This window comes from Pseudonaja textilis, chromosome 2, assembly GCF_049901715.1.
Source record: "Pseudonaja textilis isolate UNSWEBS1 chromosome 2, rPseTex1.2, whole genome shotgun sequence".
Classification (NCBI taxonomy): domain Eukaryota; kingdom Metazoa; phylum Chordata; class Lepidosauria; order Squamata; family Elapidae; genus Pseudonaja; species Pseudonaja textilis.
Window position 1 is genome coordinate 185,841,407 of NC_141991.1, and position 144,179 is coordinate 185,985,585.

Sequence of the window (144,179 nt, forward strand, 5' to 3'; positions counted from 1 at the left end):
TTGGACAAGAGGAAAAAGATCAACTGATCACTGTACTGGTGTTCAAAAAAATTATGAAGTATTGGGGTTCAATCAGGTTGTGTAAGGTTCCTTTATAACTCTATTTATACTCAAGGTGATTATATCCACAGAAATGTTGCTACAGTGGTGTGCCTTTTAGATGACTGTTTGGCAAAGGATTTTATTGTTAATACTCTATTCAGGAAAAATGCATTGTATTGCAAATTATCTTTGATGTTTATGACTGGACAGCGCTTTTGGTGAACACCATGGAAATAAGTAATGCCATGTTTGTCTCTTTCTCCATTCCCATTTGCAGCTCTGGAAAAACCATTACTGCACCCTGATGCTTTAGAGACAGAGCTACAAGATCTTGAAAGGGGAGCATCTTTTTGTGATTGAAACCAATTTATCAATCGCTTTCTTTTTTTCTACGGTAGCAATACACGGTTAACAATATAGCCAGCGACTAAGAGTCACCTTTTGATCACATTAAATCGGATTTTATACTAGATTAAAACGATGCAAGCCGTGAGCCAAAAAAAGGGAAACCCTTGAAATAGATGAAAACGGCGGCGCAACTCGGCCTAATTATATTCTAAGCTAGTGCTACAGAATGGTTACACCTGGCAACACACACAAAGTGGCCAGCGGCTTGCACACCGTGCCGCACATCTGGACCTCCCTGATCAAAAGAGCCACTAAAGAGAAGGTGCAAAACCGCAGGCTTTATGAGACGGGATTTAAAGCAATTTTTGCCCGAGCCGCAAGCAATGCCAGAGTTTAGTTTTATTCCTCGAAAAGCAGGATTTCCAAGCTTCCATCTTTTCATCCTCTCTCTCTCTTCCTCCTTCCCTCCCCTTTTCTGTTCCACGAAATTAAAAAATAAAAAAAAAATAAAACAGAAAGTAGGGCAGCTTTAAGTGGGCCGTCTTGCAACCCAGGAGTTTGCACAGCACCTTACGGCCCCCTCCTGTTGCTGCTGCTGCGGTTGTCATGGTGCCTTCCTTTGCAATCGCCGCGCCGGAGCTCGGCTGGGTTGGCGGACGTCGAGCGTCTAGTCTCCGGAGGAGAGGAAGGAAGGGGGGAACCTTGGCGTCGAGCCTCTCGATGCCTGGGCAGGATTAAGTTTCACGGTCGCCTGCGCGTGTGTACCCTACAGCTTTTCTTCGCTTTCTTTGCTCTGAAGTAACGGCCCGGAGAGAAGTGTGTGTGTGCGTGTGGAGAGGAGGAGGAGGAGGCGGCGGCGGCAACAGCAATCCGGGGCTTCGCCTCAAAAGCTAAGCCATTGCCCTCCGTTCACACACGCCCTGAGGTGCGGGACTCCACAGCTCCATTGGGGGAAAGGGAGGCCAGCCGGGCTCCGGGGAGGGGAGGGGGCGCCTCCGCCTCCGTTGCTTCTTGGAATGCAGAAGCGGCATGGAAGCTCCGCCCGGGGCGAGCCTTCTCATCGCCCCGCGCTCGCTTTTGTTCCCGCCGGCTGCTGCTGCTGCTGCTGCTGCTGCTGGTGAGGCGTTTTGCCAGCCCTGATTGTTGTGTTTGTTACTCTTGCGAGGTGTGAGTGTGTGTGTGTGTGGTATTTCCAGGAGGGAGGGGGAAGCGCCCTCTCTCTCCCTCCGGAAAGGCTGAGGGAATATGGAGTGGTGGGGGAAGCCTTCGGAGCCCTTCCCGGCTTATTAGCAGATAGACCGCTCCGCTTTAAGGTTTAGCGGCGGGGGCAGCGGAAGAGAGGGCCGGCCGAGGCTTTTCTCTGGGGAGGGGGCGTCGTAACGCCGGGGGAGGGCATCCACCCCTCCTCATCATGCCCGCGGCGGAGGCGGGTCCGGAGGAGGCCGGCGTAGTAGCTTTGCTGGCGCGGACAAAAAGGGGAGGTTTAGGCCGCCTGTTGCTTCTTCTGAGGAAGCTGGCTGGGCTGGCCGAGTTCCAGCAACGGGGTCTCTGACGTTTGTGTGTATATGGGTTGGAGTGTGTGTTCGCAAGGGGAGGGGTAAACCGGGGCCTCGCCGAACTGAGGGAGGATCCGAGGGGGATGCTCCTTGGTTTTGCTTCGGTGCCTGTCTTCAGGAAGAAAGTGGATGTCAACAAAAAGGGCCGGTCGAGTTGGATTCATTTTATTAGGGGTGGTGTGTGTGTGTAGGGATTTTTGTATTAATACTGTATGACACCCCCTCCCCCCCCAGCTTCTTCTCTCCAACTTGGCCGTTTATATATGAACCCACCCCCGCTCCTACCCGTCTCTTGCAACTTTATGCTTCCGAAACCCTGGTGTGGGGTAGAGTCTTGGTAATGCTTGAGCAGGGGTGGGTGTTTGTGTTGTGTGTGTTTATGGGTGGATCAGCTTGTTTTAAGCAGGTCACAAAAGTGGAAAAGAAGTTGTTATGGCTGAGAAAGGGAGGGGGAGATCTGCTCTGGGTTGCATGCGCACTTCGGTGGGTTGGAATCAATTATGCAGATTAAAAAGAGCATCCTCCTTTCGGCGGGGAGCTTTTTCATAGTTTCTTTTCTGTAAAGTAACTGGGGAAAGGGAATAAATGGAGAACGGCATCTTTGAACTTCAGTGCATTAAAAATGGAGGAGAAGCAGTACAGTAAAGACTGAGCCTGTTGATTCCTATGTTTACCATCGCTAGAAATAATGATAAGATGCATTTCTCATTCTTTTTTCTTCAACAAGTAGCTGTAGGTGGAGTTGGGTTTTTCTGCAATAATTGAGAGTAGATAATCAAGAAACTGATAATTACTCCAGATGTAATCGGAGTAGAATAGAGGGATTTTTTTTGTATACAATTGTAGAGTGACAAACATTAGGCAGATCTGCTGTATCTGCACTCCATATTAATCCAAAATAGCAAACATTCTGGGATCTCATTACTGTGAAATATACTTCATTAGTCATTGTTTGAATTATTAATTGAAAGGGTGGGGAAACAGGTCTAAATAGTAGGACTACACTGAATTAAGACATTATGAATTGTTAAATAATCTTGATCATGCACTCTTTATTTTCTTGGCAAGCCCCTTAACCTTTTAATTTCAAACTCTTGGCTAAAAATATTCTCCACCATTTAACTATTCCTTGGATAGTTCCACAGTCCATTGACTTGGATTCATTGATTTAAAAATACTTGTTAAATTCAGCAGAGAAACATAGATAATCTAGGCGAAACTATATTTCAGTGTGTCAGTATATCTTTCTGCCTATAGTAAGTACAGAAAGAAGAGGTGAAACTTGTTTGTATGCAGTAGTTGAATTTTCATGATATGCAATGTATAATTGTCAGTGAAATTATAGAATAAGCATATTTTAATGCTGTGCTATGGAGATCACTAGAACATTAAAGCATTTCTTAGAAATAGGGTGCCACTTGTTTGTTTTTAAGACATGGATTTAGAAAAAATAGAGTATCAAATAATTTGAATTTTTTTTTCATAATATAGAGCCTTTAAATATTTTTATAAAATAGATATAAGTTTCAAATTAAGTACATAGATTTTTTATGTATCAATGCATTTTATATTGGCATAATAGAAATAACTAACATATTAAACATATTGCATTAAAGCAGCATGTCTTAAGAGACATATTTTGTTAACATTTACAAATAACAAATAGACTTTCAGTATGACTTGGCTATAAAGCTCTCTTCTATTTTCTTTACAAGGTAGAACCCATTTAAAAAAATACTTAGTAATCAAATTCAATGCACTCACTAAAATAAATGTCAGCATATTAGTGGATTTTAGTATATATTTGTTCTTTTTTTGCAAATGGCAAAACTATGCAGTGAAATTACAGGCATGATGATGGATAACCCAATAAATTAAGCTACAGAATTTAGTTCATTGGGATCTCGATGTTTATGCTGGTTCACTGTAGTGCAGTGGTGGGATTCAATTTTTTTTTACTACCGGTTCTGTGGGCATGGCTTAGTGGGCATGGCAGGGGAAGGATGCTGTAAAATCTCCAGTCAGAGGTGGTATTTGGTGGTTCTCTGAACTACTCAAAATTTCCTCTACCGGTTCTCCAGAACTGGTCAGAACCTGCTGAACACCACCTCTGCTGTAGTGGCATATTTTGTGTTACTGCACAGGCTTTCACCATCTTTTTTGCTCTTCCAATGTAAGATCACAGATTGGGTTATAAAAGATCCAGGCAAAAAAACAAAAAGAAATTTAACTTGGAAGTAAATTAAATTATAAGTAGGTATTTTCAGGCAGATAATATGTCAATATTGATATAAATAGGACACTTTGATTACATGGTGGCTTTCTATAGGCATTCCTGCATTTCCAAAAGCTATTGTATCCAGATTGTGTTCTTTGTTGTCCATTGGGTGTAAATGGGAACTCTTGTATTTTGCAGACTAGTTGCACCCTTTTAAAGGAAGATAGGAGAGATTTGTATGTTGCCTTGGTGGTTTTTAGCATGTTAGAAGCAGAGGTGGTATTCAGCAGGTTCTGACCAGTTCTGGAGAACCAGTAGCGGAAATTTTGAGTAGTTCAGAGAATCGGCAAATACCACCTCTGACTGGACCCGCCCCCATCTATTCTCTGCCTCCTGAGTCCCAGCTGATCGACTGGGTCTTCTTTGGTTGCCCTGCACAGGATAATTGAGCTGGAAAGCAGCTTTGTAGGGTGAGGAAGAAATGGGATTTTGTAGGAACATTCCTCCAAGAATGGGATAGGAATAGAGATTTTGCAGTATCCTTCCCCTGCCACACCCACCATGCTATGCCCACCAAGCCACACCCACAGAACCGGTAGTAAAAATTTTTTGAATCCCACAACTGGTTAGAAGAAAGTGTAAAAATTAATAATGTTAGTGATAAAAATATGGACCTTTACAAAGGCCGCTTAGAATGGCTTGCTATAAAAGGCTAGCATAACTATCATAACTTTTTTTTTCAGATGGAGAATGTTTGTATTTAGAAAGCAAATACAATTCCATTAAGACAGCCAAAATAACATTTTCAGCAATGGTATCTTTTTCTAATATGAACATTGTCTTAAAATTAATCCAATTTTGAAATGACATTACATTCTCACCACTACATTTTCTCATTAGTATGATATATTGCATTTTGCTAAATTCCTTTTGTTGCTATTTTCTTTTTAACGCAGTCAAATAAGTACATGCATTTATTGTCCTAAAATGTCACAGTTTAATGCAGGGGTGTCCAACCTTTCACCTTCCCTGGGCCACATTAGAAGATGAAAATTTGGTTTGGGCCGCACATAAAATAAAATAACAGTAACGATACCTGACCATCCAAAAAACCATAGAAACCATCCATAGAAAACATAGTTAACATATTAAATTTATTTGGAAATGAAGTTAGTGAGATGTTTTTATTATGTATTATTTATTAAAAATTATTTATTTTTTATCACGGTTTTGTTATCATGGTTTTTTTATCACGGTTTTTTTTAATCACGGTTTATTTTCCAGCCAAATTTTGCGGGGGAGGGGGGAAGCTTGCCCGCCTTGCGCCTACCTTTCCTCCTGCAAATGGCCCGGCTGGATGAGGCAGGACTGGAAGGCAGAAGCAGCAGTGGCGGGACAGAAGCGGCGGCGGTGGCGGGGAAGAAGCAGCGGTGGTGGGGCAGCAGCAGCAGAAGTGGCAGCGGGGCAGAAGCGGCGGTAGGGGCAGAAGCAGCAGCGGTGGCGGGGGCAGAAGCGGCGGCGATGGCGGGGCAGAAGCGGCGGCGGCGGGGGCAGAAGCGGCGGCAGGGGAAGCGGCGGCAGGGGCAGAAGCGGCGGTGGGGGCAGAAGCGGGGGCGGGGGGGCAGAAGCAGCGGGGGGGCAGAAGCGGGGGCGGTGGCGGCGGCAGCAAAAGCAGGAGGTGGCGCTCTGACGGCGCTCGCCTTTTCTGTTGCTGCTTGGCCTGGCGCTTGCCTCGCCCCGCCCCTGCCTCTCCTCCTCCTCCTCGCTGGCTCTGGCACGAAGGTTGGGGTGGGCACTGGGCCGCATTACGAGGCGACTTGGGCCGCATGCGGCCCCTGGGCCGCGGGTTGGACAAGCCTGGTTTAATGCTTTGTCCCAAATCAGACCCAGGATGTTCAACAGTGCTTCAGACACACAAAAAGCAGGGCTAGACAAGTTACTGACATTGTTTCTTTTCCCAGTTCCCATATACATGCTTATAGCTCCAGCAAGGACTCCCTTGATGTCAGTGGTTGTTAAGTTGTTAGCCACAAGTGGCATGGTGTTTAGAAGTGCTGGGGATCATTGCGATTCTTCCATGGCTAAATAGCCTGGGCAACAGAGATGAAAGTTGCCAATCCACTGTACTTGCCTGAAGGATAAGCACTCTTCTGACTCTTCAGTTGGCTCTACCAAGTTATTCTTCAAAAGCCCTCTAAGCCTCCCACTCCTCAGAAACTCCTGGCCACTGAAGTGATAAGAGTAAAAAGATAAAAACACCTGGAAAACAGCATTCTGGAACTCTTCAACTTGATCATAATGTAGGAAGAAGGAAATTGTCCCACACCTTCTGCCTTTTTCCTCCAGACTCTCACCATGGAGATTGAGGGTCACTCAAGCTGCTATCAGAAAGGGAAGAGGCAAGCAATCGAATGGAGAAGAACCCAATTGTCACCTCTTATCACACCTGATTCAGACACCTCCCTTCAGGACCAGAGAGATAAGGAAGAAGGTGAATGGTCCCTAAGAGAAGAAAAAAGACTAATAGCTAATGCTCTAATTTATTAGGCTTAAAAAAAGCCTAATAAATTTTGTAAGAAAGTCTATAAGATATAATTGAGAATAGGAGAAAACAAAAGGCTTGTCCTTAATCTAAAACGTTACACAGCAAGATCAGTAGTTTATCAAACTATCGTACATCTTCAATTTCCTCAGCTGTAGCTGAACCCTGGCCCAAAACACTCTCACTCTAGAAGAAGCAAAGTTTCCAAAACAAATCATATCAGCCTAAGCTTCAGTTTGGGGAAGAATGCCTTCCACTAACACCCAGAGTAAATATGCAGGCAACAACAGCAATCGTTACAACCTGCAAGAGGCTAATGAAACTTATCTATCTCTGAACTGTCATAATGATGCATGTTTCTTAAACACAGTCTCAAAGTGCCATGTCATAAATCCACCAGCCTATATCAATATTACTGTGCCTCATTCCTCATTCACTCACAAGGCAACAAAACGTCCTGAAGGCTTAAATCAGCTTTTATCTGTACAAGTGATTGGAGAAATTCCCAAAGATGAGACATTCTTGGGCTGATATTCCATATTCTTCATTGTTCCTAAGAAGAGCACAGAATGTTATAACATCCTGGATCTGAAGTGAGTGACATCAAATCAGGGGTGTCAAACTCATGTCATCATGGTGTCGTGAGGTATCAGGACTCCCCCCCCCCCCTTTGCTAAACTGGGCGTGGGTGTGGCCAGTGGGTGATGCATCTGGTCCCCGGTCCGGGAGTTTGACAGCCTTGCAAGTTAGGATGGAAACTCAGAAATTCATCATAAAGTGATAAAAGCGCCCCCCGCCCCATGATCCAGCCTCACAGGTTACACAAGAATCCTGACTACTGATTTCAAGTCACTTTTTCAAATACCAGTAGCATACTAGCAGTTCACCATTTGTTCATGGTTCTTCCATTTGATTTGTCTTCAATTCCCAGTGAATTCACAAGGATGATGATGATTGCAGTAGCTCACTTAGATCCAGGGGAATATATATAACTAGGTGACTTGCTCATTCTGTTGTTCAAATAGGGAGAGACATCTGAAATCACCTGGGCTTCCCAAGGATACTGGCATTTAATCTACAGAAATAGGAGCGTCATTCAACCAGTGCATAACTTAAAGCAGCTAAATGTTGTTATCCAGCGGCTGTTTGTTTCTGCTTTTTGAATCAGATGCCCCATCTTTATGACTTAATAATTTCCAGTACCTGATGAGGTGATAGACTCAACGGCATGGATGGAATTCCACTCCTCTCCTCTCTATGTGATGCTTTTTTCTTCCAGAACAAAGATTCAAAGATTCATTGAGGAGCTCCCTCAGATGGTGCCTCTTGAAAGCGTTATCCAAGGATAGGGATGTGGTCCTCTTGCTAGATCCAGGTCACAACTCATGCTTGTGGACATGCTCAAAGGCCATTTTTAAAGCAGTGTAGCCTTGGTTCTAGGACAGTGGCTCCCAACCTTTTGGGCACCAGGGATTGGTTCCATGGGGAGAGGTTTTTCCACAGACCAGAGGGGCGTCCTTTCGCGTGCTGCCTGCATCCTGTGGATGGGGCTTGGCTTGTTTGCGCAGCCTGGTTTCTGGCATGCTGCAGACTGGTGCCAGTCCACGAACCAGGGTTGTTGATCCCTGGTTTAGGAGATAAGCCTTCTCTGTTGCTGTGCCTGCCCTTTAGAAAGAGTCCACTAACCTTTTGTTAAGTTGAGAAGACCTAGTTTCCTCTACATTGGAGCAAGATAGTGAAAGAGCCCATTTTGTTTAAAGAAATGGTATTTGCTTTGGCTGTGTATTAGTCATGTTTTGTTATATTGGTTTGTATTGTGTTTAATGTTTGACCTAATTGCTGTTTTAAATTTATGTATAGTTTTTTTGCCCCGAGTTGCAGGTTGTGAGTGGAATTAATTCTTAAAATAAATAAATAATTAAAAAGCAATTTTGCGTTATCACTTGTATGTGTATATGTTTTCTCTAGATTGCAAATGCAAAACAAATAATGAACTTTTAAAAACTTAATATTTTTATTCATATATTTTCATTGAATTACAAACACAGTATTTTTAGCTGAAGAGAACATGTTTTAAATCAAATAATAGCATATAATTGTGCTCATACCTACTCATGTTCACATAAGCCATGAAAACACAAATTTAATAGACCCAGAACTGAATCAGCCAGAAGCTGAAGTCTCAAACCTTCTTATGAAAACAATACAGTGCAAATGTAATTATCTGATGGTGAAAGAGATGCATTGATGGAGCCAGATGTATTTCCTGAGGGCAGCAAGTTGGATAAAAAAAGAGCACAAATAATTCAGACTTGTGTGTTGGCCTTACACATCTTGGCTCTGTAAATTATAGATGATCTCAGTTGCTAAGTAGAGAAACACCTGTCAATGTGGCAGTTCCCATGGTAGTCATGGCTGAGGTCATAGTAAGTCCTCAGCTAAGGACTTGCAGTTTGGTTAAATACTAATCAATAGCCAATGAAGATGATACAAAACAAACGTTAAATATTGTATGTTAAATATCTATCACAAACTAGTGCCGTTTATTTGTAGCATGTAACACCATTACTCTGCAAGTTGCATTGGCTTCCAGTGTGCTTCTGGGTATAATTCAAGGTGCTGGTTGTTACCTTTAAAAGACTTAATGGCTTGGGACTGAGTTACTCCCTAATTTTCTCTCCCAAATTGTCTCACCCCCATCTTACCCATCCTGGCAGGGTGCCATTGGCTAAGAAATACCAACTTGTCAGGGCAAAGAAGCAGAGCTTTTTCTTCCTTGTCACCTGCCCTTTGAAAATCATCCCTCCTGAGATTAGATTGGTCCCATCCCTGCTGATCTTCCACCAGGCCTTGAAAAGTTGGTTTTGTACCTGAATCCTGGCTGTGTAGTTAATTGGTTGAATGATGCTTGGCTGCTCTTGGGTTTTCATGTTTTGCATTTTATTATAAGCCACCTAGAGTCACATAGGTGAGACAGACAGCTATGTAAAATACATACGTACATATGTACATATATACATTATCTCAGTGATTGCCAGAACCCTCTTTTTTTTTAGTAGGAACATATTAGACATTTGTTTTCCCAGCATTTCCTAGCTGTTGTAAAATTAGCACTCTGCGTACAAGAAGCTTCCTTACATACCTCATGAGGAGAAGCTGCTCTTTTGTGATATCCAATGAACCTCTTAGCCTGTATATCAGTGTTAGCTTTAGCAAGCCTTGAAAGTTCCTAACAGCTCTGAGGTAAAGCTTATTATGGTACTGGCTATCTTTGGCATTGCATGTTGGTTAATCTGATGCTATGAGCTTATAGTTTCTGAGGTATTTATCTAAAAAGGATTTACGAAATAGGACTGTTGATGATGAACACATGAAAATTTTCATTGGAGATTATATCTGCAGAGACATAGCTGGTAGACGAGATTAGAGGTGCATGTTACCTTTTTGATGAAATGATGAATGTGGAGTAAAATAGTTAAAATAGTATGTGGTAGATAACAGACCTTTAAAATCCAGGGGATTAGTCAGCTGAAGGCTCACAGCTGTTCTGGGCTAAGAGCCTCTTGGTACGAAAACATTTTTTATCTTGACGATAACAGTTTGCTTCTCATAGGTGTATCATAGTTTCAGATATTAATGAGATTTATGTTTTGGGGGGGAATCACTAATATTTTTATGAAAAATAGCAACCACTAATATTAAAAAAAAAATTGCACAGAGGCTAAGATTCAGAAAAAGTAACTACATAGCTTTTCTTTTCCACTTCTGTTTTCTTAATGTCTTTCTTTTTCTGCCCTCTTTTCCTCGTAGAGGAGATACTGTTTCATTTAATAAGAATAAACAGGAGCCATTGTTAAAGTTTTCTGTGTTAAAATAGCAATGATATTGCTATGACACAAAAAAGTGTATATGTTGTGAATAAAGTTTTCTGTAGTTCACTGTATTGTGAAATTTTTACTTATTATAATGTATTTCTACCAGAATTAAAATTGACTTGTAATTGCAATGGATTCCTTTCAGTCTTTGAATATTTTTTCAGAGTGATCGATACAATTGAGATCATTTTTATAATATTTATTTAAAATTGTTTATCTCCTTTCTCTCAATTCTTTTTTAGGAAGACCTTAATTAATTAACATCTGGTGAAGTGGGAATTAAGCAAAAGCCATGTTGGAAACAATTGGTAAGATATAGTAATAAACTTCATTTAGAAATACTAAATATATTTGATGTACTTAGAATTAAGTATATACTAAATAGACTTATCAGTTTCATTCTCAAGTTGAAGAATCATGTTAATTTAACTATTGATCTTTCTAACATAAGAAAAGATAAAGGAGTATCCCTCAATAAATAAATCATTGAGGATCTAAAAGAGGAAAAGCAGAGCGGATGTACAATGTCCCCAGCATATCACTGTGACACAGAATGATGTATTTGTGTCCTGAATGTAAATCATGCTATTGGTATGATACCATTGTCATCAATGACTCATCATTTGTCTTTTTCTTAAGTCCTCACTTGTGTGTCATGATAGCATGTCAGATATGATTTATTTAACCGTGTGAACAATTCTATATGGGTTTGGGCAATGATCCATGCATGCATGGACACCCAAAGCAGCTTAGGTGTGGGTTGCACTTGCATTAATTTAATTAATTGCATAAATTAAAAGAATAAAAGCAGCATTGCAATACAAACTACACATCCCTTTTGCATTGGAGTACAAAATCGTTCTGCGTGTACAAAGAAAAAAGAAAAAAAAAGCAGGACTTGTTTTGTGATGCTCTATTGCTGCTTTCATTCTCCAGATGTTGCTGCTGTATGCATATTCAAGGGGGAGCAGATCACCTCCCTCTTGCCCAGTATTGGCTCTAATGTTCTCCTGATGCAAAATATCAACCCAAATCCTCCTAGATGGATGCTGGAATGCAAAAGAATCAAATTGAGTTGGCTTACAAATAGAACAAGCATAAGACCCTGTGTTTAAGACTTTCTTTCAGATTTTGTTTGGTTTTCATTATAATTTAAAACAGTCATTGTAAACAGTCGTTTAATGTGTTGCCTGGGCTTTGTGAGATGATCACAATTTATGGAATTTATCTCCAAAGCATTTTTCAACATCGCTGAGCATCTTGGGAGTTTGGCTCATGATTTTTATATTTGTAATGATTGCTACCACATAATGTAATAAACGTGGTAAAGATAGTATGTCACAGTGAATGTTTCCCCCCGCCGCCCCAGATATTCACCGAGCCCTCCAGGCAGTAGAACGTCTGCAAGCAAAATTACGAGAACGTGGTGATTCAGCAAATGAGGAGAAATTAAGTTTACTAAAATCAGTACTGCAGAGTCCTTTATTCAATCAAATCCTCAACTTACAAACTTCTCTTCCACAGTCACGAGATCAGGTAGGACAGGACCATCAGGAGGGACAAAAGAAAATGCTGATAAATCTTTCCCAGATCTCTTCATATGATAACTGTGAATAATTAACAAATGTATGTTGAATATTTAAACAAAATGCTACATTTAGTAATGAAACTCATTTGAGCTTCAGTAAATTCAGGTTAGCAGTTTTTTTTTTTTAAAGAGAACAGATGGGTATTTTACAATATGAATGTTGCTAATGTCAATATGCATTCATAATGTACAGTGATTAAAAATAATACTTCTACTAAAATGAGGATAATCTTATTAATTAATCAGGCTGTCTTGCTAAACACAACCTATTTTTAAAAAGATGAAAATAATATTCTTAAAACACATAAGAAGTAAGCATGGTTGGAAGTAATACTGCTGATTAAACTTGCATATAATTGTATTCTTAACCGTAATAAGCAAAAACATAGCTTGGTTAACAATCTAATATTAGAAAAGATAATTTGAATTTGGGTATTTGTAGATTTTACTGTTGTTCCATTTTTGAAGTTCCCTCTCTGAATTTGGGAATGTATGCTGAATAGACCATACATTAAATAACCAATTACATATGCATCATAATTTTCTGATCCTATGCATGGACTATGTTCTAATCTAAGTCATGATTATTCCACTCATGGTTGGCATATGTCTGAATCAGCCAGAATATAGTCTTGCTAGACCAAAATGCTTATGGCATATAATAATGTTGATTGCTTTATTCTACCTTTGTTTTTCCTGCCTTTAATTTCCTCTGTAGTGATCTTGCAAATGTTTGTCTCCTTGTATATAGATATAAGATAACCACATCATTGTAAAGACTGGCTATGCTTGCATGATATGATACATATGGTTAATTTAAACATGGCTTTCTCAATTGCCCAAATTTTACAGGATTGCATGACAGGCAGAAATGTAAAGTAACCAGACAGGCTAGATTCAAATAACACACCAAGCTAAAATGTGGTTGTCTAGTATATATAGAAACCCAGTTGCAGAGAGCTATGGTATCATTAATTGTTCCCTGGGGTCCTTGGTGCTCTCTGAGTTTTCTTGAAGACATTTCATTATCTAACTAGGTAACAACATCAATACTAAAAGGGAGAGGGGTTTGCACTCTCTTTATATACTTGTTCTGTTTCCTTCTTTTCTTAGTATGACAACTAGAAACATTTGCTTTTTATTTTTGAGTGCAAATTATGGTTAATATGGTTCATATAATTCATGTTTTATGAGTTCGGTTTGTACATTAATAAGCCATTTTTTAAAATCGTTTTGTTGAAGAAGGGACATGGTTTGCATATTAATCAAACCCCAAAATAGTTTTGCTCATCAGGCCAGGACTGTTCTTTAATCCAGTATTTTGTTTCTCATAGTGGCCAATCTCCACAGCAGATTGAGATAGGACCCCCTCTTACCATTGTTTCTCTGCAGGTGACATTAGCGGTCATGCTGCCCTTGATTTGGAGGTAACACTGAGTCTTCAAGGCTAGAGATACGTTCTCTATAAATGCATCTAATCTTTTAATGCTACTCAAGTTTGTGGCCATGACAACTTGTGGTAACGAATTCCACATGTTAATTACAGTATATAGTGGTTTTTGAGTGAGTTAACACTTCATGCAAAGCCAAAACCAAACCTCTTACGCTTTAGTGATTTGTGTAAACTAGGACTCAACGTGACACGTTGAAGTTAGTGGTGGTTATTGTCAGCCACAAATTGTGTGAGCATTGTGCATTGTATGAGCTCAGATTAGCTAGTTCAAAAAACAGAGAGGGGAAAGTGATAAGACAAAGAGGACACACATTAAATGATTAACTCTTCATACTCTACTGATTCCTAGAGGACAATAGGTCTCAAAGTATCAAGGAGTCAGTGTCCATTGGATTTAGTCCTCCAACATTTTAAAACATAATGGTTTAGCTAACAGTTTAAATTTTTTATTTGACCTTATGTCAACTGTGAGGATGTTAAAATTAGCACTGAAGTTTTGAAAGAGAACACATTAGGAGAAAAAGAAAGCTAATCTGAATTCCTGTTCTTCACATAATAATGTAGCTGCAACACCCACCTAGAATGTGCTGAAAAGTGAATGGAATGCAGTTATTAGAAATGTGAATTGCTGCATGCCTCTGTATAATTGAATACTTTACAAAGCCTTCAATGTCTATCATATATGGGAAGAAAGTGTAAATGTGATCTTTCTTCCTGCCCTATGTTTTTTCTTTCTCTCTTCTCAACTTTCAACTAAAATTCAGAGTTTAAAAAACAAATGCCACCAACTTTGATTTTTTTAGCCTAAACTGCTTACATAATATAAATGCAACTGAAGTAGATTTTTTAAAAAATAGATAAATTACAAACTAAGTACTGAAGCGTCATCCGATTGCAGTGGAAGTTTAAATATAATGCCAAAATGTATGCTTTTATCATATAAAGTAGCATCAGAGACATTCTTTTATTTGTTCCCTGCCAAATTGTGCCAATATTGCAGATGCTATCTATAGTAAAAGGAAAGGTGATTGTAGCAAATTAGCATAAGGCAATTTATAGAATAAAGCAATGCTTTTATATGGAACATACCTGTCCATGGACCAGCTTGTGAGCCACCTGCAACGTGCCATTTCCTGCCAGCTTTCCTCTTACTCTTGTTGTTGGAAGCCAGATGGAAGTTGTAAGGGACTCACAATCTTTGCTTAACGACAGTAATGTGAAGTGTCAAGATTGCCGTAGCTATGCAATGTAGTCACATGATATCTTGCTTTACAACTGCGTAGCTTAGTGGCTGAGATTTTGGCCCTGATTACCAAGGTTAACACGGGCTACCTGTGGTTCTTTGTCTTCATACAGCTGCAAAAGCTTGTGAGTACTTTAGGATAGGAAACGGTGAACCACTCTTGAAGGGCTAATTCTTAGCTAAGGTTCCCTTGGAAGACAATTGAGGAAGTAAGATTCATAGAACACAATGGATCCAGTCATAGTTTATGTTGACCGACTGAAATCAGCAGGACATTATAGTCATTGATTTTATTGCATCTGGATCCATGCAGGAAGATATTAGAAAAAATCTAGCGAATCAGTAAGCATATTTTAGACAAAAATATTTTTAAAACAATTAGTCCTTTTTAATAATTTAAACAATACAGCCAAAAGACGAACAGAGGTAGATGCAAGCATTTCGTATTGACTCATCAGTATCTACATTACATATTTTAAACATGTAATTATTATTAAATGTTTTTCTCCGTCACATGAAGCTGTTACACTATATCCTATATTAAATTATTGTTAAATTGATAGTGTATTTATGATGTATATTTTTGCTGTTATTAATTCATTCCATTGCTCTTGGCTCTTCATAGACCAACCCGTAATGTTTCTTTCCCCAATACAGTATTTGTCAGTAATATTTTGTATGAGAGCCAGTTCGATTACAGGTGGTGACATTGATATTAGTGATACATTTAAATTTAGTTAAAGATACCAGGCTGTGAATTGGAAGACGATGAGTTCTAATCCTCCACTAGGCACAAAATCAGTTTGACTTGGAACCAGTCACTTTCTCTCAGCCCCAGAAAAAGAGCAATGAGCAATGAAATCACATGAGTTGCCACGAAAGTGCAGGGAATTGTCAGGAGTCAAGATTGACTTAAATTCACAAAACAAAACATCTTCTACACTTGAGAACTTGTAAGATCAAGCTTGTTCCAACATTGATAATAGTTATCTTGACTTCTGTTGACCTTTTTTCTTAACTTGCTTGGGTTTTTCAAAGCATCACATATTTCTTTGTGTTGAGTACCCCAAATATCTGATGTTCCATTTAATTATTAATGCTTGCAGATGGGATATTACTTTGTTTCGCATTAAATTATTTGTTCTTCATGTGATCCTGAAGATCCTCCTTATAAGATCTCAAGTATTTCTCCATCACAACTAAAAAACATTTCTTTTTAATTCCAGATTTCTAATGATTTGACTTGTCACTGGTAGATTGTTTTTTTAAGATAACCCATAAATCAATCAAAGCCTCTTTCTGTTTCAATTATTGTAGGCTATTTTCTCTAGCTGCAAAATTTCATAGGAGCTATTAGCCACTTTGTCTGATATTATATTTCATGCTAAATCAAACCTTTTTGTACATGAAAGTCACTTACTTTAATTAGTTTTAAAAACAATGATCGTTAGAGTGGAGTAGAGTGGAGCTATCAATTAGTACAGATGAACTAGTAGTCAATAATACATCAAAAGTCTGCCATAGTATGTACTAAAGCCTTTTAAAAACCTAATTAAATCTTAACCGTTTTGAATGGAACGAGTATGAATTAAGATTCTATTCTTTTCTTTTGTAACTAGTCTCAAGATATAACAGGAAGCCTTCCCTTTGCCTTTTCAATTTTTGAGAGACAGCAGTGTTTCTTTCTTAATCAGTTTCTTTCTTTACGTTAGGAGTCATTCTTTCCCTACAGAAAGGAGAGAATAATCTGTTAGATGAGCTTCAAGGACAATGAATGACAAAAGCACAAAACCTGATTTGCTCCTTAATGAAATAGTCTGCCATCTAGCTTCATAGTCTATCTCAGGGGTATTAAACCCGCGGCGTCATGTTGTCGTCATGTGACGTATCGCAACTTTCCCCCCTTGCTAAAATGGGGGTGGGCGTGGCCAGCCTGTGACGCATCCGGCAGACCTCACTTAACAGCTGTCTCGCTGATCAACATCAATTTTGGGCTCGGTTGTGGTCATAAGTTGAGGACTACCTGAATATACTATTATTATTTTGTGCTCTTGTGAGGATGTAGATGGTCCCTGTAAGCTGTATGTAACCGAACTATCCCTGACACTGAAGTAACTCTGTAATTCCTGTCAAATAATTAAATCCAAAGGATTGTTTACAGTACTGTTTGTTTTTATGATTTTGTTGACGTGTCATATGTTCCAGTGGTTATTGTTTTTTTATTGGCTTTGTTCTTTTGTACTGTTAACTTCATTTTTTGTGATCTTAAATTAAATTTAAAAAAGTTATATACAACTTTCAGGTGAACCTTGCACCTTCCATCTCCTCATCTGGTGAGCATCTGCAACTTTCCCATCATGGTAGTGTTGTGGGCTCCTCACTACACAATGACTCCTACTTGATGGCTCAAGAGAACAGTAACCCTTCTAATGGGCTAGGAATTGTTCTCCAGTCGATCACTGCTCAGATTAATGGGAAGCCTTCAAACGATGAATTTGAATTACTGATCAGAAATATGGCACAGGTAAATTTTATTTAAGTTAAATCTCAGTTACATGATTGGAAACATCTAACTGTTTTTTTCCCAAAGTCCTTTTCTTTATCTTCATGTCCTCTCTTACGTTAACAATAATTTTCTCTATTATTAAGTAGGAAACTCAATTTCTCTTCATATTATTACAATCAGGGATAGTGTTTCCATATATCACCTTGTAGGGGAAATGGGTGGCATAACATTTAATAAAGAAATAATAAGTAAAATTAAATAAAATCTGCAGAGGCAGCAGGGTTGAGTGGGTTGACATAACCTCCTCCTGTCACCCCCCATTTGTAGAAGACGCCCATTTATAGTTGAGAACATCCTATATGCATGTAGGGTTTCCAAACGATCAATGATCCTGGTTTTCTTAACCATAGCGCCTTGCCAAAGACACGTTTTCATGTTTATACTGGATGTGCATTGCTTGATTGTTTTCTTTCTTCATTAATATACAAATATGAAAATTAAGTGAACCTTTTGGAATCAGTGCTTTTGAGTTTATTTCGAAGTGGTTTGTTTTTCAATTGTTTTTGCTACTAGGGTCGACTTGTTGAGACAATTGAACTTCTAAAACCTCCAAGTGGTGGGCTTGGCTTTAGTGTAGTTGGTCTGAAGAGTGAATATAGAGGCGAACTTGGCATATTTGTGCAGGAGATTCAAGATGGAAGTGTGGCACAAAGGTGAGTTTGCATGTAAACTATACATTGAAAGAGATATATAAATGCCAGCTTTCAAATGGATTGTAAATGTAATATTTAAAGTTTTAGATGTATCCTTTTAATAATTACTTTTATGAAATGCATGAATTAGTAAATGTGTTTGGTTTGAGCTCAAAGGATGACATCTCCCTAGACATTCCACAAAACATTTTGAATTGCATACATTTTAATGAAGCAAATGTTGAACCAGTTTAATTGCCATTCAAACAAAACTCAATATACTTTGAGGGTTTCCATCACAGGAAATAATTCTTCTCTTTTTAAATCCAAGATTCATAAGAAATAGGTAGGACTCTGCTGAATGCTATCAGTGAGCCAACTTTGGGAAGAATTGGCCCCTGGGGGCAGGGAGACTTTATTTATCTACTTTCTATTTATTTGAAGCATTTGCTTTTTCCTTGTCCTTGCTGTCTCCTTTAAATCCAAGCATTTTTTTTTATTGATGAAAGAAATTTGACGAAAGGTTACTAATATGGTGTGCTTTCTGTTTCTCTCTTTAAATGCACAGTATGCAATACTGAGCATCAAATACTCAGCATGTCAACCATCTAAGATATTACTGTTGTTTTTTTGTATGCATTCATAATAAAACATTCCATTAAAAGCCAACATTGAAGCAACCAATCAATCAAATGAAAAGACATCAACACAATTTAAAATCTTCAGGGAAAAAGATTAGCTATGCACATGGATAGTAATATTACTTTGACTTATATACAGCTTCGCAGTGCTTTACAGCCCTCTCTAAGTGGTTTACAGAATCAGCATATTGCCCCCAACAATCTGGATCCTCATTTTACCGACCTCAGAGGATGGAAAGATGAGTCAACTTTGAGCCAGTCAGAATTGAGCTCCTGGCAGTGAGCAGTGAGTTAATCTCTTTGTGCTCTTTCATCCTGATGAATTTGGAATTTTCAGAGTGATTTTGGAGATGAATACTCACTGCATTTAAACATATCCTAAATCTCAAAATCAGCAGGACCCAGGAACGTGCACAAAGAGCACATAATCTCTAAGAGCCATGGTGGCGCAGTGGTTAGATTGCAGTAAAGCAGACTACTTCTGCTGACTGCCGGCTGCTTGCGATTTGGCAGATTGAATGTCACCAGGCTCAAAGTTGACTCAGCCTTCCATCCTTCCAAGGTGAGTAAAATGAGGACCCAGATTGTTGGGGACAATATACTGATTCTGTAAACTGCGTAAAGAGAGCTATAAAAGCACTGTAAGTGGTATATAAGTGCTATTGCTATCTTCTCCCTACCCTGCAGGCCAAGTTTGGACGTGCATCATGGGATTTAGGGAGGCAATATGCTTGCTTGTTTCCCTTCCCTCATTATGTTGGAAAGCAGTTGGCTTTTGACATTCTCGAGGGTAGCCAACTCTCTTTGGGAAATACATGTAAATTAATCCAGTCTGTATGCTATGCCTGTTTTGTGCAGTACTTTGCTGGGAAAAAAAAAACCCTGCACAGATTTACAAACATTTGCAGTATACAAAAACAGTAAAAAACAGATAACATAAATAAAAAATTGGGTTGAAAAAAAGGCTTATTTCAATTTGATTATGCTCAATATGTTTTATACAGATAAAATTTGACTTAAGTATTGCCAATCAGCCTTTTTCTGATCCAGTTCAGTTTTACTTAGATGTCGGTTTAACTTTTTTTACATCAGGCCAAACATTTAATGATGCAAAAATGCATTTATTTTCACTGGCAATTTTCTGTAATATCAATATTTTTATACACTCATTTTTCTGATACAGTATTCAGAGAAAATATATTTTTTGCTAAGAACTAAGAAAAACATTGAGAAATGCTATCTGAATACCATAATATTCCGGGAGAGTCTAAATTAAGTCTGTATGTTAAAAAAAAAGTCTTCTATCTCACTAGTTTATAAATTGACTTCTTTTACTAATTGTGACATATTAGCACAGGTTAGATTCATAGCTGCTTTATTTCAGACTACTTTGAAGTAAGTTTGAGAAAGAGTTACTGTATGTGATTATATGGGGAATAAACCCTCCTTAGTTAGAGTCCGTTTTGTAAGATGGCCTTTGTAATTAGGATCCTTTTTTGGATGGTTTTTTAAAAAAATAATTTTTCCTCCCCCATTTGTGAAAATGTTTGGTAACTGTGGATTGATGAATATGCAATACTTTTTATGGTGAATGCAGTAAAACACTTGGTGTTTTACGCAGCAGGCTCACAGTCAAGAATAAAGTTCCCAGGCAATAGCAAACAAAGCTGGAAGCAACCAATATAATAATATGCTTAGTTTTGGATTGGGGTACAAGAAGGAGGAGGTAGTTCTGGAGTGAAGCTAAGAGACAAGGTCTGTGGATTAGCTTCAAAGGAAGTGCATCAAGAAGGGGCCAAAAACGATGCCTGCAGCAAAACTGCAAGGAAACTTTTTTCAAATTAAAAAAAAAGAAAGAAAAATCTGCATTGAAACCAATAGAAAACTGGATTAAAACACACACACACTACAGTACTTTGGAGAAACTGTCAAATACTCTAGCAATACCGGTAATGATGCTTATTATTATTATTATTATTGCTTTTTGTTTGTCTACAACAGAGATGGCAGATTGCAGGAAGCAGATCAAATTCTTGCTATTAATGGGCAAGCCCTTGATCAGACCATAACACATCAACAGGCTATTGGCATCCTACAGAGAGCCAAAGAAAGTGTCCAGCTAGTTGTGGCAAGGGGCTCTTTGCCTCAGCTCATCAGTCCTGTAATTTCTCGATCTCCGTCAGCTGCTAGTACAATTTCAGCCCATTCAAACCCGGTGAGTGGACACTGAAAACAAGTCTGTCTTCTTTCTTGCGGCTTAGGTTGGTGCAGTCAATGCAATTCTTTTTGTACTCTTGAAGATTTTAAAAGAAGGTCTCTGCAACATGTTGCTGAATGTTATCCATTGTGTAAAGTTGCAGTTCCATAGAAAGCTGCTTACACTCACAATTCTGTTTTTTCAGTGTATACAAAACAGTGCAGGGAGTAGTTCAAACAGTTTTAATGTACACTCATGTCCCAGCAATTTGGTGGTCATGAGACACCAAAGACAAGTCTTATACATAAGACTTTCCATATTCCATAAAATGTGTCTTCATCAGTTCTTAGCAGATTTATAAATCTGTGGACTTAATTACTATAAAACTTACTTTAAAAGTAAATTGGATGACAGGTCTGTCAAGAACTATTAGTCTTGAGAACTCATTAGTTCCTCCAATCAAGCCATAGCTTGCCTCCAAAGCCCATTTGTAGGGGAACAATGATGTGGAAATGATATCCTTTTATCTCCTGCCTGTAAGTATCTGAGAGGCATTTGGTTGGCCATTGTGTGAGCAAAATGTTGGATTAAGAGAGTCCTTGGCTTAAGTCAGCAAAGGCTGTTTTTATGTACTTACATCCTAAATGATAAGCAGTGTGTGTTCTTTGATTGGGTTCTTTGATGAAAGCCTGGTGATAAGGAAGGGCCTTCATGATGTAGATTAAGGAGGGGGTGAGGGAAGACAGTCTGATGCCTTTGAGAGAGTTAAGCCAAATCCTTCCTGTGTATCAGAGGTACCATTTTATGCATAGTATGGAGTCACCACATGTTGAGCTATGTAAACAACTGAGTTGAGTAGAAATGAGTTGGTCTCAGTCAGTGCACCTGAATGAATACCCGGGGAAAGCAAGCATAAGGTTTTATCTTTCATGCCCAAAATAATTTATTCACTAAGATGTTAAACACTGTAACTTGCCTGTAAAACCACTCAAAATATGGAACACTAAAAGGTTCTTTTGGTGATTCATGAACATTATTTGGAGTAGCTATAGAAAAGAGATTGACTATATGGAGAAAATGCAAACCCAATGGAATATCTGTAGAGGTTGTTTTTTAAAAATGAAACTAACGTAAGATTTTGCCTTAAAGATACATTGGCAGCATGTGGAGACTATTGAGTTGGTGAACGATGGATCGGGTCTGGGATTTGGGATAGTAGGAGGAAAATCAACTGGAGTGATCGTTAAAACCATCCTTCCAGGCGGAGTAGCTGATCGGGTACACAATATATTCTTCTGTACTAGAGTTACAGCATGATAATTATTTATTACCATTTAATAAATACCTCTATTTACTTGAAATAGAAAGAATGAAATGCTAATATTCATTGAGGGAAATCATCTTGAATTAAAGGGTTATCTTTTGCCAACAAATGATCCCCATAGCCATGGCTTGAAACCCCAGCCAAATTTATAATGCTAAGCTTTGCTTCTGAACTGCTATCAGTTGTGGGTATAATTTTTCTATGGAAATAGGAAGCAGGTTTTGTCTGAGAATGAGGACCACAGAAAAGCAGATAGTAGTGTTCCTTTATAGAGAACTTTTTTTAATCTCGGTATTTGAGATATTTTTGAACACGGTTTTTACTCTGGGTGAGGCAGATGTGATAGAGTTTAAGCCACACACATTTGCCTTTCACACATGGGAAGACAGTCATCTTTTCTTCCATTTTTCCCATCTTCACCTTGTTTTCCTTCTTTCTCCTCTGTGATTCTGTTTAAAGGAGAGGTATATATTAGGGGCGGATAAACAGATAGGAGATAAATCCATTTTCTAAATGGGGGATGTTTACAAGCAATTTTAGACAGTGATTTTTGATTTAATAATTAGGTTTCTGTGAGAGGGGTGTTCCACCCTTATCCCTCCTTTTTTTTTTGGCTATGGTTTTTGGCCAGAGTGATTATGCATATACACATGAATTGCATGAATAGACTTATTGACAAGGGATGGAATTGATTTGGTTGGTCTCAGGTAGAATTGATAATCCTGATAAGGTAGAAATGAGAGATTTTGAACAGGATATTTTTATGTTTTCCATGTTTTTCTGTCGTTCGTTCTTCTTAGGAGGAAAACAGTGCTAAATTTTGGCATGTCCTTTTGGGCAGATATGCTAATAAATAGGAATTAAATCAATAAATCAGGGTGGGATTGTACAGGTTCGCTAGAACCGGTTGTTAAAATTCTAAGCAGTTCGGATAACCGGTTGTTAGAAGAAATTACAGGCTTAATCCTGTAAGGAAGGCAGGAAGGAAACATTCTGGTGTTGCTTACAGAAACTGCCCCTCTGCATTCTTGGCAGGACTAGATTTCATGTCTCAGGAACTTCTCTGGGATTTTTTCCCCCTCCTTTGCTGGTACTTTGCTTGTGTGGAGTGCCCATTCAAAGTTATAATGGCACTGAAAAAAGTGACTTATGACCGTTTTTCACACTTACAACTGTTGTAGCATCCCCACAGTCATGAGAGGCCAGGCGAGGAGATGCGTGCCTCAGTGTGAGTGATATTGAGTTGGCCACGCCCAGCCAGTTACATGACCACCAAGCCATGCCCACAGAACCGGTTGTTAAAAAATTTGAATCCCACCCCTGCAATAAATGATACATAAATGTTGAATGTAAGCAATACTTAACATATTACTTAAAACCATAAACACTTTGATACATTTATTAATTTAAAATATATTCATTTTTTAAAATCGGGGGTCGGATAGATACACATAAACAGCATATGATAAAATGATTTAAAGTAATATTGTCTACTACAGCAATATTAAAAGCAAAAAGAAAAAAAGAAAAGAAAAAGAGAAACCCAAAACTAATATATGTCCTAGATAAAACTCTTGCATTTTTCTAAGACACCTCTGTGTATAAGTTTTTTAAAACAATTGAATGTTTGTTCATTAGCATGGTAGACTCTGCAGTGGAGACCATATTTTGAAAATTGGTGATACAGACCTGACTGGAATCAGCGGTGAGCAAGTGGCACAAGTCCTGAGGCAATGTGGAAACCGAGTCAAGTTGGTGATAGCCAGAGGTCTAATTAAGGAGGCCGCTCCATCAACAGCAGCTCCTTTGGGTACCCCAGTACCAACATGTATGACAGAGAACAAGGTAATGACAACATGTAACTTACATTAAAGAAACAGCACTAATAGTAGATAGCTGTTCATAACACTAATTCTTAGTCAAACTTCCTGCCTGCCTGCAAATAATTGCTAACCTGCTCATTTCAATCTGCCACTTGAACAGTGCTCTAGTAGCAGTTTAAGCAATAAATATCATCATCATAGCATTTCCCCTTCGCTCTCCTGCAGCCCTTTGAGTCCATCTGGATTCTTCTTCTTCCACTTACCTCCTCCTCCTCTCTGGCATCCACCGCTGGGCTCCTCTCTGTGCCAGCCGGTGCCTGGCTGTAGCTCTTCACCTAAATAAATCAGCTGGCACAACTTCAGCTGCTGCTAGTTAGGTGGAACTACCCAGCTGCCCTCTTTATTTCATAAGAGCGTCCTTCGTTTGGGCAGGTGTTTTATTTTCTCAGCTGTGTTCTTCTGTTGCCTGAAAAGAAACCTCATTCCAACTTACCTCATTTCCCAAAAACTTCCTGTGCTCTTCATTATATGTTTAATCACACTTGTGTAGCTTCCCCCATCTCAGCAGTGACTCTTTTCCTTTTAACCTTTTGAAACGATGCCAAGGATGAATGTGGCTGGTAATGTACAAAATAAAAGATAATACAGGGAGCCTGTGCTGGACAGAATAGAGCCGGTGCGTGCAAACACACATCAGGAGGTACAAGTGCTTATATACTTCAGTATCAACGGAAGCAAGTTTTAGTTTCTTAACAATGTAAACGCAGTTCGGTAGGAAGCTTCAGCTAACTGGATTATATTCAACAGAATGAAGAGCTTGAGAGAGTGACAGTGAAGAAAAATGAGATAAGGTAAAAATTATACTTCTGCAGAATATATGTGTTCATGTCTTTCTGTCAGAAGCATAGTTTATGCCCCCTTTTTTCATTTTATAGCCTTTTCACTGCAATCTTCAGGAAGAATGGATTTGAATAATTGAATCATTCCTTCTAATTAGCTATGTCCTTTCTGGAAACTATCTTTTAGTTTGAATAGATACTGTTCTTTCCTGAATTGCTATACAGGTAGTCCTTGGTTTGCGATCACAATTGAGCCCAGAATTTATGTTGCTAAGTGAGACATTTGTTAAGTGAGTTTTGACCCATTTTACGACTTTTCTTGCCACATTTGTTAAGTGAATCACTGTAGTTGTTAAATCAGTCACATGATTGTTAAGTGAATCAGGCTCCCCCATTGATTTGGCTTGACAGAGGGTCACAAAAGATGGTCACGTGACCCCAGGACACTGCAGCCATCATAAATACAAATCCGTTGTCAAGCATCCAAATGTAAATCACATGACCATAGGGATGCTGCAATGGTCATAAATATGAAAAATGGTCATAAGTCACTTTTTTCAGTATCGGTGTAACTTCAAAGGGTCACTAAATGAACTGTTGTAAGTCGAGGACTACCTGTATTAGTAGATAAAAATCAAATCTAATATTTTACTGCCTTTTACCCATTTTAAGATTTTACTTAAAAATAAAAGTAAGCAGCTTATATCCTTTCAGAGTTGTGGAACTACAACTCACAATATCATACATCTATAGCCATAATGACTAGGGTTATTTTAATATAAGTAAAAATATAGCATCATCAATTTTACCATTCCTCACTTTGAGCCACACTTTTGTGATTATATACTTCCACAGTATGTTCAATGAAGCAATTAAAAAAATAGTGTTTGAATTGACATTTCAATATTTTTAATCTTACTTCGATATTTTGTGTGTGTATATATATTTGCATAATTATATAATTTTCCATTTTTTACAATTTTGATCTTTACTTTGTATTATTTTTTAGAAATGATTTCTGTAAAGCTGAAGCATAAGGTATCTGCAAACCTCAAAAATCACAAAACCACAGCCCTGAATTTCCAAACATGATCCAGAATCACATAGAAAAGCATTTTAAAGAAATCCCTTGATGAATTCTTACCATAACAAATAAAGTTAACTCTATTAAAGATTCACTAATTATATTGCAGAGCTATGAAACTAACATCTGAGTCACATTCTGGCAAGAAGTACTGTGTGTTATGCTTAGAATTAAATGCTAAAATATTAGGGGTTAGGTGAGAAATAGAATAATTGTTTTTGTTTCCTGTAAGAACTTCTGTCATGAAGAATAACTACATGTCTTTTCCCTAAAGAAATTGGAAGATACACCAATTGAAAATGTTGAAGATGGGAACACATTTGATGTGCAGCTTACAAAAAATTCTCAAGGGTTAGGAATAACAATTGCTGGCTACATAGGGGATAAAATATCAGGTATGGTTAAAATGGATTCTGCTCAAAAAGTTAACTATTTTTTTTAAACTCCAAAATCCATTTATTGATCTTTTTTGTTGTCAGTCCAGATGTTTAAAAGTACCACACACAATATCTTGAGTAATTTCTTTGCAAGAAAAATGTTATATATGGATTTCATTTCAAAATTTTATTTTACAATAGATTTATAGTCTGGAATAGTTTGAAATAATTAAAGGCATTCATAGAATGCAGCATATTTTCTTTCACTATATTCAGAACTTAATGTTAGAATTGTTTAAATATGCTTCATTTGGAAGTCAAACGTCTATTTTAATTAATGGTCTTAGCTTAGGCTGATATTTATAGTATGCACATGTGCACTATAATTGAAATAAAAATACGTATGTCTGTTTAAGATCTAGCACCAATTGGCTTATGTATGTTAAAATGGAAATTTATCTATTAGAGTGAATACATTGGGTTAGAGCACGGGTGTCAAACTCACATCATAGCGGCATCATGTGACATATTGGGACTTTTTTCCTCTTTGCTAAAATGGGTGTGGGTGTGGCTGGAAGTTTGACAGCCCTGGATTAGAGCATAGGTGGGGGAACCATGCACCTTTATAACTTGTGGACATCCAAGTCCCAGAATTCCTGAGCCAATATGGCTGTCTCAGGAATTCTGGGAATTGAAGTGCACAAGCCATAAAAGGGCTACAGTTCCCCACCTTTGGGATAGAGCAAGACAACTTCAATGATACTATGTTGTAATATTTCTGCTTAAGTAGTTAGAAGTCATAAAGACTGTTGTAGTCAGATATTGACATATTGTGTTTAAGTTTATGGATTCAAGTCATGACAGCTTTACACATACATGACTCAGACATACCTTTAATTCTTTCAATTTTACTTTTAAATCACAGAACCTTCTGGTATTTTTGTAAAAAGTATCACAAAAGACAGTGCAGTTGAGCATGATGGTAGAATCCATATTGGAGATCAAATTATTGCTGTAAGTAACCTTGGAGTTATCCCTTTTTTTACTTCTATTTTTTACTTTTTATGTTTGTTGGATTAAAAGCAACAATTCATGACAACTGTCCCAGAGTTCTTAAAAGATCTCAGAGGTGAGATCTCTGATCTTGATTGCTACCCGCCAAAAAATTCCTAAGTTTGATTTCTATTCAGAAGGATCACAAACTGTGAAACATAATGTCTAACTCCTTAAAAAAAATTCAGGAAATTGCAGACTGCTTAGCTTAAAATGTTAAGGGTGCCATATTAATAATAGGTAAAATGGACCAAGCACTTCATTTTATATACTTATTTATTTTGTCTCTGAGAGTTAGTAGTAATTAGACTGTCATAAAGAAAAGGCCATTTTGCTACTATGTTTTGGCCACAAAATCTAACTGGGATCCTGGATGTGAGAAAAATGTGGAAGATTCTCTCACAGAGAGAATGTAATAGTCTTGGGGTTAGGAGAGGTGTTCTTCTTTGACTTGGTTACTGATGAGAGCAGAAAAGGATCTATGACCTGCTTCCCACAGTTGAGGAACATAAATAATTATTTACCTGAAGGTTCTGTATTGGTAGCATTGCTTGTAAACTGAATCTTAAATCATCTTATGGATGAACAGCAAAAATAACACTAGACTAGTTGAAGTTTCCTGCCTAATTCCCATCAGCCTATCCTGGAGGTCCTCAACTTAGAACCATACGTTTAGCATTTGTAATAAGTGAGTTGCAAGTAGTTCTTAAACTTACAACCATCGCATCTTGCTCATATTTAACAGATAACAGATAATCAGAGTTGGAAGGGACCTTATAGGTCATCTAGTCCAACACCCCCCCACCCCCACATAATAAATGTGCAGCTCACTTAACCGCCTTGCTTAACAAGAGAAATTCTGGTTCCAATTGTAGTTGTAAGCTGGGGACTACATGTATAGAGGAGAAGATTTTTAAATTTTTTGAATGCATTATTTTAAGTTTATTTAAGTTGAATTTATAAAGCTCCTTAACATAGTTTTCAGACATTCTCTTCAAACTCTATGCTGTTCTATCTTTAGATAGAATTCTTACACTCAAGATAGCAAAACAGATCCCAAACCAAATTTCAGCAGACATTTGGCAAATGCGATTTGTCTAATTTGCAATAAAACAGTTTTTCCAATCTTGACAGATGTACAATGACTAGTCAGAAATGACATATGCTTGCAATAGTGGTGAATATCTGTACTTCGGGTGTAGGGTGATGGTGGCACAACATCCATCCCAAGACTCTCACTTGACATACCAACACTTGGCCATCCTAAGACCCTCATATGACACACCCACGCCTGGCCCATCACAAGATTCACACTCACACCTGAAGCCCTTACAAACAGAAGAACACTGAAAGTGACATCCCCTAAACTCCGCTGACGATGTTGCCTAGCCTGGTAATGAAATGTTTGGAAACCAACCCACAAGCATGGAGAATGAACTGTCACCCTCATGGACCTATGTTTATTCCATAGGTGGATGGAACCAACCTTCAAGGTTTTACAAACCAGCAAGCGGTGGAGGTTTTGCGGCATACTGGGCAAACAGTCTATCTGACTTTGGTCCGAAGAGGAGGCCTGAAACAGGAAAACCAAACTCAGTCTCATGATGACTTCAGTGATGCTGTTGAAAAGGATTCAATTTTCCAAACAGTGGATATTGGCACAAATACAGGCAATTAAGATTATCTTTGCTTCACGTTTCTTGCATTTTATTTTCTGTTCTCCAGAGGTTAAACCAAAGTGGCTTAAATTCATTCTTGCAACCCACTTTTCAGTCTCAGCTGGAGAAAGAAAAAGCATACTCAAAAGGAAAAACAGAAGAATCTTGCGGATTTTTCTTTCATGAATAACAAATAAATAATCTTCAAATAATATTTTTCCGTACTTTATGTTTTATAGTAGAACTAAAAAATAATAAAATACAAAAACCAAAACAAAATGAAAGTGAATGAAGGAATTTAAGCCTTTGAGCATTAATTCCATGGTGCTCATTATTTCTCTCTATTTTGACCCCTAAAATCTGTGGTTCAACTTTTCCAATTCAGGTCTCTGTAGAATCACCCCCCTGTCTCTGACATCAGTCAGATTTTCCCTATTTGGTTTGACCATATTTTCCTTCTTTTGGATAATATAGAAGATTGTGGTCTTTTTTTTGCTGTTACCAATTTTTATTTTAGTTTTAGTTTTTTAACTGTTGCTTATGCACATCCAGGCTAGCCATGTATGTATATATTTATTTATTTGCTTAATTACTTATTTGTATTAATATCCCACCTGTATTATTGATACAAATAACCTAAGGTGGCAAACTTATCTAACTCATCTTCCTCCTCCTATTTTCTCCATAATAACAACCACCTTGTGAGGTAGGTTGGCCCAAAGTCACCCCATTGGCTTTCAGGACTAAGGTAGGACTTGAAACCTTACCGTTTCTGCTTTCTAGCATGGAGCCTTAACTGCTAGACCAAACTTAATGTAATCTGGTAAGAAACTAGGAGTCCTTAACAATAGTGAAACAGAAAAGGGGTTTAACTGTATTATCACAGAATTCGGCTTTTTTTTCCCTCCACAGAAAACTGCAAAAGAGAGCAGGATTCTCCATTAATGTCATGCAGCCCCAGTGAGGTTCATTTTGAAGAAGATACTAATATACAACAAACAGGTTATAAGTAATGTTTTTCCCCTTATAAATATGCTTGCCCTCCCTAGTTTTTGCCTTTTCTTGCTTGGCATGGTAGCACGGCAAAAGTTCATTTTGGGTTCTGAAAAGATATGTTTGAGATATCATGGACAAATACATCTTGGAAGAATAGTGTAATGATGCAGCTCTGTTTAGTTGCGTTTATGTACATTGGCCACAGAATTTTAGCTAAGGAAACACAAATAAATATTTTTATAGCCTTTCCTTTGAATCTTTTAACTTCTAAGTATCTTATCCATAGGTATCTTATTAAAACCTGTGGATAAGATATGCTAAAGAGATACTATTCAGATTCTGTGAGTTTCGTGTTTTCACCTACTTTGGATTTTTAAGTGTGTGAGTGTTTAAGGATATTGTAAGTGCTTGGTGGGTCACTGTACATATCTGACAAGCTCCAGTTATCATAGTAAGAGATAAACTGGATCAGATTTAAAATGGTAAATTATTACTCTCACAATAGGTTTCTTTCTCACATTTTAAAATAAATATACAAATCTGTTAAGTGATTCCAGGAAGTGTGTTCTTCCACTGCCCTCTAGAGACCATGTTTCTGTAGGAGCCTTTGAAAATGAGGTCATAGTTTGAAAAAAAAAAATCTTAAATATAGAGAACATTTCTTGAGTGCTTAAATATTAAATAATATATATGTATTTTTATGTATAACTCAAGATATAAGCAAAATAATATCAAAATCACTACAATGCTAAATGTTCCCACCTGTGAATAAATTTCTTTTTTCTTTTGACTTAATTTCTGAATAAATATGAAAAGAATATTGTAAGCTGAACAATTTTGGGAACTGACTTTAATAAACCTGAATATGTAATATTATTTACTAGCGCACTCCTATCAGAGAAAACTATGAAAGGATAGCCATAGTTTTACAAGTAAAAACAAAGACCTTTAATTATTCTTCAAAACTGAAAAACAACTATTCACAAGCTTAGCAGCGCTTACTGTTTATCTTTTGAATGTCAGTTCTTATTTTTATTTGTTAACGTTTCAATCCTGAAAACTTGTTTTGCTTACATTTATAGAGTGCAGCGGTTTAAGATAGTAATGAATAACCAGAATAAGCCTTTCAGAGAACAATTGGGCCAGGAAAGAAGAACATGCCTGTAATTTCTGCATTCACAGCAAGGAGAAGGTGCAGCAGAGTGTAGCCAGACAGAAATCCAGTTATTCAGGAAGCTAGGCTAGCACAATTGGGATTCTTTGGAAGAGAGATAAAAGGAAGTTGTTGAGCAGTGCAAACCTAAATTGAATAGCCAGGATAATACTGAATGATTGAGTCTCATGCTGATTCAATTTCAAACAGAACTGAACAACGTTAAAAGTTTATTAAGTTTATATATGGTACAAAATTGGTTAGAAAAAGTAATTTAAAATGAACTATTCTTTTCTGTGACCTAACCCAAGTGAATTCAGCTAGCTTTAAAAAGATTTTAAAAACCAAAATTTAGGTTATAATTCAATTTTTTTCCCTTTAACTTTTTTATGTTCTTAAAATGCAATGTATTAAAAAGTATTTTCTTTCTCATTTTATATAAATCAGATGCACGTTTACAAATTCGAATTAAAGATAAGAATGTCATAGTTTTGCTTAGGATAACTGTCACATCTTGCAGATATTCAGCTAACATCCCTAGAAGAAGAAATATTGCTGAACAAATGGCAGAAGATTTTGGGGGGAAATTATGAAGTTGTGGTAAGTACACTCATTGCTTGCTATTAAAAAAATAAACACTTTATCTTTTCTTCCTTGGGAGGGGCATTGTTTTCTGAAGTCTAAACATGTGATAAAACAAAACTTTTGTGTAATCTTAGGAAGCCAGAAAATGAATCCTAAATTTCATCAAAAGGTTTATCAAATATTGCTTCCTGTGGAGTTTTCCATTAATTCAATTGATAAGTATCAGCAGCATTTGTTTAGTAACTTTTGGAGTCCATTATAAATTTTGATTCTCCTTGTTGTCAACAGTGCATAGTTTCATTTCTTGGGGTAGCATTTTTGCTTGATGACCTCTCTCAATGTGGGCAGAGCTACAGTTGAGTTCTGAAATCTACATTTGGAAAGCAAAACAATGTAGCTTGTTAGGAAATCTACCCACTTCCAACATACAACATTTAGCATAATCCTTGCTTCGTAAAATTTCTTGCCCATAGCTCATATTCGGAATAAAAGTCTTCTCTCCTTTAATCTGATACTCATCTACCAGAAATAAATGCCACTAATTTTAATGTTGGCCTGCTTTCAGGTAAGTAATAATTTTTTTTAACAATTAGAGCCTATATTTTCTTGTATTGCTGCTGTTGACCCCTAATTCATTGCTGGATGGTCTGTTTTGTATTGCTTACAGAGATTTTTTTTTAAAAGGAAGACTGTTTGCCCCATTTTTACTGGCATTTTAAAAGATTGTTTGCATTTTTTCCTTTTTGTTTTTCTTCCCTTCTATGATTTATGATAATGATTGCTGATCTATTTTCATTATTTGTTTTTAAATTGATTGTTAATTGACTCTTCTATTCTTTTAAAGTGAGGTTTATGTGAGGGATCTTGGTAGCCCTTTGGCCTACAAGCCTTACATTGTATTTATTTTTAGGTAGTAAAAGCTGTTTTCCTAGCTGACACTTTACTTCTCATTGAGAATCTAGCCAATCTTCTTTTAGCACCTTTCAGAACATATAAGCAACTACTTTCGTGTGCAGTAGTCCAAGGATGTAGCAAGGATATGTAACTTTTGAATAGAATTCTTCAGCAGGGTCATAAGTGCAGTTCCTGTTCTTTGACTGTTTCCCACCTGGGGATTAGTAAACCATAGAGAATTATGTTGCCAGGTGCATGTCCTGTTAATGCTTGACTTGTTTCAGAATCAGCAAGGACTGCCAGATATGGAATCCAATTCTTTTTCTTCAAACTGGAAACATTTCTGTTTCCGAATACTGTATTTGCTAACTATTGTTCCATGGCGGTCACAAAAACTGGTGTAATGAGAAGCGTGGAATCTTTGATAGTTTTATTCGTTCCCTTCATTTGTGACTCTCTGACTACCTTTCATCTCTGGGACAGCTGTAGCTACCAGCATCTGTTACCCTTTGCAAATGAGAAAAAGGATGTTACAGCTGGATGCTCCTTTTCAGCTCACATTGTGATTCCGTCTTGTTTTGATGTGAGAAATCAATGAACATGGATGTCGTTTGAAAGAAATGAGCCTATAGCTTAAGATGTAGAGCATTTGTAGCAAAACAGCTTTTAAATTTACTGGTCCTTTGTATAGGATCTCGGTGCAATTTTCTAAGCAACTGATTTCTTGGTGTTATGAAGATTGTATTTTTCTTCTTTCTAGGTGGCAGATGTGAACAAGTTTAGTGAAAGCAGCGGACTGGGGATTAGCTTAGAAGCTACAGTGGGACATCATTTTATTCGGTCTGTTTTGCCTGAAGGGCCCGTTGGACGATGTGGCAGATTGTACAGTGGAGATGAATTATTAGAAGTATGAAATAATCATTCTTATTCTTTTGCTCTCTTGAAAGATATTCTGCGTGGTTTTTTTTCACTTGCAATATTTTCTTAGCATAGAGTACAGCAAGTTCTTGACTTACAACAATAATTGGGAGCAGAATTTCAATTGATAAGAAAGACGGCTACTGAGTTGTGGCCAATGTTGGCATAGTTGTTAAGTGAACCAATACAGTTGTTAAGTGAATCACTTTATTGTTAACTGAATCCGGCTTCCTCCATTGACTATTTGATGGGAAGTTGGAAATGGTAATCATATGACACCAGGACACTGCAACTGTCATAATTACATGCCAATTGCCAACCTCCAAATTTTGATCATGTGACCTTGAAGATGCTGTGACGGTTGTAAGTGCGAGAACCGGTCATAAGTCAGTTATTTCAATGCCAGTGAAACATCGAACGGTCACTAAAGAAATGGTTGTAGGACAAAGACTACCTGTATTCATGTATTTGTGGAAGAAATACAGGTAATCCTTGACTTACAACAGTTCATTTAGTGACCTCTTGAAGTTACAACGGCACTGAAAAAAGTGACATGTAACCATCCCCATGGTCACGTGATTTACATTCAGTTACTTGAAAACTGGCACACTTTTATGATGGTTACAGTGTCCCGGCGTCATGTGATCTCCTTTTGCGACCTTCTGACTAGCAAAATCAATGGGGAAACAGATTTCACTTAACAACCAGGTTTAGTAATTGAAGAACTGCAGTGATTCATTTAACAAATGTGATGAGAAAGGTCCTAAATGGGGCAAAACAATTTTCTCACTTAGGAATGTAAATTTTGGGCTCAGTGGTGGTCGTAACTCGAATACTTACCTCTATACAGCCTGTATAAATTCACAATATGCTAGTATCTTCTAAGGTAGCATTTATATAAATACTCCCTTTTAAATACTCTCTTCCCCTTGTCAGAAGTTCACAAACAGTGATCCCATGAAGTGTGAAATACGGTCATAACTCACATTTTCAGTAGTGTAACTTTGAACAGTCACTAAAGAAACTGTTGTAAGTTGAGGACAACATCTTTTAGGTTTATACTGCCTGGGAAATTCTGGCATTTGTCGTTCAAATACATCTTAAATGAGCAAGGTTGGGGAAAGTGTGGCCTAGATATTCAAATTATGAAATTATATGATTTCTATTCAAGTAGCTACACACTAAAGGAAAAGTAGGTTTCTAAGAATGAAAATGATCCATTCATTCTAGGAACTGTATTTCTCAATATTGCAGCTCTTTAATTTTTCCTAGAAACCCATGTGCTATCTGTTCTTTAATGTAGCTTCATTCAGTTTTCTGGCAAATGTCATTTGCATTCATCCATATTTATAGTCAGGATACCTTAATTCACTGAAGTATAAAACACGTCAGTATAAAAAATTGTGACGTAATTTTGAACGGTCAGTAAATGAACTTTGGTAAGTTGAGGACTATCTATAATTAGAAGAAACCGTGTAGTATCTTTTTTTAAATATGATACGTTAGTCTGTTATGTCCAGTTTGAAAATATATGTATTTCTTTCTCTCTGTCTTTTCCTTATTTCTATAAATATCCTTATTTTTATTGGCAGGTAAATGGACAATCTTTGGTTGGAGAGAATCACAAGGATGTTGTAAATATTCTAAAAGAGCTTCCTATCAATGTAAGAATGGTGTGCTGTCGTGCAGTTCCACCTGTTACCGAGACAGCATTGGATGAGACTCATATGTTAGAGCAGGTAATTCAACATAAAGATTTGTACCCTGGGGGAGAAACTGATAGACCACCATTCTTCCTTGCAGTAGAGAATTCAAAGAAAAGATCTGAACGCCTGCAATGTCTCCATTACTATTAACATTCCTTCATTTATTAATTTTGTTTTATCTGTTTTATTGTTTTTTAATGCTTTACTGGTTGTAAATGATTTTAGATATTTATTGGCTTAGTTTTGTTGTGGGCCACCCAGAGTCTCTTATTTGTGAGACTGCTGGCTATATAAATTAAACAAATAAATAAATATTGAATGTGGTAGTAAGATAAATAAAGTTTTTTTTTTTTTAAAGTTGAGACAGTTTGATCAGATGGCTAGAATTGGATTGAGGAAACCCAGCTTAAAAACCTTTTTTTAGATTTTTCATATAGCTTTCATTAAGTTATAGTTTATTTAAACATTTCACATATATTTAGACATCTCTACATAAAGTTTACATTCTCAGATGATAGAACTTGTGGAGATTATTAAATTATCCTCTTTAATTAAGGAAAAAAACTATCCACATTTACAGTTGACTGGAAATCTGTTATAGACAATTTATGGTGTTTTTGATGATTCGGAAAAAAAAACGATGTAGAAAAGGCTAAGGTTTTTATTTGTAATCATAGAATAAAAGAATTTTGTAAATGTGCTTATATTTGCTGCAAAGGAAACTGGAAGCTTCTCTCTTTGGTTTTTTTCTTTCTATATTTTCCCTTCCTTCCTTCCATCTTCCCTCTGACCCTCCCACCCTACATTGCAGCTGTTAAATGAATCATGTAGTCAATATGTGAATCTGGCTTGCTTAAAAACCCAAAACTAGTTAGTGCTTTTTATGTGTTTTGTAAAACTTTTAATTAAAATTTCATTTTAAAAATAGATAAGTTTTAAACTCTTTAAATAGCAGTTCCCATTTATTCCAGTTCCATTGACAACCTGTGTTTAAATTTCCTTTATTTAAAAAAAAAGTAATCATATTTAACTTTCCAGTCGCATATAGACTTTGGTGGACCCCTTGGTGCTTCAGAGACAGAAGATGCTAAGCTGGAAATAGCTAACGTAAATCAGAATACTGAAGAGGTACAAGGTTCTTCTCTGGCAATGTGGGAAACAGAAATACAACAAATTGAGCTGGAGAAAGGCAGCAGAGGTCTTGGCTTTAGTATATTGGATTATCAGGTAATTTCTGAATTCCCTAATATAAGAATGTAGTTTATACATTGAATCCAGTATCCCTTTAAGAATGACACATTCCAGTAGAATTCATCATTAAAATAAATTTGTCAAACTTATTTAATATATCTTCACTTGTGGATAGTTCCTGATCTGTTAGATGAGAAAAGACATGGTGTGACTAAGAAGTCACCTTTCATTAATATTCTATTACATTTCTCAATCTTTCTCTTCAAGGAGAAATTGAAATTTAAGGAGAAATGATCTAATAGTATTTATTCCGTGGATCTAATAATAACACTCACAAATACATAAAATATTAATAGTGGGACTGCTGAGCATTATCACAAAGCAAGATGCATTATTATTGTAATTATAATTAAAGTAGTAGAAGTAATAGTATTAGTAGATACTTACGTAGTTTGTTTTTATAAAAAGACAATCTCAAAGTGCAATGCTACCAGGTTTTTGAGTCTCTGTTGCACTAATTTGAGGAAGTTTTAAATGTGGAGAAGATTCTGAAATGTGTTTGCTAATTCTATCTGTATGCAAAGAATTTATTTATATTCTAGAAGCCAGTTTTAATGTTGCTTTCTGCAGTCTTTCTTCAAGATTACATAATGTATAATTAGGTTTTAATTTTTCATAAGTAATGGCTTGACAACTGAATCTATGAGCAAGCAGGGTCAGGAAAAAACCCCACCCCATACCATTTTTTGAAATCTCTGATCAGATCCAATAGATTGGGCATGCTGCAGATCCAATCCGCGAATGAGAGCTGGATAGCAGGAAGTAGTTTTTTTTTTCCTGCTGTAGCCTCTTGACTTATGGAATATCCTCAAACATTAGAATGACCCGCACCCTGTTGGCCTGTCTATCTAGCTAGGCCTAGGGACTCGGAATATGTGAAGGGCCTTGTTACTTGGCTTTACTATTAACAGATTAGTCATCACAGCTGCTGTTTGTACTTACTCATTTTGGTGGATATTTTTATTGTTTTAATGTATTTTCAATTGTTCAATTATTTTTTCGAATTTTAAAATTGCAGGCCACCCAGAGTCTCTTGGTGAGGTGGGAGCTGCAGAAATTGAATGAATAAATAAAGTAACTAAAAATACATGTCAACATTTTTCTCATGTTCTCCTCTTTTCTCCTTCAATAAGGACCCAGTGGACCCTGCCAATACAGTGATCGTGATCCGCTCTCTTGTTCCTGGGGGCATTGCTGAGCAAGATGGCAGGCTGCTCCCAGGAGACAGGCTTATGTTTGTCAATGAGACCAGCTTGGAAAATGGTAGCCTGGAGGAAGCTGTGCAGGCCCTGAAAGGAGCACCTATGGGAATGGTGAAAATAGGAGTCGCCAAGCCATTGCCTGTAAGAATTCTTGTTTTACATGGTGGGATTTTGTATTTTGCAAATAATATCCTGGGGTATTTACTGATGTAGAACTTTAGGTATATAACTGTTGACACTTCAAAGATGAACTACATTGGTTGTGAGGTAATAAAATGCTGCAAAATGCCCTCATTTTATACAATTGGCATGAAGAGAGTAACAAAGCTCTGAACCAGCCCACTATCACTTTGTTCCCCAAAAAATATCTTTACTTTAGATTCATGGAAGTGGTGCAGTTACTCAGTAATAACTTATTCAGAGCCAAAATAATTTTAGCTTCAGAATTAGTTACTGTTGGAAGAATAATTTGAAGCAGAGAGTAGAAACATGTCGTTTCTAGAAATCTAGGGTAAGAATATTTAAAACACCCCAAACAACAATGTTTTGATTTATTTTCATAAAGTATAAGCAAACAACACACTAAAAAATTGAATATATTAATTATCTACTATGTATACTTCAGGAACTTTGGTTTCTATATAAGTAATAATTTTGGAGATGTATTTCACACAATGGAATACATGCAAAAAATGTCTGTTACGAAACCCTCTTCTACACATAATCTGAACATTTCCTGTCCCTAAGTGGCAGCATTTAATCCATAGTAAATAGAACTGAGAGTTTGGGAGTAATTGCTTTCATTTATTCCTTGAATCAGTAAGGCAATAATTTTTGGTTGCTGGTTTGAGGGCTACTTTCTGGAAAAATAAGATATTTATATTCACTTTTTTTTCTGGCTGAATCCTGGTGCCGTGCCACCTTTGCACAGAGGTGTCCAACGTTTGATAAGCAAGGGCTATACTGTACTTAGTGGTACAGAAGAGTACTGAAGGCCACAAAATAAATGGGCCTTATCACAGGTGCACTTAGGACTAAGGTTTGTGGATGAATTGGGGAGAGGGTATCTTTTTTGTTTTCTTTTACTATTAGTGTAAGCTCAGAAATATTGCTAAAGTTTGCCCCTATTTTTCATTTGGAAACTGGAAACATTGCTATCAAGTTTCAACATAAGTAGCCTCAGGGTTCTGAGGATTGCAAAAAAATAAAAATAAAATTCTGTGGCCACACGGGGCTTTGGGGTTGCCCATTGAATTGCTGCTTTGATGGAAGAAAAATAGGTTGTCACCAAAGGAAGGGAATGTTTCTTTCTAATTTTGGGTATATCATTTTACATACCTATGATGGCCTGTTTCTCTGGTAATTAAATGCAGCCAGAACATTTTTCACAATTATTGCTTGCTTAGAGAGATTAGTTATTGTAGACACGATGATTATTTAATTATTTAAAGAATATGTTATGCTGCCATCTCACCCTAATGACTCCGACTAGTTAACAATATTGTATGGAAAGTATAAACTAAACAAAGCTAAAATAAAAACAATCTAGTACAATGTGACTAAGCTGAAAACAATTTTTTTTTTACCATAAAACATATCTTAAAACATGCGTAATAGAACATACCTTGAGCTCATCTCACGTTCTGTCACCAATGTGTGAAAGAAAAGCCAGCTCTTCAAGGCCTTCCAGAAGGCATGGGGCAATGGGACCATTCCAGATTCAGAGGGGAGGCTGTTCCATAGGACAGGCATTGTGACCTAGAAAGCACATGTCCAGGGTTCAGCCAGATCATTCAGTTTGACAAAAGGGACCTGAGGTCTGGTGGGATGGGTAGAAACTATCAGAAACAGGTAGACTCATCGGTATCCTGGCCCTGTGTTACCCAGAGCTTTATGGGTGATACTTGTTCCTTAAATTGTATCTGGACACATGTGCCCTTGCATTCTGGATCAGTGACCACTTAGTCCCATTTAGAGCCTATTGCAGTGATCCATATACATAATTAAGGCATGAGTGACTGTGATAGTCTCCTGATCCAGGAGGGCTCAACTGGCATGATGGATAGACTTGTGCTAAGGCCTTCCTGGCTATCACTGCCACCTGCTCTTTTTGCAGGACTTCCAAAGGACCTCCAAATTGCAACACCAACCACTGGGGGAATGTTAAGTTATCCAAGTGATGGATAGGCCATAGATGTACAACTATTAATGATATTTAACCTTATATGGATAAATGCTCTGAGTTATTCAGAGTTTTCATATAGATGCTAAATAAAAGCAGAAAGAAAATGCATAAAAGGCAGGGGTTGGATTTTTACTCTGTACCAACTCTTAACTGGAACCAGCTTTAGAGGAAAGAGGAAAGCCACCGTACCCCCCCCCCCTTACCAACCTCCTTAAACCTGATCCAGGAGGTATTGAAGGTCTCTGTAATCCAAGATCAATGCCTGGGTAGATACATAATCCATATTCTGAGTTTATCAGAGATTAACAATAATTATGGCCAATTGTTATCTCAATTCTATTATCCAACCTCAAGCCCAACAGAAAAGGATCTAGGTAATGTAGTTTTATTATGAAGTTGATATTTTAGTTGTATTGGAATGAACAATTTCTTAATAAAATCCTTCATATTGAAATTGAGTTCAACATTCATGGCAAGATTGTGAAAACTATTGTCTCCCAATAACTTACTATGAAATTCACAAGCCAGACAGGTAATTTTCAAAAAATAAATGTGATTTTCAATCTGCTCCAAACATGTTTTTAATCACAAGAAGAAGTGCTACTGATTTCAGTGGAACACATGTGTTGTATTTAGGAACTAAGGCATAATTTAAATTTGGTAAGACTGAATAGGCTTAAATCTAGTTTAATCTTAAATCTAGTTTGTGAGGCTTAACTGCATTGGAAACCAGGCAGCGGAAATATAAGGAGTGGGACAGAATTTTATCATCTTGTCTGGGAGAACATCTCAAATATCAGCACATAGGCACACAACCATGTGATGCTTAAAAGCTCTTTCAAATTCATGATTATTGCCATCTCATTTTTCTTTTTTCAACCTTATAAATCATTTCATGGTTTGAGGGCTGTAATATCATTTCTAGATACCTTTTTTTCCTGATCTTTATATTCATTTAAAATTTCTTAGTATTTACTTACATGGCATGTTCTGTTCACTGGCCATCATCCAACTCAAGAGCTTCATTCTTTCTGCAGCTTTCACCAGAAGAGGGCTATGTTTCTGCTAAGGAAGATTCCTTTTTCTACACTGCCCAGTCCTTTGAGGAGGAAGGGCTAACTGATTCAGCCCTCTTCCATGCTGAGCTGGCTCTGGTTAGTCTATAGTTAGTCTTTTATTCTATGTATTAATTTTGAACGGTGTTTTGTTAAGGAACAATACAGGAACAGTCCTGCTATTGACATATTAACAGATATTTTAAAAGACTTTTTGCTTGGTTTCCTTAAATCTACTTGATGGTTGTTTATCTGCTAATATAAGAAAATATCCATAACTATATCAAAACGTATTTATAAGAAGACAATGCTGTGTGCCAAAATTAAACTCTCTAAATCAGGAGTGTCAAACTCGCTACAATATGGTGTCATCATGTGACATGTTGCAACTTTTCCCCCTTTGCTAAACCGGAGGTTGGTGTGGCCAGTGTGTGATACATCTGGCCTACCAACCGCGAGTTTCACACCCCCTGCTCTAAATATTTAAATATTTATAAACATTTATTTAAAAAAAACCATCCTTGAAGCCTTCAGAATAACATATAATTAAAAAGAATTAGAAAATTACCGAAGCTAACCATTATTTTTTAAATGAGAAACCTTGATATATATATATATATAAGCATACAATACAAGGAAATTATGGCCCCAACCATTCATTCAAATTACTTTTTAGGACTCTGCATTTTCTTTCTTGGAATTTGAACCTCTTGGAACTTAGAACTCTGTGTAAACACAGAATATGATTAAAATGCTGTTGCTCATTTAAACTTGGCAATATCTAAAAATACCAGAAAGTTTTTTCTTATTCCATGTACTCAGTTTTCTCACATACTTTTTCTGATTTATTTTGTTCAAGAATTCTGGGAGTTGAAATCCACAGGTGGTAAAGTTGCAATAATTATCCCACCCATGCTCTAGTGATACACTGTATATATAGTAGCTGAGATATTGGCCAGTCTTTAAAAAGCCCACAAAAGCTAGAATTGTGAATGAACCTTTAATTGATTCTCTGTGTGTGTGAATCCAACTCTTAATAGCTAAAATGGCCAAATCCTGATTGATTTAATAGTAATCTATCTGCTATCTCAGAACAGGAAGGAAGTGAGTGTGTGTGTGTATCTGTTTGGGTGCTTGTACGTATGTCTTCAGGGAATTTAGAAAATTGAAAATTACTTTGGATTATACTCATCCAGACCATCTTTGTGGTGGTATGCAGATGTCACCTTAAGTCTTGCTGGGGTCTGGATGCATGCAACTCATTCCATTTATTGCCTCCTTCTCCCTCCATCCCTTTTTTTCCCCTTTAGATCAGTGGCTTCCAACCTTTTGGGCACCAGGGACCGGTTCTGTGGAGAGAGGTTTTTTCCACAGACCAGAGGGGGTGTGGTTTTGTATGCTGCCTTGCATCCACAGATGGGGCTTTGCTTGTTTACGTGGCCCAGTTTCTGTCTGGCTGCAGCCCAGTCCTGGTCCATGGTTGGGGACCCCTGTTTTCGATGACATTTTTCAATTCTTCTGACAGAATTTTTTTTTATTTATATGTAATGATTTCCAGTCAGCATTTTTTGTGAAATTTAGGAGTGCACATTAAGACTGCCTTCATTTTTTTATAAAGAATTTGAGATTATAATTTCCTCCCGGTGTCACTTCATCCTGTGGTATTTTGGTTCATTATCATAATATGTACATAACAGGCATATGTAGCTTTATATAAGGTGGAAACTATTTCATTTTAAATTTAGTGCAGGAGTTGGAAATATGCATATCTTTGTATCATAAAATGACATACTTTCGGAGAAAAATATAGAAAGGTTTACATAGAATTCTGCAAATAGGCATTCTAATTGGGAACTATGGAAAAATACTTGATGTTTTCACAGTGGTTCTGTTTGTTAAATATGTTTTTATTGTAGAAACCTCTGAAGGATTCTACCACAAAGCTACTTAGTTTGGGACATGATCCTTATTTTTTTTTTTTTGCTAAAGTCCAACTTCTATTGAAGATATAATTTGATTATTCTTCTGCCTGTCACAAATTTAAAATAATGTACCTGGCATGCATTGGATTTTAGTTTCTGGATTGAACTGAATTGGATAGTATCCATAGAATTGATAGTGAATCCCATGAATTCTTTGTTACAATGCTAGGCTTATATGAAAATGTGCTGAGAAGGCAATAAGACTGAGTATAAATTTATAACAGGTGCTAGCTTATTGGTAATGAGCAATGGTGATATATTTGGGGAATAAAGGACCACTTTAAAAAAATCACAATCAGTAAAGCTTGTGGAATAAGTCACTTGATTATTTATATTAAATTAAAAAGTAAGCCTATTTAATGAGCCTTGGTGGCGCAGTGGTTAGTGTGCAGTACTGCAGACTACTTCTGCTGACTGCCGGCTGACTGCAATTTGGCAGTTTGAATCTCACCAGGCTCAAGGTTGACTCAGCCTTCCCTCCTTCCAAGGTGGGTAAAATGAGGACCCAGATTATTGGGGGCAATAGGCTGACGCTATAAGCAGCTTAGAGAGAGCTGTAAAGCACTATAAAGCGGTACATAAGTCTAAGGGTTATTGCTACTTACAACAATACAAGTAGTTCTCAACTTACATCCATTTATTTACTGACTGTTTGAAGTTACAACAGCACTGCAAAAAGTGACTTGACTGGTTTTCACACTTACAAGCATTGCAGCATCCCCATATTCACAAAATGAAAATTTGGAAGCTTGTGGCTGGCATGTATTTATAATCATTACAGTGCCCCTGGGATCTTGTGATCACTACTTGTAACCATCCCAGCTAGCTTTTGACAAGCATAGCCAATGGGGGAAAGCCAGATTCGCTTGATGATTGCATGATTCGCATAATAACTGCAGTGATTCACTTAAGAACTGTGACAAAAAAGGTCCTAAAATGGGGCAGACTCACTTAACTCACTGCCTTGTTTAGCAGTGGAAATGTTGGGCTCAATTGTGATCCTGCACATAGCATTAATATTTTAAAGAGATAATACAAAAGTCAAATAAAATATTTTCACATAAAAGTCATTGCGTATCCACGATCTGAGCTTTGAGTGGAAATAAACACTTTGCAAGCCAAGATACTCTATTTTGGAAAATTGAAAACAAAAAGTTTAAAAAGGAAAATAGCTGGAACTATTTAATAGCCTCTGATGCTTATATTTGAAACTGATACAAAAGTAGCCCATTTGATTGGATTTCCTTTGCTATTAGGTAGACTCAAGTGAGGCAGATGTAACAGAAAACTGTACCATGGGATTGGACTGTTCTCCAGATAATGATGGTGCATTCCAGTCTTCAGCTTTAACACTGCATAGCGGCATTTCTGGTGATGATCTGAAGCTTGCTCTTTCACTGCCCTCTTCAACTCCCAAGGTAAAATTATGGGGGAAGGATATGAGCCAGGGATATGAGCAGAAAGACACTTCGTTCCTAGCTATAAAGTAGCTTTATGAAAATGTCTGCTTGGACAGTGAAGACAATGTTTATCAGTTGGTTCCATCTGTTCATAGTTTTTTTTTACTAGATTAAAGAGTAATTTCATTTAGATAGTAATGCTGATTGAATTACCTTTCAGATTTTCAGTATTCAGCAGACCATTTACTATAATTTTTAGGTGTTCCAATTAAAAAAATTAAGTGGTTCAAAGAAATCTAAACAATAACAAGCCATTTATGGAAAGACATGCGTAAGTATAATGAATGCTTATGCTTACAGTTCAAGCATTAAAAAACTCTAATTTCCTTAAGGGAAACTTTTAGTAAATCTCTTTAGAAAATAAATGCTCGAAAGGTGACTCAAACTCTTTTGTCAAAAGGTCATTGAGGTTCTTTTTTTAATTTTGATGTTCTTTATTTTTTTTAATCATATTAACTTTTCTCCTCTTCCCCTTTTCTGATTCTCTCTTTCTGTCTCTTTTTGGTCATTCTGCGTATTTCTTTTAACGTTCATGGTGAGATCACTGCTGGATTGTCAGTTCATTCTTTGAAATGGATTGTATATTTTATTCCTTTGATTTTTATCCTGCTTCATAAGTAACTCGCATCTGTTTTGTTTGCTCTTCTTTCACACCTGAAATTTATAAGCTGACTTCATTTTTTTTTGGAATCTTATTTCTGTGCGTTCCAACATGGGTCTGACAGCCAGAATTTATTTCCTAATAGAATTTCTCAGACTAAATGGAATATACCTGTGCCCTTTTTGCCAATCAGACAGATTGCATTGCTTAACTTTGCAATAGTTAATAAAATTAGAAATTAAAGTGCATGCTGGGAAACATACTCTGCAACAAATCTAGTTTTATATAAGGTACACAACTCATGCTTTTGAAATCATTCTCTTGTGTCCCATCGGACTAGAAAGAAAATGTTTACAATCACACTTGGTGGAAGGATCCACTGGGTCTGTCACTGGGATCAGATGTTTAGTCTTCTGAGTTTTCAGACTTGTGCCAGAGCCCATCCTCCGGGAACTTGTCTGTGTGTCATATTCTGGTGAGAGAGAAGTTCCCAGAGGATGGGCTCCAGCACACGTCCAAAAGCTTTGGAAGACTAAATTTCTGGTCCTGTTGACCAACCCAGTTTGGATCCTGCAATATTATCTTGGAACACCATATAATTGCCTTCATTCGTGAAACTTGGTGGTGTCTATATCACCTTATTCCAATAAAAGTAATTCTACAAAATATAAATGGACCACAATGGCACCCTGAATGTAAACTAGTTATTCATGGGAAAGGTTTTTAGACTTCCAGAGGAAGGAATGGTGGACTCAAGACAGCTTCGCAGAAAGTGGAGCCAACACAATTGTGGCTTTATTTTAATAATTGAAAATGTAGTTAATTAATTATCATACTTCTAGAATGAGTTTGGAATTCTTGTTATTTTGTTTGCTAGATCATTTTCAAAGAAGATTCCGGTAACCCACATAGTTACCAGTCATCAGATAAAAACCTGTACACAGTGGATCTAATACAAAGAGAGACTGAGAGTACACCTGCAGGTGGATGTATGAAACAGATCACAGAGCCTTTTCTTGTGAACCCGACAACACAATCTCCTAAGAAACAAGTTGAACATGACATCATAAGCATGTGGAGAGAATCTCAGCTGACACCTGAATTTTCACACTGTACAAAAGTAAGTTCTAAATTGCCACTGGATTCAGCCCTACCACTCCGCCCCGCTGAGGTCAAACATAACCCTGATGCTGCCCTCAATGAAATCGAGTTTGATACCCTTGATCTAGAAGAATCAAATACAACATAAGTTGGGATTGTATGGATTGTATACACTAATTTGTGGCACAGCTTGCTTTCTAAGAACTGAGCTGTGACTCAACATAGCACTTGCTAAGAATATTGTTCTATACAGTACAAAATCACAAGTACCTGTAGAGAGGTGAGATTGTGGATTTATTAGTACAAAGATGTATTCCAGTTTTGGAGACTAACATGGAATATGCAACAAGGACCAACATTGATTGTATAGCTAGACAGAGCAGGTCAGCTGAATTGTACAACTTCCTATACCTGGAATCCAAACTGTTGCAATATGCATTTGGAGGGCACAAGATTGGACAAGTCTGTTTTTTTTTTTTAATTGTAGGTCTGTTTGCTGCCAGTTGTGAAGGGTATTCTTTCTTTTTCAGCGCAGTTGTTTTAGTAAAGCACTATGTTACTTTTTTTTTGTTTGCTTATTTTGAACAGAAACCAGCTCTTTGAAAAACGCTACAAATATGCAGACTGTCTAGCAGACTGATTTGTAAACTACACAAAATCCTATTATGTTTTCCAGAAGTGACTTTTATTTTCTTCTTACCAGGATCAGGAGTTCTTGATGGAAAATAATATCTTAATGCCTGCTTGCCTAGATATAAATAAAAACAAGTTGGAGAAGATGATTACCATCGCAAAAGGCAATTCAAGCTTAGGTAATGTACCTCGCGTAACTGTACACATCTTTGTTCTTGCAGTCCTTATTTCTGCCTAGTTATTCCTGAAGGAAAACTAGATATTGCTTTAATTAAAAAGCAAATATTTTTACATATGATCTCAATAATAACTATATCGTAATTATAGCAGACATGTCTATATATTTTCCTTTCCATATGAAGTCAGGAACAGTCCAAGAAAAGATCAATCTCTATTGTTATAATCAGACAATACATCAATGATATAGTTGTCCAAATAATTTATTTACCAATAAAATTAAGAATCAAATCTAAGAACTTTCTATTTGGAGAATTTTAACATTTTTTTTATCCTGGAAATATTTAGAAGGAGAAACATATTGGCCATATTCAAATATGGGAAGGATGAAATCCTTCACTTGTGTGCTTTGTAATTCATTCCTGTTCAGAACAAATCTTCTAAAATTTCTTCATCATTATCTCATCTTGATCTTCCTTTTTAATCTTTGCTCACTTTTTAAAATTAAATTAAAAATAAGTTCATTGCCATTTCCTTTTCTGTTCTCTGCTTCTTTCTTTGAGGCCGTAGGTAAAAAAAAAACAGATCTCATCTAATTAAGTAGCTTTTTAAACAGAACAGAAGGCATTAGGAATTCATCATCTTTTTGATCCTAACCGTGAGCTTATGTGATGGAGGCAGCTGTAGACCTGAAGAGACAATCTCATATGCCAGCCTCAGCTGTTACCAGGTTTTTTTAGTGATAATTTTCTAGATGGTGTTTTGACCTGCTAGGCATATCTTGTTGACTCCTCACATCTACCAATATGATATTAATTTTTCTTCAAGTTATGATTTAAAACAATCTGTGGAAGTATGTATATATTGGCAGAAATACAGATAAACATAGAAATGAAAACACTTTCAGAAAATTAATGTTATTCAGTGTATGATCAAGTCAGATACCAACATTGTTCCCGTGTTTCTTATTAGCGCTAAACTTTTTTTTTTCCATAAGGGATGACAGTAAGCTCTAATAAAGATGGCATGGGAATGATAGTTCGCAGCATTATCCATGGTGGTTCCATAAATCGTGACGGACGAATTGGTATTGGAGACTGTATTTTGTCTATTAATGAGGAATCTACTGCTAATTTAACTAGTGCCCAAGCACGGGCCATGCTAAGGAGGCATTCTGTCATTGGACCAGATATAAAGTAAGTTGTTTGTTATACAGATCAGTCGATTTTCAAACACAGTATGCATCAATTATATTTCCACTGCACTTGTGGGTTTTTTTAAATTCCATAATTATTTTTAATTCAGTGTCCTAGTATTAATTCAGTATTAAACTGGATTCTACATTGATAGAAGAAGTTGAAATGTCTTCTGTGAATCACAACTGACTAATGAGTGTTCCAAAATTGCAATCCAATATGGTAGTTTGATTATCCCATTCACTGATTGATATAATTCCATAGGCTCAAATAAATACATGGAATTTGCCAACCATTTGCAATAAGGGAGAAAATGTTTGCCTATATCACTTAATCTTACAAATACGTAACTATAGTGGAAAAAACTCTGAACTTGATTATTAAACTAAATTCTGAATTGGCTTCTAAAAATTAAAGCTTAGCAGCTGCTCCTTAAAGCTAGCAATGGAATTGCTATACCTGAAGAATATTCACCTTTAATGTCTAAGCAATGGTGAAAGTTGATGGAATATTACAGCATGAAATCACCTTTGGGAGGGGAAATAGTTTGTTAGATGAATGTGGGTATAGTTAGGGCAGAAAGGATCACATCTCTCTTCTTTATTTCCATTTAATAGTAGTTAGAGAAATAATTGTATATTGATCCACGAGACAAAAGGACATTTAACACCTTTTTGAATCTCTTACTGTCCTGGATTCCTGGAAGATACAAGTTTGCATGGGATTTAAATTACATATTTTTTTTGTTCAGGCAGATCAACTGAAAAACATTGGGATTTTATAAATAAGCTTTGATCTTTTACCTCAAGTGACTGAGAAATCTTTCAGTAGGGGAAAATGGTGAATATAGAAATTATGATACATGACATTATAACAGAAGAATAATGCTTTCTCAGTATATTCTTTTTACAAATATTTGGAAGAAAACTGTATTTTAAATAATTTGTGGGGTATAATTTAATATAAAGTGCCACACAATTGTAATGAACTTGAATGTTCTACGCCTATTAAAACAGTGCTCCAAATGCCTGAGACTTAAATTGCAGGTACTGTATCTTGCACCCTAAATTAGCAGTTCAAATTTGGGCTTTATAACCAGACAAAACTTTCTACCAGTCCCCCAATTTGAGTGTCAAGCCCAGCATAGCTTTTTATAATAATTTTGTTTGGGATTATAGTTTATGATATGTTTCTATCTCTCTCTCGTTTTCTTTTCTTCCTTCCCTTCATATATAAACTTTTTTTTCCTAAACAGAGAAGCAGATGTATAGCATCATCAGGATATCTTTGGCTTCACTTTTCCCTGCACCTTACATTTCTTTAACAATATTTAGAGACATTTGCTTTTAGCAGTAGTTATAACAGCTGCCTCTAACATCTGCCAGATAATTACAGAGCTGATTCAGAATTCACCTGCCTTAACCGAACGTATGGAGATGAATCTCTGATCAAGGAATAAAAGATTGATTGCGGTTGCATTTTTCATGCTTGTTAATAATCATTGCTATACACTCCAATAAAGAACAGATGCTTTCTGGTGGGAGGTGTGGATAGGATAGAGGTGGCGAGGGGGAAGAGGAAAGTAAGCAGGAGTGCACACTTTTAAATACGTGTGTATGCATCTCTCATTGAGTAGAAGTCACTGACATTTGTTAACAATATTGTAAAAAGATGCTGCGTCGTATGCTTCACATTCTAGATCTTCTCCAACACCTGCTGATGATCAGGCCCCCTTTTATGTGTGAGTATTGGCGATTCAAAAGCTCATTATAGCTCTGTGTTCCAACTTGTCTGTTCATTCATTCATTCATGCTTTTATAACATCAGAAGTAGCTGGGATGTATCCAGATATAGATACCACATAATATACACAGACACACAGATGCTTTCAACCAATTAAAACCCATTACTGGGTGAGATTACCTGATTAATTATTCAACTAGATCAAATCCTTCAATTTGTAGGTATATTTGGAGATCTAAGATGAATGTCATAGTTTTTAATCTAACCGATTAGACATGCATCCATATTTTAAAGGTAATTTTATAGAAGCCAGGTTTATTGTTTGGATTGCAACAGGGAATGTGGGGCCTTTTAGGCCAGGGCTGTCAAACTTTCGGCCCATTGGCTAGATGCATTACACGCTGGCCATGTCCGGTTTAGCAAAGGAGGAAAAAAAGTCCTGATATGTCACATGACACTGCTGTGATGCTGCAAGTTTGACACATCTGTTCCAGACCTTGCAGTACAAAACTCTGTGTCAACCAGCATCACCAATGATGTGAGATGTTGAGAATTATAATTTAGCAATTTCTGAAGATACCCAGGTTTTCCAACCCATCTTATTTCTCAGACAAGACTGCCCAATATTAATCAGATTTCCAATTTCTTTTTGTAGCTAAGCAGTCAGTTAGCATGTGGATAGGAGAATGCCTTAGATTTTTTTCTGTGTTTCTTTGACTTTCATGCTCAAAAATGCAAGCTGTAAATTATTTAGGATGCAGTCTTGTGGAGGATGATGGGTTGTGCATCTCTTTAGAGTTGAAAACAAATGATATGTCAAAGCATGTAAGCTCCTTAAATCAAAATATTTTTTTCTTAGGTTCATGTGGTAACTGTTAAGAATAGCTGTGAGATGCTAGGAAAAGAGGTGGCTGTTTTAAACAGTTACAACTGTATGTGTTCCTCCGCCACACTTTGAAGCATCTTTTGGCCTTTGAATTTTAACAAAACACTAATAATAGATTTTCCACTCAGTGGTCAAGAGAGAAAATTTGGAGCTTGAACAGAAAAATCCATTGTCGAAAATGTCACATATTCTACTTGCCAGGGTTTAGTCAGGATATGTCTTGGGAAGCCAATCTATTAATTTACTAGATCAGGGCTGTCCAACTCCTGGCCCGCAGGCTGGATGTGTCATGTGTTGCCCACGCCCTGTTTAGCAAAGGGGGGGGGGGGAAGTCCCGCTATGTCACATGATGCCACTGGGATGAAGTGAGTTTGACATCCCTGTATAGATCCAAAGGCTCCCTAATTGTCCATTAACTAAGATCATCTATACAAGCCATGAAGCTGCCAAGGGATATATTCCCTCCCTTTGATTTAAAAAAGAGAAATCTGTCTTAAAACACCCATAATGTAGAAACAAAGCAGAAATATCCTGTTTCTTTGGTATCCATATTTTCTCCACATATCCATCAGAGAATTGGATATCTCTCCATGCTTACAGGTGGATGGCTGAAATTTGGTACAGCACTTTCTGGACTAAAAATGAAGTCATGTTTTATTCTGTTATTTAAACAATACATATTTATTCAACAGTTGTTAGAAAAGAAAAGAATAGCCCTTATTAATTTTTTGTTGAAATGTTCCACCATTTTTGCTCAGGGTTCTTTCTCTCTCTCTCGACAGTAGCGCTGTTTCTGTAGATAATGGTAGCACAGGTAATTCAGAGGTTCCCCATTTACCTCTGTTTCATCTCATACTTACAACATAGAATAGGGAAAGAAGAATCAATGCTTATGGACTTTCCATACTGCTAACCTTACAGTGAGGGATATATGGAATACAGCTGCTTAATTTTCAAGAGTACTTCAGCTCTTTTCATGCCACATTGTGAAATTCCACTTCAGTTTAGAAATCCCAGCATCCGTCATATATTTATTCTGATGCTATAATACAGCTTTTCAGATTTCATATGTCTGGGTATTACACTTTTTGTCCAAATAGTTTAAGAAAGATCCAACATTTATATAATACGAAGCATTAAATTCCAGTGCATTCTTCAAGTATTGTTATGTTTTCAAGTTGCTTATCACTGACACAGCCATGTACTGATGATGTCTGGATTAATCTCACTCTTGTATTTTTGACATTTTCTTTTCTCTATGCTGTAACTAAATGAATCTCACTTCATTATTAAAATTGTACTGTGGTTTATTTTAAATGTGATCACAAATTTCTTTATTTGGTTTCTTTTCTATCGTAGTATGCATAAAACACTTTTGTCTGCCTGTTAAATCATGCATGTGGTTTATTTCTTTGTCTGTTGCATGATATATAATATTTACATCCCTATCTTCTCATTTTAAGTTGGTTCAGGATGAAAATTACTCGTCTTTACTACCTTCTGAAGAATCAATGTACAATCAGTTTAATCCTTGATCACTTCAGATTAGTAGTCTGCCTTGCTAGCTGTGAATTCTGAAATCTCTCATTTAATAGATCCTTCTTTCTATTGTTGCTTTCAGCCAGTAGGAATTACAATGCAGTTCTGCTTGCTTGGCAGTTCTGCAGCTATTTCCTGCTTAAGACAAGTGTTTTGGGAGTTACAAAGAATATCCCAGATATTGCGGGGAAGTGTAGTTCTAATAATATAGCTATTTCTCATTTAATGACCACTGTTGGGATTGGCAACTTGGTCTTTAAATGAAATGGTTGCTAAATGAAGCCATTGGCTGTGCTTATTAATCTTATTTTGGTTTACCTTTGCTTTAAGGTTCTGTGAAGCTCACAAATATAAGGATTAATTGTAAAGTTAAAAGGAGGCAGTCACTAAATGAGGACTATCTGATGATTTTTATTTCTGAGCTGCCAGAGAGTACTTTTAGTCTAATTTGCTCCCTTTTGGTTCAGTTTGGTTTCACCAGTAGAACATTGTTGAATGATACTAATTAAATGTCATTTCATTCATAACTTTTTATAGTTAATAGTCTCCTTCACTATTGTCCTAGTTACATTTTGCTCCTTTTAAAATATCAAATGTTTTAAAACAGGGGTGTCAAAATGGTGGCCCACAGGCCAGATACGTCACACACAGGCCACACCCACTCCAACTCTGTGAAGGGAAAAAACATTGTGATACATCACGTGACCACAACGTGATGCCACGAGTTCAACATCCATGTTTTAAAAGAATGATATTCTTTCAATTGTGTCATAATGTCTCTTGGGTGCTACATAGTACTTTGCTTCCTTTATAAGAAACTATGTAATCTGGCAATAATCTTCATAGAAAAGAAAGGGTATTTTGGCTAAAAGTATTATCTACAAATATTTCACATTTATTCATTGCCTGTCCAAATATCCAGACTGAAGTCCAAAGAATAAAATAACAATATAAGAGTTTCAAATTTTAAAATGTCACCAAAAATTCTAGTTCAATTAACTGTTAAAAACCAATGTAAAACAGGAAGCTTTAAATTTCCCGCTTCACAGAAATGACATTTAGCCATAGTGAAATTTTTGAATATCTATTCTGTTATGTCTGTCCATTCACTAAGAAAGTTTACCAATTTAATTTGAAAAATAAAAAGGTCACCTAGTGAATGTCTTAGCTGGTAGGAGGAATAATATATGTTTGCTCAAGGTTTCCAGATTCAAGAATGAGGAAAAGTTAGTGGACTGCCTTTAATCAAAGATAAACATTATTAGAGTCAGTTAAAGAAAAGATACTGTTTCTAGACAGTGAGGTTGCAGTGTGTTTATTTCACAGCACAGAAAGCACATTATAACTGATTATAATACATAATGAAGTATAATATTGTATAATATAGTATAATATAAATATAGTGGTGTATAGTGTAGTGGTTAGAATGCAGTACTGCAGGTTACTTCTGCTGACTGCTGGCTGTGAGCAATTTGGCAGTTCAAATCCCACCATGCTCAAGGTTGACTCATCCTTCCATCCTTCTGAAGTGGGTAAAATGAGGACCCAGGCTGTTGGGGGAAATATGCTGACTGTAAACCGCTTAGAGAGAGCTGTAAAAGCACTGTGAAGTGATCTATAAGTCTAAGTGCTATTGCTATACATTGACCTGCATGGTTTGCATTTGGTGCATTCTCAATGAATGAAAAGGAGGCTTTCTGGATTAAGAAGAAGATATTTGTATGATGCCGCACTCTGGATTATCGCCTTAAAAATCTCTATTGCTCAATACTGAACTATATCCAGACATCTGCAGCTTCTTAATTTCATGTTTACTTTTGTGTTGCAGCATTAGCTATGTGCCAGCAGAGCAATTAGAAGAGTACCAAGCCGGTTTAGGGCAGCAGCCAGAAGGAACAATGCCATTAGATGTTTTCTCTTCACACACTGTGAGGTAATTTAGAGTACTGTACTATTAATAAAAACAACTCCTTTTGCTTTAATGCAGTCCATCCATGAATAGAAAACACTATCCATGAATGGATTAAAAAAAAAATGCATTGATGTTGATTGAAAAAATACAAATTTGCTTGTTTTTTTCTTTTGTGGAGTGGAGGGAAAGGTTGGGTTATAAGTATTTATTCTAAATAAGGGACCAAAAAAATGCAGGCGACGGAATATTGCAAGCTAATCATTTGTATCCAAAAGTATTTATGGTATATTGACTCCCAATTCAACAGTTTGACTGTGGGAAAGGGGGTGTCTCTTCTTGCCAATTGTTCATTAAATTGGAGAGTATATCACCAGACCTGCTACTATTATTTGCATGATGATGTCATTATGCAAATTAAATCACTTGCATCAGTTTAATCTATTTGACTAACAATGGTGTTATTCAAATGATCTATATTGATACTACTGATGTGAATCACTTCCAAAATTCGGTCTATTTCATGCAAAATCCATTTTATCAACATTTCTACAATATCCTGGCTACTACTTTACCTGAAGCTTCAGCAAATGTTTATACTATATTGACTTCTAAATTTCTGAGACAAATGCAATATGCACTGATGTTTTGCATGACATCTGTTAGAAAGAACCACCCAATAAATTCCCAGTAATTCTACTTCATTACTAAATGACAAGTGTCTAAGCCTAACAGATGTATAGAGGATAATTTAGGTCTTTCTGTGTGATCTTGCAAACCTAATTCCTATTGAAATTGCCCAAGATGTCACTTTACAAGGGGGCGCGGGGAGGGTTGTTACATTCATGTAAGTAGTGAGCATGGTTCTATAATTGCTGGAGGGAGTGGGGAGATATATCAAAGTCAAAGCATCATTAGGTAGTTTCATTATTTGTCCCACTTTATGGAAACTAGACAATCATGAAGCCCTAGTCCATTCTCAGTAGGGATACACCATATGTTTCATTTCACTTTCACATTTATTCAGTAGACATAGAAAAACAGTGAATTTATGCCAAATAGTCTGTAATATGTGTGCAGTTTCTAATAGACCTGCCCACATTCCCCTGCTCCTTTTTATGCATTGCCAGGAAGGTGAGAAACAGACGGTATGTCCTGGTTCTTGTATTGTACTAAGGCTTGATTTGCAATTGGTTTTACAGATCATGCTTAACCATAAATACCTAATTGGATTCATTGAGTATGCTAAATTAAAATCATGCAAATTACGGGGAGGCTTAGCTTAGTGTCTACATTCAGATTAGATGTAACTTTCATGTAATCCCCAATTACCAGATGGAGTTTCCTGCCTTTGGAAAGTATGAAAAAGTTTTCTGGGGCATAAAAATTGTATTTCTTCCACATATGGATTGAAACATGAGGAAGAACATGAACAAAAAGTTCTATTAAGCTAGTCTGGATTTATATTTTGGTGAGCATAGTCAACAATTTTTATAGAGGATGTCTGAAATTCAGATGAGACACTGTATTTGTTTTTGTACTGGGACAGAAATCTAGCTACTATTCTGCAATATATCTCTTAACAGAAACACCTATAGATTAAATATACATTAATTAATTAGAAATGCTACCTTGGAAAATTCTGTGGGTGGAATTCAGTGATATGATATGTTTTATCATAATTTCTCTCTCTCTCAAAAAAACCCAACCCTCCCTGAGCAGATTTTGAGGTCTTTCAGGGGGCTGTATGGAAAGGTGAAAGAAAGAAATCAGATTATGCTCTGGGCGTAAAGATTATTAATTCCTACTTTCATTGGAGCTCTTTAACCTTTGTTTTCCAATGTCAACCTTCCTCCAAACTTCCAAAAACCTATTCTTTAAAATCTGGCAGCTACAAAGTGTTGTTCACTTCGATTTGGAAAAAATGAACAAACAACCTTCATCTCCATATAGCCATATAATCTTGGAAATGCGTTTGGATCATGTATATTGAGGCATTTGGATATTTGATCCCAGCCAATATCATATGGGTTATATTTAAAAGATGAACAAGGCAGAATAGAAAAATTTTCGTTTTGATTTGTATCTATCTTTTAACATTGTTTGCATTGATAAATCTCAGGGTGTTTTTTGGTTATGTATTCTATCTTTGTATAATTTCAGGACTGGACTAGCTGATCTTATTTTATTTCGCTGTCCTATGATCCTTTAATATTATTGTTGCCTTGTTTATACCCACGTTGTTATCATTGTTCTATTATTATCCCCAAAGTACGTTTCTGTTTGTTACAGCTTTTTAAAGATTTATTGTGCTATTTGCCAGTCCCTCTAATTTTCTCAAAATATTAAAAGAACTGTTTTGGAGAATCATCTTAATTTCTTTTGATACAGAGTAATGTTTATTTACATGCAGAGAAATTCCAGAATTACCGGAACGAGAAGAAGGAGAAGGAGAAGAAAGTGAGCTTCAGAACACAGGCTACAGTAACTGGAATCAACCAAGACGGTGTGTTTGCTTTCAGAGCTAACCTTCTGACTAGAGCCCAGTTTTAAAGGGGAATACATGTAGTCCTCAACTTACAACCATTCGTTAATGACTGTTCAAATTTACAACAGCACCGAAAAACGTAACTGAGGATCATTTTTCACATGACCCTTGCAAGCATCCCCATGGTGACATAATCCAAATTCGGATGCTTGGCAACTGGCAGTATTGACTCTGGCAAGATTGCAGTGTCCCGGGGTCATGTGATCAACTTTTGCAGCCTTTTGACAAGCAATGGGGAAGCGAAATTCATTTAAAACAATCCATGTTACTAACTTAACAATTGCAGTGATTCACTTAACATTTGTGGCAAGAGGAGACCATAAAATGGGACAAAACTCATTTAAGAACTGACTTGCCTAGCAAAGGGAATTTGGGGGCTCAGTTGTGGTCATAAATAGAGGACTATCAAAATTGTGAGTCTGAGGTGACCTGTTTGCTTGAAAGAGCTTCAGAATGAAACTTTGTAGAGCCATGAGGAAGTTGACCTGAAAAACAAGTTGAGAACCTTCCGGTGTGCTATTAGCAATGCTCTCCTCATACTATTAGCAATGCTCTTTACAGGAGTTGCTAATAGAATCTTCCTAAAATATACAGTAAAGATTGCTGAATGGAATGTACTGTTAAAGAACGTAGTGTTGAAGAGCCAGTTTGTTGTAGTGAATAAGACACTAGGCCAGAAATCAGGACAGTGTGAGTTCTAGCTTACTTTAGGCATGAAAACTTACTTGGTCCAGTCATCCTCTCTCAGCCCAACTCATCTCAGGTTTGTTGTTGTGAAGAAAATAGGAGGAAATAGGAGTACTAGGCATGTTCACCATCTTAAATTATTTATTAAAATAATAAAGGCAAGATAAAATAAATAAAAACAACAATAATTAAATGAAGTGTACCTCAAGGTCCGTAGCGTGCTGCCATTTTAATTTTTAAGCATCTAGGCTTTCCTAATTAGTAAAATGCTTTTTTCCTGACCCAATTGGACCTCAGTCCATTTATTTTATGTTGATTTGTCATTGTAGGGTTGAGCTCTGGAGAGAGCCTAGCAGGTCTCTGGGAATCAGCATTGTTGGTGGAAGAGGTATGGGAAGTCGTCTGAACAATGGTGAAGTTATGAGAGGAATCTTCATCAAACACATCCTCGAAGACAGCCCTGCAGGCAAAAATGGAACTTTAAAAACAGGAGATAGAATTGTGGAGGTATTATGCTGATTTCCATTTTTAAAACGAGCTTAGAACTGATGGAGAACTATGGCCCCTTTAAGACTGCCTCAGGAATTCTGGGAGTTGAAGTCCACAAGTCATAAAAGGGATCCCAGTCTCTGGCTTAGAATGTAACAATGTTTTTGCACATTTCTGAGCAAAACTTTATTTTTGTAAGAATCTTGGTCTCTAAAAGTAAATGAAAATCATATGGCATAACTGATTGGCTTATAATGTACTTGAATAAAAAGTTTTCATTTGGTCAACTCTGTTATTTCCATTTTGCAAAAAAAAATGCCATCAGGACTCAAAATGAGGACAAAGTAATATGAGAGCATTTTAATTTTTCAGGACATTTGATCACAAATGTGAAGGTGCCTGTTTTACAACAACCAAACTTCACTAGCAGTATAGAGCAGGAGACTGCCAAACATAACATATATCAAAAGGCTTCAGGCCTTTTCAGTCTTCACAAACACAATGGCGTTTGTCATTACAATTACTAATTGATGAGGTACTTGAAATATGTCTCATATGAAACCTGCATCTGCATAACCATCCTTTTGTTCTTCATCCCCTTTTTAAAATTCCACATCAATTGAATCACCCATGTATCGGGTGAACTGAGGTACAGCTCATGAAAGTTTATATCTTTTTTAAAAAATTGGTAGTCTGAAAAGATGCTCAATAAAGGAACATATTTTTAGTTCATATTTGAAATGAGGGGTCCTTGGTACTGTCTTGAGGTTGGTATCCCATTCCTTACTAGCACTGGCGATATCGCCAACTTTTGGTAGTGAGACATCTGCAGGAAAGCAACCAGTTCTGAAAAGATACTACCAGTCTCCTCCTGATTTTGGGCTACTGTATGCTAACATGTTTCTCCTTCTACAATACTAACAAAATAATCTTATTGTCTTCAGATACCAGAACAGATTTCAAACATTTGTTTTGAAGAATTTCACGGTTGAAGGGCTTTTTTCAGAAAACAGAATAAATTAATAAAAAATAAATACACTGTATAGTACCATCTCACTTTTAAAAATACCCAATGTTATTTTATTAGAGATGTGCTTACAACAGTTAAATACATTAAAAGCAATCTTGATTGGAAAGGATGAATTATTTATCATTCACTTCCAAAGGTACTTTAGAGATTGTGTCCACTGCCATGTTTTTTGATTCTGAAACATTTACTAAGAGAGTACAAATAACAGTAATGTGGATTTATCATACAAAATGATGTATAGAATCCATTGAGGGTTTTATTTTTTAAAAAAACCTCTTCATATTCCTCTGTGTTACTACATTTTAGACAAGCCTTGTTATATATGTAATATTGCAGATTTATGCCAGGTTCATCCAAAGACTTTGGATAGTCTTGAATTTAAGTCCATCCTAGACTCCAAACAAAAATTAAAATTATGTTATGTTTAACAGCCGGTGAATTCAGAGTCTAATTTAAGCTCCATCTCTGAACCACTAAAGATACAAATTAAACTTCCAGAAATAAAACAATGTTAAATTATAACTTACAATAATTACTTCCACTCTCATAGTATATCCTGAAAATTGTAGCCTGTGGTGTTCATGCATAATAATATGATCTTGCTAAATAATGAAATGCTGCATAGGAGGGACTGAAATTTAGAAAGGACTGGCTACAGATTTTTGTTTGTTTACATAAAACAGAAAAATAGGTATAATTTTAAGACATTTCTCCATCATTTTTAGCTACGTGTACCATCATATTAAGCTTAGGCCTTACATTTTCAGGTGGATGGAATAAATCTCAGAGATGCAAGCCACGAGCAAGCTGTGGAAGCCATTAGAAGAGCAGGCAACCCAGTAGTCTTCATGGTACAGAGCATTATAAGCAAACCAAGGGTAAGCATACAAAGAGAAGGGGAAAAAAAGATATGTAGAACCATATATATGCATCCAAAGTTAAGTATTTATTCCAAATTTTGTTTAAGCTTAGGAGAACTGAGGTTTCGCTTTCTAAATCTTACGTCATCTACAAAGCTAAGAGCAGAATTAGTTGAGGTTGCAATTAATCCTTGGTTTTGTGGTAAAAAATCTGTGTAGAAATCTGTAGATTGGAAACAAAAAATGGCACTTCAGGGGGTTATCTTGTTTAATCATGCAGAAAGTTGATATAATATTTACAGAAGTGTCCAATTCTGGAAGGTGAAGTCCACAAGTCTTAAAGTGGACAAAGTTGCACACCTCTGCTATCAATGATAGAGTAAGATTTTGAGGATTTTTTCCATACTGTATTGCTCTGGAGATCATAATATTACTAATGCATAATATTACTAACTAAACCTGTTATATACCACATCAGTACACATCCCATCTTGATTTCCCACCTGTTAGCTGTGCCTGCCAAAAAGAAAATGTGATCTGTGCAGAGGCTAAGAAATCCACATGAGGCTATATATTTGAAAGATTAATTGGTTGTCCAAATACTGCCTTCTTTTTCCTAACCATTTTCCCTGTATTTTTCATTTTGCTGTTAAGCATAAATCAGGAGGGATAAAAAGACTGCAGTGCAGAATCACTAAATAGCCTTCCATGAAACGACGTGGCTTTTAGCCACTTTGCACAGTCATTTTAATACTATTGCTTGCCTCACTTAAAACTATACTTCCTGTATGTAGATTTTTTGTTTTGTTTTGGTAAGTCGCTTGTTTGATTTACTGGCTCTTTTCATAACTCTTGTTTCCCAGCCAATATCTCTTTATGGCTCTTTAGCATCCTCTGCTCCTGGTGGGCAGAAATTTAATAATCCATTTTACCATCAGTCATCACAGGTAAATAGCATGGGTGATTCTGTTGAATGTTGGTGCTTTGTATGCAGAATTAATGGGGGCTTGTGAATTTGCTGTGGCATGGGAAAATATATTTGCTTGCTGAATGTTGGTGATGTAAAAACAGTGCCTTTAGTTTGTGCTCTTTATATGAAACCCTAATTAATATCTTCTAAGGGGATTTCCAGTGTTTAGTTATAAGCAATCAACCAAAAAGCTAGCTGTATTTTCTTCTGGTAGTCACCTTTTAATGCTGCTTCATGAAATAAAAAAAAAATAAGATAACTTCACAGCCATAGATGGCTTCTTCGTCCATTGGAGAAAGTTAAAGCATTGTTTTATGGATATGAATGATTTTCTGTTGATCAGCAAATTTTTGCAATTAACAATTTTTACTTTGCTTAAACTCAATAAAAGTCATCTTATTTTATTACATAGGCTATGCATTAAATGTATAATTTACCAAAAATGCTCAAGCTATTTTATGATGGTTCAGAGCCCTTGTAGTAACAGAAATTATCTTATTGTTTGTGTTAGACCCATCTCTCTGTGAAATTTGAACTAGCGTTGTTAGTGAAAGGAGTTACATAAATGTTTATGGTGCTTATTATTTGAAATCATAGAGAGGTTCTATATTTGATAGAGCTTTGTAAATAAGGAATGATTAATGTCTGTCTGCATGCCTGTCTCTTGTGATCCTATCATTCAATGTTTATTGCCCTTCAATATATGCTTTTAATGCTTCCACTGAAATGTGGCATGTGTTTAAGGCATCTTGAAATGATTTCAAGTTAGGGATTTCTCTTTTTAAAAATACGCACTGTTCAGTTCTCTGAAGAAAGTGATAATCTGGTTTATTTCCTGAAACTTGTTTATATACAAGCTAAAACCTTCTGCAATGAAGCAGAAGTCTTTCTTTAAAACCTAGCTGAACATCATGGAAAGGAAAGTTTCATGTAATAATATGAATCTGCAGAGTTCAAAGTATAACGTTATGTGGTATCATTGTGCAGCAGCATAATAAAACTATCAAAGAAAAAAGTACTTAGGAAAAAGAAAAAATGAAAATCAGGAGTACCGTTTTCAAGAAGGAAATAATTATTCGGGGGAAAAAAACTATGTGGTGTGTTCAGCATTTCAGTTTTAATGCAAATAATTCACAAAATGTATATTCTTAATTACGATCACAACACATATATATATGATTTTCATATACAGATATTCTTAGAACAGAGCTGAGCTAAATTTTGATAGTCCCGAAAAGTTACCTGAGGAGTTCCTGCTACTTAACTGCAATTGTTCTTAATATCTATACAAGAAACATCCAGTAATGTTGTTTGCCTTTTTATATATAAATATAAAAAAGCCTTCCCACCCCCATTCATTTTAATTATCTGAGGGGTTTTTTTTTCCATTTCTGTGTTAAATTCAAACTTAATTACGTTTTTTTCTTTAAAAAATGAAATTTATTTATTAGAAGTATATCTATCTTTTGTTCATTAGCTCAAGGTAGTGTGCATTATGCTTCACTTTTTCATAGTGCCAGCAGCCTATTCAAATGTGGCATGATTAACTTCTTTCTTATTGGAGTATAAAAATATTAGGGAAGAGTGAGCAGTTGCTGGCCAGTATCCCTCCTGTCAGGTTTCCAAGTGATGAAATCCATTTAAAAAGAAAAGAGCAAAGTCCATGTGCCTTTTTCCTGTTTAAGTATAAATAATAGTTCTGGCCTGTTATCTGACAGCTGACTTTCTCTCTCCCCCCCCCCTTTCAGGATTACTGCCTTGAAAATAAAGGGAAATGTTTTAACTCAGTCTTTGAGGTTAAGGGGACTAATTTTCTTAGAGACCTTTGCTATATCATCTTCTTCTTCTTCTTCTTCTTCTTCTTTCTTCTTCTTCTTCTTCTTCTTCTTCTTCTTCTTCTTCTTCTTCTTCTTCTTCTTCTTCTTCTCCTTCTCCTCCTCCTCCTCCTCCTCTCCTCCTCCTCCTCCTCCTCCTTCTCCTTCTTCTTCTTCTTCTTCCCTCCTCCCACCCCCCCCGCCTCCTCCTCCTTTGCCATTTTCTATCCACTGCAGGATGAAGGCCTCTTCTGCATGTTTCCAGCCAGTACAGTCCCGAGCTTTCTTTTCCCAATTGAGCCCACAATACTAGCTGATGTCATCAATCCATCTTGTTTTAGGTCTCCTTTGTGGACACTTTTATCAAATAGGATCCATTCTATGACTGCCTTGGTCCACTTGCCATATGTGACCAGCCCATTTCAATTCAATTCATTTTTGTTTGTTCTCTAATCCATGTGCAGGTCTTTCTATCTTGTCTCTTTGCTGTATATCAGTAGCAATACACTTCTTATGTTTTTTTTCTTTTGGGAACTTTTTAGTTGTCTTCTGCATCATGAAGAGTAAGCATTGCTGAATCCCTTTAAGGCTTCAACATTCTCACCAGATGTAGAGCAGTTAGGGTTTCCATATGCACCTTAGTGTATTTTTTTTTGAAGATGGAATGTATCTCAAGATACATAGAATGTATGCCAGCTTTGAGGCAGCTAGAACCTTATCAGTTGAATTGCTGTTTGCTATCTGCTCTTAAAAACAGTGCTCCAAACATAGTAAGAAATTGTCCTAAAAGTACAATGTAAGAATAAACACTAATCTTAAAAGAGAAAAATGTGCAGAAGTTTAGTTCAGCTTTATTACTTTTTTTCAAAAAAAGGGAAGAAAATAAAGTGTCTGTTTTCCTATATTTTAAAGCTATAAATACATTATTTGCTGAAAAATACAGAGTCATAGAATCAGGTCTCATTGTAGCCTTGTTGAGTTTACTTTCTTCATCTCTGTTCCTATAGTATGCGGTCTATATCACTAGTAAATAAATGTGCTAAAATTCTTGTAATGAATCTATTTTGGTCCTCATTTTAATAAGTCAGTGTAGAACAAGTAACAAATGTGCATTTTTACCCAAATAGGTAAATCTAAGGGCTTATCGACATCCTGTATGGTTTAATCATCTTAAACAGCAGGGTTTGCTTTATTAGGAAAATTTCAGCATAAAAATATTGATTCATAAAGCTCAAAAAATCTAATAAAAAATTGTATTAAAATATTACTTTTAGAAGAAATCCCTATTTCTGTGTGGTACTTGCAGTATAATCACTGTTTCACAAATAGGTAGTCCTTGACTTACAACCATTCATTTAGTGACTGTTCAGAGTTACAATGACATTGCAAAAGTGACTTACGACTGTTTTTCACACTTATGCCTGTTGCAGTATTCCTGTGGTCACATGACCAAAACTTGGCTACTTTACAACTGGCATGTATTTATGATGGTTGCACTGTCCCTGGGGCATGTGGATTATCTTTTGAGACTTTCTGGCAAGCAAAGTCAATGAGGAAACTGTCATGGATTTTAACAACTGCGGTAACTCACTTAACATCTGTGGCAAAAAAAAAAGATCGTAAAATGGGGAAAAATTCACTTAACAGCTGTCTTGCTTAGCAACAGAAATGTTGGGTTCAATTTTGGTTGCAAGTCAAGGACTGTGTGTAAGCTGCCATTTGCTGTTGGGCAAATGCTGGTCACGCATGTGTGAACATGCCCTATAATGTGTGTCTTTTGATTAGCCAGTTTCTTTCTGTTTTTATTTTTTATAGAATTCCCCTATGCCTTATCTGCAGTCCAACCCTTTCACTAAGCCTCCTGCCTTCAGCAGCACTAACCCTTTTGTTGACCCTCTGCAGTTCAACACTAACAAGGTTGGATTATTCCCATGAGTTTGTCATGGACTTGGTGAATATTTATGTGTTTATCTTTTTTCCCTTCCTTTCCTAGACCCTCATTTAATAATAATAATGTTTCATAAGTTAGTGGTTTGCTGGAAGTGAATATTCTCCATATTGAATTATGGCCATCATGCTCATATCCCTCTCATCTCTTTCCATTGAAATTATGACACGAAGGTAGAAGAAACTTTTGATAGTTCCTGATTTATCAAAGGATGATGGTAGGTCTTATGGGAATTTTAACAAGTTGGAATTTTAAGAGTAACTTTCTAAAATGATTTGGGTTTACTTAAAGGAGAAACTTAGAGCTGAATTAATTGGCAGAATTGATGGGAGTTTTGAACAAAAGTTTCTACTTTGAGTTTTGGACAAAAACATTGATAGAAATATTTTGCCTCTTCCACAAATCATATTATGCTTGTAAAAAGTTAATCTAGCAAATATTGAGTACAGTTATGTAATAGTACCATTTTACTCTCATATATCTGGAGGCTAGCATTGCAGCAGTTGTAAACAGATGTTTGTTGAATTGCTTGTAAGTGAATTGTTTGTTTAGTTAGAAATAGAAAGTTCTGTTTCTACTAGACCGATTTGATATAGAGCTAAAGGCACCAGGCTGGGAACCAGGAGGCTCTGAGTTCTAGTCCTACCTTAGCCATTAAAATGACTGGGTGACTTTGAGCCTGCCAGTCTCCCTACAGTAGTGTTTCCAAAACTTTTGGGCACTTCCACAGACCGGAAGGAACATGGTTTCATGTGCTGCCTCCATTCCACGGATGGGGCTTCGCTTGTTTGCATGGCCTGTTTTCTATCATACCACAGACCAGTGCTGGTCCATAGACTGGGGGTTCGGGACCTTTACCTTACAGGATTGTTGTTCTGGGAAGAATAGGAGGAAGACAAAGGAATATTGGGTATGTTCACAGCCTTGAATTCTTAACAAAAATAAGAAAGGCTCCCCAGGAGCAAACTTTTGTTTGCTCCTACCCAGTTAAGTTTTCGCTGAATTTGAATAAGTCAAATTATTCAGTATATCTCTCTATCTGTCTATCTATGTTACATTCCTGCATGCTCATCCTTTACTTTGACCCTAAGAAAATTTCAAAGGAGTCATCTTTTCCTTCTAAACAGACCTGCTATTTTAGTGTGAGCATAAATAATGTTCATATCATACCACGAAATATTCGGGCATTTCCATGACTAAATTTATGTGTGATAATGCTAATTGGAGAAAAAGCCATCAATGTCTTTTTAAAGACATAACCCCCTTTCTCAGCAGAGTTTTCCAATTTCAGACATTTTATTTCCATTCATATCTTAAGGCCTTTCCACGCATTTTCCTAAGGACATGGAAATCAATTTCCAAACGTAAAATGTAAGTTCTGCAAAAGGCATCTTTTTAGTGTATTATTTATTTAAAATTTTCATGAGGAGCACTTCCAATGGTATACACAATTGAAGAATGCTGTGTCTGTGAATCCAGCTGTGTCGCATCCATTTTGCCCTTCATTCGTGCAGTCATTCAGTCAATTTATACAGCCACTCATCTCACATCAGTGACTCTGAGCAGCTCACAAAATTAAAAACCACAGCAAAATGAAATAAAATATAAATAACCATAAAACCAACTTAAAAACCATCAACACGAACAGAAAATATTTTTTCCATTTGTGAAAACAAATTTTAAAAAATGCTCCCTGTTGATTTGCTTTTTCCACAGCAGCTCTTCTGTAATACTCTAGTAGGCACTATTCATAATAGCATCTCCCCATCCATCATGAGATTCCCAAGAAGAACTCTTGATCTAAGCTAAAGCAATGTCTGTATCAGATTTCACCCCATGTACTATTTCAGAGACAATTTTTGATATAAAACGATGCAAAATCAAGAATATAGTTATCTTTTGGAGGATTCATTCATATTCCTTAATGTGTTCCTGTTTGTCCAGTTTCGGAATTAAAATGAAAAGTTGTAGTGGTATGTAGGCTGAATAGACATTCATCTTCACTGAATTTGATTTGCAGTTTCTGTCTTGTTTGCATTTTATTCTACTGTTGCTGTGTATTTTAACTTCAAAGTCCTGGGTTTTTCTTTTTCATCATCCCATGCATTTTGATTGGCCATAATTCCTCTGTCTCCTCAAACACTGTGTTTTCCTTACTCCCCACAGGCATCCAGTCAGTCAGATTCAGAGCCAGAAAAAAAACCATCCTGTAATCTGCCCTTGCCTCCTCCTTCAGTATTTCCAGCAATGAGCAGTGAAATAGTACTGCAGTCCTCTAACAATCACCTGGAAGATTTGGATAAGGAGGATGAGTTTGGATACAGTTGGAGTAAGTTACCTCTTTATCTGCGGTGTGATGTTTTCAGTAGTTTTTCTTTTAATATGCTTGAGTAGAATCTGTGGTCAAATCTAAGTTTCGTTGTTTCCTTGTGCTGTAAGCATTCAGTCTGGGCCACAATATAATTGTGCTTCATGTATAACGCAGGAATGATTGTGATTGTTGTTTAAAAAATATTCCTAAAAGTAGCACATCAATAGAGAAAGTATCTTTATAATGAAAGGAATGATTCTCACTTTCCTGTTTCCCAAAAAACGAAGTGGCTGGGGCATGCCTTTTTCTAAGTTTGGCAAGTGAATACAAAGATAAATTCATTCTTGAATTGTTTTTGTAAGGTTGAGTTGAAGTTAGGGCTATTGAATTCCAAAGTTTTGGATTCGATTTGGACTTCGCCGCCCTTTTGAATTTTGCTCTCTTTATACTTAGGGAAAATCAGTCACCAGTACGGGAATCTGTCAGGAGATCTGCACATGATAGAACTGGAGAAAGGGAAGACTGGATTAGGACTCAGCCTGGCTGGGAACAAAGACAGATCCAAAATGAGTGTCTTTGTAGTGGGCATTGATCCAAACGGAGCAGCTGGAAGAGATGGAAGGCTGCAGATTGGAGACGAGTTACTGGAAGTAAGTGTCTGATAGACTTCAACGACCTTAAGGACAGAAGAACAATTAATTCAAAACAATGAATTGGTATAAAATGTAGGGTTTAATTAAAACAACATTATCTTCATCAGTATGTCCCTTCTTTATATAAATTGTACCTAGAACTAAGGTTATAGACTATAAAATGTGACTTACAGATTGCATATTATAGCATACAAAGACAGGTTTTTATTATTTTTGTTGTGATGCTTTGGTTTGCTTCTTGAGCATTAACAGAGAGAGGATCCTTTCGTTCCCTTGCTTATCTTCTGGAAGAGTGTTCTCGCAGAAATTTGCATAGGTCTTGTGTGCCTTGGTTTAAAAAGCTGTTAAAATAGCAATAGCACTTAGATTTATAAACTGTTCCATAGTGCTTTACAACACTCTCTGGGAGGTTTACAATGTCAGCATATTGACAATCTGGATCCTTGTTTTACCGACTTTGGAAGGATGGAAAGGTGAATCAATCTTGATCCCTATCAGGATCAAACTCTAGGCCCGTGATGGCGAACCTATGCCGCGTGTGCCAGAAGTGGCATGCAGAGCCATCTCTCCGGGCATGTCATCCGTCATCCGTTGCTTTTCTGGGTTCCAGTATGCGCATGCGCATCAGCCAGCTGGTTTTCGTGCACGGGACCTCCAGATATTGGAATAGCAGTTCCCTGGCATGCCTGCGTGTGCTAGCCAGCTGGTCTTTATGCACGCAGGAGTGCCGTAAACTGGAAGACCAACTCCCCAGCAAGCAAATGTGCACTGGCCATCTGGTCTTTGCACGCACATACATGTTAGAAATCGGAAGACCAGATGTGCACCAGAAGCTAAGTTTCTGGTTTCCGGCACTCCACATGTGGTCAGGGAGCTGCTCTTCCAGTTTCTGGCACTTGTGTGCACTCCATTTTGGTACTCAATGCCAAAAAGGTTTGCCACCACTGGTCTAGGCTGTGGACATAGTTTGTCTGCAATACTGCACCATCTAACTATTGCACCATCAAACATTACTTTTCTTATGCATATCCCAGGATAATGTTGCAGGATTCCTTCCTTCCTTCCTTCCTTCCTTCCTTCCTTCCTTCCTTCCCTTCCTTCCTTCCTTCCTTCCTTCCTTCCTCCCTCCCTCCCTCCCTCCCACCCTCCCTCCCTCCCTGGTCAAAGAGTTAAAAAAAAATAGAATACAGCAGTTAGGAAGGCATGAAAATAATCTTTGTGGGTCCAAAGATTTCATGTATATCTACAAATTATACCTTGGACATTGATGATGTATAGAATGGGGCCTTTACAAAAAAAAATCTTAAACAACAGGCATGAGGATAGTTCAAAGGCAACCTCCATAACAGACTTTGTAGAGAAGAGGAATTGTTCTTTTACATTTGTGCTGCCAGAAGCAGTTCTGTCAACAGAACTTTGGAATACGTTTGGTATTAACTGAAAGATGATTAAACTTGGAAATTTAAGCAAAATATTCAGACATTCTTGTGCAGCTATAAATTAGTCTGATTGCAAATCTTTTTGCCATTATTGGTATTTGTCAGTCTGCTCCTCCATGCCTTTGTTTTCATTTGGCAAAAAATAAGTTATGAGTTATTAGTAAAAATTAATGATGGTGTTCTCAATGTCAGCCAAACCACTGCAATCAAGCAAAGGGCATTTTCCAATCCAAGAGAGAGGCCAGTACAAACCAACAGCTGTTAGGATTTTGAGAACAGGGAAAATAATAAATATTGCAGGATTAGTATCCACAATGGAATGGCTGAAGAACAATATTAATTAGTTAACAATTATAATTAGTCACTGAATTAATTATAACAATAATCAGCTTTGCATGTGAAAGAATTGATTTGGGAAAAATAACGAAATATGTATTCTTGTCTATTTGTGTCATGCTGATCAGATAAATGGACAAGTTCTGTATGGAAAAACCCATCAGAATGCATCTTCAATCATCAAATGTGCACCTTCTAAAGTAAAAATAATCTTTATCAGGTAAGAAATGCTTAGTATTTTAATCTTTTAGTCTTGTCTCAGTTCATCTTTCAGATAATGGGAAGGGCATCAAAGCATTGCTAAAGGTTTTCTTGAATTAAATATATACCTTTTTTTAAAATTGCAGGTATTAACTTTGGAGTCCCTCTGGACTTAAATCAATAAATAAATAATGTAGATTTTTTTTATTAAAAAGTTATTATTTAGATATTAAAAGCTTAAAGAAAACCTTCAACATCAGTTCTATAATATTAAACTTGTATGCTTTTTGTATGATAGAAACAAAGATGCTATCCATCAGATGGCTATTTGTCCTGGTAAATCACTGGCATCAGCATCTTCATCTTCAGGGATGGTTCAGCACGAAGAGGTACAATGCATATTTAATATTCATCTTAATTTAGTGACTGAAAAAATTGCTACTTGTAATGTTTTTCATTGAAAATAATCAAAAGGCAGACCCAGTTTTAGTTTAGAAGTAACTTCATAGAGATACTTTGAGTGAATTTAAACGTGGTTCTTTTATAGCTGTTGTAAATATATTTTTAACATATTTATTTTGTTTAGGGGGAAGTGAACGTTTCAAGCTCTAATTTACCAATAGATCTGACTTTATATAAGAATGTTCAAAATGTGGAACTACCTAAGGTAAATACATGCATTTATGTTCTGTTTGTATCTCTGTAGTCTTAAATCAATTTCTGGCAGAAAATTTCTTTTATTCTGATGCAAAAGCTACAAATGAGATAAACCGCCTCACATTTTATTTATGTATTTATTTACACACAGAGCGTGGTGGAATTCAGTCAGTTTGCACCAGTTCAAATGAACTGGTTGTTAAATTACCACCACCACCACCTTGCTATCAAAGTGGATCCTCGGCGCTGCGCTGCAATGAAGAAATGGGCAACAGAGTGTCTGGCGCGAGGAAAGGAGAAGAACGCTTTCCCTCTTTCTTCTCCCTGTTCCTCCTCCTTCCCTCATGCTGTTCTCTCTGTTTCCTTTTTCTCCATTGCAGTGTAGCACCCAGGATCCACTTCGATGGTGTGTGTGTGTGTGTGTGTGTGTGTGTGTGTGTGTGTGTGTGTGTGTAATAACCTGTTCACCCAGGGTCAGGTTGGCCATCGTGGGAGGCTCGCCCCCGCTTGTGTGGCGCAGCTGGAGGACGCGGATGGTCTACGCCTCCATGACAGTTAACCTGACCCTGGGTGAACCAGTTGTTCAATTATTTGAATCCTACCACTGCATACAGAGATACCTAGATATGAGTAAGCAAGCACGAAAACATTGTTTAATGTGCTTAAATTTCACAAATGCTTTTTAAGTTTCTGAGAAATGTAAAACCTAAAGTGAATATCTGTATATTAGTTTGAAAATTTTAGTTTAAATTTTTATTTATGTAGAACTTGCAAAGACAGAATTCCTAAAGTATCATTTTGTCATTGGTTAAACTCTTTAATAATGGTAGTTGCCCTTTGTGATTCTTTAGGATCAAGGTGGCATAGGTATTGCTATTGGTGAAGAAGATACACTTAATGGTGTAGTTATTCAGAACTTAACAGATCATGGCGCAGCAGGAAAGGTAAACTTGACACTGAAGATGATAAAAATTTACATTTCCTCCTCCTTGACTTATGTTAATGTATTTATTTGATTTCAGGATGGCCGAATTAAGGTTGGAGATCAAATTCTAGCAGTGGATGATGAAGTTGTTGTGGGCTATCCTATAGAAAAGGTAATTGAGCAATGACTGACTACCCTAGGCAACTTTTGAAGATTTTTTTTTTATCATAAGCTGAAACACTTCATTATATGTTTTATTTTTATTTATCAAAATTTTTGGCTGCCAGTCTTATCACAGGATAACTCTGGGCAGCTTATATGTTAAAAAGGATAAAAAACAGGGATATAAAAACATGCATATAAAATAAAATACTATAGAAATATAAATTATCAACTCTAACTAAAAGTTGGGAAGAGAGGTAGTAGGATGAGCAGGAAGGCATGTGGAATTTAAATACTTTCTATGGGACTAGGATTGTAGCATTGTTCAATTTTTAAAATTCAATTCCTATCTCACATTTCATTGAAGACGGGCTGGTAATTTGTCTTGTTCAATATTTCTTATGATCTGTTTATTATTTCATCAAGTTTATCAGTTTGCTGAAAACATCAAAGCCCAATGTGAAACTCACTATTAGCTCAGTTGAACCGGAAGGTCTGGCAGTTCCCCAGCCACTATTATCAACTTACAGCACCACTTTGAGCGAGGGAACCAATATCCAGCCATCACAGATGGTTCCATCATCTGAGTCACCAGAACCAGAGTTAATTAAAAGTAAGAATTTTCATTTACCTTATGTTAGAAAAAAAGTGCACTGTGTTCATATCAATGTGTATGTATGCGCATAAACACATCAAATATTGAATCAGCCATTAGCCTATACCCTTGATGACGAACCTATGCCACACGTGCTCAAAGTGGCAAGTTGCTCTTCTGGGTTCCGGGTTTGGTCTTCATGCACGCAGGAGTGCCAGAAACTGGAAGAGCGGCTCCCTAGTGCACATGCGCGCACCGGCCAGCTGGTCTTTGCACACACGGGAAGCAGCACCCCAGCTGGTCTTTGCACACGCGTGCATGTTAGAAATCAGAAGACCAGGTCGGCGCACGCATGGGAAGCTAAACTTCCGGTTTTCAGTGCTCCCATGCGTGTGTGGCAGGGAGCTGCTCTTCCAGTTTGGGGCATGCACTCCCGTTTCAGCACTCGATGCCAAAAAGATTCGCCACCACTGATCTATACATCTTTGACTTGGTACCTCAAATGTCCTCCTTTGTAAGATTTAAGCAAATTATGTAGAAATCAATATGTTCCTTTTGGCCAGTCTATTGTGTTTTAATTTTCTTTCCCTTTCTTCTTTTTGGCCTTTTTGGTTCAGGTAATCTTCAACTTGTGACCACAATTGAGCCCAAAATTTCTGTTGCTAAGCAAGACAGTTGTTAAGTGAGTTTTGCCCCATTTTACGACCTTTCTTGCCACATCTGTTAAGTGAATCACTGCAGTTGTTAAGTTAGCAACACATTTGTTTAGTGAAACTGGCATCCCCATTGACTTTGCTGATCAAAAGGTTGCAAAACGAGATCATACAACTTCCGACATTGCAACCGTCATAAATATGAGTTAGTTGTCAAGCGTCTGAATTTGGATCGTGCTCATGGAAATGCTGCAATGGTCATAAGTATGAAAAATGGTCATAAGTCACTTTTTTCAATGCCGTAACTTTGAACAAACTGTTGTAAGTGGAGGACTGTCTTTATAATTAACTAATTGTTAAGTAGAAATATTCGTATGATCATTAAATGCATTCAACTGTAATTATCACTGGATTTGTTTCATTGTCAACCATGGCTCTGTCACAGTATGAGATACATTATTGTACTACTGTGCTGAAATACTGCAGAAATATACCTGAAAGATGGTTTTCATTTCATTTAAAATGAAAACTTTATTGAGAAGTGTACACCTTACACTTGCTGATGTTCTGGTATATCCTAATTCTACTGAGGACATATATATCCATGGACTTAATAAATCCCAAGTTATGTGGTAGCTACTCTCAATGTGGCTTGTAAAGTGGTACTCTTGATGTAAAACAAGGTATCTTAGAATCATAGATTATAACCAGTTCCTCTAATTTGTGTTTTTAGATTCAAGCAGGTCTTCAACTCCAGCTATGTTAACTTCTGACCCAGCCACTTGTCCAATCATCCCAGGTTATGAAACAACAATCAGTATCTCCAAGGGACGTACTGGTCTAGGATTGAGCATTGTGGGAGGAGCTGACACATTACTGGTGGGTAAAAATAGCTTTTGTAACCCGTATACAATCTCTAGTTAACATTTCTAACACAAAAAGCAATGTCTCCTTGAATGTAACGGCACTTATTCTCAGATATTTGGATGTAAGATTAAACTTTGAGACCTATATAAAGTGACTTGAATAATGCATTCAAATACAAGGTATATTATTGGAAGTAAATTTAAATCCACAAGTGCATAAAACACTAATACATTAAAAATTGCACATCTCTGTTACGGTTCGTTCCTATTCATTCCTAGCTGTATTAAATATGTTTTTGAATCCATAAGTTACTGAAGTTTTTAAAGTTTAGATTTTTTCTTCTTTTTATCATATTCTAACCATTTCTTGTCAATGTTTCTTATTTTTTGTGTATAATTTTTCTGTAATGTTATGTAAAATGTTCTGATTTGTACTATTCATTAAGACGTACATAATTAAGGTCTCAAGGAGGCCCAATGGTCTAATGGTTAAGACACTGAGCTTGTTGGCCAGAAGGTTGACAGTTTGAGATTCAATTACCTTGTGACAGGTTGAGTTTCTATTACTTGCCTCAGCTCTTGCCAACCTAGCCATTCCAAAGCATGCAAATACGAGTAGATAAATAGGTACCACTTTAGTGGGAAGGTAACAGTGTTCTGCATACTTTGATATATAGTCATGCTGCCCACATGATCGTGGAAGCATCTTTGGACATTGCTGGCTCCCTTGGGTAGGAAACATAAATTAATACTCTCACATAGAGTTGGATGTGACTGAAGAAACCTATCCCTTTTTTAAAATTAAGATCTTATTTCTCTTTCTCCCCCCACTCTTTCTTGGTGCATTTCCATCTTTTGTTTCTAATCATACACTGTAGCATAGGATAGTTGAAATCCACAAGTCTTAAAGTTGCCAAAGTTGGAGAGCCCTGGCATAGGAAACCTATTTAAAAATACATTTGCATAGAGACTTCTGAATCTTAATGTGTGCACGCATGTGTTTTCCTACATTCAAAATCTTTTCTTTTCCTTAAGATAGTTGCAATACATGGTAAAGAAGTCTTAACAAGTCAGTGACAGAATCTTTCAAATCTACAGGGAGCAATTATTATCCACGAAGTCTATGAAGAAGGAGCAGCATCCAAAGATGGAAGACTCTGGGCGGGTGATCAAATCTTAGAGGTACCGTATTGAACATTATACAACTTACGGTATCCTTCTGTGTAGAAAATAGAAATGATTGGGGAGGGGTGGAGAAAGGCAGTTGTCGAGATCTATGTCATTTTTGTAGTCCGCGATCTATGTATTCAGCATTCATCATCTCTTCATTTAGGTGAATGGTATTGACCTAAGAAATGCAACGCATGATGAAGCTATAAATGTTCTCAGACAGACACCGCAGAAAGTCCGCCTGACTGTTTACAGGGATGAAGCCCAATATAAAGAAGAAGACATGTATGATGTACTGAGTATTGAATTACAAAAGAAACCAGGCAAAGGACTTGGATTAAGTATTGTTGGGAAAAGGTAGGTACAGAGAGGATCTTCTGAAACTCTTACTGACTATAGTAGTTTGTTGCCAAAAATAAGGTTTCTAAGAAAAGGCAACCCAACTAAATAGTAGGTGTTGAGTTTTAGTTTCAGTGTACTCATGGCTTCCTGTTTAATTCTCAGTTACTTTCTGTATTAAAAAAAATATATTTTCAGATCAACCCAATAAAACAGCTTATTAGGGGATTTATTTGCTAGGAGTGCATACAAAGCAGAAAATACATGTTATTATGTGGATGAAACAGACACGGTGTGTGGCTTAAAGGTTCAGTCAAACTATTCTGGTTGAATCATAGACGAACAGAACCATTACCCAGAATATTTGGATTGTTCTAAGTTTTGTCCAAGAAAAAAAATCTCAAGTCTTTTGGATGACTAAGACAAGGTTTTTGTACTTTATACCACCCTCCCTATCTCTTCTGTATAGCCTATGCACCAGCATGGCTTCCTTGTCTACCCATCACTACCCTTGAATTTAAGGTGTGGCATATCCTACAAGCCAATCCACCCCAATGGGAAGATTACAGGATTATTTTTTTCCTGCTAGCACTAAATACAGTTGTGTCTCCCTTAACACTCTCTTGTTTTTATGGTAGTAGAAAAAAATCTATATGGGTTTTAAGAGGTACTTCTTATTTAGTGCCTATGACATAATCCTGGCTCTCAATTTCCGAGTTTATGATACATTTTAATAATAACAGATTTTTATAAAAAGAGATATACATATGAAATGAATTATGAAATATGTAGAAATATCTGTCACAAATTTATAAAAATGTAAAATTAATATTAAGTAAAACAGATTATTAGTATTTTATTATATTTCACATGATTATATACCTCTTATGTATGTTCTAAGAATGATTAAAACAGTGAATTAGAATGTTCCATTTACAAATATAGAGATTAAGAATTCAGTTTATAAAGTTCTGCACTGTTTATAAATCAATTCAGATGTATGACAGGACGGTATAGAAGAGTCCAAACAAATAACTAAATAAATCAAACACACATGAATATTGCATTTGTAGAAATGACACTGGAGTGTTTGTGTCGGACATTGTCAAAGGAGGTTTAGCGGATCTGGATGGAAGGTTAATGCAAGGAGACCAGATATTAATGGTGAATGATGAAGACGTTCGAAACGCTAATCAGGAGACAGTGGCAGCCTTATTAAAGGTACACTAGATTTGAGATAAAATGATATTATCAGAATCCGATCTAGACCCTTTTTGGTTGAAACCCCAACTATTGCTCATCCTTGATTTGATTTTGGTATAATTATTTTGATAAAATCAGATAAATGTACTGGGATTGCAACCCCTTTTTAACATACCCCCTGTGTTTACAGAAACTGTATATTCCTCATTTAATGACTACCTCAATTAGCAACCATTTACAAATGTGTTAATCATAAACGGTAATAAAAAAATTATTTTCCAATCAATGTGCACCTTTATGACCAAATTTAACACTCTTGACAATAATGAATGCTGATGTGAATAACAATGGTATAGCTGCATGAAATAATTTTATTTGAACGAGATGGCAATGGCCAATGATCTTAGCAGCATCCCTCCTCCCTCTCCCCATCTCTTTCTGTCTGTCTCATTCCCATGTTCACTTAGTGACCATTTTATTTAACAATCTGGTTGCTGGAATAGAACTTAGTCACTGAACAAAGAGTGGGTTCATTTTTGTTACTTTTTAATGAGTGATGCTAATCCTACCATATGTGTTTCCTGGCATAAATTAGATGAAGGGAGTGAATTTAGTAGTTTAGTTTAGAAATCTTTTTACTGTACTTAGCGCTATTAAAATTATACATGATATTTTGTTTAGATTTAATGTTAACTGTGGTACCAATTGAAAAAAGTTTCTATTTAAATGACAATTTCTTCAAGGAAGCTTGAATGTTCAGTGGTCAAAATGAAAAATAAATCAGGTGTTAGAGGTTAAATTTCATTAACGGTGCTATAAGTGAAGAGATAATATAATATTTTGTTAGCATCATGATGGAGTTGAAGAAATTGATGCTGGATTTTAAAATTAGATTTGGAGCTGATTCCTTCCTTGATGGGCAGTCAAACAATTTACTCTTGATGCATCTTGTCACTGAAGTTTTTTGGTATGTCTACTTAGGCTGTTTGTTAAGGATATCTCTCATTCTAAGTATAGATAGTCTTTGACTAACTAAACATTCATTAATTGACCATTCAAAATTACAACATCACTGAAGAAAGTGAGTTACAACTGGTCCTTGCACTTAAAACTCTTGCATCCCCACAGTCATGTGATCAAAATTTGGGCGTTTGGCAACTGGCATGTGTTTAGGATACTTGCAGCATCCATATCATTGCTATTTGTGACTTTCCCCAGCTGGCTTCTGCCAAGCAAAGTCAGTGGGGGAAGCCAGATTCGCTTAAAGGCCACATGATTCACCTAACAAGTGCAGTAATTCGCTTAACAATTCTGACCAAAAATAAATTTGGTCTTTGTCAATTTGGCCATGACTCACTTAACAACCACCTTGCTTAGGAACGGAAATTCCGGTCCCATTTGTGGTCATAAATCAAGGATTACCATTATTGTATAAGGAAGAAGTGCCATTTGTTACTATTGCTGCTAAACAATGGTTTCCCAATAGTTAGCAGGTTTATATAATGATGGTTATAGACAGATCTTTAAACGAACATAATAGGTGTGAAACATGAGAAATATTTTTGCCCACTTGGGATTTTAGGGTTGAGTCATCCAATCCAATATTGATAGATCCTATTATACAAATTATGCAAAAAAAAATATCAGCTGACAATTGTATCCAATAGCAGGCTTTTTTCCTTTCAACTAAGAAATGACTTTATAAATCCCTGATCAAGACGGTTGTCTAACCAATTATGTCTTCTTCCTAGTGCTCATTAGGTGTTGTTAAACTAGAAGTTGGAAGAATAAAGGCAAGTTTGTTCCATTCAGAGAGGAGAATGTCTCAGAGCAGCCAGGTTTGTAACTATTTGCGCTGATTTCATTTAGGAAAAAAAAGTCAAATCAGTTCAAAAAGCAAACAAGGAAAATTTGATTTTGCTCCATCATGATTTTTTTGTAGAATTTTATCAAAGATACTAAAACCCACAACTAAATTCCATAACTGGTTGAACTGGCCCACGTTAAATATCTGTAAAAGTGATATTTAGGAGATTGGTTCACAATGTCAAAATTTATCTACCAATACATTGAACATCAAATCGTCAGTTTTATAATTTTTGCTATCACAATTAAAGCAGAGTGAATCTTCAGAACTGCAGTGGTGTAAGAGTAGAAGAGGTAGAATTTATCATCATCTTTCTAATGACTTTACAATACCTCCCATTAGGATAATTGTTTAAGAACTCTATTCCATAAGGAAAAGAATTATGTGTCACATGGAATCACGAATGTTCCTTCAAATGCATTTCCCTCTACCTGTGTCTAATATTTAAACCAGACCAGACAATTTTCCAAATCCACTGTTATAGCTGAATATATTGTAGCCTGTATTATTTTTAGATCCAGATTTTTTATCTTTGCTCTTATAGAAACCATGTCTTGGATCCAAACTGGTAGGTATATTTCCAGAAAAATTATGTGTGATGCTAAAATATTAGATACTATTGGTTTAGAAAAAAAAACAACGATTCCAGAATAATTTTGATGTAATTCTCTAAGGTCAGTGAAGGAAGTGGCAGCCTGACATCATTCAGTTTCCCAGGTGGTGGATCCAACCCGCCTGAAAGTTACGAAAGCACTCTGAAGAAGAATTGTTGTAAGTTTCGGTAGTCATTACTTATGTTATTTATTATATGATTTTGCTGTGCTATAAAATAAATGATGTTCTAACAATTTTAAAATGATTTTTTTATAAGCAATTAGGACTGGAATTTCCATCGCTAAGCAATGCAGTCGTAAAGTGTCACTTTGTGTGAGTGCATCGCTTAGCGATGGCAGTCTCTGTTGCCATAGTTAAGCAAGGATTGTGGGACATTAAGTGAGGATCTGCTTGCAACTTCCTTCTGCCTTCCAACCAAAGTCAGTGGGGAAGCTGGCAGGAAGTCACAAATCCTAGGTACCTTACCAGCAGGCTAGCAAACAGGTAAGTGACTGCTGCTGGGTGCGAATGGGTGCAAGGGAGTGTGCGGGTGGCCGGGGAGGCATGGTCGAAGTGCAGTGGGGCTTAGGATGGCTGCATCTGGATGAGGAAGGTTAGAGAAGGGTTTGCTAGAGGTGGGAGAGTAGAGGTGTGAGCGTGGCAAGGCTCGGGAAGAGTACATGGGCTGGGACGGAGGCGCAGAATGAATGCAGTGAGGCCCAGCAAGGTATGACACAAGCACAACAAGGCTTAGGTTAATTGCTGCTTGTGGAGGAAGATGCATGAATGGCGGGGGAGATACAGCATGAGCACAGCAAGACTTGGGAAGGGTGTATGGTTTTTTTGGGGGGCACAGTGTAAGCTGAAGAAGTCTCAGTGAGGTGGTGGAAATCAGTGGAGGCCCAGTGCGAGCACAAAGCTCTAGAAGGGTGCACAAGGGTGTGTGGGTGGGCACTGAAGCAAGTGCAGAAGGGACTAGAAGCTGGCACGGGTGAGGAGACTTAACTGAACAACCTGTGACCTTCCCTGCTGGCTTCCCCATTAACTTTGCTTGTGGGAAGCCAGCAGGGAAGGTTACAAATCACAATCACGTGACTGGGGACGTGGCAACCATCATAAGTTCCAGACGGTTGCCAAGCATCCGGATATCCGTGGAGGTTCAAAGACAGTAAGTGATATTTCCATAATATAACTAAAGCATTTTTTCAGTCCTGCAGAAAGGAGATTAGCCCCAACCTCAAACCGGTTTTTTATGTCTATCCTGGAAACATTAGCTATCTTTTTGCTGAAAATAGATAGTACTGTTATCTGTTCTCAGCAACAGATATCTTGCTCTAAAAACAAGGTAGCCTTTTAAAATGCATGAAAATTAAGTAGTTTTGAAATCAAAAATTACAACCATAATTTCTGTGTTTTTAATAGTGGCGTCTGAAATACAAGGACTGAGAACAGTTGAAATAAAAAAGGTAAGCCAGTTCCAGCCTATTTAATAAAATAAAAAAGCTTCGGAGGAAAATACGCTGAACAAAATTTTGGGTGAAAAGCTAGGTTTAAAAAAGAAAAAATTGAATTTATATTAAACAACATCACTTTTTTTTTCATCCGGTGGGTTAAGATTTAAAAATATTTTTTTCTAACTTTTTGGGGTGATTATTCCCTTAATTAAGAAGACATAAGCTTTGTTCTTAAGTATCCCTTTATCCTTCAGAATTATGATTATTGCTTTTTCTCTTTATTTAAAAGGAGGCCTGTTGTTCATAATACGAATATTTAGGCATCTGCAGGGGAGGGTTTCTTTTTAACATCATTATTTTTTAAAAAATCTGGTACTTTCCTGATCTACTTCATATTACAAGGCACATGATTCAGTTTGATAGAAGCTTCAGAGTCTGTTCACCACAGGACAGGGCAGGCTTGTTATTCAGGAAATAGAAGCCCACAGCTCCCTTGAGGATGCAAAACAATTTGCATGGTAGCCCATATGGGCGATGTTTGTTCATAAACATTTTGAAACATAACATAGTAGGTCTCTCTCACTCACCCTCCCTCCCACTCACTCTCCCTCCCTCCTACTCTCTGTCTCTCTCTGCGTGCATGCACCAGCAAAGCAAGAGTAACAGCAAACTTAAAAACCTGCTTTAGAGAAGGATACTTTTCTAAAGAAAGTAAATGTGCAAAAGGATGAAAGGAGGTAAGCTGCACTGCCTCCTTTCCACTATAGACATTTTCATGAAGAAGCATGATTCTTCTACTACCCAGTTGCTTTGGAGAGGACATAAGAGATAGATGGCGGTGCCACCTGGGCCTGTTGATGCTCACATCCTTGAGCTCCCAGTGATCTTGTCTGCAGCAGCAAATTAGCTCTGATGAAAACTGCTAATGTTAAAATAACATCAGTAGTAAGGTTCACAAATAGTTGTGTTCACTTTAATCAAACACAGTGATCGAGTGACTCCTTTTTCATCAAGTATGATGAGTTAGTAGCTCTGCCCATGTTGTAGCTTTGGCTAGAATTCAAACTAGTTTTGAATGATTATTTGCCATAAGTCAGTGTAGACCAATGACTTAACTAGGAAATAGCAGATAATCATTTTCCTTATTTTTGTGTTTAGTATGTAGTACTGTTTCAATATTATAATATTGAGAAAGTTTTGATAGATAAATTGCTTTGATAACCAATTTTAATTTTCACTGGCATTACGTTTTAAATCCTCCTGAAATGGATTTAGTTACAATTTTTAAAAAAAGAAATATTAGACATAGGTTTTGAAGTTGCTGTTTATTAACAGGCCATTTCATATTAGATTTTGCAAGGTGGAACAAGCGTACTTATGTTAAAGTTGTGGGTAAAAACATACACTAGAGGGAGCATGATTTTATAGGATTATAGTGCTTCCCTAAAATTCATAATGAAAAGGTGTATTTCATGTGTACTAATGGCATTTAAACATTCATGTTTTATTTGTTTCTTAATGAGATACAAAGGATATTGGCAACAAAGAAAGAATCAAACTTAAAGCTAATGTATGCTGAAATCAACCAAGATATGGGACATTTTTGTAAATCAACCAAAGAAATGAATATATTTTGTATTAATGTTTCCTTGTAGTTCTCAAAATGTTCACAAATCTCTTCCATTTACAGACATAAAAAATTGAGCCATTCATTCAAATACTTATTATAGCCTTCCCATTTTGGAGTGCGATTTAGATCAGTTAAAACATCCCATAATCTGCAACCAGTATGGAGTTGAGAAAAATAATTACCCTTGTCTGTTTTCTTTTTGATCACACACAATATCTCAGAAGTAAATTTTTTACAGACTCTCCAGGTCAATACATGGTAAACAAAGTAATTAAGTTCAATAGAAATGAAGCAAAACAATAAGCACAGATAGTATTTTTTCAGCCTCAGTGTTCTCTGGGGGAGTTCTTGAATGCTTATGAAGGCAGTCAAAGAGAGGCCTTAATCGGATTTCTATTTCTATTTCCGAAGAAAGTGTAATAAATTCAAAACAATGCGATCTTCAAAAGTAACCCCATGCCAAGTGATTGCCATCCAGGTAAATAGTGAGGAGTCATGAGTTAATATAGATAGGAATGCAGCTGACACACCAAAGAAAGCTGGATAATGGCATCCACGTTTCCTTCTAGCAATAATCATGACTCCATTTTGGTGGCCATGGGTTTTGAAAAGGGGCTTAAAAATAATTACTTTTCCATGCATCGAAATACAGGAACGATTCTTGGGAGGTAGGATTATCATATTAACATCTAAAATTTCATTTTATCTTCTACATTAAGCCAAAGCCAGCTGATCTGTCATAATTAGAACCTGCCTCTACCAACAGAACAAAGTAAACATTTATTTATTTATATTTCCTATTTTTAAACTGCCCATCTCTCTCTGTTGTTTGCCTTTGTTCTAACAGGGCCCTTCAGATTCTTTGGGAGTCAGCATTGCTGGGGGAGTAGGAAGTCCTCTTGGTGATGTTCCCATTTTTATAGCCCTGATGCACCCAAATGGAGTTGCAGCACAAACCCAGAAATTGAGGGTAAGAAGAAAAGAGAAAATGTTTTGAGAGACTATTCTTGCTTCAAGTAATGTGATCCAATGTGGTTTTTATGTGTATGTTAATCAAATAAGTCAATGGTTAGTAACTGGTGGTTTGTTGGCTGCTTGTGGCCTCTAATGGCTTCCAAATCACTTCCAATCATATTGAAGTTCAGCAGAACGGCTATTAAAATTTTAAGTGACACAGTGGTATGACTGTTTGTTTGTTTGATGGTTAAAGATGCAAAATGGAGGTTGTAAAAGGGTCACTGTTGTTAGAGGGGGACAGCCATATAAATTGTTTGAATAAATTAATAAAAGCTTTATGAATCCCAGAATAAATCTATACTTTAATCCCCCCATCTTCCCCCAAAAGACAAAAACAGCTGAAAATTTTCCAAAACATGCACTACCATATCACCCGTTGTCTTCAGGAGCCAAGAAGCTTCAGTCAAAAGAGCAAACTGACCTTCAGTTCCATGAGGGTTGACCATATTTAATGTAAGTAAAGGTCACCTTTACTTGGCAAAAGAGAATGCCATCTGAGGGACAAGATGCTTCACCAATAAGTAAGAGAGGTGATTCAGGTTGGAAAGATCCAGTGAAAACTGCAGAAATGGGAGCAACTCTTCAGTTTATCCAACGAAAAGAATGCCGTTTTTGTTTCTGTATTGTCAGTGATATTCATAGGGAGTCCTCAACTTACAACTGGTTGCTTAGCCACTGTTTGATGTTACGACAAACAAAAAAAGTAACTACGACTGAGTCATCCACAGTCATGTGTCCACATTTTGTATGCTCAGCCACTGGCCCACATTTATGACAGTTTGCAGTGTCCTGCAGTAATGTGACTATTATTTACAATGTTTTCCACAGAAAGTGATGTTTATTTCTGGTTTCTGGCCAAAAAAATGACCCATAATGACCCGTGGGTTTATGACCACCACATTCACTTAACAACCATGGCAGAAAAGGTCATTAAGTCAGACGCTTTCACACAAATGCCATACTTAACATCGTGATGTACAATTGTAATTGTACAAAAACTATCTGTACACACTAAGCCACTAAATAGTACAGTTTTATATCACAAGGCCGAAATCCAACCAAGTATGAGTTATTTACTACAACTAAGGCAACCACAATTTATTATATTCAAGACCCACGTTTTAATTTTGGAAACATGGAAGATATTTTCGATTATTAACATTGAACAATGGCTTGGTGATATATATTGAGACACCATCATAATTTTGCTTGTTTAAGGAACACCATTGTGCTTGCAATGTAATGGGAAAGAAACTGTTAATTAATGACTTTGAAATAATTTGGTATAATGGATTCCCACCCCCCAAAATCTCACTTTCATCATCCAGGTTGGGGACAGGATTGTGAGCATTTGTGGGACATCCACTGAAGGCATGACTCATTCCCAGGCTGTCAGTTTGCTGAAGAATGCTTTGGGCACCATTGAATTACAGGTAGGAATGTTGCCTGCAAATTAACATGTAAAGGTGGTAGAATTCATCTGACAATTATTCATATTATGATTTATATATTGTGATGACTGTCTGGAATCATATCTCATCCCCATAAGGTAGGTCAGATTTGGAAATCAACTGCACAAGAGGCTTGAAATTATTTTTATTGAAATTGGTTGTAATAACAGAATCTTGCAAATAGGCTGTTTCTCCTCCTTTTCTTATACTACAGTGAATCGGAGGCATCTTCTCTGGACTGGTTTCTCTTTTTTAAAAAATACTTCATGAAATTTCTGCAAAACTTAAAATATAAAACAAACAAAATTATTAAGGAAAAGTATAGGAGAAGAGAAGGTGCAAAGGAATTAAAAAAACAATAGAAAATAAAAAATAACTTTCAACTTTCTTTGATACAGTTACAAATATATATATCAAAAATCCAATGATATCCAGTATTTCTATAATCATAAACACTTAATCATCAAATCACAAACTTAATATATCATTTTTATATTCTATATATGTTCTGTATTGGTTTTTAACAAATCTATCTATCTATCTGTCTGTCTGTCTGTCTGTCTGTCTGTCTATCTATCTATCTATCTATCTATCTATCTATCTATCTATCTATCTATCTATCTATCTATCTATCTATCCATCCATCCATCCATCCATCCATCCATCCATCCATCCATCTATCTATCTGTCTATCTATCTATGGTTTCCACATAGAAAAAGAAAGTCAGACAAAGTCTTTAACGTAGTCAATTTTGCCATCTCAGACATTTCCATTAACTTTAGCACCCATTCTTTCCATCTCTGTGCAAAGAGAAGTCTGGCTACAGTTATTATACTGTATATAGAACAATTCCCAGCTGTTTATCCATCAGATCTGAATGGAAAACACCTTGCTTCAGTTGTATATTTGTTTTAAGAATTCTCTCAATTAAAGTACATTTAAGGTGACATAAAGTACCTTCAGACTGATTACATTTCCAATATATGTTTGACGATGATACATCTTTGATAATTTATGAGGTGTTAAATTATCAATGATACATTATATTATAGAAATTATCTTTCAAATTGGAGTTCAAAGTAAATTGTAATCTCATAGTCCACATGTTTTCCCACTGATGTAGCATTATTTTATATCCCAAAGAAGACTTTAATCACAAAGTCTTCTTGTATATTCATTTTACACAACTTGGCAATGACATGCTCTTAGAACACAAATTCAGTTCAAATTCAGTTCTCTCATTTTTGTGAAACCAGAATTATTCTCACTCAAACTTAAATCTTTTTCATATCTCAGCATAAGCAAACCATTGACATGTAAAACCATCTTTTTCCATTTTTTCTCTTGTTTTTCATTATATTTCCCTCAGAAAAAACCTACTAAATCTGCATAAGTCAAACAAGTTTATGTGGCTTATCATTTCTCTTCTTTGAAAAGCTTCTTGAGATGATAACCGTATCTCATCGTTATGGACTTAAAAATGCTTCAGCCTCTTGTACCCATATTTTTTCATCAAGGTCATTTTTATTCTCTACATCTATATTTATGATGCCTTTTAAAAGCTACACAGTAATCTGCAATCAGTGTGTCTTTTAAGGTACATTTGGAGCATAAGTTGAAGCACAAGGTATTTTGTAGCTGATCACATCATCACACAGGTAAATTTGCTTTAAATAGGCAAGCATCTGTCCAACCCACTGCTGTGCAAAAGTCTGTTAGCTCATTCCTCTGTGTGATCAGCTGCGGTAAAAAATGTCCTAAACATCTTTATTTGGAAACCAGACATATGGCTAATGTTATCATACCAGCAGCCAGTCTTGGGCATTTATATCATAAATCTAACATTCTGGCTATCATTGCTATATTTAGGTGTTTAAAAAATGGTTATAAGCAGGAATGTGTTTCTTTAGAGACTACGTTCTATTTGCAACTAGACATAATAATAGTGTCTTGTCCATATGCCATGTGTATTTATGGAGGCCTAAGGATTTGCATGTAGTCCTTCACTTACGAAAGAGCCCCCAAAAGCTACTTATGACTTGGTTTCAAATTTATGGCTGCTGCAGTGCCTTTCATAGTTGTTTACCCTTACAACTGACACAAGGATGCTGCAGTGGCTGACCCCCTTCTCCTTTCCTTGACCCATCCCATCTGCTCCTTGCAGGCCTTTGGCCTGCTCCCAACCCAGTCATTCAGCCACCCAAGCTTGTGGGCCAGGCCTTCTTCCCATCCTGGGCCTACAAGTTCTAACAGCTCCCCATGCTCCAGCAACTTCTCATATCTGGCTTTAGGCTTTTTTGAGTGGCTGAGGTTGGGAGTGGCTGAAGCCTGCAGAGATCCTGAGGGTCAGGGAGTGGATCAGGGGGTGCCTCAAGAGTTTTGGGAAGGCCTTGGGAAGCCCCGTACAGGCAGGCCTGAACCTGTACTAAATCTCCCAGGGCCTCCCACACGCTTGAGGCACCCATGTAACGAACCACACATTCATTTAATGACCACATCAGGGAAAGCAAGCAGGGGAGGGGGTGTCATTAAGCAGGGCCCATCTCCCTTAATAGCCATCACCATTTCTAATCATAATGGATATGTTCCATTACAGTTCTAGGTCGACAACTATGTATAATTGAGAAATGAGCTTGCTATGGAGCCCAGTTCCCTCCATTCAGATCAAATATGCAGCTTTCTCTGGATTTCTCTTCAAGCTCAGAAATAAGCTACTCTTTCTGTAACTAAAAGGGCTGAGCAGAACATTAGTTGCATGGTCGTTGTAACATGCCCAAAGCAATTACTACCTAGACCTATGTTTCAACCAAAAAGTGTCATAAAAGAGAAAAAGAAAAAGGGAAGAGAAACTGAACAGATGTTAAAATCAAACAACCTTGCAATATATAGCAATAAAACCCATGGCTTAGTTTAAACTTGAGGACAGGATAAATAGGAAGTGGAAATGAGTGACTGAGTTCAGTAGTTGGCTATGTATATTATTTGAGAAATGAAGACAAACCAAACACTTATAGGAGCAGAAGAAAACCAAACAAATATACAGTTGCTTTTGTAGGTATAGTTATGCCTCTCATGAAATTTGATGATACATATTGAATATAGCTGTATGCCTCTAAAACATAGAATATAAAAATTCAGGTCAATTTTTGTTTGGCAGAGCTGTATCCCTCTTCCATATAATGATCTATATACTCATTTGTTTATGCTTAACACTAACTTGCAGGTTGTAGCTGGTGGAGATGTCAGTGTCATAACTAGCCAACAGCAGGATCCACCAACATCTAGTCTAACATTTTCTGGTCTAACATCAAGCAGCATCTTTCAGGATGACTTGGGGTGAGTTTATCAATTTAATAATGGTTAATATGGATTTTTCTAATATCTCTGTGAAATCTACAGTAAGAAAATGTACTTAAATTCAGTCTCAGTTTTACTTAAAATTGGCAACAGTCTACTGCAAGCTTGAATGTCAAGATATTTATGGTTAGGGAAGTTGAGGTTCCATTATTTTGGTGAACATAACAAAAATATGCCATTGAAAGGTTTAATACAGAACACTGGTAATAAATAATAAGGAAGAAGAGGATGGGAATTGTCAGCCTAAATCAGTTCATTGCAAGATGAAAACGTCTTCATTAAAGGTTATAAATTGGTGCACATATATAGTTCTAGAAATATACAATACCATATTTAGTTTGTTTTGTACATATGTATGTTAGACAATCAAGCATGTTTAATGAGCTATTACTAAAGTGAGCAAAACAGTGAGACAACTTTTTGTGTGTGTGATAGGCCCCCCCAATACAAAACCATCACTCTGGATCGAGGACCCGATGGCTTGGGATTTAGCATTGTAGGTGGATATGGAAGTCCTCATGGAGATTTGCCCATTTATGTTAAGACAGTATTTGCAAAGGTAAGAACTTGATACCAAATTCATTTGCCAACTAGATATTCTGTTTAAAATCTTTGACACGGTCCATTCTGTCTTCTCTAAAGTATCAAGTCGATGTTGATCCTTAGCATCCATATAGATAATCTAAAATCATTATTAGATGACTAAGACAGCAGGAGGCAGACCATTGCCCTCAAGTGTACTTCTATCTGGGATTGGTGTGACCAAAAGCCAAGGTATTATACAATCCAAGCCATCTAAAATAGAGGTTTTCAACCTTTTTTCACCTCACAGCATGCATTTCACAGGCAGGACTTTCAGGTAGCGAAACCTGAAATCCCATGACATCCCAGGTGCTGGGGCTGGAGAGGAGAAATAGAGATAGTTCACCTGTGGTGATGTCATGGGAGGTGGGGTTCTGTTTGAGAGACACACCTGTAGACTCTTTGCAGGGTACCAGCATGTGCCACATTGTTTGAAAACTGCCGATCTATAAAATATGAGATGTCTCACCTCTAGCTCTTACCTTCCTTTAATGTCTTGTTAACTTTGTCCTGCATACCTTGCACTACATGTGTGATACACTGACTTGAATGCCTGATGGGAACAAAAAGGGGAAAAACCCCAGAAATTTTGATAATGCCTCCTATTTAGTGGGATTTTATTTCACTATCTGTAGTTCTTTTTAAAACAGGGCACTGTTATCTCTAAACCTCATGCATCTAACATGCTCCAAGGTCACCTTTCATTTTTGTGCATCTGTAATTTTATAAATCCATATCCATGTGCTAAACTGGAACTCTATCTATATTTATAGGGAGTAGTCTTGGTTTAGCACATTGGTGTTATTCAGCTTTGTTCGGGTATTTTCCCACATCATTATAATTGTGCTTTTAAAGTTGTAGCAACGTTTCGGCAGAATCTCATCTACCATCATCAGGCTTCTGTACTGTGTTCATCTGTGAGTCAGGCTTTCACAGCCGTTTCAGTTTTAAATTTGGGGCTAGCCTACTGCTGTGCCAGAATGTTGTTTTTTTTCATCCTGATTGGTTGGGAGTCTTGGTCAGTGTTTATTGGTCTTGGAATTTGCTGTGTTCTACTTGTTTGGTGTTTCTAATATCTTCTGTCTGTTTTGTGGCTTTTTTGGTATTGATTGGCTGGCAACATTGTGTTCCTGTATTGAAAAAAGACCTGAAAGCATGAATAGAAGAGATGATTCCACCAGACTGTCACTTATCTGGAAGCCTGCAGTCACAAACAAAAAAATATCCACACCACTAGCCAGGCAAACACCTGGGCACAAAGAGATCCCCCCTGATACCTCCAGCCCAAATACACCCCAACCAGGCACCCAGATGAAACCTAGCTTCCTAACAAATGATAGCCGTCCATTTACTCGGAGCCAAGCTTCATTAAAAGCCTCCAATACAGGAACACAATGTTGCCAGCCAATCAAGACACAAAAAAAGCCACAAAACAGACAGAAGATATTAGAAACACCAATCAAGCAGAACACAGCAAACTCCAAGACCAATAAACACAGACCAAGACTCCCAACCAATCAGGATGAAGAAAATTCTGGCACAGCAGTAGGCTAGCCCCAAATTTAAAACTGAAACAACTGTAAAAGTCTGACTCACAGACGAACACAATACAGAAGCCTGATGATGGCAGATGAGATTCTGCTGAAACGTTGCTACAACTTTAAAAGCACAACTATAATGATGTGGGAAAATATCCGAACAAAGCTGAATACCATATATACATATACATACATACATACATACATACATACATACATACATACATACATATGTAGGAATGACCTAGATTTTGTTTATTATGCAGAATTTGTCCACAAATAAAAAGATTTGCATTAAAGGAATTGCAGGATAATGTCCTACGGTTCTCTCTGCTATGACTCATTGCTTAATGCAAGAGGACTCTCATGAAGAAATATTTTATCTGAACAAGATCACAAGTTCTAAGAATTGAATACTGGGTATATAAAACCTTAATTCCTGACGTTGTCCTCATGCAAAAAGCAGCCCGTTGTTAAGAACCTCATTGTATCAAAAATTCCCATGGTATATGAATTATATCGGTTAGTGGTGACAGGAAGGGCATCCGGCCACTAAAACACTCTGCTAGCTCCATTCAGTTGCCCAGATTCCATCCTGCAAGGGATTATGGGGTTGTTAAAAGATGACAATGATATAAATGATATTGGTTGGGGTCGGTTACATGTAAAGCTAAGATTATGGTATAGCCTGCGGCCTCAGTTGGACTCCCTGTATGTATTCTGTAAAATAAAATCTGTGGTTTTTTTTTTAAACATTGCAGGGCGCAGCAGCAGAAGACGGGCGCCTGAAAAGAGGGGATCAGATCATTGCAGTCAATGGGCAGAGCTTGGAAGGGGTCACCCATGAGGAAGCTGTTGCTCTTCTAAAAAGAACAAAAGGAACTGTGACTTTGACTGTTCTCTCTTAAGTCCTGTCTCCAAAGATGAGATGGGAGTTTGTTTGCTGCCAGGCTGTTTTTAATCAGGGGTGAAAAATAACGAATGGTCTTATTTTTATCCATGGTTAGACATATCGTTGAATTACAGAGATTGGCTTCTGTGGGATAAGAAAGTGACAAAATTTGAAAGCGGTAGCAATAAAATCAGAGTAAGAAAAAGTGAAATGGAAAGGAGGAAATGTATGGTGTGATAACCTGGCGGTGCATGTTGTGTGATTGTTGAGGGATTTGTAATGGGGGAATTCTGGAACTCTGTAATCTCTGGAAGACACAAATGTTTGGCTATTGCTTAGCCAGGGTTAAGTTAAAGCTCTCAAACATATATATTCATTTGATTCAATTTTATTAATATCCCTGTGCCCAACATGAGATCTGAGACAAACTGTTTTCTGGAATAATAGTGCTTAAGAAAAACACTTTTTTAAAAGAAGAAAGTTTGCTGATCCTTCCTAGAACTATTCAATTGAATTGATCTTCATGTTATTTCTTAAATAGGGACATTTCGTTAGGAGACAGGACATATGTGGTAGTAACGCCTAACTTGTTGAGAGTCCCCCGGAATACAATATACCTTCCCTTCTTTCTTTGTGGGGTCAAATTGCCTTTCATCACTGTAATATATCTCATTATCACAAATGACCTAAAAAATTTTGATGGAAAGATCGATCCCAAATTCTGGCTTCTAAAAATACATTTAGTATTTCCAATGCTTGGTTGCAACAAAAAGAAAGCGAAAGTTCGACCCACTGATTTTAAGCCAGCTAGTTAAAAACGTTATAATACTTAGAATATTTGGTAGCTTTTCATACGGACGCTTGTGTTAGCAGGTTAGTAAAAAGGGGCCTAAAGTAGTTCTCATACAGCAATCGAAGACATAGATCCGAGATCCTTCTTCACAGACTTTGAAGGCTCTGTAACTGCAGAAAACCAAAACTGTCTTTACTACAGGTAGTCCTCAACTTGCAACCACAATTGAGCCTAAAATTTCTGTTGCTAAGTGAGACATTTGTTAAGTGGGTTTTGCCCCATGTTACAACCTTTCTTGGCTCAGTTGAAGCTTAGAAATCCAATGCACGCGTGCACACAAACATACACACAAACCAACAGCAAGTTAAGGCAAGAGAATGCCCCCCCCCACACACACACACACTGCAATATTTACCTTGTTCACTTGTCTCTTTCCTAGTGACAACCACTGATTTCAAATTAACAGTATTGGGCTGAGGTAGAGAAGCATATTGGGTCATTTTCCCTTCTATCTTTGCCTTATAATCTTACAGGTTGTCCTTGCTTAACAATTGACTTCCTTGTACAGCAACAAGTTGCAGATATGACAGCGATGACCAGTCCTTGTATTTACAATCTTTTGCAGGTCTGTTAAGCAAACGAAAGCTGAAGTACCATCATAAGCACGGTTTCTGTTTCACTTAGCAACTGCTTAGTGACTTAATGAACATATTGCGGGTCTCTTGTGATTACTAAACAGGGTGACCTGTGTTCTTGTGTTATGACAGTTTGCAAATTGTGCAATAGTTCAGCAGGATTTTAAAAATGTAACTCAAAATATAATTACTGCCCTTAGTTGGAAATAGAAAAAACTGAGAAAGCCAATGAGGAAAAAATAATTGTAATTTAGTTTAGGGGGAATTTTTTGAGAATTTGTTTGGCTATGTTCTGTCTGTGCCTGCTGCTTTCATGTGCTAATTACTGAAATTCTGGAAAGTACTGTTCCTTATATGTTTTTCTTTATTTATATAGGAATGAATACCTCATTAAAAGACCTACTAACATTAATTGGGACAATGTATTAGAATGTCCTCTTTCCCAGTTATTATCCCAAATTAGCATGTTGGGGTATAAATGTATTATATTAATTTTTTTTATTTTGTTTGTGTTAACATTTTAAGTATATATCTTTGGGATTTGAATTTTAAAAATACCCAAAGAATACCACTGGGATGTTAAAGAAAAATGAAGAAAAATCCCAATTTACAAGCGAACCGTAGGATTATAGAAAGTAAGGGTAGGATGGGCCTTAGAGATCATCTAGTCCAATCACCTGTTCAGTACAGGAGCTCCTATTCTTATACTTAGTGTAATAGCTCATTTAAACATACTAAATGGTTACTGAGAGAGCAGCCCAATTCCAAGCATAGTTTACTTTTTAAAACTCCTAAATGAAACAGACTTTGGTTACAGTCCTGTATTCAAGTACCTGAAAAATACTGCATTACGGCTTACATACATGGAGTATGTTTATACTGTTGTTCTCTTGGTTCTTGAAAAGATCAATAGATCAGAGTGTGAAGGAAAATCACCCAAACGAATGATGGAGCAAGGATTTCTCTCCCCCAAGCAAAAAATAAATAAATAAAATAAAAGCATTCAAATGAGGCTATCAGGGTTCCAAGTAATAGAACAAAACTCTTAGGCAGATGGATTCCTCAAGTAATAGCTTTGTTGGATATATCATATTGGCACAGATCTGATGAAAACTGACTGAAGGTTCCTGTGGTTTTCACCTAATTAAAGGTTTTCCCTCAACCCCAGTCAGTCACATGGTCCAGTCAAAATGCTCTCTAGTTGCCTGGTGACCTCACTCCTCCTCCCTCGGGCCAGGTGTGAGAATGTCCTTGGTTCCCCAGAGAAAGTATTTTGTTGTGGCTACAAAACCCCAGCTATCTCTAACCCCACCCCCTTATCCCTCAGCCCCAGTGTGGCAACACTGAAGCTCCAAGATGGTCAGGTCAGCTTCAGGGTTGACAGAGACTACAAGTAAAACAGGATAGCATTTTGCAGAGGATTTAATTTCTTCCATTTGTCTTACCAAGAAAAACAGATGTTCCTTTCTCCCTCCCTCCCTTTCAAGAGGCCCAGTCTTCAGGAAACCATATAAGACAGGGATCTCCAACCTTGGCAACTTTAAAACTTGTGGACTTCAAGTCCCAGAGTTCCTGGCTGAGAAATTCTGGGAATTGAAGTCCACGAGTCTTAAATTTGCCACGGTTGGAGACCCCTGATATAAGCTATTAACTATTTCATAATTGCTGCTGAATGAATAGGGGTCCATTTCAACCTAAGCACACCTGATTTAGAAAAACTATGAGAAAAGATACCAGTACAAGGTAGTCCTCTATTTACAACCACAATTGTTTCCAGAGTTTTCACTGTGAAGCAAGGTGGTTGTGAAGTGAGTTGTGCAGGATTTTACTACCTTTTTTTTTTTTGCCAGCGTTCAAGTGAATCACTGCAATTGTTAAGTGAATCCCAGACTCCCTAAGCAAATCCAGCTTCCCCCATTGACTTTTGCCCTCTGGGAAGATCACAAATGACAATCACCTGACCCTGGAATGCTGCAACTGTTGTACACACATGCAGGTTGCCTAGCACCCAAATTTTGATCACGTGTCCATGGGGGCGCTGTGATGATCGTTATGCGTGATGACCAGTTGTACCTCACTTTTTTTCAGCACCCTTGTAACTTTGGACTGTCACTAAGGGAATGTTTGTAAGTGGAGGACTGTAATATCTTCTTAATAAGCGTCATTCAGATAATTTTAGAAATCAGAAATTCAATTTTAGAAAGAAATTCAGGCGGGGTTGAGTGGCACCTTTTCACACTTAGCACATTTATAAAAAAAGGCATAAGCATCTGATGATGAAGCCGCTGACGAAGGGACCAATAATTCACAAAATCTTAAGTCTTTTCATGAGGTGTATTAATCTGAAAAGGTGCTATCAAGACCCCTTTGGATTTTGGGCTACCAAAAACTAACACAGCTTATTCTCATACAGTGTCTTAGAGTGGTGGGAGTTCAGTGCAGTTTGGTTCAACAGGAATTCTTGATACCATTAGTTGACATTCAGATATAGGGAGAAAAAGCTTCCATCAGTTAACAATTACTGGCAATCTCTGTTGGAATCTAGTCCTGTATGTATTAACAGTGTTGTAGAGCAGGGTGTCCAACCTTGGCAAAATTAAGACTGACGGATTTCAACGCTTAGAATTTTCCAGCCAGCAATGCTGGCTAGCGAATTTTGAGAGTGAAGTTCACAAGTCCTAAAGTTGCCAGGGTCGGATATCCCTGGTGTAGAGCATGTGATACCTATGTGCAACCACTTAAAACCTCCTCTATATTTGTAACAGATGTAGTGTACAGATATTTTATTATTTTTTAAAAAATTCTTCTCTGCAGTATTAGCTTGATAAGTGTAAAGTTATTTGTGGTAAACAAATAAAGGTTAAACATATCCATGTTTGTTTTTTAGGTCTATCTGTCAATGATTTCATTTCATTGTGAAGTTTATATTCCAACCTTTCACCACAACCAGCTTGTGAGGCACTGCCACAAACGAGCATTCATGGATGAAGTAGAGTGGAGTAGAGTATAAATCTCCTGCTCCAGGTTAACTGTAACACCACCCTGGCTTTCTGAACAAATTCTGCTTCCTAAGAACTAAGTCCAAATTGTTTGATCTCATTTATCCAGACATCCTCCAAGATATGACAAAGCCAGTGCAATAAATACCTTCCTGGCACCTCAGGATTTTTAATCTCCAATATCTATGCACAATACAAGAGAAAGCTAGAATAAATATAATTTCATAAATACCTGAAGATTGTGGGCTCCTGGGTGCTCTCTAAACTTGATGGTTTTCTTGCAGAAGCTTCATTACCAAACTAGATAACACCATCAGTGCTAGGATGAAGTGGGGTTTGCTCCACTTCATCCAATTGATATACTAATGGCTTGCTCTGTCAGTGTTGGTGATTCCTTGATTGGGATATTGTTTACTTCTTGATTGTTGGGGTAGTTAGTGTTAATCTAGATGCCCAAGAAAAGCACTAAATTCAGAGAGCACCAATGATTTCTCAATTCCACCTTCAGCTACAAATACTCTCTTCTGAAGATAGCATTGCTTATATTCACAAGTCAATAAAGGCCAGTTCTCATGTGGCAGCCAAGCACATATTTCAGAATTAATTGGTATGGGATTAATTTTAATTTCAATGACATCAGGAGGTCTATAGTAATATAGTAAAAAAAAAACCCACCCCCTCTTATTGTGGATTTAGCTATTGATACATTTAGAATATTTGGTAACTAATTTCTGCTGTGTGGAAAAGGCAAATGTATAAAAATCAGCCAGCCTGCTATGATTCTTGAGATAAAATGGAATTTTAAAAAGGAAATAAAAATGACAGAAGAACTGCATTATCTTAGGGGAGGGGAGCACCCCAAAAGATAAAACCTGGAAAAATCACACCTGCCACACACCTGCAGATCCAGCCTTCAATTTCAACATACCCTTTTTCCCTGTGCCAGGCAGAACAGGTCGATTTTCAATATTTTCCTGAAGTCCATGATTGACAAAACTAGCCAGATCTCTCTGTCCAGAGGGAATTTCCAAAGAATTGGAATTGTTCTGCATGATAAGTGGTTTCAGATATTACAGTTCCCTTTATGAATGTAAAATGCTTTTCCATGACTCTCATAGATCTCTTGAGCAGAATTTCCAAGCCATAAATAATACTTTTTGTGATCTTTAAATATTTAAAACAGCTCCAAATCTCTCTCAATCACCAAGCAAAACTACAAGCGGATTTGATTTACAAGACATAGTCCACTAACTGCTAGTACACAACTCAACCTTATTTACTGTCTTTGTCTGCCGGTGGGAACTTGTTTATTTCTAACTTGGTCATCATAGGCAAAAACTGCAGCTTTGCCAACAGAGAGGATAGGATGTAAATGCAGAAGCTGAGCTTTCCTCAAATACGAGCAATTAGAAAACAATTAGCCAGCAGTTAGAACACTGGAGCTGGCAGATAAGCTGGCACTATTTTAGCAAACATGAATTTCAGAATTTTCCGGTTTGGACAATTAAATGACCATGCTTGTGTGGAAACTAAAAATCAAGTGTGTTTACCATTTTTTTAAAAAAAATAAAGTTTTATTTGGGTTTTCACACATACAAAATACAAGTAAAACATCTTTTTTGAAAATAGCATGGTCCCGGCTTGAATTTCTTTATACAGACACAAAAGTCAATTTCATGCTCTTTTTTGTGTTCTATTCCATACCTTATACTATTCTACATTTTCTATATAGTTTTTCCCCTCTTTTAATTTTCTCTATTTTGATTATCTCATCTCAATTCAAATCATTATATTTATACTTTTGTCTGTTCTGTTTCAATTTTATATTATCTTTTCTCATTAAACAAATTTTCTCCTGTAATTACTAATTGGAGTATGACACCTTTATATCTTTTAATTACATCCATTCAACTCTTATTTAAACTTCAATATATACCTTAAGGTTATGACCTTCAATATAATACATAATAGATAACTTCCAATCAAATTATGCTTGGTACATTCTTATAATACACACTATATTCTTTTAAAAAAAGATTATAAATATATGTAATTATAAACTCTCATTCCATTCCAATTCAGTTCTATCAATAATCATTAAAATCTTAACATCGTTAACACTTCTTTTCAATTAAATATCATACTTCCTTAAAGACACATATAATCTCCATAATTAATTTTTCCCTTATTTCTCTTCACATATGTTTTGTAAATCATTAAATATTCATTTTGTTACATTTGTTTATTGACAAGCATTCACTGAATTTCAATAGCTATTTTATCAAACATTTTAATAATACATTGTTTCATATTTTCTAAAATTATTTCTGTTTCTAGTATAACAATACTATCTTATGTACCTTTGCAGAATCCCTTTTTCCATTAAATTTTCAGCCATTATCTCTAAATAGGCCCTGTTTCTCTATATTTTATTTCTGTCCTTTATAACTTCTTTTCCTTTCTTTCTTCCCTCTCATCTTCTCCCTCCCCTTTTTACCCCCTTGTCTCTCTACTTCTAATTCTCTCTTCTGCATTTCCCTCTACTGTTGCTTTCTGACTTTTTACTTATTTTTCACTCTATTTTTTTTTTGGGGGAGTTGTTTTTCCCAATCTTAAACTTTCCATTCTCTTTGCCCCCTTTCCTTTTTCCCACCCACCTAAGATTACTTGTTCATTAAAGATGGCTTCTTCTTTGTCGCAATCTTCTTGTTCTGCAGGCATTTCTTGTTGTCTCTCATAATTCCAAATCTCTATTTCTAAAAACTGAAATACGAAGCCAAAAGAACCTCTCCCTTCTTGTGCATCTTCTTCGTACTTTTTAAGTTCCATTTTCAGTTCTTCTAAAAGTGGAACCATTTTAAACAGTTTTAAACAACCACCCGATTGATTTTAGTCATTTAAATTCAGTAACCAAAAATCCAGAAATCATCAAGTAATCCAGATAGTTCCAAGTTATTTCTTCTTATTTCTTTTTCCACTTTCTCTTGCTGGAGTTTTTGTTGTGATATTTCAGTTAAAATGTATCTTTTGGAAGTCTTGTTGAGATTTTGCTGTAAATTCTTTTTAATTCCAGGCAGTCTCCTTCCAGATCCTGCCCTTTTATTCTTTTTCTCTCCTTTCCTGTTTTCAAAAGCTTTTGATTATCCAGAAATCTTTATTATCGCTTTGACTTTTTATTTTCAGCATTAAAAGCCTATTAATGTCAAAGTGGATTTTTTTTCCAATTTCTTGCTTAAGTCTCTTAGCTGTCAATATAGGAAAAGGAGGAAAAAACCCCAAATCTTTTCCCTTTTCTCTCTCCTTCGCAGCTTAAAAACTTCTTAGGGAACAATGTTAATTTTTTTTTAATAGTTTCAATTCCAGGGTACCTTATTTGTTGCTTTTGCTGTTTGACCTGGTCAACCAAAACTTTCTCTTCTTATCTTCCTCCTGCACATTCTTTTCCAGTAGAGTTCTTCTTTGTGGTGGCCATTTTTGACCACTGCCACAACCGCCTTCAGGAAAGGGAGTAATGGTCAGCTGGGGAGGAGAGATGAGGCTTTCCTCAACCCTGCAGGCAGTCTCCCCCTTCTTCACCACCTCTACAGGGTGGCTTGGCCCCGAAACCAGCTGGCTCGGGGCGCTCCAATGGCGAGCACGGATCGAAGCCTCACAGAGACGAGGTTTCGGTCTGTCCCTGAAGAAGTTCAAACCGGAAGTCTACACACACACCTTGCAAAATATTCTCCCAGATCCCAAGGATTGTCTATCAATTGTCACTTCCCCTCTGCTGATGTGACTCTGGCCTTCAGCTTGCAAGATTTAATTACTTTTCATGAAGTGAAAGACTAGAAGCCTCAAGCAACAGAATTTACCCAGTCCTTGATGATGTGGGCTAGTTGATTTCCACCCTGAATGTTTGGAATGGCCACTGAAATCCATTGAAACGCCTTGTGGGAGAGAGAACATGGAGATTATATCTGCACTGGGCTTATAAGGAAGTGCTGAGACAAAACTTAGAAATCTTATTACGAAACAAGAGCTGTCAGGAACTGTCGCAATACGAGTGTGTGGAGTTTAAATCTCTTGCTTCCAGCAATAAGCAGTGCTTGTAGCTCCACCATCATTACTCAATTATTACTCAATTCATCATTACTCAAAAATGATCAATTACATCATCATTACATCAAACTCAAGGTGAACCGCACCAAACTTGATTGCAGGAAATATGACTTCAGCAACAGAGTGGTCAATGTCTGGAATACTCTACCTGACTCTGTGGTTTCTTCCCCAAACCCCAAAAACTTTAACCTTAGACTGTCTACTATTGACGTCACCCCTTTCATAAGAGGTCTGTAGGGAGCGTGCATAAGCGCACCAACGTGCCTACTGTCCCTGTCCTATTGTTTCTTTTATTTTTCTTATATCTATCCATTTCATGTATTCATAACTATATTTATATTTATACCTGTTATCTTATAATCGCTTGACAAAATAAATAAATAAAATATTATCCCCTCAATGATCTCAACTCAGGATGTGTACAATGATGGGAGAATCTTGCAGCAAAGGGTGGCTTGTAATTGATTTTTTTCCCCTATACTCTTTATGATATTATCTTTTTATCTATTATCTTTTTCCTTCTTCCTTTTGCTTACATGCATTTTGAAGCAGGCAAAAGTTTGGATCTTCCAGTAGGTGACAGGAGACAGATATGAAGTATACCTGGGGGATAAACAGCTATTTTAAGAGTATATTTAATAACAGGAAAGGGAGAAAGCTTGAAATAGATTAATTGAGCATGTGTTTTTTAATACCGGCACTAGAGAGCAGTAGAGAATCAGACTGATTTTTTTAAAGGCTTGTATTGATTTTTAAAAGGAAAAATAAATCGTATATTGTGCTTACTTTGGCTTATGTCATTGTTTATGCAACAAAGCAATAGAAAACACAAAGCAGCATAAAGCTATTTTGTTCTATTGTTCTATCCTGCTTCTAGGCAGCCAGTCCTATCCCTTGCTTAAATGCTGGGAAAATTTGCCAACTGCTGGTGCTAAAAGATGAGAGAAGCTTTACTGGTCCCAAATTCTTCAGGAGTTTTGTCTTCAATCTAAAATTCCAGCTGGGAGATGTTAAATTTAAAAATATCTTGTCTAAAACACTTTCCTGAACATCCTTCTGATCCAAAATAGGTAGAAATGAGAGCCAGGGCAGGTTGTTGTACAAGAGCTTAATAGGTGCTTCATCAAACACCAGAGATGTATTTTCTTTAGGTAATCATCATCAATGCCATAACCACTATCACTAACTAACTAACTCAGAATTCCCCAACGTTTCTGGCTTTGCGGACTGGCGGAATGAGGGGGATATTTCTGTGTGAGTGGCCGGCAAATATGCATGCCTGCCATTCATGCAAATGGAGTGTGTGAGCATGTGCTTGCCTGCTTCTCCTGTGAAGTTGTGCATCCACACCCTCTTGCTGGTCATTTGCATGGCCTGGTTGCAATCCCTTCACAGCCCACTAGTGGGCCCCAGCCCACAGGTTGGGCACCCCTAAACCAACTAACTAAAGGTCCCAGATACGTTAAGGAACATTAGAGTTATCAGTTTGCTTTTGTACAGTCCTGGAAAGATGGCCTATTTCTATTGAATATAGTATGACCCGATTCTAGGATACTGATGTGTAATTATGCAGTTCTATCATACAAGTGCAACAGTACGCAGACCTGTTTAAATAAACCTCCTTATTCAGACTGGATAGAAGCTTTTTAGTTGACAACAAATAAATCCTACAGAGTAGTCCAGAACAGAATTTTGATGTTTTGACCCACACATGTGTCTGCATGCCTACCTGTCTGTCTATCTATCTATCATCTATCTATCTATCTATCTATCTATCTATCTATCTATCTATCTATCTATCTATCTATCTATCTCTATCTACCTATTATCTATTATCTATTTATTATCTATTATCATCTATTATCTATTATCTATTATCTATCTATCTATCTATCTATCTATTATCTATTTATTATCTATTATCATCTATTATCTATTTATCTATTTCTACCTATTTATCTATTATCTATCTATCTATCTATATCTATCTATCTATCTATCTATCTATCTATCTTTCTATATATCTATCTATCATCTATCTATCTCTACCTATTTATCTATTTATCTATATCTATCTATCTATCATCTATCTATCTATCTATCTATCTATCTCTATCTCTATCTCTTTCTCTATCTACCTATTATCTATTATCTATTTATTATCTATTATCATCTATTATCTATCTATCTATCTATCTATCTATCTATCTATCTATCTATCTATCTATTATCTATTTATTATCTATTATCATCTATTATCTATTTATCTATTTCTACCTATTTATCTATTATCTATCTATCTATCTATCTATCTATCTATCTATCTATCTATCTATATCTATCTATCTATCTATCTTTCTATATATCTATCTATCATTTATCTATCTCTATCTATTTATCTATATCTATCTATCTATCTATCTATCTATCTATCTATCTATCTATCTATCTATCTATCTATCCATCATCTATCTATCTATCTACATCATCTATCTATCTGATTCCTTGCCAATTTAGCTTCAAATGCCAAACTGGATCACTTTCTCCAGTTCTACTTCCCCTGTGTATTTTCTATAACGTGGGAGGAATATTATTTACAGGATAAAAAGGCAGTGTGCAAAGGGAAGGACTGATAACCTACTTTTCCCTAGACCGAAGGAAGTTAATAATCTATCTTTTATTCCCTGCACTTTTGCTTCCCCTGTAGCTGAGACTGAAAAACGTGTGCTAAGTCAACATACAGCAGTCACGCATGAATAATCAATAGTAAGCTATTCACAGCAAACTTGTTGTGTTCACTGGAATCAGAGTACAAGTTCAAACAAGATCAAGGCAAAAGGTTGGCAAAAAAAAAATCAGGCAGCAATTCTCTTCTCTACATTGAATAAATTCTGAGATAAAAAGAGTTGTATTCTTATCCATCAGGAAACAGATTCTATAATATCGCATTTACAACCGTCGCACTTATTGAATACATCTAATCAGTCTTCTTAGGAAGAATCACATCCTCAATAGATGATGGCAATGAACACATTTCTAGCTTCAGGAAATCAGCACACACACACACACACACACACACACACATACATATATATAAATTTTCTTAAGTTTTTTGCGGGTACTTACATGTATGGTATTCAGCTTTGTTCGGGTATTTTCCCACGTCGTCATAGTTGTGCTTTTAAAGTTGTAGCAATGTGTCCTGCCCTACGTAAGAGGTACTACAGACAAAATCAGTAAGATACTACACAGGCATCACATCAAGACTCCCTTCAAAACAGACAGAAAAATAGCAGCCATCCTAAGAAACCCCAAAGATAAAATTGACCTGGAAAACCAAGGCATATATGAAGTCCCCTGTGCATCATGCCCTGGCACATACATTGGACAGACCAATAGAAGAATAAGTACTTGCCTGGATGAACAGAAAAATGCAGTAAAAAAGCTGGAACACACTTCCTCACTAGTTCCAACACATGAAGCACAGGTCATAGCATCGACTTCAATGGCACCAAAATCCTAGCCACTATAGAAAACCCCAGCCACAGAATTATCAGAGAAGCCATAGAGATTGAAAAAAGACCTGAAAGCATGAATAGAAGAGATGACTCCACCAGACTGTCAGTTATTTGGAAGCCTGCACTCACAAACAAAAAAATCTCCACACCACTAGCCAGGCAAACACCTGGGCACAAACAGATTCCCCCCTGATACCTCCAGCTCAAACACACCCCAACCAGGCACCCAGATGAAACCTAGCTTCCTAACAAATGATAGCTGTCCATTTACTTGGCTTCAAGTAAATGGATGGCTATCATTTGTTAGGAAGCTAGGTTTCATCTGGGTGCTTGGTTGGGGTGCCTCCAATAAAGGAACACAATGCTGCCAGCCAATCAAGACACAAAAAGAGCCACAAAACAGACAGAAGATATTAGAAACACCAATCAAGCAGAACACAGCAACCTCCAAGACCAATAAACACAGACCAAGACTCCCAACCAATCAGGATGAAGAAAAAACCATTCTGGCACAGTAATAGGCTAGCCCCAAATTTAAAACTGAAACCACTGTAACAGTCTGACTCACAGACGAACACAATACAGAAGCCTGATGATGGCAGATGAGATTCTGCCGAAACGTCGCTACAACTTTAAAAGCACAACTACAATGGCGTGGGAAAATACCCGAACTAAGCTGAATACCATACATGTAAGTACCCGCGAAAACTTAAGAAAATATATATATATATATGTATACACGTGGGTATTTGTATGTGGATCTTTGGTTATTCGGGTTTTCTCCCACGTAAAATTGGAAGTATCTTGGCGATGTTTCGACGAAGTCTCATTCGTCATCTTCAGGCTTGTGTCTTTGGCTTTGTGCTTCTCTGAGTAATGTGAGCTTGCAGCTGCTTCTTCCTTTTAACTTGATTGGTTGGGGGTTTGGCTGTGTTCTGATTGGCTGGGGGTAAGTTCTGTTCAGGTGGGGGCTTGGTTGTGCTCAGGTTAGTCTTAGTTGCCGGGGGATTTGAGCTGGTGACCTGTGATCCTGTTGTTTGGCTTCGCGTTCGTGGTCGTGCCACATCTTCATGGTGGGCGTCCATTTGCTTCATGTATGGGTTGGAGGGGTTTGAAGCAGGTAGTGATGCAGCTGCGGTATGGCTTCTGGTCCGTGGTCATGTCTCATCATCTGTGTGGGTGTGAGTCTGCTTTCAACATGGAAGTGTGGTGGTAGCATTTGTGTGGCCCTTGTGGGTGTGGGTCTGGTGTCATTCTTCATGTTAGGTACTCGTTTGTTAATGAGGGAGGGTTTCCAAATGGCTGGTAGGCGGGAGGTATCATCTCATTTATTCATGCTGTGTGGGCGTTTTTCTATCTCTATGGCTTCTCTGATTATTCTGTTGTTGAAATGTTCAGTTTTGGTGGTAGTTCTGGTATTTTTAAAGTCAATCTCATGTCCTGTGACTTTGAGGTGTTGGACCAGGAAAGAGATTGGTTCTTCTTTTTTGATTGAGTTCTTGTGTTCTTCGATGCATGCACTTATTCTTCTCTTGGTTTGTCCGATGTATGTGGTGGGGCAGGTGGGGCATGGGATTTCGTATACACCTTGGTTTTCTAACTCGATTCTGTCTTTAGGGTTTCTTAAGATGGTGGATATTTTTCTGTTTGTGCAGAATGCTGTGTTAAAGTTGTGGTTTTGGAGGATCTAGCTGATTTTGTCTGTAGTCCCTTTTATATATGGGAGGAGGGCTTTGTCGTTCTCTTGTGCTCTGTCTTGGATTTTGGCTGGGGTTTCTTTTTGGATTAGATGGGTAATCTTCTTTCTTTGGAATCCATTGGCTGTTAGTACGTTAGTGAGAGTGTGTAGTTCAGTTTTTAGGTGTTGTTCATCGGCTAAGCATTTTGTTCATACTATATTCAAATTAGCTCAGACAAAACCTAGTGTTTGCATTTTCTCGTTTGCCTATAGAGCCAGCTATGACTCCTATATAACCCCATAGGAATCTGACAACAACCAATAGAAGACATGTTCTTCCACAGGAACAGGTAGCTCAAATACAAAGCCCACAGAAGGCATAACCCCACCCACCCACTCCACTCTCAACTCCATTTTGTCAGCCACCCAGAAGCACAAACCCATGTGGTTTGCTTCATCAATAAACCATCTTTCCAATCAGCCTCCATGTTTCCAGTGTCTTTCTCCCAGCTTGAAACTGAAGCAGTTGGATATTTCTTCAAAAACAACCAAGCAGAATGGAGCCCTTCTGTTTCTAGATATGTAAAGACCAGGCTGCTAGAGAAAAGAGCTTGTTTACTCATTTGTGAGTCTGCAGCTCCCATTAAGAACTGATTAAGCTGCTGAGCACTTCCTGGCCATCAGCAGAGCCCTAGGCCCTAGGCAATTGTCAGCCACTCAATAGGTGATTCCCACTTGGCTCTACTGGAAAAAATCCTTTCAAAAATTCCGGAAATGCCAGAGCTCCACGGGGGTCTCTGACAGAGAGAGCTCTTTTTAGAAGGGAGAAATATACAGGCAGCCATCCTTACAGTATTTTTTAATCATTCTTTAAATGGAGGAAAGCAAAGGGAAAACTGGAGCTGGCTTTAAAAAACAACAACAGTTTCTGTACATTTTCAGTGTGTTTAAGATACTTGTGTGGTTGGTTCAGCTTTTTGCTGGATAATCTCTTTCTCATCCCTGAATATGTCTGCCTTAAATGTAGGACAGGAAGACCATTTCAGCTTGTCTTGCAGTGAAACCTTTAAAAACACCCAGTTAAAATTTGAAACGCTCTCTTCTCCCTGCTGTTTTAATCCTCCCCAAATAAAGCAAGAGCAGGCCCTGCCAATATATCTATTGCCAAATCTGTGGTTGAATTAAACCTTCTACTTCTGAACGGCTCAAACAGAGTCAATTGGCCCCTCAATCCCAAATTCGGATTGATTCATGCCCTCTTTGACTTTGAGCCTCCATTCTCATCACATCAGGACTGATCTTTATGGACCTATTAATCTTTGCTTTCTTCCTCTTTCAGATGCACCCCAAACAGAAATGGTATTTTTAATTGAATGGCACTGATACAATGGCACTGATACAAGCTCTGAAGCTACAGTCAGAAATTTAACCATTGCTAGCTTCAGAGTAAAAGTGACTCAGCTAGAGTGACCTACTTTGCCAACAGAATAACCTACATTTAAAAAGTAAGGTAAAAGTCACCTCATGTAATTCTGAAGCACATTATCAGCTTGCTTCTTACTTTAATGTGCATAAAAGCCAACCATTTAAAGGGTCATTTAATGTGATGCAGGAATACCATTTATTTGTATGAAATAGACCTACAGAAGGCAGAATTTAATCCTGGGTGACTTTTCCTCACTACAATAAAACGTTATTTCTCTATCCCTTAAGAAGGAACCAACCAATTTCTCCTTCTCTGATATATTTTGGCTTTTGACAACCCACAGAGCCATTATTATTTTTGTCTAAGTATACTTTGACCTTAGCTGCAGAAAAGTCAGGGTCAATTCTCTGCCATTTTAATGTAAAAAAAAAAAAGATTGTGGTATAAACGTAGTGGATATTTCACATGATTTTAGAAAAATACAAACACCTCCACTACATGAAAAAATATTTGTTGTTGTTATTTGCAAAGTTGTGTCAGATCCATTGCGACCCCATGGATAACATTCCTCCAGGCCTTCCTGTCCTCTACCATCCTCTGGAGTCCATTGAAGCTCAGGCCGACTGCTTCAGTGACTCCATCCAGCCACCTCATTCTCTGTCGTCCCCTTCTTCTATTGCCCTCAATCTCTCCCAAAATTAGGCTCTTCTCCAGTGAGTCCTTCCTTCTCATGAGGTGGCCAAAATATTTGAGTTTCATCTTCAGGATCTGGCCTTCTAAAGAGCAGTCAGGGTTGATCTCCTCTAGGACTGACGGGTTTGATCGCCTTGCAGTCCAAGAGACTCGCAGGAGTCTTCTCCAGCACCATAGTTCAAAGGCCTCAATTCTTTGGCACTCAGCCTTTCTTATGATCCAACTTTCACAGCCATACATTGCAACAGGGAAAACCAAAGCAATGTATATTTTATTTTCTTCTTCTACTATGAATTGTCCAAAGGACCTACGCTGTCCAAAGAACCTATACCACGCTGGACAACAAATGAAGGATGTCATTATATTTAATCATGCTACATCAGTGGTTCTTGGCTTGTGGACTGAAGACCCCTGAGGGGGCGGCACATGATGTCATCATAGGGGTTCTGCAAAGGCTTAAAGACATATTATAATTTAAATCCTGAATTAAGTCTTGGGGATCTATGGCCATGATCCATGGCCACCAAAGATATTTAAAGCGGGTCCATGGTGAAGAAAAAGGTGAGAATTCCTGTCCTACATTATTCAAATTGAAAATTAAACACATAGGTCTGCATGCTAACCCTATTTGCGTACAAAGAACCCCTAACAAGCTTCTAGCTCAGTTTAATCCTTGTAAACTTAAACTTAAAATGAGTTCTGTATACAGCACGTGATAAATTCCCCAGTTGCAGCTGGGTGAGGGGTTTACCATCCCTCCCCCACCACCATTGGATTCTTTCCCTGAGGGCTTATTGCAGAGTTAGATGAAGCAGATACTTTTGTGGGAAGCTACCACTCCCCACCTTCCTAGAAGAATGAAATATTTTGAGGAATATTTTTAAAAAGCCAGGATAAAATATTTCCCCTAAAAAAGAAATAAAAAATATTAAGTGAGACAGAAACTCAGAGCCCCAGCTCCCTGCCCCAAGCAGGCATTTTATGCCCATTAAGAAAGACTGGGCCAGCCTATCTACAAAACAAAAAACCTTCAGCTCCAGGATGATGGGATTAAGACATGACCTCTCAGGATATAATAGGATTAACCCACTACTGTCTAGCAGCAGAGCATACCACATTGTATAATGTTCTAAGCAGGGGTGGGATTCTACCAGTTTGCACCTATTTGCTAGAATTGGTTGTTAATATTCTAAGCAGTTCGGAGAAATGGTTGTTAGAAGAAATTACTGGCCTAATCCTGTAAGGAAGGCAGGAAGGAAACATTCTAGTGTTGCTTATAGAAACTGCCTCTCCATTAACCCTTATTACATTCTTGGCAGGACTAGACTTCCTGTCTCAGGAAAATCTCTGGAATTTTTTTCCCTTCCTTTGCTGGTACTTTGCTTGTGTGGAGTGCCCATTCAAAGTTACAATGGCACTGAAAACAGTGACTTATAACCATTTTTCACACTTACGACTGTTCCAGCATTCTCACAGTCATGAGAGGCCAGGTGAGGAGATGCATGCCTCAATGTGAGTGATATTGAATTGGCCACGCCCAGCCAGTCACATGACCACCAAGCCACGCCCACCTAAGTCAAGCCTACAGAACCGGTTGTTAAAAAATTGAATCCCACCCCTGGTTCTAAGGACATTGCATCACCCTCCAAATTCAACCAAACTTAGCTCAGACAAACATGACCCCTACCTGGCCCCATGGGAGCCTCACAGCAGCCAACAGAATACATGTTCTTGCACAGGAACAGGAACCTCAAGTGCAAAGCTCAAGAGAAGATATTAAAACCCTTCACTCTCAACTCCATGTGGTCAGCTGCACCAGAATAATATGCTTGGTGGTTCCCAGCTTGGAACTGAACCAGATGGATATTTCTTTCAACACTCTTTACCTCTGTAATATATGTTCAGCAATTCTTAATGGACTGGTTTGTTCAGGTTCCTCATTATTAACCAGCATACTTGTTCTTTGCCCCTTCAGAATACTGAACTCTTTGGCAGGTAAGCCATATCCCTAGACTCAAAGCAAACAGACTGCAGCTGCTTTTACCCAGTATGATTAAATCAAACAATATAGGTTTGAAATAGGTTAGGAAAGCATTAATTTCTCCTGACAGCAAAATCGCCTCAATAACAATCCTAAACCTGCACCCACCCAAAACTTCACATGCGAGGTTTATAAATAACCCAGAAATGTAATGTTACAAACAATGAGCCTGCAACCTGGGGTAAGTTGGCCTGCCAGTTTAACACTTTCACCCATGAAAACTCTCAAAAGGGGACCTAGTAAATGATAATAAAAACTCTCCCCCAATGTAATAATTATACAGCAGGCTGCTCATAATGATGCTGGGGAACCTCATCCAAATTGAACTAGCCATGTTGAGCATTTCAGATGAGAAGTGAATGTGTGTACAATTGGAATGTTTCTAGGTGTGGATTCCGCCAGCCCTACTACTGTATATCTCAATGACAGAAGAAACCTATCCATTGCTTATTATCGGCTCATCTTTAACCCAGAGGCGGTATTCAGCAGGTTCTGACCAGTTCTGGAGAACCGGTAGCAGAAATTTTGACTAGTTCGGAGAATCGGCAAATACCACTGCTGAATGGAGATTTTACAGTATCCTTCCCCTGTCATGCCCACAGAACCGATAGAAAAAAGAAATTAAATCCCACCACTCCTTTAACCATGGCTCCATCTGGTTTCATCTGAGGGAGAAGAAGGATGCTGTTGTTTGTCTCCTGCTCTGTCTATTAGTAGTCAAGAAGAATAATGAAGAACCAACATTTGAGTGCATTTCTTCTCCATAAAATGCCTTGGTGAATAATATTGCAGGTTAAAAGTAACTAACTTCGCTGGAACACTTGTATTGGAAGAAATATCCATCTGGTTCAGTTCCAAGCTGGGAGAAAGACACTGGAAACATGGAGGCTGATTGGAAAGATGGTTTAATGGTGAAGCAGAACCACATGGGTGGTTCTGGGCAGCTGACCACATGGAGTTGGCTTTTATACCTTCTCTTGGGCTTTGCACTTTGAACTTCCTGTTCCTGGGCAACAACATGTATCCTATTGGCTTTGCTGCCTGAGGAATTCTTGGAATTGAAGTCCACAAGTCTTAAAGTTGCCAAGATTGGAGATCCTGGATATAGACCATAGGCCTATATGAGTGTTCTTGATTGGTACTTTATCGAGGCATGACTCCAATTCCTAAATGATCCATCTCATTAAAAGAGGTGCTTTGCTTCCTATTTGAAGAACTTTATCTCAATATTAGTTTATATTGGAATCAAAGATCTGAAAGAGAAATTATAGATGATAATATTCAACCAATAAATGTGTTCTCCAGTTTTGTCTTCCATAAAGATGTCAAAATTAGCCATTTTCTATGAAGCTGGGTTCCATTTTTCTGGCATTTCTTGACACCCCAGTAGCTCCTTTGAAAGATTCATGTTATTAATTTCAGTAGTCTGAAACTATTACTCAAATTCTTTTCATTCCAATCATCTATTCCTAACGCAAACAGAGCTCCAATTTGTCCAAATATGTTCTCCCATCATATATTCTCTGAATTCTAAGATATTCTGGTGATTTATGTTTGCATATGGCTATTCTTCTCACAACCCAGATGTTTAATATATTGTTCTGTAGAGAAACAATAAATATGCTGCCAGCATTTGTTTTAATACTGCAGAGACAACAAGGAGATACTCTCTTCTGTATGGATCATTCCTGGTTTGAATTATCCCAAAGTTGTATATAAACCGGGTTCAAGAGTACAGCTGCTTAAAAAACAAAACAAAACACCCTATTCTTCTGAAATACTGTTTTCTTCCTAAAAAGAAACTTATGAAAACAAGGAAATATGAATTATTTTATAGTCCTTACTCCAGGATAGCACATGGCCTAGATTTCATTCATGGGAATACACTAAATTATTTTGTTGATCTTCATAGCCCTCCCTAAGTATGCTACTGAATTCTCACAATTTCTCCGCTGTTTTAAGGTTTATTTTAATCTTTGCAATTTAGAATAGACTTAAATCTTTAAAATGATCCTTAGAAATCCCTCCAAAGTCCTTTAAAATGGAGGGGGGGGGGGGAGAGAGAAAATGATTCCATTTTCATAACAAAACAAAAATGCTGTCTTTCTTTTATACCAATTGTCAATCTCAAGGCCTTTTTTAATGTCCAAGAACAGGAGTGCGGGAACTTATTTTGATACTGTAAAATAAAGTTAAGATTTCTGATCCCCACCCCCACCCCCACCCCCCCATTACTTATAATCTTCAGAAAGAACTATATTTCCCACCTGACTACCTACATGGCTGAAAAAAGATTGGCCTAAAGCAGTGATGGCTAATCTTTTTGGCACTCCGTCCAAAGCTCGTGCACACATCCCCAAAATGCAATTTGCGTGCACGTCCCGCACATGTGCCCCATCCCCCACATGTGCGCATGACACCCCTGCGCCCCATCCATGTGCGCATGATACCGGTGTAAGCGCCCCACCCCTGTGCATGTGCGTGACTCCCATGTGTGTGCCTTGACTCCAGTGCATGCATCTGCAACCCTTACGCATGTGTCCTGCCCACCTCATGCATGCATGTGCAACCCCTATGTGCACCCCACCGTCTATGCATGCATGGCAGTGACCAGCTGGCTGGTGGGAGGTGCGCACGCACATGTGCAGCAGAGCTGAGTTGGGGTGACAGTTCGCGTTCCCAGAGAGAGGGCTCTGCATGCCACCTTTGGCACACATGCCATACAGTAGGTTTACCATCTCGGACCTAAAGGATTGATCTACTTCCTGTTGCATACCAACTTGAGACTGGCTTACTTACTTAATAATAACCAAGTCAACTCAATAATTACTCAAGTCAAATCAGTGTACTTAAACTGTGAAAAAACATATACGAGGATCCCTATATAGGTAGTCCTTGACTTAGGAACCCAATTAAACCCAAAATTTCTGTTGCTAAGGGAGACATTTGTTAAGTGAATTTTGCCCCATTTTAAGACCTTCTTGCCACAGTTGTTAAGTGACTCATTTCAGGGCTTAACTTAGTAACACAATTGTTAAGTGAATCTGGCATCCCCATTGAGTTTGCTTGCCAGAAGGTCGCAAACGGCGATCACATGACACTGCAACCACCATAAATACGAACCAGTTGCCAAGCATCTGACTTTTGATCACTTGACCATGGGGGTGCTGCAAGTGTGAAAAATGGCCAGAAATCACGTTTTTTAGTGCCATTGTAACTTTGAACAGTCACTAAAAGAACTGTTGTAAGCTGAAGGCTACTGTATATATAAAGGTTATGCTAATGTAGCTGTCTGTGTTTATCCATTTTTATTTGATTATTCATAGTACTGGAACAATAATGGAATGATAAACAAATAGTTGAAAATTATCTTAAAATCAAGATTGCTGTGGTAACATACTAAGTACAAATAGTAGAACAATTGTAGAAGCTTTTTTTCAGCTGGCAACCAATAATATCCACCTTTCACAAAATATTTTAAGTAGGTTCAATATATATATGAACATATACATTTGAGCAACTAATAACACAGCTATTTTTTTGAAGCAAAAAATCTATTCCAATGAACTTTGGAAAATTTGGCAAACAGATGCCCATATCACGCAAAATCAATCAATAAATGAATGAATAAATGAATGAATAAATAAATAAACAGATAAGAACAACAAATCTCCAATTATTATAAAAAACAATGAAACCCACAAAATTCTGTCTAGACTATGTCTAGTCTATATTTTCCTACATGTTTGTCCTATTTTGTGACATTTCACTAGTAAATGATACCTTTTACAGGTAACCATAAATGAATGTAGCTCTTAGATGCTTGTGTAACAACCAAAACAATATTGCTAACAGGTTGTGAGGAAATTTTTGAAGGGAAAAAAATGTATAAAGGGGTTTGTTGGGCACAAGAGAATGAAATCTGGAAAGAATGTTGTCTTTCTGGATGATCATCAGAGAAGATCCTTGGAAAAAGATCAAAGGAAATAAGTAGCAGCAAAAATAAAATAATATTAAAAAGAGATAAGGCCAAGCACTTGATATTTTTCCTTGGCTAAATCTGATATTGGCAGAAACATTTGCGAAGTTTACAAGGTATTTTTCATCTTTATTTTCTATGTCTGTAATAGATATACCCACCAAAGAATGCTGAAGGAAAAATATCTATATCTCAAGGATATACCCACCAAAGAATGCTGAAGGAAAAATATCTATCTCAAGGGCCATTGGCAATTCTGTGCCATATATTTGATTAGCAGGACACAGTAATCATTTTTATGGCCTGTCTTTCACTTAGCTGCTGAAAATAAACAGTGGATTTGTTAACAAATTTGTCCTCACTTCCTTACCTATTCCCATGAAAAGCCGTTGCTAGAGACAGTAGTCCCAAGGACTGGCCTCTGTGCCTCTGCTTTAGCTGAATATAAGAAGTATTACTATCTCTGGGAAATTATCAGATCAGCTGAAATCCTTGGTCAGAGATGTAAGTATGGGAAGAATTTAACAATTTATACGAATAGCAAGAGCACTGAGACTTATATCCTACCCTTCACTGCTTTACAGCCCTCTTTAAGCAGTTTACAGAGTCAGCATATTGCCCCCAACAATATGGGTCCTCATTTACTGACCTCGGAAGGATGGAAGGCTGAGTTAACCTTAAGCCCAGTCAGGATCGAACTCCAGACTGCGGATAGAGTCTGCCTGCAATACTGCATTCTAGCCACTGTGCCACCAGGACTTCATATAACTGTTAGAAATATTGTATAGGGCCGTGATGGCGAACCTATGGCACATGTGCCAGAGGTGGCCCGCAGAGGCCTCTGTGTGGGCATGTGAGCCGTCACCCCAGCTCATCTCTTCCGTGCATGCCTGCGCATCTCCCACTGGTCAGCTGGTCTTTAGGTCTCTACTGTGCATGCGCGGTGGTGGGGCGCATGCGCATGCACGGAGGATACATGCATGCATGGGACGCAGTTGCAGTGGATGCACACGCATTGCATTTGGGGAGTTTGCAGACATGCACGCGCATTCACACATGTGCTTGCGGGCTTTGTGCACTTGGTGCCAAAAAGGTTAGCCATCACTGATACAGGGAATCATATCTTAACTTACCCAGGTCTCTAACAAAGTTACTGATTTATGAAACAAAGTCGTGAAAGTTCCTGTAGCCTCTGGAAAAGCCAGCAAGCAATAATAACAAAATCCTTTAAACTCATAGCAAACATAAATACTTATTTCAAATTGTAAATACATACAAGCAAACGCACACACACAAAAACCCTCAATGAACACAATGCAAACATAATTATAACATTCACAGTTCAAATGAAGAGATTTAATTCATGTCACTTTAATCAACCCCTTCTCTAGTTTGTTAGCGGTCCTTTGGTTAGAATTCCCTTTTTAATTGTACACTAGGCAATAATGTATTTATTGGTTAATGGTAGCACATCCAAGTTTCTTAAATATTTTTTAGGAAGGCATTTTGCGTGTTATATTCTGCAGTTGCGGCCCTCAGTAATATCTTTTGAGACATAAGCAATGCTTAAGGGAGACTAGATCTTTAACATCAGTGTAATATTTTTATGTTGCCGGAGCATGGATGCAGGGATGTTAACATCTGGTGGGGAAATTCAAGATGGCAGTGATGCCCCCCACAATCAAAGGCCTGCTTCTTTATGATGCCCACCATTTTGACTTTTTCAAACCCCATTTTGCAGACAACGGGGAATCATTTTTTTAAACGATCAGGTTAACTGCACCGGACTATGTAGGAAGCAATATTGTCAACTCATAAAACATTTTGTATACGTGTTTCATAGTTGACAACAGAAAAAAAAAAAGGGGGGGTGGAGTTTCAAAGAGCAGGCAAAGTGTGAAATCGAATGTACATTCCATTCATATTTTCTTCTGAGACTCATTAGATGGCTGAAGCTTCTGCCCCGAAAAAATCTAATTGGAGAGCATGATTGATGACTCTTGGCTAGGGATGTTTTTCATTGGATGATACACCCAGAGGGGTGGGGGGGGGGAAAGCAGGATCAAGGGTGACAGTGAATTACGCGTCTCAGAGTTGGCTACGCCCAGGTTAGTGCTGGGCATAGAATGTTACCTTCAAATAAATCCTCTAGTTTTGGGAGTGTGGCTCGAGGCTCATGGAGTAGCTGCCGGAATCCTGACAATATTAAATGAAGTGGCTCTGTATCAGGAGTGGTGGATTTCTGGATTTTCAAAAGATACTGAGCTACAAATTGCAGGGACCTCAGCAAGGTTGTCCTGTAGTTTAGCAGCACCGTTTAGCACCATTTGAAGGGCCACTGATCTGCCTTCCTTTTCTAAACTCAACATTATAATTCATAACATTGAATCATACTTTCCCCCCCAGATTGATTTATTCTTCAAAGCTTTGTTGGGAAGAATTTCTACAAGTTATCTATCATATTTTATTTTATTTATTAAAAAAAAAGCAAACTAGCCAAAATGCACTATTTAACACAATGGCAAAGAAGTCAAAGTGAGAGACAACTATTTAAATCGCCTATAGATTTTAGAGTCTTCAGGACCAGGGGTGTGCATGAAACAAGAGAGATATCAGGCATTAGCTAAGTCAGGCTGAGCTTCAAAACAAAAACAAAAAAACAAAAAAAGGCAACCATTAAATGAAAGCAAAAAGTTAGAACTTTCTAGGTTTCTTTCTTGCTAGCTGGGGACCATCTGGATTTTTTTTTTAAGCCTGCATAGGGCAATTGGACATATTTCTTAATCAAAGAGGACAAGGAAGTAACACTGAAACTAAGACAGCAAACTCAGCATCAGCTGAATAGGTCCCTGATATTGGAAGGTAACCAGACAATTCAGACCTGGAATTTGAGTACAGGCCTCCAACTACTTGGAAAGGCTAGTGGTGGCATAGAAAGCGACTAAAGATTGGAAGACATGTGAGTAACTGTTAGCATGTGTGTGTGTGTGTGTGTGTGCGCGTGTGTTGGGACATTGCAGAAGCTGGCCCAGTAAATCAGATGGGGAGTGGGAAAAACATTGAAGATTTGGTATTAGTAATTCTGTACTAATTTCTACTTTACTGTCTTAGAATTTGCCTTAGTATTTTACTCTGGATCTGGCACCAGGTTACTTTATTGTTCCTTGACAGGGGTGGGCTTCAAAAATTTCAGCAACCGGTTCTCTGTCTGGTTGCTGGGTGGGTGTGGCCTAGTCAGCCTCCTGCACCACAGTGGTGGGGGGGTGTTTTCACCTTCCCCGGGCTCCGGAGGCTTTCCTTGAGCACCTGGGAAGGCAAAAATGGCCTAGCCAGGCTCTGGAGGCCCTCAGGAGGCTGGAAACGGGCCCGTTTCTGGACTTCTGGAGCCTATGGGAGGTCTGTTTTTCACCCTTCCCGAGCCTCCACGCAGGCCCTCACATCCAAAATGGGCTGCATGGAGACTCCTGGGAGGGGTGGAGTGGGAGGTGCAGGGCAGGGCAGGGTGGGCAGGGCCAGGCAGGGATGGGATTTGGCAGTTCATCAAACCAGCCATAACATTAGCAACAGGTTTGCCTCAACCTGGGCGAACCTGTTGCAGCCCAGCCCTGTTCCTTGAACCTGTTGCTCATTTTTCTTGAACTCCTAACTGGGAGTTTTGACTTCAGCCTGATCTACTTTTGGGTTCTTTTCCAGTCAGTTCCCTCACAACTGACCTGACTATTAAATGCTTTAAGTTTATCACTGAGGGAGGAAAAATACAGAAGAAAACAAGATGTTAAAGTCGTCAAGAAAAGACTGACTCATACCTTATTTAAGTGGTCAGTTCAGTGAAATGGATCCCCAGATGCTGTTACGTTTTCAAATGATAAGCGTTATCGATGTTGCTGATAAATGCATAGAAATGTTTAACATCCCCTGAGCAGGAGGGTTGTTCAGATCAGAATGAAAGGATGCTGTATTTTTGGTTTCACCTAGTGATCAAAACAGCTCAGTGTTTTGAGAAGAGCTTACATTTTAATTAGAAATTACGTTTTCAGCAAGATTGGTAGGTGGTTGTAGCAGACACAAACATAAAGTATGAGTCCAAATTGCTGGAAATGCAAAAAAGAAAGAGGGAACTTTTTTTCCATATGTGGTGGTCCTGTAGAGAAGCTCAAAAATATTGGCAGAAAATTAGAAATCGACTGGAAGAAATTACAAGAGAACAGATCGAATTCAAACCAGAGTCCTTTCTGTTAGGGATCTTTGATCAACAAATATCAAAAAAAGTGAAATATATAATAATACATATTTTGACAACGGCCAGATTGGCTTTTGCACAATGTTGGAAGCAGCCTCATGTTCCATCAGAGGAGATGATTATTCAAAAAATTTCAAGTTGTGCAGAAATGGACAAATTAACTTTGGCATTAAAAAATAAAGACACTTCAATATACTACAACAGCTGGAACTGCTGGGACAAATGGATAGACCAAAGATAGACTTCACAGTAAAAGGCAAAAGAGGATAGGATAAATCCATAGTAGTGATACACAGATATATGTAAGGATTAGGTGTGTGTGTATATGGCATAAAATAAGGATAAAAAAGAGGTCTTACAAACTGTTGAAGATGAGAATGTTTTTAATTGTTTTCTATTTTTCTCTTTCTATTTTCTTCTTTCTTTCTTCTTTTTCCCTCTTTCATTTATGTATGTGTTGTTGGTTTGTTTTAATTGTAAAATCAATAAAATTTATTTAAAAAAAAAACATAAAGTACTGATTGAACTGTCCAAAAATGTTTTGGCATGTTTTGAGATGCCCGTTCAGCAGTTTAAAATATTTTTATAGGCTGAGAATGTGGACAGTATGACTGAAATGAATGCTTTGAAGATCTGAGGTTGATGTGAATGGAAACTGAACTGTTTCTGGCTGGTCTACAAAGGCAGAGGACTAGTTTCCTAAATGAGAGAGAAACAAACTCGCTGTGCAGTACTCTGATGGCCAAGTGCACTTCTGCTATTGTTACTAAGAACACATAGGCACACATACCCAATGCGTGTCCTGTTGGATCTGTATTGAGCCAGGTATGTGTCTGCTGCTAATGGGTTCAAATGATGTTAACCCGGGGTGGGATTCAACATTTTTAACAACTGGTTCTGTGGGCGTGGCTTAGGTGGTGGGTGTGGCTTAGGTGGTGGCGTGGCTTAGGTGGTGGGCATGGCTTGGTGGTCATGTGACTGGGTGGACATGGCTTGGTGGTCATGTTATTGGCTGGGTGTGGCCAACTCAATATCACTCACATCGAGGCACGCATCTCCTCACCTGGCCTCTCATGACTGTGGGGATGCTGCAACAGTCGTAACTGTGAAAAATGGTCATAAGTCACTTTTTTCAGTGCCATTGTAACTTTTTTCAATGTTCACTGCACATTGACCACACCTAGAGTACTGTTGGAGACTAAAATATATGAAGAATGGAGACTAAAACGTATGAAGAATGGAGATAGCAACTGGGCATGGCTAGTCTAGTGAAGAGAAGGACCAGGGGAGACATGATAGCAGTCTTCCAATATTTGAGGAGCTGCCACAGAAAGGAAGGGGTCAAGCTATTTTCTAAAGCGCCTGTAGGCCAGACAAGGAATAATGGGTGGAAACTGAACAAAGAGAGATTCAACCTGGAAATAAGGGGAAATTTTCTGACAGTGAGAACAATCCACCAATGGAATAGCTTGCCCTCGGAAGTTGTGGGAACATCATCACTTGAGTCTTTCAAAAAGAGATTGGACTGACATTTGTCAGAAATGTTTAGGGTCTCCCACTTGGGCAGGGGATTGGACTAGATGACCTACAAGGTCCCTTCCAAGTCTGATTATCTGTTATCTGTCTTTGACAGAGAGTGAGCCCCCTTGTATCATTGAGTTTGTCATCGTTTATCTTAATGTTTTACCTGTGATTGATTTACTTGTAAGCTTGTTTATTGTTGTGAGCCACCCAGGGCCATTGAGAATGGGGTGGCATATCAATTTTGTAAATTATTACTAATATTAAGTCCTCCTCTAGGACTGTGTCAGAGGTAGTAACAAAGCTTGATAGACTATGGGAATTTTTTGGAGACATTTGGAGAAATTGCCAGTTCATTTATGCTTTGCTTCTATACAAAAGAGTCAAGCCCCATAGCAGCTGGGGACTCTACATGTCTTTAGTGTCTACATCAGGAGTCCCCAAACTTGGCAACTTTAAGACTTGAGGACTTCAACTCCCAGAATTCTCTAGCCAGCGCTGGCTGGAGAATTCTGGGAATTGAAGTCCCCAAGTCTTAAAGTTGCCAAGTTTGGAGACCTCTGCTCTACATTATGGAATTGAGCCTATTTGTGCCAGAAAATAAATCTCCCTTTGTCTGGAATAAGCTGTTTTGGATGCAATGGGGGAAAAATGCATCTTGAGCCTGTGTCAAATGTCCATCATGGCTGTGCCCACCCGCAGCCCTCTGAGGTCAAACACAACCCTGATGCAGCCCTCAATGAAACATAGTTTGATACCCTTGGCCTAGAGTCATTACATTCCCACAAATGCTCCAACCCCTCTTGAATCCCATTAACTCTTACCTAGTGCCAATTTAGTGATGATTGTTAGTTGACTAGATGCTTGCCATGAGCAATAAATTAGCTTAAGAAGAAGTTACATTGTTTTAGTTTCCTAGTATGATTTGATTGCTTATTTAGTATACTATGACTATCATTAAGTGTTGTATCTTAAGATTCTTAATGAATGTATTTTTTTATGTACACTGAGAGCTTATGCACTGGAGACAAATTCCTTGTGTGTCCAATCATACTTGGCCAATAAAGAATTCTATTCTATTCTATTCTATTCTATTCTATTCTATTCTATTCTATTCTATTCTATTCTATTCTAAACGTATGGTCCTGATTGTTTGCACCTGACAGTGGCTAATGGAATTATAAAGAGCTGAAACTTTTTAAAAACAAATTCTTTAGTTGACTGGTGAAAAGTATTTTTTTACGAGTTCACTTCTTGAATAATGAAAGCATGGCAATAAATATGGCAATGAACAACAGAAAATATCTTGGCAAATTTCATATACAATGTTTGTTGCGTGAAACCAGCTGACTATGACTTAAGGAAACTAACATAATAGGAGAATTCAGTTTAAAGCATCACTTCAGGATGTAAATTATCTTTTCTGAAAGACTTACAGCTTGCCCAACTCAACAGCAGGTATAGTCTTTTATGCCATCACATGGCAATAATTGTCACTCTCAATCGCCATAGTACAATCTATTGTTAAAAGCTGGTGTGTCAAAACTGATTTTTTTTATAAAAAAACCCCCAACTACATATACTGCCAAGTGTACATAAAATAAATCAATATGTTTCCACTAGAAATTTGCATTTTCTTTTGACAACTAATATATACTTCAGTTGATATACTTAGGATAAATTTTGGGAGAACTTCAGTTATATGAAATAAAGTTGATTCTCAAGGGGACAATTTAGTGACTGCAGCTATTTACTATTACTCTATCATATATAACCAAGACAAAATATCAGGTCATAAAAGATTCTTCACGTTTCCTAAAATTGTTTTCACCTCCCCATTAGGGTGTTTACTAGGTTCCTCACAATCTTACGAAAACAGAAAGGCCTGCTTTTGTTCCTGCAACAGTGTCTCCAAATAGGCAATATTTCCTCATTCTGTCATATTGTTTTGTGCTGATTTATAGACAAACTCAAAAATGTTATGCTGCTGCATCCAATCTCGTTTTGAGTGAGGAATTGCAACTGCCTAATAAGGCCTGAATCTTTTTCTGCTTTACCCATGATTTCAGTTTTTGTCTGAAGTAAGTAAGGAATGAGGCCATTCTCCTGTTCCGCTTGGGCTGTGACCCTGCTAACTATTGTATTTATTCGTTCAAATTTTAAAATTGCCCATCTCCCACAAAGAAGGACTCTGTGAGGTGTACAATTAAAACATTAAAATGGTTTATAACATTCAAAAGAGGCAAGCAATGTTAATAATTAAAAAACAGAGGGGAAGACTTGCATCTCTGTAGGCCTCAAGCAAGGCCACAGAGCTATATTTTCATGTGTTTTCGCAAGAGATGGGTGAGTGGGTGCTTCACCTCTGGGTGGAGAATTTTCCACAGAGGGGGATAACAGCAGAAGAGGGTCTCTTCCTGGACCCCACCAGTCAGATTTTTTTGGCTGAGGGGGTCTGCAACATAACCTCTGTCCCAATCCCACTGGTGGGATTCAAAACTTTTCATTACTGGTTCTGTGGGTGTGGCTTGGTGGGTAAAATGCCCATTCCCTCCCCACTCCACTAACCTGCTTTCCAGCTCTGTTCTCCTGTGCAGGGCAACCAAAGAAGACCCAGCCAATCAGCTGGGACTCGGGAGGCAGAGAAGAGATGGGGACGAGGCCAGTCAGAGGTGGTATTTGCCAGTTCTCCAAACTACTCAAAATTTCCGCTACCGGTTCTCCAGAACTGGTCAGAACCCGCTGAATACCACCTCTGATGTGTCCATGGCCACATGGGATGGGCTATGTAATGGGACAAAAACGGTTCTATAGCTATCCTGGTAGTTCCATATTTCTGGTTCTTTAGGGAATTTAATTTCCGATGCTCCCAAATTGGCATTGCTGCCCTTTGTCTAAGTGTGCTCTGGCAATGCCTCACTGAAGGTTGGGCAGTGAGATGCATCATCCTGTTCTGACTCAGCTCCCCAAACACGAGAAACCCTCTGAATTTAACTCAAAGATTCCTTTATTAGAAGCCCCAGCAGCCTCCAACAAAAAGTTTCTTTCTCAGCAGGGAGATGAATAGTTGTCTGCCACATCTATTCATCTTCACACCCTGCCTTTTATCTCCAGGGCTAGGGAGGGGCTTCAATAGCAGCGGTGGCTCTTCCTTCCCAAGGATCGGGCCATGGATTTCCACTGCTCTCTTCTTCTCTGCTTTCTGTGCAGCCGCGTGTCAGGCACTGGACCCAGTTGTTCCTCCTCTTCCTCATCAGCCACCTCCAGACCTGGGGGCTGTTGACTCTCCATCTGAGGGCTGACGGCCAGCCCAGGCTCCACCTCTGTCTCTCTCTTTCTCTCTTCCAGCTCCATTCCCTCTTCCCCCTCAGAGCTTTCAGGTTGCCCTGATGCTGACTTTGACTCCCATGCCATCTCCTCCTCTGATTCAACTGCTGGAGGGCTGGCGGCCAACAGGCCACAACACATCCTTTATGGGAAGTCTGATTCTGGATGTGGAGTTTTTTTCCCTTGCAGACTTTGAAAGATACCCGATCACTGCCTTCCTCTACCCCGTAATTTGAAAACAGCACTTTGAACAGAGTTGCTAGGTCTAACCTCTGCCTTTGCCTATCTCTCTTGCAGTATTAAGGTTGATGCATAAGAAGTTGCGGGCTGGATTTCCATGGTGCTATTTGCCTGTTTGTAGCTTAATGCATTGTGTGACCCCATCTAATTGTCATTTATTCCCTAAACCTTGGTTAGTTGTATAAGCCACTGTTAGTATTTTGGGTGAATCTAGCCTGCCCTTATTTAGACTTATCTTCTAGGCTACAAAGAATTAGATCAGGTTTGGTTCTGAATTTTTTTTTTTTTTTTGATTCTGCAAACCAGGCAGGATTTACACAAACCTTCATGTTTCGAGGATTTTGTACTTATTTCTGGTACTCTGCACTGAAATACCTACATACACAGTTGGTTCATAAAACACTCCACTCCAGATTCTATCAGTCATCTTTCTACATCTTCAAAGTAGTATTGTCACTTCCACAATAGGAAGGGATTAGAATAATAACTTAGCACTTGTGGAAATCCTTGGAACTTGATTGGCAGAATATAATATTCTTAACAGGCCTGCACCTATATGACACACTGGAGTTAAAACAGCATTACACAAACAACATCATTTTATTTCTTTCAAAGAAACAAACCACACATTTCTCTTATTTCATCTGTATTGATAAATTGTTTTGGAAACTGAGTTGAGGGTATTATATAAATATTTATATTAGTAGCTAATTTGCTGTCCCACAGAGAGATCTTACTATTTTTTATTATACCACACAGCTTTATATGCAGGACCAGTATCTATACACATGTTTTTTTTCATTGTACAAAGCTAAGAGGATGTTAAAGATGAGAGAATCTAAATGGATGTTTAAGATAAAGAGCATCTCTGTAGACAAGTCCAGGTACAGAAACAGAATTACAACAGAGTATAATGAACATTTTCAGCACCTACATTAGAAAAACTTATCTCAATATTAACTGTTTGCAATGTACATTATTAGGAATGGTCTGCATTTAGTTAGGAGCTGAGTAAAAAAATGACATTTGTGAAATCAGCTCATCTTTAATCATTCTTCCCATTCTAGTTTATTGAACATTTCAGATCAAAAAGCTTTTTTTGCACACACGTAAACATTGTTATAACAGAATTGTTTTTCTCTGGCTTGTTTCTCTTAAAGCCTTGATTGAGACAAAATGATGGCCAGCTTACTACAGGGTAGATTTGGGGAAATTTTTAAAGTGCTTCAGCAAGCATTAAAACAGAACAATACTATTTGTGATAACATGTATTCTCTTAAAACCTTTTATTGTTGCTAATTTTACATGAAATAAAGATGTTAATTACCCTCCATTTTATGGTTCTGTGTTCATCATTCCTTTAGATAGCAATGTGTATTATTTCACTGAAATGTAAAGCTGGATAAGTCCAGAGTTCTGCAGTGGAGCCCTTTATGACAAAGAAGTTAAAGGAATGCAAAACGAGGATAAGGTGATTACAGAGAATCTGAATGAATTCTTTGTTTCATTTTCAACAATGTCTTCTATTCTCAGAGTGTTGTGCTGTTCCTCCCTCACATTCTGAAGCAGACAGGAAATCATATTTCCTTAAATCTGGTTGAGGCTACAATGTGTAATGGTTGTGAGAATAAACCTGAGGAAGAACCACAGCCAAGGCAATGGTCAGATAAGAGAAACCTCGGCCCAAGGTAGAAATGCAATCTGAGAAAGCATCTCAGGCTGGAACCTTCCTTAGTTGTCCTCAGGATAAATGCAGAGATAAGAGAGGCACATTCAGAATCACAAGATTCTGTTTCTGTAACTCTATAATAAAAGTCATTTTAGTATATTTAATATAGTTTGAGGATCTGGTCTGATCTACATCAAATGGCTGACAGTATCCCTTTGTCCTGCAACAGGAAAAAATCTACATTACACTGTTGTCCATACAATTTTAATGTCACAGCCAACTGTTGATTCTGAGCCCCATCCAATTTCACTCTACATCTAAGAAGCCCCCAGTGTACAATGTTCTACTTACTCCATGCCATTCCATATTGATTTGATTCATCTTATCTTTTATTGTTTTAGCTTTAATATGCCTACTGGGTGAAGAGACGCGGTGTCTCAGTGGCTAAGACGCTGAGCTTGTTGATCAGAAAGGTTGGCAGTTTGGCGGTTCGAATCCCTAGTACCGTGTAATGGAGTGAGTTCCCGTTACTTTTCCCAGCTTCTGGCAACCTAGCAGTTCGAAAGCATGTAAAAATGCAAATAGAAAAATAGGGACCACTTTGGTGGAAAGGTAACAGTGTTCCGTGCACCTTCAGCATTTAATCATGCCGGCCACATGACCATGGAGACATCTTCAGACAGCGCTGGCTCTTTGGCTTTGTAACAGAGATGCGCACCACCCCCTAGAACCGGAAACGACTAGCACATATATGTGAGGGGTACCTTTACCTTTACCCTTATGCCTACTTGGAATTCTTTTTTTGTTCCTGTGGTAACAAAGATAGGAGTACTGTAGTAAAAATAATTTCTAGTCAACATGCCTCTGTTGACTTCCTGTTTCCCTAATCAGCGTCTGCATTATTGAATCAAAGTTAGAACCACAGATTCTTTGTTAAAAAAGAAAAAAAATCACATGAGGAATCTCATCATAAAATGTTCCATTGTTATTTAGAACAACGATCGAGATCACAAAATCATAAACCTTTTCTGTCTCGCTGGTAGAAATGTTATGGACCTACCACAAAACCCAATCATCACAAAGTGATTTGGAATGTCTACATTCCTGCTGTAGAATCTAGGTCACAAACAAAAAGTTGTATAATGTATAAAAAAGTTGTACAAAAAGTTGTACAATGAATAATGAAAGCCTTCTGTTCATATATGTATTAGGAGAATGTGTGAGAGCAGAGGGAGAATACCACACATTGTACGTTGTCCTGCGTCATACATCTACAAAAAAATAAAAAATAAAAATTAAGTCAACACATCTTTTTTCCCCCTTAGGCATCTGAAGAGATGGGTCTACATGCTTGCTTTTCAAATGTGTAGCCTCTCTTGATAAAAACCGAGTTCTTCATTCGACAGTCAAACTTGTGAATCGCTCTGCTATCTTGCTTTGAGAGCAGTTCTGGAGTGTTATCTTAATATGTTCTCTTGTAAAGATAAGCAATACAACTGAGATTAAAACAAGTATTTGAGATATGCAATATTCTGCTCTGGGTAATAAGTGAAAAACTAGATTTGAGTATTGTGCTTACCTATTCAGCTAACGGATTGCTTGGATTACAATAATATAAAGGCACAGAAAATAATAGGATCTTTTTAAAAGAACTGTCTTATCGCAGTTCAATAAACTCATGAAAATAAGCCTATGACAGAGGTGGTATGCTACCGGTACAGCCCGGTTCTGCTGAGCCGGTAGTGGTGATAAACAGTGGAGACCGAACCAGTTTTCTCTCCACTACTCTGCTGTTGGGCCTGCCCGCCCACCCTCCTGGGCTCCCATACTCACCTTTATTCTCTGCTTTTGAAGCGCAGCTACTTTGCTTGGCACAGAATAGTGCCATGCGGCAGCTACTGAAGCAACCGGGAGAGCACAGGCTTGCAGGAGGTGAGTTAGAATACCTCTGCGCCTGCACAAAGTGTGTGTTTGGTGCGTGCGTGCATGCAAAGTGTGTGCACACATGCAAAGTGCGCCACCAAGCCACACCCACCAAACGGTTGTAAAAGTTTTTGAATTGCGGCACTGGACTGTTAGAACTATTAATATGACTCAGGGCCACAACATGAAATATCAAATTGTCCCAGAGTAGGGGAGTTGTTTTTTCTGTAAGTGATCTTATATTAGCACAGCGTGGCTTTAGGAAAAGGTTCTTGTTTAATACAGGATTGTTCAGAAATAAGTCCTATTATGCTCAGTGGGACTTATTTGTCACCAAGCAGCTATAAATGCAAAAAAACATTATATTTAAGTAGAACTGTATAATGAACTTGCTACTGAAAATGATATCTTGTAATTCTGTTTTGATTTACCTGGCATTCTTGAAATATGTTGGGAATGAACTTGGGAACTAGCCACCATGGTTAAATTGTGGGATTTTGTCCCAGTACATTTGTAGGAGTCTGTTGGAATTCATAATTTAACATAGTTTGGACAAATCTATTTTGGTCTAGAAAAGCTATTTTCTTCTTTGATGCATGGTATTTAAATCTATTCCTTCTCTAGAACAATAAAATTAAGAGTAAAGGAATTTCCTTCCTTCCTTCCTTCCTTCCTTCCTTCCTTCCTTCCTTCCTTCCTTCCTTCCTTCCTTCCTTCCTTCCTTCCTTCCTTTCCCCCTCCTTCCCTTTTTCTTTCTCTTCTAAAACAAACTGTAATGAGATAAATATGCTTCCATTAGATTCTGATGAAAGGTTAATTACTGAACAAGATTTGTAAAACTGCACAATGACATATTGTAAATTCCAGTGCTATGCTTAATGAATGGGTTTTATTTTGATTGTAATCCAATATACTTGAACTCCTTGCTGCCCTTGTAACTAGTCTCCCTCAGAGACGGATCACAATCTGAGTTAAGGGAAGAAATTAAGTTCTTAGATACTATCTTATGCCTTCAATGTAATATCCGATTGAGTTAGATACCGACTGCCCTGAATTCAAATATCTTTGCTAGGATATGGGTAACATTATATTCAGGTACGTGCAAATAAAACAAAAGTAGGATAAGTCTATCCTAGAACCCACTTTGTTTCCTTAGTAATTTCATTAGTCATGACATGAAATTGCTGCTTAGTGGTAACAAAATAATGAATACAGTGGAACATTTGATGGACTTATAGTATGGGCAAGTGATGCATTAGAGTAAATGAAAGAAATACATCTAAAATGTCATTTGTGCTTTTTCATCTGCGATTATATTATGGGCCACAACCATGGGAGTCATGTAGGAGATGGAAATGGGACTATGTTGTATCAATCATGATAACCTCAACTAATATTGGAAAGATAACAGTTGATTGAGGGGAGGGAGTGACCCATCTTGATCTTACTAGGAGGTAAGGTGGGCTTACCTAGCAAGGAGGTGGATCTCCAGGAGGGAGGGGCTGCATTTCAGAGGAGTAAGAGGCAACTCAGCCGAGATATTATTTTGTCTATAGGTGCGCAACAATAATGAACTCAGCTTGCTCTTCCGGTTTGAGCCTCTTCGGCGACAGACCAAAACCTCATTTCTGTGAGGCTTCGATCCGTGCTCGCTGCTGGACCGCCCCAAGCCGGCTGGTTTCAGGGCTAAGCCACCCTGTAGAGGTGGTGAAGAAGGGGGAGACTGCCTGCAGGGTTGAGGAGAGCTGCATCTCTCCTCCCCAGCTGGCTATTACTCCCTTTCCCGAAGGCGGTTGTAGTGGTGGTCAGAAATGGCCACCACAAAGAAGAACTCAACTGGAAAAGAATGTGCAGGAGGAAAATAAGAAGAGAAAGTTTTGGTTGACTGGGTTAAATAGCAAAAGCAACAAATAAGGTACCCTGGAATTGAAACTATTTAAAAAAAATAACACTGTTCCCCAAGAAGATTTTTAAGCTGCGAAGGAGAGAGAAAAGGGAAAAGATTTGGTTTTTTTTCCTCCTTTTCCTATACTGACAGCTAAGAGTCTTAAGCAAGAAATTGGAAAAAAATCCACTTTGACATTAATAGGCATTTAATGCTGAAAATAAAAAGTCAAAGCGATAATAAAGATTTCTGGATAATCAAAAGCTTTTGAAAACAGGAAAGGAGAGAAAAAGAATAAAAGGGCAGGATCTGGAAGGAGACTGCCTGGAATTAAAAAGGACTTACAGCAAAATCTCAACAAGACTTCCAAAAGATACATTTTAACTGAAATATTGCAACAAAAACCCCAGGAAGAGAAAGTCGAAAAAGAAATAGGAAGAAATAACTCAGGACTATTTGGATTACTTGATGATTTCTGGATTTTTGGTTATTGTATTTGAATGACTAAAATCAATCAGATGGTTGTTTAAAACTGTTTAAAATGGCTCCATTTTTAGAAGAACTGAAAATGGAACTTAAAAAGTACAAAGAAGATGCACAAGAAGGGAGCGGTTCTTTTGGCTTCATATTTCAGTTTTTAGAAATAGAGATTTGGAATTATGAGAAACAAAAGAAATGCCTGCAAAACAAGAAGATTGTGACAAAGAAGAAGCCATCTTTAATGAACAAGTAATATTGGGTGGAGGGAAAAAGGAAAGGGGGGGGGAAGAGAATGGAAAGTTTAAGATTGGGAAAAACAACTCCCCCCCCAAAAAAATAAAGTGAAAAATACATATAAAATCAGAAAGCAACAGAAGAGGGAGATGCAGAAGAGAGAATTAGAAGTAGAGAGACAAGGGGGTAAAAAGGGGAGGGAGAAGATGAGAGGGAAGAAAGAAAGGAAAAGAAGTTATAAAGGACAGAAACAAAATATAGAGAAACAGGGCCTATTTAGAGATAATGGGTGAAAATTTAATGGAAAAAGGGATTCTGCAAAGGTACATAAGATAGTATTGTTATACTAGAAATTTTAGAAAATATGAAACAATGTATGGATTAAAATGTATGATAAAATAGCTATCGTAATTTAGTGGAATGCTTGTCAATAAATAAATGTAACAAAATGAATATTTAATGATTTTCAAAACATATGTGAAGAAAAATAAGGGAAAAATTAATTATGGAGATTATATGTGTCATTAAGGAAGTTTGATATTTAATTGAAAAGAAGTGTTAAAGATGTTAAGGTTTTAATGATTATTAATGATAGAACTGAATTGGAATGGAATGAGGGTTTATAATTACATGCATTTATAATCTTTTTTTTAAAGAATTTTGTGTGTATTATAAGAATGTACCAAGCAGAATTTGATTGGAAGTTATATATTTTGTATTATATTGAAGGTCATAACCTTAAGGTATATATTGAAGTTTAAATAAGAGTTGAATGGATGTAATTAAAAGATATAAAGGTGTCATACTCCAATTAGTAACTACAGGAGAAAATTTGTTTAATGAGAAAAGATAATATGAAATTGAAACAGAACAGATAAAAGTATAAATATAATGGTTTGAATTGAGATGAGATAATCAAAATAAAATTGAGAAAATTAAAAGAGGGGAAAAACTATATAGAAAATGTAGAATAGTATAAGATATAGAATAAAACACAAAAAGGAGCATGAAATTGAGTTTTGTGTCTGTATGAAGAAGTTCAACCCGGGACCATGCTATTTTCAAAAAAGATGTTTTACTTGTATTTTGTATGTGTGAAAACCCAAATAAAACTTTATTAAAAAAATAATAATAATGAACTCAGCTTGAAAGAAATGCCATGTGACATTCTTGGTTTTAGGCCTGACACTAGATTCATTGCTTCTTCTGGAGTAGCAGGAAAAGACTCTATATTGGACCTATAAGGTCAGCTAGACTAAGAAGCCAAATGCCATACGATTAATTTTACATTGATAGAATCTTGCAAATCTTCATGTGAACTCAGAAGGGGCTTGTTTGAGAAATGTCTTCGAATTAGTTTTCGAGCTAAGGAATAGATGTCTCACTTATTTTGACTGTTGCCTTACTAGCAGCTTTTCCTCCTGTTCTTCAAGGCCGACACCAGAAGCCATCAGCAACAGTGACTCATACTCTTATCATCCAGTTGTACAATAGCAATGCACACTTCATGGATTTGCATTTGAAGAAGATGGCTGCTCCCTTCAATCAGAAGGGAGCAGCGAAATTCTTGGTAAGTAGATTGCAGAATTGCAAAAAAAAATAAATGACTCTGTTTGCTTTTGTAACCATCAACAAAGGATCTTTGGTTATATTCTTGACTCTTAACTCTTGGCTCCTAGAAGCTACTTAATACCTCCTTTTTAAAGCAGATCAGTGGAAAAGAGTGATGAGCATATTGAAGAGGGTTATGTTATTAAAAAGGTAGGATTTTGAGACTGGCAATATAAAAATTATGTGAATAAATAAATAAACCCATAAACAGCAACTGGGAAATAAGAAATAATCTCAAAAGTTCAGAGAAATTTTATAAGGAAATTAAATAATAATGTCAGCATTACCTACCCACAAAGGAGGCTGGCAGTATTCTGAAATATTATCTTTAAAAGGTTGAAATGCTGCCTAAAATCCTTTGAGCTTTGGGTAGCTTACCATAATAAATCCATAAAGAGTTAATAACAAGCAAAAATATAAAAACTTACAAACTCATTAAACAGCCTGGGTAAAATGTCTATACATATTTTTCTACAATGTACTTCTAAGGTTTTCTTTGGCTTTTTATTTGATTTTGGTCCTATTGTCTGGCTTATGTTAGCCATTAACTGTGTAATTGGACTTTAATTGCATATTACTAAAATTTTATGAATTTTGTAAGGGCTCTTGAGGGACTCATTTCATTCCCTCAGATAAATAAACAAAACAACATCTGCATAATGCCTGCGATTCCATAATTAGAGGCCATTATCAAATTGTTTATAACAGTATGTAGTGTTCCTGAGAATTGTAGCAATAGCTCTCAGACTTATATACTGCTTTATAGTTTTACAGCCCTCTCTAAGCAGTTTTACAGAGTCAGCATATTGCCCCCAACAGTTTGGGTCTTCATTTTACCCACCTTGGAAGGATGGAAGGATGAGTGAACCTTGAGCCTGGTGAGATTCAATCTGCCAAATTGCAGGCAGCTGGCTGCAGCAGAAGTAGCTTGCAGTACTACATTCTAACCACTGCGCCACTGAGGCTCTTATATATACACCTATATACTTCATAAGGTTACCATTTCTCCTCTTTGATAATACCAAAACTGAAATAAAACAAGATTTTCAAATGATAAGTATGGATAAGTATGGAAGTGATAGGATTAGAAAAACAAATCAGATTTAGTTCTGCTATCTTTATTTCAGATTTGTATATAGAATCCACAAACCTTAGGGGAAAATAAATCTTGGACAATTCTTTTGAAGTTATTAACAGAAAATAAGGGTTTTTATTTTGCGGGAAAGTCATCCCATATGGTTTTCCATGAAAGGCAACCTGGAACAATTTCAAGAGTTGGGACCCAGGTTGCTATTTATGTGAGAAGAAAGAAAATCATTTGGTTTGTCTTGCAAAGAAAGGAAGATATCAATATTCTTTTCTTCTTTGATCTACTTGGATCTCTATCACCGGCCTGATAGTGATGGATATTGATGGATAGTACCATCCTGATATTGATAAATTTAAAAAAAGCCATTTTCCTGGAATTTTGCAGATAGATTTATGTTCAGAGTAATGGTCACTTTGGATCTTGCAAAAACAAAACCCTTCCCAAGAATTATAAAAAACGGTCCATTTTTGTCAAGATGATAGTATTGGAGTATCTGGCAAGAGGCCATAGAGAGGAAGTAGATGCAATAGTTTTCCAGTACTTAAATTTCTTCCTAAATTACTTAGAATGTAGTAAGACTGATTCACTACTTATCCAAGGTCACAATTTACAACTAATTGTTAAGATAAGGATTATTGGCACCATATAATTTGCTGTCACTTTGGAATGTGAGTACCTGAATCTGATCTAACACTCCAACACAGCTGCAAACTTTCCAGACAATAAACCAACCCGCAAGAAATGTGCATTTTTAAACAGTGGTTTGCAAATAGACCAGCTTCTGTGCCTTCTGCTAAAAGAGAACATGGACATGGAATAGTGGGAACAAAGCTAGCATCTCTATATTAGCAGGAATGAAAGAACCCAACATTTATACTGAAAACAGACGCAGACTATTGGCAGCATTTGTAAATTAAAGGTGTGTGCTCATGATTTCTTTCACAGCTGGAAAAGAATCTGTGAGGGGAAGAAATCCTCATCAGTGGCTTATGACTACAAAAATAGTCTGGTGGTGTGTATTGGGTCATACAGTAATTCTGAAACATGTGGAAGAAGAGGACCTGTTTAAGGGTGGGGGGTATAATGGAATGCGTGAATGGCCTTGGGGAATGAAGGAAAGAGAGGCTGCCTATTAAATAGTCAGACAAGAGAGCCCCCAGTGGCTTATCAAAGAATCTTAGGAGAGACCAACTGTAATGGGTCAAGCAGTTAAAAGTGGTAATTTTCAGACTTGCAAGATTCTGTTAATGTAGCCATATATTAAAGTAAAATTAGCTCCTCTGGTCCTCAATTACCTGGGAGGGCTGACAGAGCGGAAATCTAAATTTTCTCAGTGAAGTGGGATTGGGATTAGAGGAGAAAACAGAATTAAATGTTCAGGTATTCCTCATTTAGGGACCACAATGGGGACCAGCAATTTGATTGTTAAGTAAAGTGACCACCAAGTGAATAATTGTAATTGTGCTTATAATTGCACTGCAGTTTTCCTTTGATTTACAGACCTTTGTTTTATGGACTGACAAGGGTTGTAAATGCGAGGACGGGTCATAAAGTTTTATCACTATTGTAACTGCAAATGATCGTTGAACGAGACAATGGTAAAATGAGGACTATCTGTACATCACTCCTATTGCCTTCTGTCCACAGTCTCAGCTTAGGCTTTCAATATTAGATAAATGGTATATGATTTACAGAAGGCAAAGATGCAGGGGTTTCCTGTGATTTAAAGGTTTAAATACAATGTTTTCAGACATGTTGTGAGCACCACCATGTCAGTGAAAATGTTCCTGGAGTGGAGTTTGCCTCACACAATGTTACTGCTAATAAAAAAATCAGGCTTTCCCCCACAATTCTGCAGCTGCTTTCACTTTCACTTAATCCAGAGAATAGAGCTAGTCCTGCCATTAGACAAACTGAGGCAGCACATTTTGGAAAGTGGTAGGCAGATATTGCTGAAGAGGAGCAGGGATGTCCCAAAATTCCTATCATGGCCCCATCGGAGGAGGAGGAGAGTTGGAATGTCCAATGGGGATGGCACATATCTCTTGAAAATATCTGAAGACGTCAGGGACTGAGGACACTGCTGTCTCAGTCCCCTCAAGCATTGTGGGGGCAGGTCAACTGGATGGGGAGTGCCTGCCTTCACAAACATGGGGGAGAATCGGCTGCAGACAGGGAGTGGTGTTGAGAAGCAACAGATCCCCTATGATGAGGAGCTACTGCTTCCCCACTCAATCCGAGGGCACAAAGAATAGAGCGGAGGCAAGCTCAATGGAGGTCTGTGAGGCTGCTCAGGAGAAGGTCACCCGCTCCTCCTCTCAAGGAACACCTGGCTTGAGTTGACTTAAGCAGAAGCTGTGGAAGATTATTTTTGTCGGGAACAATTGTTTTGCTTAAGTATGCGCTTCCCTGGCCTTGGAAAAGCTCTGCCTTGTCTCGTGTCTCTGCCTGTGGAATTTGACCCACACTTGTGGATTCTTGCCCTGTGGACTTAGAAGCTTGTGTATGACTTACAGACCTTGCTTTGTGGATTTACACGTTGTTTTTAGACTTCCTCTCTGCCTTTGGGATTTGGCTCTGCTGGTTATTGGCTTTGTTTGTGGAACTGTGGGGAGGCCGCCTTCGGGGAAGTTTGAGCTGGAACTTTACCAGCTGTTGCTGGGGTCATTTGTTGTGAAATTAGCAGAGCAATAAGGACTCTATCGAAGCCTACCTCTGCCAGGGTGCCCTGGGTTATAACAATTCCTTTCTGGAAAACAGAACTCACACGTTCAATCCCCTCCACCCCCAATGCTGATCCAGTCATTCTGGGGTGCTATAATCTATTCCTGGTTGACATCTTTTAGAATAGGTAAGGTTTGCGGTGTTCAAGATGTCAATAGTCCGATAATTTCCTCATAATTGAAATAGCAATCTACTCATTTTAATTTTGTTTAGAATTTGTACTATCAACCAATACAGCTATTGGGACCTGTTTAGTTTAAACAAAAATTCAAACTAGCTGCTTTGGTAAAGTCCCACATGACTGTTCGACATTCTTACTGGGATAGCATTCTGACTCATTAATATAGCAAATGTTATAATTATTGTTGTGTTGATCCGTATAGTATCTTGGGGCCCAAACAATCTATTTTCTCGATCAGAATGAAGAATAACAACAACAAATAACAGCCCTTCTCCACGGATGCATCTCCTGCTCTGTAAGGAACTGAATCTGTTTTCATTCAAGCTTTTTACCTATTGAGCCGTAAAATTACCTGCCTTGGATTGTCTCTGTGGATGCCTCCAGTAAGTGTTGAGTGAAGCTATAATCCTCATAATTAGCCAGCATCACAGCTCTACATTCACAGTTCCCATAGAGGATGCAGTGTGTTCCTGCATCTATCAAATGCATACAACCATATATGAAATTGGTGCAGGGCTCTCTCACTTAATGAGAGTATTGTGTAGTGTTTCAAAGCTAAAGGAATGGAGCAGTGCCTTTCTTCGCCAACTTGCAGTAAAGTTATTTTGAATAAATCAAAGGGGAAGAAGAAATATGATGTGAACTGGCTCTGAGTGAATCACTGGATTTGATTTGAATTAGAGACTGGAAATACAATTCAATCTCATTTTCTGAATTGAGATTTCAGAGCATCTAATCCAACTCATGTTGCTTTGAAATTAGAGATTGAATTTGGGGGGGAGAATCTGACCATTGTCTATACCAGTGGTTGCCAATCGGTGGGCCATGGCCCACTGGTGGGTCATGGAAAATTTTGATGGGCGGCAGAAGAAATGGCCTCCAAAAGCAGTTAATCTGGGCCGTGCAGTTCTTGTGCCTCCCGGCTCTCCGAGGAACCCTGGAGTCAGGCCCCTGAGATGCGTGCACCAACCAGCTCCTACACCCAGCGGCGGCAACAGCAGTCCCCTCCCCCAGCGCCCGTTGTCAGCTCTTCCCCATTAGTTCTCTGGCTTTGAATTGCTCCTGGCTCTCTCTCTTTCCTCCTGCCCCACATGCAGGCAGGAAAGGAAGACGGAGCCGTACACAGCTCTCCCCTTTTCCAGCCCTTGCTGCCCCTCCCAACATCAAAGCCACGGAGACGCAGGCAAAGCCGCCACAGCGGTAGCATCCTGAGTTGCCTTAGTATGCTCAGTTAGTTAAGAATTGCCCTACCCAGAGAAGGAAGTGGCACTGGAGGAGGAGGAGGAGGCAGTAGTAGAGAAGCAAGCAACTCAGGGCGCTACCGCTGTGGTGACTTTGCCTGTGTTTCCGAGGCTTCAATGTTGGGAGAGGCAGCAAGGGCTGGAAAAAGGGAGAGCTGTGCATGGCTCCATCTCCCTTTCTTTTCCTGCCTACATGTGGGCGGTTGGGAGGAAAGAGAGAGAGCCGGGAGCAATTCAAAGCTTGAGAACTAATGGGGAGAGCTGACAGCGGGCGCCAGGGGAGGGGACTGTTGTTGCTGCCACCGCCATGTGTGGGAGTGTGCATCTCAGGGACCTGAGCCGGGAGGCACAGGAACAGCAAGTGGGAGCATTTGATGATTTCGAAGAACTTCTGGAACACGATAAATTGGTGTTTTGTAGGTCTCAGTGAAAGAGTGAGCTTTGTTTCATCTTCTTTCCTCCCCTGATAATGCGAGAGATGCTTTCTCTTTCTCCCCACCACCCCCAAATAATCACTGGCTGTGGCTGAGTTTGGCAGCGAAGTGCTAAAGCGAGCGAAGTGCCCCCAGGGACACCTTTCCTTGCCTGTCTCCAGGTGAGGCTAGAAGAGCCCGCCCCCCACAGCTTTTCCTCAGCTGCAGATCTAAGCCTCTCAATCCTTCACTGGGATCTGAAAGGAGCTCCCACTTTCTCCCCCTCCCCTCCCCCAATTAATCACCAAGAGCGGCAGTCCTTCTGCAAGCAGATGCCTGCCAAGAAGCCCCTGGAGTGGCAGCCAAGGGGCACTGTCCCCCAAGCAGAGCAAAGCCCCCTTTCTGCCCCTGCTTCTCCCAGCGGCAGTTGACCCGAGGGCCCTCAGCTCAGACACACACACACACACACACACACACACACACCGCCCGCTCTTCTATCTCTTTGGAAGGTGCCAGGGAGGCTTCCAGCCCGGAATTTTTCATTTTGTTATCATTAAGCATTTACATTTTTGTTATAATTAAATAAGTGTGTGTGTGTGTATTTGTATGTGTGTGTATGTATGTATATACATACATACATACACATACATACACAGAGAAGCACAGAGCCGAAGACACAAGCCTGAAGATGATGAATGACGCTTCATCGAAACGTTGCCTAGATACTTCCAATCTTACGCGGGAGAAAACTCGAATAACCAAAGATGCACACACAAATACCCGTGAGAACCTCAGAAAACAAATATATATATATGCATATGTATGTATATGTATATATGTAAAATTTATATTTAACATAAAAATATATTAAATATATTAGCTTTTAAAAAAAAATCGTATTAGTGGTCCTCGGAATTTAAAAGTATGAGTTTGGTGGTCCCTGAGATCCAAAAGGTTGGTGACCCCTGGTCTATACTGGGGAAGTTATAAACCCTGCTAAGATTCAGCTGAACATTTTGGAGGATTTGCTGCAAAGAATGTTTAAATACACTCCCTGTAGCTTATTTTAGGTCGAGGGAATAAGTAGAATAACAACAGCAAACAAGACAACACCCACCAACACTTACAAGGAAAGCCATTAGAATATAAAATGAAAGCAAATTGTTATGTCCTGAGGACTCAAGGAGTTCTCACTCAGGTCCACTCACTTTGTGTAGGCGTTATTCCCCCGTTCCCATTGGTCAGTTCTCCCCAGCAGCCAGCTATAAAAGCAGGCTGCGGGGTCCAACTGGCTGCTGATTGCTGCGAGCCAGTTCCAGGCTTGGCAAGCACGGTCAGCCCTTTATTTGTAAAATAAAGTACTGTTGCACTCATGCTCTGGTTCAGCCTCTCATTGCTCAAACTTAACACTGGCGACGAGGATGGGATGGCTACCAGAAGCACCTTGCAACCGCTGAGTCACTAGCCACCGATCTACAGCCCAGAGAGAGCGATCGGCTGGCAACAAGGGAAACGCTGATCCGCAGCCAGAGAGAGCGGTCAGCTAGCAAACGAGCGATCAAAAAGAGCAAACGCAGATCCGCAGCCAGAGAAAGCGGTCTGAGTCAAATAGTTAGAAGCGCCTGTAGCCGCTTGTTAGCCTCGCTACGGGAAAGTGAAGCGCTGCGAGCCGCAGCCGCTTCAGCATTTGGCGCGAAATTCAAACGGGTGTCATTTGAATTTGAGCCAGTAGGAATCACAGCACAGCGCTGTAGAGAGTCACTAACGCCCACTTTTTTGGCGCGAATCAAGATACCTCCAACGGCTAGCAGCCAACGTGGTAACCCAGAGAGAGAGAAAGAGAGGGTAGCAAAAAACCTCTCCAGAGCTGATATCACTAGTAACTCACGAGCGTTCGTAGTCCCAGAGAGATTTCTCCTGCAGGTAGCCCAGCCGTTCCAGCACCATGAGTTCCAATCCAGTATTCCCGGCGTTTAAAACCAGACGAAGAGAAGTGGGAATCGTATAAGAACCGTTTCAATCATTACATCGATGCGGTCGGCCTGTCGGATGCGGGAGAGCATCGGAAAAATCCTATTTCCTAATTTACGCGGAGCCACCGCTTACGATACCGCTGCAGCACTCGTGGCGCCGAGAGAATTAAAAACGTTCCGTGGTCCGAGTTGCTTGAGATCCTCACAAACCACTACGCTCCCAGGCCTTCACAAATCGCCAGGAGGTTCACGCTCCGAATGAGGAAGCAATCAAGTAAGGAGACCATCAACCAATATATGGCCGCCTCAGAACAGCAGCCCTGCACTGCAGGTTTGGAACATACCTGGAGGACATGCTCTCGATCAGTTGGTTTGTGGGGTCAAGGATCTCAACCTACAGAGGCGACTGCTAGCTAAAAAGACCTCAACCTCGGCAAGCGGTAGAGGAGGCCCTAGCAGCCGAGCTAGCAACGAACTCAGCCACCGAAATTCAGGGCCCAAGCACCAAGCTAGCAGCGTTCCCAGTCCATTCCGAAGAGGTGGAAGCGGAGGAAGGCCACAACGATGAGAACGATGTCCATCGCCTCACCAATGACAGACGGTCGCAGGTAGGGGCCAAACAAGAATACACCGGTCCACCCAAGCACATCACCCTGTGCCTAGCCTGTGGGGATCACATCAAAGGGCCACCTGCAAGTTTAAAGGAGCCGCTTGCAACAACTGCCATAAGAGGGGCACATTGCAGAGTCTGCCAAGCCCCCAAAGCGCTGCACAAAGACCCCCGTCCTCGCACTCGGGACCGCAGAGGCAAGTATTAAACTGTCGCACGCACCGCCTTGCCAGGCGTACTTGCCACTCTGTTAGTAAAATTTCTCCGCTTCCCTAGAAGGTAAACGTGCCACATGGAGGTTGACACAGGGTCAGCGCTCTCAATAATCTCGTGGAACACCCTCAAGAGACTCCACCCCAGCCTATCTACTACCCGGCTTCAGAGATGCCAGTTCGGTCTGAAGGACTACCAGGGGAAGGCCATTCCCGTGATCGGCAGAGGCAAGTTCTTTGTCAGTTTTAGAGCTTTTAAAGGCCACCTACCTCTAGTGGTAGTTAACGGCAATCTACCCACCTTATTGGGGCTCGATTGGTTTCCCCACCTCGGCCTAGGGTTAACAGGAGTCCATGCTGTCTCAACCTCAGACACTGACTCCTTATTCGCTGACTACGCAGATGTGTTCAGCGAGGAGCTGGGGTGTTATAATGGAACCCCCATCTCGCTCACCGTTGACCCCCAGGCAGTCCCAATCAGATTAAAACCACGTAGAGTTCCATTTGCTATTCGACCAAAACTAGACGCTGAATTGGATAAACTACTAAAACAAGGGGTCATTGAGCCAACAGATTTCGCCAAGTGGGAGACGCCCATTGTCACACCCTCAAAAAAGATGGTAGCCTGAGAATTTGCTCGGACTACAAGACAACAATCAATAAATATTTACAAGTTAGCGCCTACCCGTGCCCGTCATTCAGCACTTATTGCACACATTCGAACCGGGCAGTATTTTTGCTAAATTGGACATGTCTCAAGCATATCAACAGTTCCCTGTTGATAACCAAACAGCGGAACTTCAGACCATCGTCACTCACAGGGGTGCCTTCCGATGCAAGCGTCTCCAATTTGGCGTAAGTGTTGCCCCCGGTATTTTTCAATCCCTCATGGAGCGGATTTTACAGGGCCTCCCTGGTGTAGTGCCCTACTCGACGACATCTTGGTCTCGGCCAGGGACAGACCCCAACTCTTCCAGAGAGTGCGAGCAGTGTTAGAGAGGTTCAGACAGCATGGCCTCAAGTTAAAAAAAGAAAATGCGCCATTGCCACTAGACAGGTGGACTTTCTGGGTTATAAAATTGACGCCTCTGGCATTCACCCCTGGAGTCCAAGGTCAAGGCGATCCACGAAGCTCCCACACCGACCTCCAAAACGGAGCTACAAGCTTTCTTGGGGCTCCTAAACTTTTATGCATCCTTTTTGCCCCATAAAGCCTCAGTAGCCGAACCCCTACACAGATTACTAGACAAAAAGTCACCGTGGCACTGGGGGCACAAAGAAGACCAGGCGTTTAACGCCGTCAAATCACTACTTACGCCAGAGGCAGTGCTCATCCAATTCGACCCCAACCTCCCTTTAGTACTGGCAGCAGACGCATCCCCTTTTGGAATTGGGGCGGTCCTTAGTCACCGACTCGCCAATGGCGCCGAGGCCCCCATCGCCTTTTTCTCCAGGACGCTCTCGGCCATGGAGCGAAATTACAGCCAAATAGACAAGGAAGCCCTAGCAGCTGTTGCAGCCGTGAAAAAGTTTCACGAATTCCTTTTTGGCCACTTCTTGAACTGGTCACCGACCATAAGCCCCTCCTGGGCCTACTGGCCGGCGACAAACAGACACCTCAAGTCGTCTCCCCTCGGATGACAAGGTGGACGCTTTTCCTAGCGGCCTACCATACAAACTTATCCACCGCCCGGGCAAAACTCTCTATCCCACGCTGACGCACTCAGTCGCTGCCCTTACCCGCTCCGGCTGAAGACCCAGCTCCTGTCAATGCCATTTTTGAAATCACCCAGTTGGACCTGCCCATCACCGCCCTTGACATCGCCGCCAAAACCAAGGCAGACCAAACGCTCGCCCAGGTGCTCGACTGGGTGAGGAGGGGGTGGCCGGGAGGCAATGTTGATAACAAATTCGCACCCTTTAAGACTCGCATGCAGGAGCTGTCCAGTTTGCAGGGTTGTCTACTGTGGGGCACTCGAGTGGTCATCCCGACCTCGCTGCGTACTCGAGTCCTGGAAGCGTTGCACCGAGGGACACCCGGCATTGTGAGAATGAAGGCGTTGGCACGCAGCTACGTGTGGTGGCCGGGTCTAGACGAGGACATTGTCAATTGGGTAAGTTCCTGCAGCATTTGCCAGGAATCCCGTCCTGCTCCCCCCATCGCCACCCCTACCAGATGGGAGAGCGCCAGCGCCTTGGTCTAGAATCCATATCGATCTGGCCGGCCCGTGCATGGAAAGATGTTCCTAGTGGTCGTGGATGTTTATTCCAAGTGGATAGACGTGGCGCAGCTATCCACGACCACCACACTAGCAATCACCAACGTGTTAACGCGCCTGTTCGTTACCCATGGACTACCCGACTCCTTGGTCTCCGATAATGGCCCACAGTTCGCATCAGTAGAATTCAGCCGTTTTGCAGCCAACCTAGGCATTCGCACATTTTCACAGCCCCATTTCACCCTGCGAGTAATGGGTTGGCTGAAAGGGCCGTCAGGACCACCAAAGAGGCCCTCGCTAGGTTTGGCAGAGATGACTGGCACCACAAACTCTCACGGTTCCTGATGAGCCAGCACTCAACCCCCTGTGCAGTCACCAATAAGTCCCCAGCGGAACTTCTGATGGGCCGGCGCCTGAGGACTGTATTAGATAGACTGCACCCACAATACTGCCCTGACTCTCCCCTCGCTTCCACTTCGGGGTTAGACATTTTATGTTACAGGAGCCGATATTCGCAAGGAATTTCGCTGGGGACCCACTTTGGATTCCGGCGAGGTCATCGCCGTCACCGGGCCGAGATCATATAGAGTCAGGCTGGAGGATGGTCGCGTCTGGAGGAGACACATAGACCAACTCAGAAGGCGCCTCAGCAACCTCGCAAACAAGAATCCAGAGTCTCCAGTCGAAGGGGAACCGTCCCATCCGCCACCCAGCCACACCGCACCCAGTGACCAGTCTGTGCCAGCGGTCGCCCGGTCAGCCCAAACTCGGACAACAGCGCCCAGAGAGTTGATCAACCGGATCCAACCCACGAGTTTGACTCCAGAAACCAACCCGGTGGTTTCCGAGGATGCCCAGTCCAGAGAGAGTGTTGGCGACACTATGCCAGCTCAACCGTCACAGACTGATACTGAACAGTCAGACAATGTTCCCGAGTTGCGCCGCTCCGGGCGCCAACACAAACCCCCATCTACCTCAAGGACTATGCGTGTTCGCATCTGGGGGAAGGGGTGTTATGTCCTGAGGACTCAAGGAGTTCTCACTCAGGTCCACTCACTTTGTGTGGGCGTTATTCCCCCATTCCCATTGGTCAGTTCTTCCCAGCAGCCAGCTATAAAAGCAGGCTGCGGGGTCCAACTGGCTGCTGATTGCTGCGAGCCAGTTCCAGGCTTGGCAAGCACGGTCAGCCCTTTATTTGTAAAATAAAGTACTGTTGCACTCATGCTCTGGTTCAGCCTCTCATTGCTCAAACTTAACACAAATCTTACTCCCTGCTAGCACTGATGATGTTACCTAGTTTGGGTAATGAAATGTCTGCAAGAAAACAACCAAGCTCAGAGAGCAAAAAGGCTGTCTCGGAGTTCTGTCCTCTTCCCCTGATTTTCAGACTGATTTTCACTCAAACTCAAAGGCAAAGCTCTTATGTATATCAATGGAGGCTTTGGTTTGGTGATCTATATCACCTCAGATATTCTCTGCACATTTGCCTTTACCACAGATAGATTCCTTCTTCCTAGGCCTAAAACCTGGTTGGAATCTCTGTCCTTCTGGTGATAAAAATGACAGACTGAGGCTGAGCACATAAATCCTAATATCTCAAACATTTATGGGTTGTTTGTTTTTTTGGGGGGAGAGGGAGGACAGCCAGCTAGCGGATGCCCTGGCAAGTACCCAGCTTCTTTTTCCATTAATAACATTCAGTTATTTTCAACAAGAAAGAAGCCACTGTAATCATACTTAACCATACTCATCACTGAGAATAATACTCAACCATTTTATACTGTATCACAGTTTCTTTAAAGCTATTCAGTGTTAGGGATTATAAAATGTCAGAATCTTATCTAGAAAACCTAAAACTGCTAAGGCTGCCACTTACTTAAAGTAAGTCCCATAGAACACAACAGAATTTACTTCCACATGGACCAGTATTCCTCAACCTTGGTGATTTTAAGATGTGTGGACTTCAACTCCCAGAATTCCCCAGCCAGCATGAGAGCTGAGATCTACCCATCTTAAAGTCACCAAGGTTGAGGAACGCTGATATAGACATATATAGACAAACAATGTAAAGTATTTTCCAGAAAAAAGATTCTGCCACAGTTAATAGTAGGAAATCATTAATCAGAGAAAAGTGTTCTTGCTTAACTGTGTGGTCATGTAATCTGTGGTTTATGAATCATGACCCATTTAGGAAGCCACAGTCCAGCAAAACAGACTGTTTTAGATCAGCAAAGGATTTTAGATCAGCAAAGGACTTTCTACTTATTTATCCAGCCTATGCGCTGAATACATATAGTGGGAGGGTGTATTGGAAGAAGAAACATGATTTTAAAACTAGAAGGCCTAGTTCAATAACCTAAACTATGCAGATGGTATTTCTATAATAGCCAAAAATGCAAAGCATCTACAAGCTCTAATGAAAATCAAGGAAGAAATGTGACTAAGATTAAGACACTCAAATGTGGTGACGCATCTAAGCCTACAATGATCAGGATGATGTGAACACCAGTTTTCCTCGAGACACTGTTCATACAAATGTTGAACTTTGGAGAAGCAGGAAAGAAGAGCATTGATACTTTTCAACATTGGTGTTGGAGAAGATTCATGAGAATATCACGGGAAACAAAAAAAAAATCAAACCAATGTAAGAATAGAAATAAAAATGACAGTCAGTGCCACTCCCCTTGTACTGGTGCCATTCCTCTCTCATACTTTATGCTACTAAAAAAAAGCCAAATAAGTAAAAACAATAATATTTGTTTATTCTTTCTGCCCATCCCCTCATTATGTTGCTATGAAGAAAAGTTACAGGATGTTATACATGGAATGGTATTTATCAAGGAAGGAAGGAAGGAAGGAAGGAAGGAAGGAAGGAAGGAAGGAAGGAAGGAAGGAAGGAAGGAAGGTAGGACAGCTAATCTGATTTGGTACTTTAATCGTATTTCTTTGTTATATTTAAGCATATCTGAAAGTTAAACCACAACATACCAGAAGCTTTGCAACCAAGGGTGTTTAGTTTTTTTTTTTTTTTTGCTGTCACAAGAAATACATTCATTCTCCAAATGAGTCAGCATCAAGTGATTAGTTAAATTGGGTTATCATGAGACTAAAACCAACAGGAGTACAATTCAATTTATTTACTTTGGGGAAGAACATGGGTCAATCATGTTAAAAGATTCCATTATGAAATCTTCCTTTGATTGCCTGGGAAATTATCAGCTGCTCCCAAATGTACTATTTCTAGGTAAGGTAGAAGAAGCCTTGCAAGTTTGAATGAATCTAGAGGATGTTGATTGCCTGGATGGATTTCAATTGGGCTATGAGCTGGGAAGTATAATTGAGATTGCTTGGACTGTCTTGATAGATACCTATACACTTATAAAGACCAGAATATTGCAGGCAATGGTATTCCTGTGAAATTGTACAGAAGCGAAGATTGGGCTTTGAAGAAATAGGATAGAAAGAGTATTGAAATTTTTGAAATTTGGTGTTGGAGAAGATAACAATAGCAATAGCACTTAGACTTCTATACTGCTTCACAGTGCTTTACAGCCCTCTCTAAGTGGTTTACAGAGTCAACATATTGCCCACAACGTTCTGGCTCCTCATTTTACCCACCTTGGAAGGATGGTAGGCTGAGTCAACCTTGACCCTGGTGAGATTCAAACTGCCAAACTTATGGAAGCCGGCAGTCGTAGCCTGCAGTACTGCATTCTAACCACTGCATCAGCCTGGCTCTTAAATGAATGAAAATGAAAGACCCCCTGAGAAAACCATGGTCAGTCAGATCAAACCAGAATATACATAGATCAATATATAAAAAAATTGAGATTGAAAATCATATTTTCAGAATTTATTATTTGGGTCCCAAAAAGCCATAGTTGGTAAACATGGCCAGATTGATCTTTTCCCATTTTTTTTTTTTTGTTATACATTTGAAAGAATGCAAGAAAGGAGTATCCCAGGTCAGAAAAAATAAAGTACAGATTCTGAAGTATGGGTTGATAAATAACTAACTTAAAGTGGATATATTCCAATATCCCATTAGAATGT

At 38.2% G+C, this 144,179-nt stretch overlaps 1 protein-coding gene across 16 annotated transcripts; it reads left to right on the forward strand.

The window, feature by feature from the left end:
* Positions 1-1,234: 1,234 nt before the first annotated feature.
* MPDZ (multiple PDZ domain crumbs cell polarity complex component) lies at positions 1,235-94,768 on the forward strand. 16 transcript variants are annotated; one of them, XM_087926614.1, is made up of 50 exons: positions 1,235-1,315; positions 10,824-10,889; positions 11,951-12,117; positions 17,168-17,389; positions 17,945-18,084; positions 20,706-20,919; positions 22,051-22,179; positions 23,864-24,070; positions 26,246-26,366; positions 27,274-27,362; positions 28,873-29,071; positions 29,972-30,061; positions 31,729-31,808; positions 33,448-33,594; positions 35,198-35,344; positions 36,350-36,538; positions 37,696-37,905; positions 40,987-41,103; positions 44,243-44,404; positions 45,925-46,167; positions 46,852-46,960; positions 47,956-48,154; positions 49,854-49,895; positions 54,151-54,255; positions 56,645-56,737; positions 57,796-57,973; positions 59,753-59,863; positions 60,709-60,792; positions 64,445-64,546; positions 66,744-66,906; positions 67,342-67,538; positions 69,445-69,536; positions 69,816-69,906; positions 70,104-70,184; positions 71,026-71,118; positions 71,197-71,271; positions 71,688-71,874; positions 73,243-73,388; positions 74,474-74,557; positions 74,709-74,902; positions 75,958-76,105; positions 77,839-77,925; positions 78,499-78,522; positions 78,629-78,725; positions 79,971-80,014; positions 82,480-82,602; positions 83,978-84,082; positions 87,325-87,437; positions 87,894-88,017; positions 90,340-94,768. In XM_087926614.1, the coding sequence occupies exons 2-50, from the start codon at positions 10,874-10,876 to the stop codon at positions 90,484-90,486; spliced, it is 6,327 nt and encodes a 2,108-aa protein (XP_087782740.1). In that variant the 5' UTR covers positions 1,235-1,315; positions 10,824-10,873; the 3' UTR covers positions 90,487-94,768. The 16 variants fall into 16 exon arrangements, with proteins under 16 accessions (XP_087782740.1, XP_087782746.1, XP_087782749.1 ...); XM_087926618.1 differs by having other exon boundaries at positions 1,285-1,315; positions 10,828-10,889; XM_087926617.1 differs by lacking the exon at positions 1,235-1,315 and adding an exon at positions 1,863-2,094.
* The last annotated feature ends 49,411 nt before the right edge of the window (positions 94,769-144,179 follow it).

Bases quoted from the DNA above. Each gene is read 5' to 3' on its own strand.
- MPDZ (XM_087926614.1), top strand. The intron at 24,071-26,245 runs GTAATGACAACA...TTTTCCCTAAAG, and splicing joins CATGTATGACAGAGAACAAG to AAATTGGAAGATACACCAAT. The intron at 78,523-78,628 runs GTAGGTATATTT...TAATTCTCTAAG, and splicing joins CATGTCTTGGATCCAAACTG to GTCAGTGAAGGAAGTGGCAG.